The sequence below is a fragment of the Littorina saxatilis genome, linkage group LG10 (assembly GCF_037325665.1).
Source record: "Littorina saxatilis isolate snail1 linkage group LG10, US_GU_Lsax_2.0, whole genome shotgun sequence".
Lineage (NCBI taxonomy): Eukaryota > Metazoa > Mollusca > Gastropoda > Littorinimorpha > Littorinidae > Littorina > Littorina saxatilis.
Window position 1 is genome coordinate 30090250 of NC_090254.1, and position 118934 is coordinate 30209183.

The following is a 118934-nucleotide window of genomic DNA, read 5'->3' on the forward strand; positions in this document are numbered from 1 at the left end:
ACCAAGTACCTTCCATAAACACACACATAACTATAGATGATTTATGGTGACAATTTTTGAACCTCAACTAAAATTCATACCTTTGTAATTTTTTTAATGCTGTTAAAGATATTTAATTTGGCTCTCTGGCACACATTTTGGATTAAAGATTTAGGATTAAAAATTTCTTTTACAGGGGCCACGTGATCCCAATTATCACCAATAATCGCCCAAGAAAAACGTAAGGTACCAATTAAAGAATAAAAAAATATTCAGATTATGCAAAAATCGGCAAATACTACACGCAGAAACAAAGCCAAATCCCACTATGATCTATTTAGAACATGTTATTTTGTATGGCTATCTCGCGTACTTCTTATGTTACATCATCCCAATTGATGCAGGGCAACCACCCTTAATTAAAGGCATATGTACGCGCTCCCGTGTTTACAAAGTGTAGTTTGCCCACAATCGATGTCAAATGCATCATAAGGCCATATAATGACGATATGTCGCAATGCGCGGACCATATACATGCATTACAGCTTGTTCTAGCCTCTGACTATGAAAAAGTGAGGATGTCAACAAAGACGCGGAGTTATTTCCCTTGCGTCAACGTTCCCTCTGTTGGCAAATCTATAAATAGGACGATCTAGATCAAAATAAAAATTCAAATATCTCAACATTTAAGGGGTCCTAGACCACAATATTTTGCAGGGAACTTAATTTAGCATGTCTCCAGCTGTTGGTAAAGCAATTAGCGTGTATATTCATCGAGTTAATATGCCTTTAAAACATAGTGGTTTTGAAGTCAATTTTGAGGGTTTCTACAACAAAAAGCACTCCTTTTTAGCAATGACCCTTTTGCTTGGCAAGTTTCAGGATCATATGCCTACATGCAACAGGTACTTCAGATTAAGTTTCAGAACATTACAAACATCTGAACAGACTTTATGTAATTTTCCGGAAAGAGTTGTAAAACCCGTCACCGGATTGTGGACTTGCATCTAAATAAAAAAAATCATGACTTTGCAAGTATGCACAAAAATGATACTGTAGTTATAAGTACTACCACAAGTGAATGAAATACTACAAGTCCACATGACTGTTCATTGGCTCTATCGACGCCCATTTTTAACAGCTTGCTTCCCTTTATATAATAAACCGTCCATAGATCGTCGTTCTCCCGAACTAACTCCTTAGTATGTGATCGAGAATAGAGGATTTGGGGTATTCTTTCATGCAATGACTTCAGCGCCTTTCGGTGATTGGTCAATGCATTTCGTATCAATAAGGTCGGTCACTTGAAATTATCGCTACCCCGTGATATTGCTTTCCAAAGTTATACGAAGTGACCGGGAGCGAAGGGTAAGTTATGAACTGAACTAGTCCCGAACAGTGAGATAGAGAGAACAGTACACAAATAGGAACGGAGAGGCTCGGAAACTCGAGTCGGTCGTCGCCACGCTCGAGAACTCAAGTGTAGCCTAATATTTAAAGTTAAAATCTCCCACGCATTCAGTCCAACAAAATAGCTCAGTTGGTAACACGCCCGATCATGCGCTTGTCCCTACTTTTATGGTCCAGGATTCAAATCCGCTTCGACAGCAATTTTTTTTTACTTTTTTTTTTTTTACTCGTAATTCTTGTATTTTATTCATTTGCTTCATTCCAAACTTTTTTTGGATTATGAAATGAATCGAAATAATAAAAAAGTTGCATAATTATTGAATACTTCCAGAATTACCCATTCATTTTTAAATTTAGTCAAGTTTTGACTAAATGTTTTAACATAGAGGGGGAATCGAGACGAGGGTCGTGGTGTATGTGTGTGTGTGTGTGTGTGTGTGTGTGTGTGTGGAGCGATTCAGAGTAAACTACTGGACCGATCTTTATGAAATTTTACATGAGACTTCCTGGGTATGATAATCCCCGGACATTTTTTTCATTTTTTCGATAAACGTCTTTGATGACGTCATATCCGGCTTTTTGTAAAAGTTGAGGCGGCACTGTCACACCCTCATTTTTCAATAAAATTGATTGAAATTTTGGCCAAGTAATCTTCGACAAAGGCCGGACTTTGGTATTGCATTTCAGCTTGGAGGCTTAAAAATTAATTAATGATTTTGGTCATAAAAAATCCGAAAATTGTAATTAAAATTATTTGTTTATAAAACGATCCAAAATTACGTTCATCTTATTCTTCATCATTTTTGGATTCCAGAAACATATAAATATGTGATATTCGGATTAAAAACAAGCTCTGAAAATTAAAAATATAAAAATTATGATTAAAATTAAATTTTCGAAATCGATCAAAAAACAATTTCATCTTATTCCTTGTCGGTTCCTGATTCCAAAAACATATAGATATGATATGTTTTGATTAAAAACACGCTCAGAAAGTTAAAGCGAAGAGAGGTACAGAAAAGCGTGCTATGCAGCACAGCGCAACCGCTACCGCGCTAAATAGGCTCGTCAATTTCACTGCCCTTTGTACGAGCGGCGGACTTCGGTCATTGTGAAAAAATGCAGTGCGTTCAGTTTCATTCTGTGAGTTCCACAGCTTGACTAAATGTAGAAATTTCGCCTTACGCGACTTGTTTTATTTTGTAGTAACCGTGACATCGGTTTTGATGAAAATTGATTGCCCTATAGGCAACACCGCAACTACACGTAATGATTATATCAAGAAAACGTACAAAACACAAATACGAATGGGGAAAATGACGAGTCAACAAATGCTCGATTCGAAAACTCGGGCACGTGGCCGTTATGTTGGCAGTTCAAGTCTTAGTTTTTACGCCTCGATTGTGCAAGCCTTGTGGCGGGGTGGTAACGACGTTTGCTTCCAAGGCCGGTAGTCTCGAGTTCCGAGTTCCCAAAGACTTTTGTAAATCATGATTTTTAAACTTTTTTTCTTCTTTTGTGAAGAACTTGTATGTTATTCTTTTTACATTTAGTCAAGTTTTAACATAGAGGGGGAATCGAGACAAGGGTCGTGGTGTATGTGTGTGTGTGTGTGTGTGTGTAGAGCGATTCAGACCAAACTACTGAACCGATCTTTATGAAATTTGACATGAGAGTTCCTGGGAATGATATCCTCGGATTTTTTTGATTTTTTTCGATAAATACTTTTGATGACGTCATATCCGGCTTTTTGTAAAAGTTGAGGCGGCACTGTCACACCCTCATTTTTCAATCAAATTGATTGAAATTTTTGTAAAGCAATCTTCGACGAAGGCCGGACTTCGGTATTGCATTTCAGCTTGGTGGCTTAAAAATTAATTAATGACTTTGGCCATTAAAAATCTGAAAATTGTAATTAAATTTTTTTTTTCATAAAACGATCCAAATTTACGTTCATCTTATTCTACATCATTTCCTGATTCAAAAAACATATAAATATGTTATATTTGGATTAAAAACAAGCTCTGAAAATTAAAAATATAAAAATTATGATCAAAATTAAATTTCCGAAATCGATTTAAAAACAATTTCATCTTATTCCTTGTCGGTTCCCGATTCCAAAAACATATAGATATATGTTTGGATTAAAAACACGCTCAGAAAGTTAAAACGAAGAGAAGTACAGAAAACGTGATATGCAGCACAGCGAAACCACTACCGCGCTGAACAGGCTCATCAGTTTCACTCCGTTATGCACAAGCGGCGGACTACGGTCATTGTGAAAAAATGCAGTGCGTTCAGTTTCATTCTGTGAGTTCCACAGCTTGACTAAATGTAGTAATTTCGCCTTACGCGACTTGTTGATTTATCTGAAAGGTTTTGAGTCGTGTATTGAAAAACAAATATAGTGCGCGAGTGCCCTTGAACAGCTTTCCCACAATCCCGTATTCTATTTTTAGTACGGGATATTGTGAAGGAAATCACGAATAACATTGACAGGCAAAGTTTATAGTGATAGCCTCCACGCTTTTAGAGCGCTAACCAGAGATAGTAGCGTGACGTAGAGAAGTGTATGGCACGTTCTGTGAATTCAACTCACTGGCCGAGAGAGTTGACTTTGTACCTCGCAACGAAAGTATAGTTACACTTAACCACTGTCCAGCGACAGGGAGGGGTTGTCACGGGAATCGACCGGGAGAAAGGAAGCCCGAGTAGAGCACTTAACAGGTAAATGGAATAAGCATTTGAGTATCGTTAATGTTTATCGCATAAGTTGAATCGACTAACACTGTAACTTTAAACATATAGCAGACAGATATCTGCTATTAGTGAGGAACTGTGTGCGCATGCGCGGAAGTGCCAAGACGTGTTTGGAAAGTGGCTCTCAAAAACATCGTTTCAAACTGGATATTTTGTGATATTAAGTGACATAAATCAGCCAAAAAGTGTTATAACGTACTTTAGAAGACCTGCGTGAACTCTTTGTGAAGTACACCGCCGAAGAACCGCAGCTAAGTGCCAAAATTAATGACTGAAACTTGCGCTGTAGTTGGCGCCATTTCCTTGGCCTTCCCACTTCACATTTCGGCCTCGTTATTTTGTGACTTTTTGTAGTGTCGACACACTAGGTGTCATAGTGTAGTCTTATTACTAATAGGAGTTGCACCACGACAGTCACTCTCGCTTACTTCTCCTGTACCTGTCTCCCAAAATCTCTATTCTTGTGACACTGTGACTTTCGCCGACATACCAACTGTGCTAAACAGCAGTACCTGCACCATGGATTAAACCCCAGATTGCCAGGCGCCAGCCCTAATACACCACCTTGCCACCACCACCACCACCTAACCCCACGCTGTCCCTAGTGCATGACCTCCCCCAACCATGCTGAAAGGCCTCCTCATCCTGCCTTACATCTGTGCTGTGCTGAACAGACTTGCCCCCTCCCAATCCCCCACCCCCTGGTCCCTCACACCCCAACCACCTGAAAGACTACCACCACCATGGACCCTAAACCCGGACAGTACGGATGTACTATTACCCCGTAACCGTCGTCAGTACTCGTCAGTACTCGCCCAGGCAAGTGTAGACAAGCCAGGTGTTATCTACACCATCCTCCTCCTAGCAGGCGACATCCACAGCAACCCAGGACCTGCCACTGGTAGTGCCAGCTTCTGTGGCTTCTGCGACCTGGAGGTAACATGGGACTGTAAGGGCATCTGTTGTGACTCTTGCGACAGCTGGTTCCACCACACATGTGTGGACGTGGGCTCTGCAGAATACGATGCTATCAGCCGCCCCAACGTCGCGTGGATTTGCCCCAGGTGCGACAGCACCAACTGTGATAGCTTTACCTTCCGCAGCTATGAACTCGACTGCACGAACTATTTTGCCCCTCTGCAGAATGCTTCAATCGTCGACTCCATAGTATCTGGTGACCCTTTCTCCCCGCCCCGTACTAGTAGCCCTAAAGTCACCAGTCGCCCCTCCTCCCCATCCTCCCCGCAGCAAGATCAACAACGATCTCAAGCAAGATCAACCAGCTCACTTACCTACGGTCTACCGAAGAAATCCAACCTGCGCGTCCTCAACGTAAACTGTCAGTGCGCCAACGCCAAGAAACAGGAGCTTGCTACGGTACTCCAGTACACCAAGCCCGATATTGTCTGCGGCACTGAATCCTGGTTACGAGGCATCCAGCCAGGGAAACCACCATCACCAGACCACATCAAGTCAGCTGAAATATTCCCAGACTACTTCGACATATTCAGGAATGACCGCCTGGGCAGAAGCGGCGGTGGCGTGTTCGTCCTTGTGCACAAGTCCTTGACTACCGTCGAGCAGCCCCAGCTTGTCACCGACTGTGAACTGGAGTGGGTCAAGGTCAAGTTGAAGAACCGCAAAGACTTGTATGTGGGAGCATTTTACATGCCCGAACGGAATCAACGTGACCTGGACGAACTCCAGAAGTCCCTGAACAGGCTGACTGAAGACGGCAAGAAACAACGAGAGATCATCCTTGCCGGAGACTTCAATTGCCCAGACATCAACTGGACGACGCACACCGCCCACTCCTCAGGGAAAGACAACGAGATACAAGAGCACCTCATCAACATCACATCAAACGCACTCCTCACCCAAGTACACCACACCCCCACCCGAGGCCCCAACCTACTAGACCTTGTGTTCACCTCCAACCCCACCCTGGTGAAATCGACTGCCAGCATACCTGGCGTCTCAGACCACGACATTGTCGCTGCGGACTTTGACGTCCGACCACAGATCACGCGCCAGAAGCCCCGTAAATGCTACAAGTTCAAGAAGGCTAACTGGGACCAGATGAGAAGTGACCTTGCCAGCGCTGCCCAAACCGTGGCTGATGAACACAAGGAGGGAAAAGACGTCGACACCCTATGGTCCACATTCAAGAACCTACTCCTGAACACCATGGAAACCAACATCCCATCCTTTACACTAAAACCATCGCAGACCCTACCCTGGCTAACCATCCCCCTGAAACGCATGCTGAAACGCAAGAAACGCCTCTTCCACCGAGCGAGATCCTCCAACAACTGGTCCCCTTACCGCCGATTCCAAAAACACTGCAAAAGAGAGTTACGCCGAGCTGAGTGGAAGTACATCAACGGCACCATTCAAGAAGGGCTAGATAGGAACGACACCAAGCCATTCTGGCGGTTCATCAAGGCCAGGAAACAGGACAATGTCGGAGTAGCCCCCCTCAAAACCAAAGGCCAACTCCACAGTGACAGCCAGTCAAAAGCGGACATCCTCCTTAACCAGTTCAAATCTGTCTTCACCAAAACTTCCTCCCAACCCCTCCCCCACCTCCAATCCACCGCCCCTGACATCCCACCCATTACCATCACAGTCCCCGGAGTCACCAAGCTGTTACGACAACTGAAAGTCAACAAGGCGTCCGGACCAGACGGCATCCCGAACACCGTCCTCAAGACACTCGCCGACAGCGTCGGCCCAGCGCTGGCACTGATCTTCCAGACCTCTGTCGACAGCGGACGTCTACCCAAGGACTGGTTGTCGGCCAACGTGTCGTGTGCCTTTAAGAAAGGGGACCGCCACGAACCCGCCAACTATCGCCCAATCTCCCTTACCTCTGTCCCCTGCAAACTCCTTGAACACATTATCTTCCGCCACATTATGTCCCATTTCCAAGCCCACAAAATCCTTACAAACCTGAACCACGGCTTTCGATCTGGCTACTCCACTGAAACCCAACTGCTAACCACCACCAACGACCTACTACAATCTTTTGATCAAGGCAAACAAATTGACATGGCCATACTAGACTTTTCCAAAGCATTCGACACCGTCCCCCATGACCGGCTCCTCCTCAAGTTGGCCAACTATGGCATCACAGGCCCCCTCCACGCATGGCTTCACTGCTTCCTCACGGAACGCAGCATGCAAGTCGTCGTTGAAGGCAGCACGTCCCAGCCCACTACCGTCGACTCAGGCGTCCCACAAGGCACCGTGCTGGGCCCACTCCTTTTTCTCAGCCACATCAACGATCTCCCGCAGGCAGTCAGATCCCAGGTTAGGCTGTTCGCCGACGACTGTCTCGTCTACAGAGAGATCAACACCTTCAACGACCACCACACCCTACAAGAGGACCTGAAGTGTCTAGAAGGCTGGGCAGAGAAATGGGGAATGCGCTTCAACGCCACCAAGTGCTATGTCATGAGCATCTCCCACAAACCACCCTCCACCTTCATGTACTCCCTCAACAACACCATCCTCAAAACTGTCCGTTCCAACCCATACCTAGGCATCCTATTCTCGAAAACCTCAAGTGGAGAAACCACATCAGCAGCATCACCAAGAAAGCAAACTGCACTCTTGGCTTCCTACGCAGAAACCTCCGCCACTGCCCGGCAGCCTGCAGACGAAATGCCTACCTGGCCCTCGTCCGACCCCTCCTTGAGTACGGAGCAGTAGTCTGGGACCCGTACCAAGCGCAGGACATCGATAGGATGAAACGCATACAGCGCACAGCAGCACGTTTCATCGCCAACGACTACCGATCAAGACATCCTGGCTTTGTTACGGGCCTCCTTACACGCCACAACCTCCCAACTCTCCAGGAACGTCGAGTAAACCTCCGCCTGACTTTCTACTACAAGGTGGTTGAGGGGCTGGTGCCGGCAATGCCTCCAGACAAATTCCTGACCCCTCAACGTGCTGGCCGCATGATTCGACCCAGAAGACAAACAGCAGACCACGTTGGTAGCAACCCCATAGACAATTACATAAAAAATAACAACAGGTGTTTCGCTGTACCACGCTGCAACACTGAACAATACAAGCAGTCGTTCTTCCCACGATCCACAATAGAGTGGAATCACCTGGACAACACAGTTGTCCACTCAGCCTCTATTGAGGCATTCAAGGCGGCGCTGACTACCAGCCGCCGATAAGCGACGTCGCTGCGCACACCCACCCGTCGCGCCAAAGCCAGCAATCTGGATGCTAGCGACGTAACCTACAGATACAGACAGAACTGCGTGATGCAAAGTGTGAGCGTAGGCGTGCCGAGCGCAAGTGCCTTCAGACGGGTCTCACTGTACATAAGCAGATTTTTAACTACACCAAGAACGTTAACAATTGTAACCAAGATCGTACACTCCGCTAAGACACTTTTTCTGCAGACTCAGATTGCCACTTGTTCTTCTAGCAAGAAACTGTTTGATATTTGCAACCGCTTGACTGGCCGCACTAAGGTGTCCCCACTCCCCACTGTATTTCCTGTTAGTGAGCTGCCTGATGTTTTTAGTGATTTTTTCATCCAGAAAGTAGCTGATATTAGATCAGAACTTGACACGCTAGCTGTTAATTCTGCTGCACCCACTCATGTTGATGCTTCCCCTGCCTGTACGTTTTTAGCATTCCAGAAAGTCAGTGAGAAGGACCTTAGAGAGATTATTTTGAAATCCAAACCTACAACTTGTCCACTTGATGCATTGCCCACACCATTACTTGTTGAAAACCTTGATCTTCTGTTGCCTGTTATCACCCAGATTGTTAATGATAGCCTGTTGTCTGGTGTTTTTCCATCATTGTTCAAAACTGCACTTGTGAAACCGCTCCTTAAGAAATCCAATCTCGATGTAAATGTCTTAAAGAATTACCGCCCTGTTTCTAACCTTTCATTTTTGTCAAAGATCATTGAGAAAGTAGTTTTAAAGCAGCTGTTAGTGTATTTGAACACTCATGATCTGATCTCGCATTCTCAGTCAGCATACCGTCCTTCTCACTGTACTGAGACTGCCGGCCTGCTCAAGGTGACCAACGACATTCTGTCTGCTCTGGATGGTGGTGATGTGTCTGTGCTCACCTACTAGTGGACCTCTCGGCAGCGTTTGACACAATAGATCATGTCACGCTGCTGAGCAGGCTCCAGGCCCTGTATGGCATCTCTGGTCCAGCGCTGGCATGGTTTGAGTCCTACCTTACGGATAGAACTCAGGCTGTGCTTGTCGATGGCCAGAGATCAGCCCCAGCCCCCCTTGTTTTCGGTGTCCCTCAAGGCTCTGTACTTGGCCCCGTCCTCTTCATTATGTATACGGGCCAAACCCTTGTCTGCCCTCATTCAAAATCATTCCGTTTCAAACCAGTCTTTTGCTGATGATACCCAGTTGTATAAGCCTAGTTCCCCCGCTGAGACACATGCCGCCATCCAGACCTGTATCTTAGATGTTAAGTCATGGATGGTAGAAAATAAGTTAAAACTAAATGATGATAAGACAGAGGCACTTCTGTGCATGAAAAAGTCCACTAAGTTCCCAAATTCTCAACCTTCGTCTGTCCAAGTAGGCAATACCGACATCTCTTTCTCTTCTTCAGCTAGAAACCTCGGCTTCACCATCTCCTCAGACATGACACTCAACAAGCACATCTCCAACATCTGTAGGTCCGCATACTTTGAACTCCGCAAGATCGCAACCATCCGCCATACTCTGTCCGTTCAAACTACAAACACTCTAGTCTGCTCTCTTGTTCTTTCTAAACTTGACTACTGTAACTCTCTTCTCTCTGGCTGTCCACTCTACCTCCTGCACAAACTACAGAAAGTTCAAAATTCTGCAGCACGCCTGATCCTCAAAGCACGAAAATATGATCATGTCACACCACTTCGCCGCACACTCCACTGGTTACCCATCCAAGCCCGCATTGAATACAAACTGTCCACTCTCTGCTTTCACTTCTTCTCTGCCTCGTCTCCTGCTTATTTCTCTGAACTTCTCACTGTATACACTCCTGCTAGACAACTCCGCTCCTCTTCTGATAGCCGCACCCTAGTCATCCCACACACAAAATCAAAAGCATATGGACAACGCACTTTTGCATTTTGCGCATCTACTCAATGGAACTCTCTCCCCTCTCACATTCGCCACTCTCAGTCAGTACAGTCATTCAAGCGAGCACTCAAAACTCACCTCTTCCAGAAACACAACTCCTAAAGTCGCAACATTTTGCCATCCTGTTCTGTAACGGTTCCATCTCTATTCAGCTTGTTATTTTTGTCTTTTGTTTATATATAAATATAATTTTTCACTGCAGTAGTCCTTTAACTTTAACCCTTAGCTGTAAGCTAGATATGCACAAGTCATGTCGGTGCCACAAAATGCTGACACACATGTTCCTGTGCATAGTTTATGGATAACGTGTAGTTGGGAAGTTAAGAGTAGAAATAATTAGTATTTAGTGTAGGAGGAGGGTTGGGGGTGGGTAGGGAGGGGGTGGGTATGGTTTACTTTGAGCAGGTCGGTTTCAGTTTAAATAAACAATTCTAGAGAATTGTGTATCTTATATTTGAGTCTTTCGTGTTTTAGACATCAGGGCCGGACCAAATGAGTTGTAAGGGGGGGGGGTTCCTCCTTTTTTGGGGGGGCAAATCAGCAGGCATGCTCCCCCGGAAAATTTTTGAAAAACGGTTAAAATCTGTGCAATCTGGTGCATTCTGGGCCTTGTTTTGAGGGTTAAGAGCAGCATTGTTTTGGTGCTAAAACTAGTACAAAAAAAAAAACACTCAAAGCAAGGTACATGCTTTTTCCAGGGGTGGGGTTCCGGAACCCCTGGAACCCCCCCCCTGGGTCCGGCCCTGGACATTGATCCATTTAATAGTTTTAACGAGTTGCCTTTTGTTTTATCATTCTGGTGTTTATCTAGATGTGCTGTGTATCTTATAAGAAGTTCTTAAAAGTTCGAAGTTATTTTAGCATATAGGTTTTTTATGGTCTTAACAGTTAAACATGTATTACGTTATCATTAAGATTCATGCTTTGTTAGCACTAAGCAGTTGTTTTAATCAGTCTGGTTGGCTCACGTAAGTGTAGCCTATGCGATCGTAACTTTGTCTGTCTGTGCGTGCGTGCGTGCGTGCGTGCGTGCGTCTGTGCGTGTGTATGTCTGTGGTAGAAACTCTAACATTTGAAGACGTCACATTACATTGACGTCACATTATGACGTAAGAGGGTTAGACGTCACGCGAAGGAAGTACTGACAGTCTCGGTCATTATTATTTTGAGCGCGCCGAGACTAGTTGGCAGTCGTGTCCTTGTAAGTAGGCTACATGCAGACACTGAGACAGACAGATCTAGATCTAGTGTCTCGCTTTCTTGCACAGTTTCACCTATGCTCTTTCTGTGTGTGTGTGTGTGTGTGTGTGTGTGTGTGTGTGTGTGTGTGTGTGTGTGTGTGTGTGTGTGTGTGTGATTGAGTTTGTGTTACTGTTTGTCGATTTCTTACGTGAGCCTTGATGGCTTCGCCTCTTGTTTTCTCTTGTTTTCATCTTATGAACATTCTAAATGTTAGACTAACTTATTGTCTTGTACAGAATAACAACTGTGTGAATGGTGCTATACTGAATGAAAGAGTGTGACATGAAGTTCTTGTACATCATTGTAAAGAGTGTGAATGACGTTTTAGCTTAGATGTCAAGCGCTTAGAGCAAGCCTTTTTAACGAAAGTTTTTGATTTAGCGCTATATAAATGTTATTATTATTATTATTATTATTATATCTAAGACAAGATGTCCGCTATTTATGTTGTGCAGTGCGTCGTATAACCGGTCAGACAGGAAGGTAGCGACCAGATGACGGCACCAAGGATCTGAGAAGTCGCCGTAATTATCTTACCTATTGGCTCGCCTAGCGGAGATTCGACGGGATTTATAGACGCTAGAGCACGGTTATTTTGTGTCCGTATAGTTGGACCCTAGAGGTCACTGGGCGATAGTTACTGCGTAGACCGAGGTCGCCAGTAAAAGGATTTAGTAGTAAATACATTTACTAGTGTACGGCTATAGAAGCTGTGTGATTCTGTGTAGGACCAGAATTAAAATATGTCTACAAGAACTTGATTACTTGAGAGATACAGAATATTTAGTAGACAGAGTAGACGGTGATTTTTGACTATACAAGAGCCGTGAGTCGTTACACTTAAAATAGATATCGTGCGCCTATGAGGTCACGGACTGGTTGTATTTCTTTACCTGATTGAAGAGTAGAGAGTTTTGATAGCGCAATTGTACGAGATTGTCATCTCTAGTTGTTTTTTGCTACAAAACTGAGTACCGGATTTTTGAGTATCTAACCTTTATGTTCATGATTGTGTGTATTTGTGTGTATGCTGTCATAACTGATTAATACAGTGGAGGGAACTTACATTTGGAGTTGTGTTTGATTCCTGTATGACAGCGTACAAGCGCATTTGCATTCATTCACAGATATTCCCAAGGAAAGGTCAAAGGGCATATGTATCATCGTGAGTCGACTGCTGGTAATAGTAGTAAGGTGCTTCTAGTATGATAGGCTTCTGGTACTACCAAAGTTTCATTTGAACATGATCACCTGTGTTGATTTGCTAGTCATGTAAACACACCAGAAAAAAATGGAGCATTCATGCTGTTTTCCAGAGACAGCGATTGTGGCAGAGTGCCACTCAAAACATGCCGAGGTCATACATGATTGGTCATCGCTGTCGTACAGCAATAATCCAAAGAATGTCAATCGTGTTTACATGGCTATCAAATTTACACCAGTGATCATGTTCAATGAAACTTTGGTAGTGGTTGCCATACCTCAAAGATGGCAAGAGACCGCGGGACCTTCAACATCCAAGAAATTGGATCCGGTCCCCCACGGGAAGAAGAAGAGGTAGGAACAAGACACATGTGCCAGAACACTGCCTTTTACGGCTTCTGACACCAGTCTTCTTCAAAATGGCAAAACAACACTGCTAGGCACAACAGCTGAACCAAATCAATTTGTGTGGGTAGAAAATGAGTTGTTCTTCAATTTGCGATCAAAAGCGGGGTCACTCTTGCTTATTTTGATTTTTTGTGTATTTTAGTGTCTGCAAATTTACTTTTGCGAATTTGATTTTGGGGGGTGTCCTAGGTCTCCGGTACACTGCATAAAAACTAACTGATGAAAAATGACTCCGTTTTAAACCGTAGGGGAATAAATTACCTTTCTGGCAATATACTTAGTTTTACTATAACTGGCCGCATCACAAAGTTCTACAGCTTAAAGGCACAGTAAGACTCCCGTAAACCATCACAGAGCTCCCCGAGCGTCTACATACAGTACAAGCATACTTCCATTTGAACGCTCACCTAACGGGAACATCCTGGCTGCTTTCTGTCCAGCGTGAGAAATTTTTAAAGAATTTATTTTCGTGGACTTGGTCCTCTACAAGAATGGCGCCTCGTTTTGGTGGTGGACGGCTGTTATGAATATTCAATACCGGAAATCACGCCCGGACAGTAAGCCTCCCGTAAACCATCACAGATACTGTCAGGCTTTTACACACAGTACAAACACCCTTCCATTTGAACGCTCACCAAACGGGAACATCCTAGGTGCCATACGTAAAGAGCGAGCAATTTTTAAAGAATTAATTTTGCAGATTGTCTCGAACACTTTTTGGACCCATCCTGAACTCAGGTAAACAAGAAGAGCAAACGCTCGATCGAGTCACTTTCGCAGTTCTGAATATTATATGAGGCATCAGATGGACAGGAAGAAATTGCTATTCACAACACAATGAGTCACGTTCACATAAAATTTGAGCCCGGTCACTTTTATAGTTTCCGAGAAAAGCCCAACGTTAAGTTGTGTGTTGCCGAACAGAAAAGGCTAGTTATCTCCCTTGTTTTTCTGATAACGTTCGTAAAAGGCTACAGATGTAAATACTTTGATGTAAAGAATAATCCTACAAAGTTTCAATCACATCCGATGAACTTTGTCAAAGATATAAAATGTCTAATTTTTCCTTTGACGCTGACCTGTGACCTTGAAAAAGGTCAAAGGTCAACGAAACCATCGTTAAAGTGTAGAGGTCATTGGAGGTCACGACTAAACAAAATATGAGCCTGATCGCTTTGATAGTTTCCGAGAAAAGTCCAACGTTAAGGTGGTGTCTACGGACGGCCGGCCGGCCGGCCGGCTGGCCGGACAGACTAACACTGACCGATTACATAGTCACTTTTTCTCAAGTGACTCAAAAATGAGTTACTTCCCTTCGGGTCTCATTCTATCGATGTAAACTGGCCATAGCCGTGGATCGATGATTATCAGAATGTTTTTGGACCGTGGTGCGTTTTTGCGCTAGACCTAACTTTTAAAATCTAAATAATACATTGACAGCTTGTTACACAAACATTCTTTAATCATAAAAGAATTCTTTTTTCATCAAGACAAGATCAGTACAATTCGAAGTTGTGAAAGTTTGAAAAAAGAAAAGCCCGGAAGCAGGGTCACGCAAGGGTCGTAGCAGACAACGGTTTATGCATATCGCCGTTCCTACGCTAGAGTTCTTGTGAACCACAGCCGTTTGTTTCGTGCATAAAAACGTGCTATTGTAGATAAGCTCACATCGAGTAGCATTCAAATGACTAACCGACGACTACATTGTGAATAAGGGAAACTGGATCACACGGGTTCACGATGGCTCAGGGTAAGATAAACCACGCAAAAATAGATTCTTTGAAAATTGTTCGCTCTTTACGGAGGGCACCTAGGATGTTCTCAATCGGTGAGTGTTTAAATGAAAGGGTGTTTGTACTGTGTGTAAAAGCCTGACCGTATCTGTGATGGTTTACGGGAGGCTTACTGTGCCTTTAATGTATGTGTTTAGGTTTATATGGCGATTAGTGTAGAAGAAAAGGGAGGTAACTCTTACTTTGGTAATACATTGAAGGTGGGTAACTTTGACATTGTCTCCCAGCCTTTTAATCCAAATGTATGAGCACACACTTTCATTTATTTTTGTATCCTTATTGGAATAACATTCTAGAAGTTTCTGAGAGAGGGGAGATCAGAAACACCCTACTTGGAAGTGCTTTTCAGCATGGGATCCTGATTCACAGCAATCAACTCCTGAAATACAGCGCTTTTTGTCTTGATACCCCTCAAAACGATGCAAACACCTCCCAGTTTTGACCACTCATGCGATTGACAGTATAATTGGTGTAACACACAAATATGCAAGATAGCCACAAATATGCAAGATAGCCACATAAAATCACCTGTTCTGGATTTTCTTCTTGTATGTAAAAATTGCAAAGATTTACCTTTTCTGAATTTTCGCCAACAGTTTAATTGGTACATGTACCATATGGTTTTGTCAGGTCGATATTGAGGATCTCATTTAATAAAAATCTTTGATTCAAAAAGTATGCCTGTAGCCAAGTTAAATGCTTTTAACAACATAAAAGTTTGAATGCAATAACTTGGGCATACAGTTTCTAGTCGGGGTACAGAAATTGTCACAATAATTGTTTTCGAGTTCACAATTGTTACCTCTGCACCTCTCTGCTGGAGATCAGCCGAAAGTGTCACTAAGTCTTTGTACTGGTGTTCACACGCATCCACACACACAGACCTCACCAAACAAAGTAATAACAAAAAACAATGCTACAACTGTGTGTTGGTATGTACAGCACACATGGTCCAGCTAATCCCTGGATCAACTAATGTCTGCGTCAGGACAGTTTTTTCCTGTGATATCTCAGATCTTTATTATGAGGATATATGTAGCGTGCTTCCTGATTGTCAAAAGAAAATTTGGAAGAAGTTTCTGTATCAGTGATTACAGTACCTATGAGCGATCGTAAAATCATAGCATCTGTCTTATTTTAGTCTCTAAATCCTTAGTGAAATGGTCTGGCGAAAGAGCTGACTGACCTATTTGCATAGGTATGATCAGTACTTTGTTTTTAGAGAGGTAAGATATTGCTGTGCGAGGGATGGTATGCTGTATGAATGCATTAAGTCCAGGATGACCCTGCGAAGGTGATGTGGCTTCAGAGCGATGGGAGACCGATAGGTGTGGATGTGTTACTTCAAGGACTTCAGCTATGCGATTCCTGACGTGTTGTGAACATTCCCAGGATTCGGATGGAAGTGTGTTTGTGCAGTGCCGAACTGGGTTTTCTTCCGTGTGACGCGAGGGATTGTGTTGAGGGATCGATGATCTCAGTGATTCAATAGTGAAATGTTTGAAATGTTCATTCGTTTTGTGTCTAGTCTTGTTTGAGAGTGTGTTGTCACCATCCCGTATGCTTGTGCGTGATAGTGTGTGACTGAGTGTGTAGAAATGTGTGTTTGAGTGCACGAATGTAGAAACCCCATGCATGGATAAGCCAATACCGGACCACTAGTCAGCAAGCATCAAAATTCCTTGACACTGATGAAGAGAGCAAGAAAGAGACAGAGAGGTGCAAGCACACAATGCATTCCCAATCAGGTACATCACTACATAACATTGAACTCTCCCATAATAAAGCATAGTAAAAACATAACTCAAAATTTATTGATAACTTCCAGAATTTTAACAATTTCAAGTAATAATCAACACAAACAGCTTGTTAATATACCAAAAAGTAATCAAATCACAAGCTTCACATGACTCACCACACACATACAGACAAAAAAACCTGGTCTGAACTTTGCAAAGAAGTTTAGTAACAGCTTGAGAAGCTTGATGAATACTTTTCTTCTGTCTAGAATCTGTTACTGTCTGACAGCTTCACAAGCCAGGATGAACATTGTCTACTCTTCTGTGAACTCTAGAATCTCACCTATACTTATTTGATGCTGCACCTGCATGTTACTGCTTGTGACCTTTCAAACAAGAAAGGAACCATGAACTAAACAGCTCACAGTCAGTGATTCCTGAACATGTTTTTCATTTTCTACATCAAGCCCAATGCTTCTTAGTTCATTGTAAAAGTTTGAAAGACAGCAACATCTTTACTCTTCAATTTGCCAAACAGAATAACTGCAAAGCTTCAAATGTATTGTCATACTTTTTCTACTGCTCATACAAGCCTAAATTTACCTCAGTTTTTGGTGCTTGTAAAACAACATTTATCTTTTCCAACAAAATTAAAAATGAAAGTTTTTATGAAAATGCTACAACATACTAAAATATGACTATTCCTTTTTGTCTTTTGGTTCCTCTTTGAAGTGGAGAAAGACGAAGCTGAGCAAGACAACTCCAACCATCATGGAAAAGGCTGAAGTGTAATAAGGGTAGGCAGATGGAATGAAGCGTTCATACTGTGTGTGTTGCAGTGGCCACACAGAGACCTGAAAAAGAAAACATTTGATTCAATGTTGGCTCTCTATCACACTCAAACTGCAGCTTCACAGAAAATAGTTCTACAGGACAAATTTTAATTAAAACAAAATGAGGAAAAATAACTGATTAAACAGTCCACCCAAATATTTCTTGCTCCTTTAATTTCACATGCTTGCTGTAACTTGGTGAGGATCCTCCAAATATAGCAAATTCTTCTCAAGCATTGACCAGAAGATATAGGGTCCATCTACTCTCACCAAAGCCTGCAGCTCTTTGAAAAGTGCTTGAAAAAAGCCCATCATTAAACAAGAATTCAGTTCTAAAATTGTGACCAGGAAACCCACTATGGCTGCAATCCAAATGATGCCCTCAGTTTTGTCTTCAACCAAGTCTCGCTTCATGTTGTTCATGGAAATATTACATTTGAATCTTATCACAATTCATCATTAAATGCACAGCAGAAACCAGTCACAGACTAAATACTGAGGTATGACAAGGGGAGAGAATGGCTGAAGTTTGGTTCAGCAGTGAACTTGTACACCCAGGGATGGCCAAATCGGCAATTTTAATTGGAAATATGTTCATTTCCACTCAGACTATATGAACAAAATTTAGGAGGGGCACCCTTAACTCTAAACGTACATACAAACCAAATACGTGGAATGAAAGCTAAAAGGCTGCACTGTAAGTTGGTTTTTGGACTTGTGCAAATCTTGCAGCTCTTTAATGCAAGAAAGGCTCAAAAATTGCCTCTTTTTTCCAGAAAGTGCAAATTACAGAGTATCAATGGAATGGAACAGTCCAAAGGTCAGAGCAGGCCTTGCTCTTTTGAATAATGCATGATTTGGCACTGCACACAAGGTTTTAGAACTGCCCCTTGAAGCGATTTTTCTTTCAACAACCCGTCAAAAAAGACCTTACTTAGGCCGTAAAAAACGCTATAATGCGATAAATTTCCAACCGTTGTGGTGAGTTTTAACCAGCAAAGCTCAGCAATGCCTTTGACTTTAAACCTTAAAGAAATATTTTCTGAAAACATATCTCATGAACGAGTTTTCAATGTGCAGTAAAAGATTTGCTTCGTTTCTTTGCTGTGATGCAAAAACAATGTGGCCGTGAAGATGCGTGAAATCCCGATGGCTCACATTCGGATGAAGGTGGGTGCAACTATGACTGAATCTAAACAGAACTGCTTTGCATCGTACTACTTGTGTCTTTGGGTCAATGTTCTTTGGTAAACTTCTTCGTATCCATAATTTCATTTTTGACCGTGTACACTTCTTTTTTGGCGCTTTGATGGCTTAACGTCTTTAGCTTGACAGTAACAAGCCATGTCATATCAACAAAGAAAAACAACAAAACAACAAAAAAAACAAAAGCAAATACCAAAAAAGAGTAAAGATAAACAAAAAATAAACAAAATAAATCAGTAATACACACACACACATGAACAAGTATATATACATGGTGCATTGGCAAAACAGGCGGGCTGTCAGATAGACACACCCTCAGGCAAACAAGAGGGATAAATACATATAAATATATATATATCACCTGAAAAAATAAAAGAATCGGCTGATTATTTCAGAAAATATTAAACTTTTGGTGGGATCTGTTTTTTTCGTGTCACCCTGTAAATAAGACCTACTATAAGTATACGATTTTGTTTGGTACAATTTAATTTAATTTAGATCGCGTATCATACACAAATAATAAATACACGCGTGTTTGGAATAAGAAGTGAAAGTAGAAAAAGCGCTGCCGCAAATGAAGCGTCGAAAGCACTTCCAAGATGGAAGCCTCGTTTTTGTGTTATTGGAACATGGTGGTGATTTTGCAGACGACAGAAGTTTCTGCATGTTCAGTTTATTTTGTTTTGAAAAATGAAACTCAATAGTACAACCAAAAGTTCTTTTGCATTTGACCAGAATTTTCACTGGCTGACAGTTTCTACTATCCCGGCAGATTTTTTACTCGCCCTTTGCGACCAGGCGGTTGATTTGGCCATCCCTGACACCACAGAAAATATAGTGTGTGAGATCTAACAGAAAATCAGCTCTTCCAATTCAAGTTGATGGAAAGACAAAAATAAACAGCATTTGAAATATTGCTCACCTGAGTTGTACTGTAGAGACGTGTATATCCCACACGATTGTAGTCCACCCTGAACTGGAACACGCCATACACATCAGGCAGTGTGAAGCTGGTGTAGAACACACCTTCTGCAAATAAAAAGGCATGAGTAACATAACCCATAGAAAGGAAAAATACTATATATATATATATATATATACTAGAGGAATACCCGGCTTCGCCGGGGTGAATCGCGAGACAGAGACAGACAGCGTGGCGGTTCACCACAATCACCTTTGAAGGCGAAGTCCTGTCAAACGGGTTTGAGAATTTTAGAGCTTATTTCTTAGCCCTATATTATCTGTTGTGGCTTCTCAAATGCCAGAACATACAGACAGACAAAAGCCGCTAGACCACATCACAAACAGAACTCTACAATACACAGGTTTTTGCCCACACACACACACAAACACACACACACAGAGAAGCCGTATATATATATATATCCCATGACCTCCCTTCTTTGTCTCTGTTACTTCAGTATGGGTATATATGTTGTATTTTTATAGCTCAATAAATACATCATGGACTCAAAAAAATATATGATAGTGCAGATTCCGATTTGGGCGAAGAACTACTTTGCTCCCGACCTTTGACCTCGCGCCGAACAATGTGACACATTTGTATGAAGTTCCAAAATCGTATTGCACGGCTCAGAAAACCATATCAGTTGCACGCAAAAATGAATCTCAGAACTGATCTGATGTATGAGATGCAATAAGCAAACGTTTCTTTCATTATGAAAGCAATGCAGGTGGGAAAAAACGAACATTCAACTTACAAGATAACCAGATGCTAGCGAACCAAAACAAAAACACGAGTACCCTCCCCTTGCTTCGTTAGCAGACGACTTTTGAGAATCTGTCAGACCGTCCTTACCTGGCACGGTTGGGCTTCGCTATCATCAGCTGTTTCACGTGTTTTGCGAGCAAGTCTACTCTTTTGCCTGGCTCTGCAGTAAGTCCACATTGGCGATGAAGGTATCTAAGAACTTAACATGTGTGTATTTTTCCGTAATCCAGTCATATTCTTTCAAAATGCAATCAAGCGGCGGTGACAGACTTGGGTCCTGTTTTCCTCGCACCCATACCAGTTTAGGTTCATGCAAACACACTCGCAAAACAGTTTATCATGTAGATACATTTCAAATAGGGAGCAAATGGTTAAATCTACATATGTGTTCCCTAAAATTTGCTTCTCTGTCAATAAGACTAATTGTATAATAATGCGTTCGAAAAAAACAACGTGGAATCGATTCTGAATCGAGTCGAGTAAGCCAAATGGGGGCCAAACCGGTTTCCACGTTCCGCCGACCTGAAACGCAAAAGAATTGTGCGCTTCAACTAAATGGATTTCTATACGACTTCATTACTTTCTTGCAACTTATGAACCTTTACTTAAAGCTTTTAAACGGTCTGAAAGTAGTGTTACCGCGTACTTATAGATGCACTCATTCGTTTTATTTTTTCAGCGACGGTCACTTAGTTTAAGGTTGCAAAAAGGCCAAGTCTCGCTGAAAACACTGTTTCACACTCCACAGATCGCAACAGTGCCGCTAGTAGTCTACACTTTGTGTTTGATGGTAGAATGGGATATACAGATTACAACACTCGTGGTTTTTTATATGGCTTGTATTTCAGTCAAGACCCAGCGGGAATATCAATCGAGAGCCACTCGCCAAAGGCTCGTGTCTCCCGATGATATTCATCCGCTGGGTCTTGACTGAAATACAAGCCATATAAAAAACCACTCGTGTTGTAACCTATACGTATATGTATATCTATAAATATATAGAGATAGGTGACGGTGTATTTTTCGCGTGGCTATAAATTGATTCGACCTTTTCACTTTGACAGTAAGAACAACTTGAGATTTTTAGAGCTTATTTCTTAGCCCTATATTATCTGTTGTGGCTTCTCAAATGCCAGAACATACAGACAGACAAAAGCCGCTAGACCACATCACAAACAGAACTCTACAATACACAGGTTTTTGCCCACACACACACACACACAAACACGCATACACACAGAGAAACCGTATATATATATGTATATCTATATCTATAAATATATAGAGATAGGTGAGAGTGTATTTTTCGCGTGGCTATAAATTGGTTCGACCTTTTCACTTTGACAGTAAGAACAACTTACGGGTGCAAGGGAAGCGTTCTGGACAGCGCAGTGACATTCTAAAAATAGTAACTTAGAAACGGGAATATGGATTGAAGCCACACGAAGGAAGGGAGATAAACGGAAAACACTGGAGAAGATAAGGAAGAGTTACTTGTAATGGTGAAATGAACACAAAAACCAAAATCGGTTCAGCGCTGCGCGCTGAGAGCACGTGTTGAAATATCTCATCGATGATATTGTGTCCGGGGTGTAGCTGAATACGGTGTCCAAATTTGAAAAAGATCAACCGAGAACTTTGGCGTTGTGATGCGGTGTAGCGGCTTTGGCGTGTCGGTATGGGGGCCCGGGTAGCTGAGGTGGAACCAAAATCGGTTCAGCGCTGCGCGCTGAGAGCACGTGTTGAAAATTCTCATCGACCAGGTTGTGTCCGGGGTCTTACCTGAATATGCCCACCAAATTTGAAGCAGATCCATCGAGAACTTTGGCCGTGCATCGCGAACACACACACACACACACAGACAGACACAAGTCGTATATATATATAGATATAGGTAAAAAAATTTAAGGTTGTAAAAAGCCATCCATACCCAAATGTTTCTTACTCCTTTCATTTCCCACCTTTTTACACAATTACACAGGAGTGGCCAGTGACAGAGTGATTGCAGCCCTTGCCTCTCACGCTTTGGGTCGGGGTTCAACCCCCACCCCGGACAAATACCAACACGTGATTTTTCCAAGCGCTCTCCAGTCCACCCAGCTACAAATGGGTACCTGACCCTATTCAGGGTCGGGGAAGGGGAAGGCAGCGAGGGAGAGGAGATGGGCACTGCCCTCACCAAGCTGGTCCCAGAGAAGTCAAGATCTCTAATATCTTGCTTCCCTACATCCAAACATGGATATGTGATTGTGACCAACATTAAATTATTTTTTTTCATCTTTGTCATTGATGCATTCCAGTGACTGGTTCCTTGAGATGCTCATTTGATCTGGCACATGTAAGACTTTACTGTTGAACTTGCTATGTGCATGCATAAAACTCCCTTTTAAAAGAAGGAAAATGGCCTCTTTTTTTCCCTTCTTCTTCATTAACATAAGCATTGGTCTTATGTATTACATGCATTTGCGGACAAGCATGTTAAAATTCCATCCACTTTAGAATTTGCATTGTACATTGACTTTTGGAAAGACAGCAAAAATTCCCTGCCATGCCTGGGCCTTGACGACAAACTGGTTATGAAGCCAGTGTGGTTACCAATGAGATACAAACCCATCCTAATCACCTATTTAATCACATGGGCTTTTGTTAAAATCACCGAAAGGTGCTTACTCTTGTGCTTTAGTGTTGTGCGGATGAATGGATCAATACGGACAAACTCCAGCTGCACATCATCACCAGCAAAGGGGCGCCACTCTCCATTCACAAGCTCTTGAATCTCAATAGAGAAGTCCTGAAAATCAAGAAATGCCACAATTAACATCTTCAATGACTTTAAACAAGGGGTCTAGCATTTCAGAAGTGAAGGAAGCTGTACTGTCAATGCAGTTTGTTTAGGGGACAGCAGTGACACTGAAATTTGATGAAGGTCACCCTAACTTTGTGAACATATTAACACTTTCGCGACGGGAGGTGACTAAATTAGTAACAGCGCTGACACGCCCATGGACGGGATGCGACTATTTGAGTAACAGACATACAAGGTACACGACTCGTGATTGCTTCCCGGTTTTTGAAGCTTGCAATAAATTGAGTTGTTTCCCTTGATACACGTGACTTGCTCTTCCACCATGTGCAAATTAGAGAAGATTTGCGTGGTTTTTTCGAACAAAAAAAAATGAATCGAAGGCGAGCCTTGTCACGGGAGGAGATTCTCCGGATGTTGGATCTTGAGGATCCTGTAGATCATGATTCCGACGTGTTGTTTTCGCCTCAAGAAAGCGATAATAGCAGTGATATTGAGGAAGAAACAGTCCTGTTGTTGCTAGTATGAGTCGGCAAACTACACGTGGTAGGGTGGTACTGCATGGATCTTAAAATCGTGTAGTTTGCAAGGGGGCGTGGCAGCACTGATAACAATGGATGGCTGGAGCCTCCTAATCCTTTTGGAAATGTTCATAGGTGTACAGTTGGGACTTTGTTGTGAAAATGTGACATATTCAATATGGATTACCTAGACATCATTTGGTGAGTGTCACAGTTTTGTTTCATTTGAGTCAGGATGCTGTGAGTGAATGCGGGATTTGCTTGTTTTTTTCTTTGTACTGTCTCCTTATTTCTGTGTAGAATGTTAACAATATTTCATATGGCATGCAAATGTGTCCCCATCTCCTTGAGTGATTTTGCTTCAGAGCGTCTGTATTATAATGTACATATTTGCATAGATAAAAAGGTTATTTTTAACAGGAATTGGATGGAAAATGGCATTATTACAGTCGGTCACTTGATGAGAGCTGATGGGTTTTTGTCATATAACGATTTTAAATTGAAACATCCAAATTTACAACTGAATTTTGTTTTTTTCGAGGGCGTTATGCGCTCAGTTAAGAATTTTCATAAAAGACTAAAGTTAGATGCAGTTTTAAACAATGTTTTTCATATTGGTGATGATGTTGTATGGAAACAAATAGCTAAAGGTGGAGTAAAACATATATATACCCATCTTGTGAAAAATGATGGCAATCTACAGTGCATGGAAAAATGGGCTAATTTATTGAATTTTGATGTAAATGTTGGAAAGGTATTTCTGACAATAAGGCGAACTACACAAGACACATACCTAAGGTGGTTCCAATATAGAATACTATATAGAATTTTTCCCACTCAACGCCTGTTATTTTTTCTGAAAATTTCCGACACATCACTATGTAGCTTTTGTACACAGGAAGAGGAAACCTTAATACATTTGTTTTGGGAGTGCACAAGAGTTAAGCTTTTTTGGGCTGATTTCACAGAATGGTTATGTCAAAATTTCACACATTGCAATAATTTGAATTTGTCAAAAGAGCTTGTCATTTTAGGGTATTTAGACAACTTTCATACGGATGCTGTTCTTGATTTGTTTATTCTCCTTGCCAAACAAAGTATATTTGGAGCCAAATTAAATAAGACAGTCCCAACACTAAATGTTTTTGTGAAAATTGTTAAAGAAAGGTTTTTGATCGAAAAGTATAATGCTAGTGTAAATAATTATTATGGTAAATTTGAAAAAGAGTGGTGTTTATATAGACACTTTTTTCATTGATGCTATAGGATAATTGTATTGATTGATTTCGTATGAACATTTTTGAATGTGATACCCTCTGACCCATTTACTCATAACAGGTTATACAGTACTTTTATGCCGATAATTAAACCCCATGTATACTTGGAGGCTAAATTGTGACCACCGTCCCCACCTACCTCCCTCCCCTCCCCCAACCTCGGTTACCCCCTAGGTATGTACGTGTGTATATGCTCTGTTGATAAACTCGGTGTATGATGTATGTTATGCTGTGTTTATGTGTATATAAAGGAAATAAAATGTATAAAAAAATTTTTAACAAAAACAACAATGGATGGCTGGAGCCTCCTAATCCTTTTGGAAATGTTCATAGGTGTACAGTTGGGACTTTGTTGTGAAAATGTGACATATTCAATATGGATTACCTAGACATCATTTGGTGAGTGTCACAGTTTTGTTTCATTTGAGTCAGGATGCTGTGAGTGAATGCGGGATTTGCTTGTTTTTTTCTTTGTACTGTCTCCTTATTTCTGTGTAGAATGTTAACAATATTTCAGCTAATTCATATGTTTTACACCTTGTTTGGTCATAACATTATTTATTATACTTTCTGTTAAAAAATAACTTTTAAACAAGAGGCGAAGCCTTCAAGGCTCACGTAAGAAATCGACAAACAGTAACACAAACTCAATCACTCCGTCACACATACACACACACACACACACACACACACACACACAGTAAGCATAGGTGAAACTGTGCAAGAAAGCGAGACACTAGATCTGCCAACTAGTCTCGGCCCGCTCACAATAACAATGACCGAGACTTTCAGTAATTCCTTCGCGTGACGTCTAACCCTCTTACGTCATAATGTGACGTCTTCAAATGTTAAAGTTTCTATCACACACGTCAAACACTTTTGACCGAGACGTAATCTTCTTATGCGAGCTTTATCCATAGACTCGGAAATGTTAAAGTTTCTATCACACACACACACACACACACACACACACACGCACGCACGCACAGACAAAAGTTAGCATCGCATAGGCTACACTTACGTGAGCCAAAAAGCAGTGGAAAAGAAAACACACACAAAAAAACGTAAAAAAACACAAATTATCCCCCTTTCACCCCCCCTTTGCTAAAACAAATTGCGTGACAAACTTATAAATAGCATGACTGAACTGGGCATCCATTTTTTAATTAGTACACAAAATGTGGTGGTGATTGGACTTAATTCAAGCTTGCTAGACAGATTTCTTTACAGTTACTGTTTTTTTGGAAGTTTCTTGGTGGCAAGCTTGGGCAGGCAGGACGTTAACGCCGTGGCAATGCTAGTCACAATAGTGTTAAGATAATGAAAAATTTCCAGCATATAGGGCTGAGAAAAACGCTCAAATTCAAACCTATTTTAAGAATGGATGGAAATTTATTTTCATGTTAAAACATTATGAATCGATTGAATAAAGTACCTTTTACAACATACAATCATTTGTTTGCATGTGTGTTTTGTTTAAAACGCCTATGCTACGGTTTGAAAAGAGATAAAAATCGTGTCCGACCGGCTCCGGGAACGCGCTGCAGTACACGCGAAGAAGGCCAGCCGCAGTGCTATTTTGAGCGCTGTGGGCAATGTCGAGTGACTCACTGAAACCGGTACATGTGTACCGTGTTCCGAAGGGTCGCGTGCATTCATTATTTAAAGCAGCCAATGGAAAGAGCTGTACTCTTACAGCGCTTTCTTTGCTCAACCAATAAGTGCACATTTCTTTTCGTTCGGACAACTACTTCCGGAGTAATCAGCTGTGAAAGATCGGATACATTTTGAATCACTTCAAATCCATTTTTCTATCAGAAACCGGTAAGTACCGCTGGAGAAATATACACCATATGAAAGATACAGCAGTCCCTCTCATGAACGGACACCCTTGGGCCATAGCAAAACTGTCCGTACATTGCAGGTGTCCGGTCACGGGAGGGGTGACCACACCACCCCCTCCCCCATACACTCACACAGAGACACACAAACAACAGGATTGAGTCTATGCTAATCACTTCTTGTGGCTACTAAACAATAAACTCCTAATACTTCTTTAAACGTTCTGTAAAAATGATTTGCATGAAAAGTGTTGAAAAGAAGAGATAAAATAAATCCTCAAGGCAGTGAACACACTCACCATGCACTGACATACGAAAGCAGCCACACAAACACAGCACAGAGGAGCGTGTGCAGATGCTTTGCAAGAATAAGCTTGAAAACCAGTTTGAATAAATAGCAGCAGATAGATCTGCATGTCATAATCATGTAATTTATTTTCATCTTGTCTGGCTTTATTGACTGCATGCCGATCATGTGGCATGGCAGTGACTTTTCACTCTTCAGTCGGAAATACACTGTACATAACACAGCTCCCACTCTCCCTCACTAATGCCTACCCCAAGCCGTGACAACTGATGCTTGGAAATTGTGTGGAAGAGTACACCTCTCTATTTCTCTCCAATGCTCTTCCTGCTGACATGCAGTGACACCGGACACCCCACAGAGTTTAGCCAGCTACCCCTCCACCCCCCCCCCCCCCCCTCCCTCTCTCTCTCACTCCCTCCAGCCATGTACTGTTTGGGGCTGTGGCCAGAGAGGTCAGCTCCAACTGTTCACTCAGAGCAAAACCAGTTGACTGTGTCGTAACTTTTGACAAAGCAAGACAACTGAAGGGTTCACAGATTAGGCAACCGACTCACTGGTCAAGGCTGAGGGGAAACAAGAGTATCTTGTCAATGAAAGAGGTTACACACAGACACACGATGCTGAGAACTGTGGCCGGTTTTTCACTCTCTTTCGCTCAGGACCTTCATCGACTGTGGTTTCTGTTGTTTACGTCCAACAGACAAGAATAAAGAGCACAGTGCAGTTTCATGTTGGCATCTTCGCATGTACTCCACTCCTGACCAAAACTACCCCCCCCCCCCCCCCCTCCTGATGGGTACAGGTGCACTCAAGTTACCAGTGACTGTCGTCACGCCATTGCGGCTGTGATCTTTGTACCAAGAGCCGGACTGCTCTGTTATCGATTTTGTTGTGGTGAAAATTTGTTGATGGTCTGTCCGTACATTGGAGGTATGACCTGCTGTTGGGACTGAAAATGAGTGTCCGCGTCCACGTTTTGCAGGTGTCCGTTTAAGGGGGGGCAAATATAGAAGGAAAACACTCCGTGCCGAGCAAATGTGTCCGTACATGTCAGGTGTCCGCTCACGCCGGGGGCCGTACATTGCAGGGACTGCTGTAGATCTTTTTTACATTTTTTAAACGTAAGTAGATAATTTTAGGCAAAGTTTTGAGACTGCGCTCGAGTTTTGAAAACATTTTCTGTCTCGGCGAGACTGAAAATCGCAGTCCGAACATGGCGAAGAGTTGCTCGATAGACTCAGTCGACACGGTTCTCTTCTCTAACTGCGGTTCTCTTCTCTAACTGCGTGGAACCAAGGCATTGTCAGAATAAGCGCTTCTTCAGTTACTAGATTGAGAATAAATGAATCCTTTTATTAAAGAGTTGGTAACGTTAACCTGACGGGTTGAACAAAATGTTCATTGAATTTTCTTTGGACCGGTAAGTGACATCGTTTTCAAACAAAAGTTCAGTCGCGGAAAGCTAAAAATAGAACATGTCTTACCTATTTTCGCCTTGGCTTTAGAATCGCCCATTCTATTCAGTGTAGACTGGATAGTTCCAAGTTGTACCGATAGGGTTGATGGGTTCGCGATTGTTTTGCGTAGACTGTCAAGACTGAGCTAAACGGGTCGAGTTTGGCCTCATTTTAAAAATTAGAGAGACAAACTACTGCTGTTGATTTTTTATTTAAATCACTTGATAAGTTTGAGGTGGACAACTGAGAAGTAGAGTAGAAATTTAATGAGTATCAAGTAAATTTGCCGGCAAAATAACTTTTCAGTATTTTTTTTATTTACTGTTATTTACACTTAGTCTTACAGCATCATTTTTACAGTTTTGTTCAAACTACATTGGAATTTGTTTCACAACTTGCTGAACTAAAACTGACCACAAATGTTCTTTTTGGTAGGCGGGCTAATATTAGTTATCAATCAATCAATATTAGTTATCAATCAATCAATCAATATGAGGCTTATATCGCGCGTATTCCGTGGGTACAGTTCTAAGCGCAGGGATTTTTTTTTATTAAATTTAAATTTTTTTTTTAATGCAATTTATATCGCGCACATATTCAAGGCGCAGGGATTTATTTATGCCGTGTGAGATGGAATTTTTTTTACACAATACATCACGCATTCACATCGGCCAGCAGATCGCAGCCATTTCGGCGCATATCCTACTTTTCACGGCCTATTATTCCAAGTCACACGGGTATTTTGGTGGACTTTTTTGGCTCACGTAAGTGTAGCCTATGCGATGCTAACTTTTGACTGTCTGTGCGTGCGTGCGTGCGTGCGTGCGTGTGTGTGTGTGTGATAGAAACTTTAACATTTCCGAGTCTATGGATAAAGCTCGCATAAGAACATTACGTCTCGGTCAAAAGTGTTTGACGTGTGTGATAGAAACTTTAACATTTGAAGACGTCACATTATGACGTAAGAGGGTTAGACGTCACGCGAAGGAATTACTGAAAGTCTCGGTCATTGTTATTGTGAGCGGGCCGAGACTAGTTGGCAGATCTAGTGTCTCGCTTTCTTGCACAGTTTCACCTATGCTTACTGTGTGTGTGTGTGTGTGTGTGTGACGGAGTGATTGAGTTTGTGTTACTGTTTGTCGATTTCTTGTTTTATCTATGCCCATACAATTTTGCCAGGAAAGACCCTTTTGTCAATCGTGGGATCTTTAACGTGCACACCCCAATGTAGTGTACACGAAGGGACCTCGGTTTTTTGTCTCATCCGAAAGACTAGCACTTGAACCCACCACCTAGGTTAGGAAAGGGGGGAGAATATTGCTAACGCCCTGACCCAGGGTCGAACTCGCAACCTCTCGCTTCCGAGCGCAAGTGCGTTACCACTCGGCCACCCAGTCCAGTTATGCTTCATGAAATTTGTACTCCTGTCATTGATAATTAAATCAAAGCTACAAGTGGATTTCACTTTTCCTCATGGGGAGCAGAAATGAACTACGACAGTACCAATTATGTTATATTAAAATGATTTAAGTGTTATTTTTTTCATGAAAATTCAGCACTATTTCACTTTCTGTTTGTATGTATCATTGTATGTCTGATGGTTTTCAGAATGTTTACCTGCTGACCAAAGAAGTGCGTCATCAGACTTGTTGCTTCCAAATCCAAAAACAGCCAGCATGACACAAGCAGGGTTGTATGAATAAACAAGTAAGCTTTGCATACGTTATGTATCTGTACATTTTAAGTGAGTTGCTGATTATTATTAAGTTGTCATAAAAATATTGTAAATTTTATGCAAAAATGATGCATTGCTTTTTGAGAACTTTTTGTTCGGGTGCCCTTTGGTATTTGAATTTTGATTAATAATAAATAAATAAAAACTAGTTTAGAGCACTGAATCTAACCCTAATTGTTCTTTTAGTGCATTTTGCACCTGCTCTTCAAGCCCTTAGGGTAGTTTGGATTGAAATTTGATAGATTAAAAACCTTTTGTTTATTATTAATTTGTTATTATAATTTTTTATGGTTGCAGTATGAGTTCAGTGGCGCCACACTCGCCTTCAGGGATCAACACTTGGAAGCATCTTCCCTTAAACATTTCAAAGTATGAGAGATGTGACTTTGCAGTCAGTACAGTCCCAACATTGAGGCAGCTGATCAAGTTCAACTCAAGGTACCTGTATCATTATTTATTTATCTTTTATGTTTCAGCTATCATAGTTTGACTGTCAAATTGTATTTTTCAGATGCTGTGGTGCCTCTGTCGGCTTTTAGTTATTTAGAATAATGCAAGTAACTTTCTTTTTATTATTCCTCATTTATTTAAAAAAAAAAAAAATTTTTTCAGTGAACGATTGCCACCAGAATGTATCAGCCTGACTGTCCAAGAGGTGCTAGAGTACGGAGCTTCTGCCAAGGCTTCGAAGGTGAATGTCTACAACAGTCTTTCGGAGAGGGGCTTCGTTCAGGACTTCAGTGCCAAACACTTTCGGATAAGATTTCAACAAGAAGACGGCAAGTTTTCTAAACTTGTGAAGTCTCACAACGCGCGGTGTAAGAGGGAGGGTAGCCATCAGCTTTAGGCTTTGAGAAAACACTTGGCACGACCCTTTTCAAGAGCTGTTAAAAAGCATTGTGCAGAGGAAGTGATAGGGGTGTCAACTGTGTACATTTCTGGAAATGCTGAACACTCCAATGATTTTGCAGCAGCTCCTTCCGTCGAAACAAGCAGACCACTGTGTCCACAACCTTTACATGACATTTTGTTGCTCTCAGCTGGAGCTCACTCTGCAAAAGAAAAACTATTGGGGTCTGATCCACCATCTTCATCCAAGGGGACGAACCAGAATGATTGTTCTTACAGGAACTTGGTAAATGATGTATAGGAGGATTTGTACGTGTCTTTGTGTGGGTTAGAATTCTTTTCTCCTCCAGGTCACATGTTTTCAGATACCTTGCAAGCTACATTTTCCAATGGGCATTCCCTCCAGTCAGCTATCTGTCCAGAACCTTCCACTTCAGACGCCGCATTTGCCTGCCGTCCCCAACCTTCCACTTCAGACGCCGCATCTGCCTGCCGTCCCCAACCTTCCACTTCAGACGCCGCATCTGCCTGCCGTCCCCAACTTTCCACTTCAGACGCCGCATTTGCCTGCCGTCCCCAACCTTCCACTTTAGACACCGCATCTTGCCTGCCGTCCCCAACCTTCCACTTTAGACGCTGCATCTGCCTGCCGGCCCAAACCTTCCACTTTAGACGCTGCATCTGCCTGCCGTCCCCAACCTTCCACTTTAGACGCTGCATCTGCCTGCCGTCCCCAACCTTCCACTTTAGACGCTGCATCTGCCTGCCGTCCCCAACCTTCCACTTTAGACGCCGCATCTGCCTGCCGTCCCCAACCTTCCACTTTAGACGCCGCATCTGCCTGCTGCTCGCCCCCTTCCACTTTAGACGCTGCATCTGCCTGCCGTCCCCAACCTTCCACTTTAGACGCTGCATCTACCTGCCGGCCCCAACCTTCCACTTTAGACGCCGCATCTTGCCTGCCGTCCCCAACCTTCCACTTTAGACACCGCATCTTGCCTGCCGTCCCCAACCTTCCACTTTAGACGCCGCATCTGCCTGCTGCTCGCCCCCTTCCACTTTAGACGCCGCATCTGCCTGCTGTTCGCCCCCTTCCACTCCCCAAAACCAGTTAATGCCTCCCCAAAACCAGTTGATGCCTCAAACTGGTAGTGGTACTGTCAAGAGTTCTGAATTTCAAATTGGTAGTCCTCAGATAAAAACTGACAGCCAGCTGAGGAGAAGGGAACGGTCTCTGAGGAAAAAGCTTGTGTTCCAGGAGAATGTTTCAGCCAAGAAGAATGCTAAGCTCAGCGTGGTTGAAGAAAATTTGACTGTGTCGGGTAGAGACTTGTCTCTGAAAAAGATGAGTTTGTTTGTTTGTTTATTTGTTGCTTAACGTCCAGCCGACTACGCAGAGCCATATCAGGACGAGGAAGGGGGGGATGAAGGGGGCCACTTGTCAAGCGATTCCTGTTTACAAATGCACTAACCCATTACTTGTGTCCCAGCAGGCTTTAGTAAAACTAAATTAATACCTACTGGAAGATTACCAGTTTCCAGTATGTTAAAATAGGCTTAACCTATCTACTGCTGGACTTACATCAGAACACTAACAGATTAAACTATACATGAATCGCGAGACAAGCGGCAAGAGAAGAGATTTTTGGAAAAAATACAGGTGAATGAGCAAGAAGGCAGAAAAAAGAAAAGAATTCATGAAGAAAAAGAGAGCATGACAGGAAAGAGGAACCAAAAATCTACCTAACAGCAAACTAGAAAGCTCCTGCGGTTCCAAAAACAGGAGGGGCCTTTAATTTCATAACCGCAGTGCCCCACTGCGGGAGAAAAAGATGAGGTTGACTGAGGTACGACAAGAAAACAAACAGTTGAAAGAAGAGGTGAAAAGGCTGAGTAAGCAGGTTAAATACTCAGATACTCAATGCAATCGAATCTCAGGACGGAACAACGACCATGTCAAAGATATTTTGGACAAGAAGGAATTCCTGGAAACAGCCAGTTAGGAATTACAGCAGTCCTTGGGGAGTTTGACCCAAGAAAACAAAGTTTTATCCCGCCAATTGTCCAAGCTGAAGCACACCATCAAGCAACACAGTTCTACTTTGGAGCTCATGGGTGAGACCTTGAAATCTGGGAATTCTCAGGAGCTTGACGACCTGATAGGACAGCTTCGACAGGAAGGTAAGGACACCAAAACACTCCAAAAGGTGGCTGCTGCATTGAAGACGCCCATACAGACAAAGGAGAAGAACTTCTTCAAAGACGACATCACCCTGTTGGCGATTGACCTCCAAAATCAGGGCGTTCCACAGGGTGCTGTGAGAAGTGTCGTCAGCTCTTGCTGCAAAGTTCTGGGTGGCAGGACCCTAGACAGCCTTCCCAGCAGAAGAACCGCAGGGAGAATGGTGAGGAGAGGTGGCATCCTATTGGATTTCCAGGTAGCTACCTGTTTGAATGAGGCAGCAGAGAGAGGCAGGACACCACAACACGTAAAGGAGTGGAACATGTGTCTACAGTTTGGGCGGTTCGTGGGGAGGATGGATCAGTAAAACATCTACAGTCCAGGGTACAGTGGCCGCCAAACCACACTGCAGCAGCACAGGCCTCCCACATCCAGCAACTGCTTGCTGACTACTCCGATATGCTGGAAGCAACAGACATTGAAGTGAGGAAACGGCTCTCTGTGGCTTACATCGTTGAATTTATAGGCGATCACGTCAATGACAAGCTTCACAGGACACTTGAAGAGGAACATCTTCGGGTCCTGGAAGAACTCGTGAACCAGGACGAGCTTGGAGATGAAATGAGACACTGACTCCAGCGCCTTTACAAATCAGCCTGCCAGTTACATTCAGCAGCAAAAGCCAGCCGTGCCTTTTTTGAAGGAATGCATGATCAGGAGCCAGCCGGATTGGGGGCTGCTTTAGGCAGGTGGGGTTTGTAACAAAAGAAAGGGCGTACTTACGAGTCTGCAGGAGCCAAGGTCATTGAGTTTGCGAGTATGCAATTGTCACCCGATTACGCCAACACATCAAGGGTTGACTTCAATTTTGCCGGTCCCTACAGAGGCTTCTGTGAATCTACCGACCGACAGTACCATCACATTGGCTTTGTCAACAAAAACAGACACTATCGACATGAAAAGGAGGCATGCACCCTACTGAAGTCATGTGAGAACATCATTGATTTCTACCGGCACATTATGACAAGGGACCCTGATAAGGATCAGCAGCTGCGCAACAAGGACCAGCTGGTCTTTGAAGGTATGCAGTCCCCAGAGGTGAAAGCGCAACTTATGGCAGCAGACAGCATGCGCTATGGCTTCTACGGACCATTCCTGTGCATGGTGAAAGATGTCACAACAGATGTTCTGACTGTAGGCCCGTTCATCCGAGAAGCAGTCCAGTTTTTTAACAATCTGTCCACAGACAACATGGCAGCTCAATTTTTGGCTGGGGACACTCTTCTGTTTGATGGGGAGTTTGGAGCTGGCGCTGAAAAACCCATCGGTCTGGACCTGTACCCAATACTGAAGGAGAAAGCACTATTATATCTGCAGGCTGGAGCGCTGAAGTCTGCTGAAGGACTTCGAAAAATCAGTGCGGAATACATCGGAGAAGGTGCCTACGCAAACCCCAGACCACACATGCAAGAGGTACTTCGTGGGCTTGAAGCACACACTGATCGCAACGAATCGACATTTGGCCAGTTCAGCCAGCAGGCACGCAAAGAACCATTGGCTCGCTTGTAGACGGTCAACAGCAAAGTCGCCCTGCGGGCAAACAAGACTGTCGCAGCTGTTCAGGACAGTGAGGTGCTAACACGCTTTGTTGCCAAAACGAGGAAGCTTGAGCGTCTTGAAAGTCAGCAGACAACTGCAAAACAGTTATCTGCAATAGCTACTGCAAACGAGCCTCACCTTCAGCAGTTACGCGAGACAGCAAACCGCAGACATGCCAAGTGCATGGAAAAAACCCAAACCGTTACAGAACAGTGAAAATTGAACAGACGGAAAATTGAATTCAAGGAGAGATATTATTTTGTCAACAAAGTACAAGGGCCAAGAGCTATAACGTGTCCTGAAACTTCATCTTCAGGCAAAGAAACAGAAGAACGAAGCTGTTGCTGCAGCCAACAAAGACCTGTTTAAATTTTCATCTGGTGGCAGGGCGTTCACAACTGACCAGCTGAAAGAGAATCTGGTGTCTGTAGTACTGTTGTGCACAGAGGATCAGGATGTAGCAGAACCAGAGGAAACAGTTAGCGGAGATGAGGCAGGCAGTGACTCTGAAAGTGACGGCCCAGATGATGCGAGTGAAGACGGAGGTGAAGAGGAGGCAGCCCCACTCACACTCGTACCTGGACCTGTGAAAGAGCTTGCTGTTGGTGACTGCGTTGTTGTTGGCTTTGTGGATAGGTGGTACCCTGGTATTGTTACCAACGTACATGGTCAAACTGAAGCCACTGTCAATTTCATCTCCCCGTCTAACGGCAGCTTGCAATGCTCCTTTTTCAAATGGCCAAGCAGAAAAGATGAGAATCTTGTTTCGGTGTGAACCATGATTTGCTCCAAAGTGGACTTGCAACCAGTCGGGCAATCAGCCCGGAATTTTGCTATTAACAAGGCTGACTTAGCCTGGATAAATCGTACGTACTAGGCTTTGAAGTTTGTGCATTTTGTGCTTTCATTCTTGGGTCAGCCCGAGATGTATTTTTCAGTTTGCTTGCCAGAAGTTATTGTCTGGGTTATGAAATGAGGAGGTCAATGCATTATATGAGACACTCGACATGTATTTTCTTGCAGCACTTGCCTATTTCTTATGTATTGCATGTTGCTTTTCTAGTGTTGTTACCAAAGCTTTTGAGTCCATTTTTACCCGTTTGCATAATGCTTGTGAATTTTGATATTTTTTTCTTTCACACAATTCTTAACAGTATGGAAGATATATGGGTGGTTTTCAAAAAAGTAAGAATTTTCTTGTCCCTGTACTTTCATAAAATCTTACCAATAAACGTATCAGTATTTCTCGATGCAAATTGTTTTATCGTAAAGAGCAACCATTGTACAAGAAGTGGGGTCTAACTTTTTTTTATCAAATATTGCTTTTGATTATTACTATTGTCCATACAATATCGAGTGGGTGGCTAAAAATAGCTGTCCCACGTAAAACATGGTAAACTTGAACTGTCCATAAAATTCTTGAAAAAAAATTCAGGCTGTCCAGAAAAATTATTTTTAAGGTTATTTATCCATGAACTTTACATTTCAAATTCTATTTACCCCTTTCTGCCAACAGAATGAAAGAAAAAATAAACTGAAGATGAAAAAATCATTGTCCCACGGTTTCATGTCAGTGGTGTTACCATCACACAAGTTTGGTGGAAAACATTGGTTTCCCCCCTTGCTATCCATCTTTATATTCGCTGAGAGTTCCTTCCCTTTACCCTCCATAACTTGAATGCAGAGAAAGCCGGCACTGTGAGCTGTGGACCATTTACAAGCCTTTGGAAGCGAAGCAGGTAAGGGTATGTTTGTAAATATTGTCAGTGGTGTTACTAGGTGCAGTTGCAATAAAACACACTCAGGGGAGAAACTGATAGCTCAGTTAGTGGTATTAGTAAACCACTTCCACATGGTGCAAGAACTTTGGATCACGCATGCTTGGGGGAGCAGTCATTATTTTTTAAACTGCATTTTGTCAGTGGTGTTACCGTCAGTGGTGTTACCATGCTGTAGGGTAACACCACTGACAGAATGGTAACACCACTGACATTCGAAGGTCTTTTTGGTGTATTTCACACAGCAGAGACGGGCAACGTTAATTGAAAAGACTACTGGAATGCATACATGGGAAAGAGGATGCTAGGGACTGGGCAGGATGCTTAAAGAAGTAGTTGCTGGTACTTTATGTAGCGTGGAGCTATACATTGCAAGTTATATATCATGTTATATCAATTGTAGCATGCATTATAACAAACACATGCTAAGTATGTACACTTTTGTCCTAGGAGCTGGCGTATATACCGCAGTCATGGCCCTATCTGCTGCTGAAAAACAGCGTCGTTACCGACAAAGGAGAGATGCAGACCCAGAAAGTCCAGTTTTTTCAGTCCACCCTCAAACTGGCAATCCGATTGTCCGGTTTGATCTTCATAGACTGATTCTACCACGACTTCACAGCGCCTTGAAAGTCACTCCTGGATGTCAGCATGATGACCAAGGTATCTCAGCCACACCCAACAATCCACTCGTGATTATGTGGACGACAACAAGACAGGACATGACCAAAGAACACTGGATAGCAAACCATTTTGTGGTTGCAGTCCCAGAAACAACAGACTCTGTTGGGAAGCAATCAGCCAGACCAATGTCGGATCAGATGTTTGATGTCCCACCCCCAGGAGAGTGTAAGGGCCTCTGGGTTCTGGTCCAGTATGAGCGAAAGCCGTATCCTGGGGTGGTTGTGGAGGTTGATGGTGAAGAGGTCTATGTGGACTGTATGAATGCGGTGGGCAAGGGATTTACTAACACTTTCTTCTGGCCCAAAACATACCAAGATCTCTGTTGGTATGACCATGACAAAATTCTGGCCGTCATCCCACAGCCTGTTCGTACTAGCAATGCAGCAGACCAGTTTTCAGTTGATGAGGCAATATGGAGAGCGGTGGTGGGAAAGTTGAAGGCTTGAAGCATATGATTTTCTGCAAGGGTATTGTCAACTTGACGAGGTTCTGGTATCAAATGCACCGCAAGACATTGTTCATTTTTCTACTACCAAGCCTTTTTTATTACTGCCATGCATTCTGTCAAGAAACGCTGCCTGAAGAGTGCAGGTGCACATATTACTGTAACTTTCTTTTGTGCCCAGGAAAGAAAGGAAATGAGATGGATGCAAGCATATCTCATTTGTATTACTGCCTGTTACTTTTTTCTTTATTGTCATGTTGTATTTGCTTGCATTTTCCCCCCTAAGTTTTCTGTTTGTGCTTGTAATCTGTTTGGAACAATTATTTGAGCTGTCGCATTAACCATGTGCATTTGCAATGTGCTACATTTATGTTCAAGTTGTGAAAATGGTATAACGATGATGTCAGTATGCCATTAGTGTTACCAGTTGTCAGCGGTGTTACCAACTGTCAGTGGTGTTACTAATGTCAAGTTTTGTTACCTTTTTGGAATAAGTTTGTGACATTTATGCATAAAACCTGTTCAAAACAATGTCAGTGTTCAGTTTTAACATGAGCATTACTGATAAATTGTGTTGTTCTTGAAATCTCATTACAAATTCTTTAATGAATGGTGTTTATGTCATTGGTGTTACCAAAAGTAATTTGTTTCACTGTTGCCTACAATGAATGTACCTCTGAATAGTTAAAGTTATGATAATTTCACTTTATCAGAAGTCTCTTTTGGGTTTCAAATTCATAATGAATGTTCATGGTGACAAGTATCTTATTTCCAATTTATAATAAATTCAATTTTTTTATGATGATTGTCAGTGGTGTTACCGACTGTCAGTGGTGTTACCGCTATGTCAGTGGTGTTACCATGCTATTTTTTAATTTTTGTCCATAATTCCTTGGACATTTTAATCAGTACAATGCTTTGTGTTTATGCCTTTAAGTCCAAAGCATACACACAAAAATAATCGTAAAAATTTTATCACTCCTTCATCTGCTCCGTGTGAAAGACAATGATAAAAAAACAGTAAATCAGAGCGAAAGGCACATTTATGCTCTGAAACCTGATATTTCAGTGCAGCGATACATGTTCAATCATGATCAATTGGGAGATCATCTTTAGCCTCTTCAATCCATATGCAAATCAGTATGATATCGCCTTATTTTGTTTGATAAAAAAAAATTCAAAACATGGTAACACCACTGACATTTTTTCCTTGTTTATTTTCATTAATTATTTTTTTCTTCTCCACTGTTTTAGACAAAGAGTGCCCATTTTGTGTTTTGAATACTTTAATGTTTCCTTAATCATTCTAACTCACAAGAAAGTTGATTTGATTAAAGTCATTTTGAAAAATTCATCTGTCTGAAAATTCTTACTATTTTGAAAAGCGCCCATATATCCATTCATCAGTTTCGCACAAATGTTTTAATGGATATTTCGTACAAATAATATATTGGCATTTCCTTTTTTTGTGCTTTATTTTTGATTGTCATAAAATGTCTTTTTTTAAGAGAGCTTTGTTTATTTTACTTTTGTCTGCTACTTGTAATACATTGTCACTATGTTTGGCAGTGTTTATGTCACTTTGTCATACGTTTTTGAGTTTGTTGAAGTTTGTGACCACCGTCTTTGGTTTATGACCTATCTGTTCCTGGATCACAGTATTGTCTGCAAGTTTAGAAAATTGTCTTTATCTTCTTTTAATCTGTGCAACAGGCATAAGATACAAACATATATTTGTTGTAGTATGTACGTAAAAGGCTTTTCTGTTTATTTTGACCGATTACGTGTACTTTTTTCCATTTCCTAATTAATCTAGAGTATTCAAACACATATTCCAGATCAGAAGAGTCATCTTTTTCTTTCTAATGCTATTTGATTCAAATGGTGCAAGTCGCAGATATCTATTTTCAATTTGTCCGTCATGGTGTGTTCGTGTGCATTTTTTGTGTCATTTTAAAAAAACAAAATAAACCAATTTGTTGTAACTGTATGCATTTGTTTTATCTTGCAAGATTTTGGAGTGTTTGTGCCTTGAGTAAAACTCCAATTCCTGATTCTTATTTCAGATTAATTGTATGTGGAGGAAACAAAAATCCAAGAACAGTAACTCTGCATCACAAACATTTACGCAGTTACCTCCCTTTACACATTTCAAAATTTATTTAAATCCTTTATATCTCATAACTTATTCCACATATGTTCATGGGTGAAACCTAGGAAAATCAAATTGACTGAAATTGTTTTGAGGCAGGGGTCCAGGGGCCGCCCAGGCCCTGGCGGGGTACGGGGCAGGGCCCCGTTAGGGGGTCCAGAGGGGCAACGCCCCCCGCCCGAAAACGAATTTTTGCATTATTCATTGTGATTTTGTGGCCTTTCCTGGCCAAAAAATACACTATCATGCAGGTCAAAAAAATACCTTCAGATTCTAATGATATGGTAAAAAGGGTAAACAAAATCAAAACAATTTACAGAAGTAATCATTTTTCTTTTGTATCCTTTCACACTTGCATCTTCCAACACAACGACACAATTGACAACAATTAAAATTGACAACAGCCATACTACATGAAATAGAAAGTGAACAACTGAACAACTGAAATTTGTTTGTTTGTTTGTTTGTTTATTTGTTGCTTAACGTCCAGCCGACTACGCAGAGCCATATCAGGACGAGGAAGGGGGGGATGAAGGGGGCCACTTGTCAAGCGATTCCTGTTTACAAATGCACTAACCCATTACTTGTGTCCCAGCAGGCTTTAGTAAAACTAAATTAATACCTACTGGAAGATTACCAGTTTCCAGTATGTTAAAATAGGCTTAACCTATCTACTGCTGGACTTACATCAGAACACTAACAGATTAAACTATACATGAATTGCGAGACAAGCGGCAAGAGAAGAGATTTTTGGAAAAAATACAGGTGAATGAGCAAGAAGGCAGAAAAAAGAAAAGAATTCATGAAGAAAAAGAGAGCATGACAGGAAAGAGGAACCAAAAATCTACCTAACAGCAAACTAGAAAGCTCCTGCGGTTCCAAAAACAGGAGGGGCCTTTAATTTCATAACCGCAGTGCCCCACTGCGGGAAACAACTGAAATAAAAGTTCGAAATATTTGATAAGAAGCAAACATTGCCAGACAGGCATTGAAATAAATGATGAAACAGAATGTCACACATGCAAACAGCATGATGTAGCACTGCACAAAATAGCAACTAAGCAGTAGCATCTCTTATAGTGCACAGTTCTCAAGGAAAAGCACTTGAGTTTCAAGCACCAAACTTATCACACACAGTTTTAGTTTCATGAACTCCAACCCGGGCACACTGCAACCGGTTTACTATAGCAGTTCGAAAACGCGTTCCGCAAGTAGTTTCGGTTTAAAAAAAAAAAAAAATTTCAAAATTGCAGATTGACGGAATTTCCGTCAGACTTATTTTCAGATTGACGGATTTCAGTCAATTGACGGGCTACTTTCACCCATGTATGTTGTTTTAAATGCAGAAATACTAAAACGTTAGTGCTAAACTTCAATTAGCCAAAATATTTTGATGATATGTAACTTTTCATAATTTGCTTCAACCAGGAAACAACAAAAGTCGGCTCATTTTTACAAATTTTTGAAGTCTTATAATTAAAAAAGTAAACAGTCTAGAGAGATTAAATTTGGTCAATGCAAAGGTTAACTTATGATTTTACCTGTGCTAAATTATCTAAGCAGTTAATACAATATTAACAGGAATATGCAAAAACTCGTGCGCCATGAATTTCAAGAAAAATATCTGCCCAGCCCTACAGTCTAGCTGAAAACATGGCCGAAAAATCCCATCAATTGTGAGGAAAGTCAACATTTTCAATTTTCAACTGCTCAATATATATCCTTGACAAAGGTGTCATGTGTCCTCAATTTACATCAGGGTCCCCACAGGTTTTTAGAAACAAAATTCCATGACTTTTCCATGACTTTCCATGAGCCTCAATAACATTTTCCATGACTAGATCCACAGGTCGCCATTTCCGAACACGCAAACTTTTTACGTCTTGTCACTGCCAGTTTTGACACTGGCTTGCTTTGCACTGAATTTGAGTCAGTTTCTACGCAGTGTCTCTTCGACAAGCAAGTCAAGCATTTGCCAGATTATCGGTAATGTTTGCTGGTCCTGTCATTTCACTAAACTGGACCAGCCACTGTTTGTATCCATCTGCACTTTCGTAAATTCCCTTTCGTAACCGTCACTGTGACTTGACGAACTGTCATTTTTTTCACCGCGATACACAGTTCATTGCGAAGATCTTCCTCGGTAATTCGTTCCAATTCCGCATACTTTTTGTTGTCAAGAAACAACTCGAAAGAAAGTTTCAAACTCATCATCCTCCATCTTGCTTGTCGAAGCGCTAAAGTACTTTATCGATGCAAAAACAAAAGCAGAAAACTTCGACGAAACCGACTCAAATGCAGCGCAGACGACACGACGAGATAACGGAAGGAAGTGAGCCTCGCTTTGGCTCAAGTGCCGTTAAAAATACCGTTATTCTCGTATGCAAATACGAACGAGAAGTTGGTCATACGAACAAGCCTTGTGCTGGCGACGCAAATCGCTGCTGGCTGGCAAAGGGGGGGGGGGGGGGGGGGGGGGGGGGAAATGGCTGGGCAACGAAAATCGCCGCTGGCGTGCTAAAGGTTAATTTTTCTTTCTTATTTTTGTTACATTCCATGACTTTCCAGGCCTGGAAAATTAAAAATCAAATTCCATGACTTTCCAGGTTTTTCCATGACCTGTACGAACCCTGTACATCTTATGTGATGGTGATCATAGGCGGTCAAATGTCAATGCCTCCGCTACAATCTGAAAAAAACAACTATTGTTCTTTCTGTTTTTACCAGAGATGACCCCCACAGTGACCTTGAAATCTAACAAGGGTCAACAAGGCTTCTGTTATGACTGGAGGTCATCAAACCTTGGAGCGCTGCAACGTTTGAAGACTAGCTTCAATAACATCCAAGAAAACTGCAATGTTATGTTTTGCTTGGCCATACATGTAAATACTACCAGAGACTGTAGAGTACACAAAGACCAATCATATGGTGCAAGGAAGCCCTGTGGCGCCAACACGCGGAACACGGTAACCTGCTTACTGTCGCTTTCCGCTGCAGTAGCAATAACGTTCAGTACATAGCATTGCCGCACCAACAACAAAGCATGGAGGAGCATGGTGTGCTGCCATCCAACTGCACAAGTTCGCACTCAAAAGGATTGCGAATGTTCATATTTCCGAAAGAAGTGAGCAGGTGAGGATTTTTTTCTTTCCATTTTTCTATCGTTAAGTTTTGGAAAATGAAAGCCGTAACACAGCGCTACGGTCTCTAGTAAACAATTCAAGTTGTGCATTAATAATAGTTTCACATGTATTAGATTTATTTTTCCTGTACTGCATCTCATTTCTGCATGCCAAGTAGACCGACTCGGTCTGCTTACATTTCGCTTGCATTGGTCGAAGCGCTTACATTGCATTTATTTTAGATCACAGATCTGGACCCGCATACAGGACACGTTTTTAACAGCACTTGACCGCAAAACTCACGTGACTCCTGTCAAGTTGATGGACCTCCCGCTTGCCGCTTCAAGCGCTAGCGGCGTGAGACTGCGGGTATTCTTTTGATGTTTGGATGGCTGTGTCTACATGTGGCCTTATGCAATGGGGCACCTCGCTAACCGTGCATCTCTCGGATGGTAGGGAACTGTCAATTGGTTGTTATTTCCTTTGATAAGGGTGCGCAAAATTGGTGGGCGTATACAAGGTAGTTTACGGTACTTATGAATACCAGTCCTGGGCCTTACTAGAATACACCCTTTCGGAGTCTCAGGCGAGAGCAAATCTTGCGTCGCGAGAAAATCCGCGCATTGCATGCTGGGATTGCAAATTGTATCAAACACGAGGTCTTCAGAAGAGGTACATTGCCGATTGCGTTCAAGTTTTCCCTCGTAAGCTCTTATCTCTTTGATATTTCTGTGTTTTTTGTCCCACGATAGTTTCATGATTTAAGCGGAATGGATCTCGAGTGTGTTTGGTACAATGGAGCGCCCCCTGCCGCCAAAAATGTGACTAGCCGCGCATGCGCACTCGAAACTCCGAAGGGGTGTATTGCACAGCTATGTACTCAAGTACAACTAGGATGACCCTTTTCTCCTTCGGAAAAATGTGAACACCACAACAAAGGAACACTGTTCTAGAGTATTGGTATCTAATAGGTTTAAGGTGCTGGGACAGAACTGACAGCATGTTGACAAAGCTGTCATAAAAACATAGCCGACAGCTATACACTAGCGTGAATTTACACCACGCTGCAGGGAGTAACTCTTCCTGCATGCTGATCGGCTGGTATCAGTTTTCTAACTTAGTGCAAAGAAGAATGTGTGGTCTCTGTGTACTCTACAGTCTCTGATACAGACCTGCCTACCCCTGAAATGTACCATGTGTAGTTTTGGGTGTGAAAATAAGGCAAATGTGTAGTTTGGCAGGTGAATGTGTAGTATTTCAATTTGATCAACCCAAACCGCAAAACAGAACAGTTACTTATACCGTACTAAAACAAACACTCAACACTCCAAACAAAACTATTACAATGTGAACAATACTCCCCACAAAAATACAAGCCAAGCATTAAGTTTATTTGTTAAGAAAAAAATTATTAACTAGTTTGGAGCATTTGCATGGGTGAAACTGATCAGAATTAAAAATAAGGAAAATGAGGCCGGGGTCCAGGGGCCGCCCACGCCCTGGTGGGGTGCAGGGGCAACGCCCTCTTAGGGGGGAAGAAAACGAAAAATCAGGCTTTTTAAGGGTAAAAGTAGGCCTTTCTTGGTATCTCAAACACACAAATTTGCACAGTAAACAATGATAACAAATGCCAAGCTGTAGTCCAATAATTCGCGCGCTCAGGGAAACAAAGATTCAGCGATGTCCGGTCACTGTGTTTGAGAAAATACAGATCGGATCGCCGGCGAAAAAAAAAAAAAACAACATTTTTTTTTTTTTTTAAAGATTTTCAAAATAAGGAATTCTTTATTTGACCAGTTTCACCCATGCATTTGTTAAAAAAAAGCTATGTTGAGGGGTATGCAGTTCATATACAGTGGGACCCCCTATTCAAGACCTGTGACAATCTGAGAACATCAAGTCACAAAAAGTAGGGACTGGGAGTATGTGTATCAACATGAAGGCAAATTTGCATATAAACAGAACAGGTTTGCGTCGGCAATAATAATAATATGGCAGGTCATTGCCTCTGCTCTGGTTACCGATCTCTCAAAAGTGAGCTTGTCTTGGTCTTCTTTCCCTGGCACGGGTTTCTTCACAAAACAGTCCAATTCTTCCTCTGCTTTGGTCGGGATTTCTCGAATTCCTCATGAGAAGTGCTTTTCTTGTGGCGGTTACACGGTCGTAATGCCCACTGTGCTTCTCTGAAAAAGCCGTGTTGCACACAGTGCAGTGGGCAAAATGCTTCCCTTTTCTCCACGAAACTAGGCATGGATGCTCCTCATAGTACTTTGGCAGAAAAGCCTTGCTGGGAGTTTGACCAAGCTTCTTTTTTTTGCTCCGTGGCGGTTGATCGCCCAAGTCTTCTGAATCCGTGTTCGTCGCTGTAGCCATTTTTTTCCCTCCAGAAAGAATGAGCTGGGAAGTGACCGCGTTCAGAAAAGTATGTGCTGAAACGCCCGCGATAGTTGTAATAACAGCAGCAAGACCAACTGACTACGCTACTCTCGCGGGCGCCGGGCATGTTTTGCACGCAGTACACAACCGGTTAGTACAAATTATGGATCGGAACTCGCTCGCGTTTTTGCGTATTCAAAATGTCAAAATGTGTAGTCGAAACGAAACGTTTGCGTAGTATAAGACAAACATGCGTAGTTGCGTAGTTTGGGGACCAAAATCGTAGTTTACTACGCTCAATGTGTAGTGTAAACAGGTCTGCTGATACTACTGCGTACTATTGTTTTCACTGCCTTTCACGCCTGGTGGCGTGTAGGGCAGCGACAAAGTGCGTACTATTGACTACCCCATTACTCAGTTAGGTGAAACAATGAAAAAAAAAATCAATAAAAATCTAGTCACTTGTTTATCATCAGAAGCATCGTTAATCATTCCATTCAAATGCTACGTAACTGCTGGTTAGAATTTCCAATACAAAACACACAACTAACAAAAATTAGCTGCATGACAGTATTTCAATCAAAACCATATTGGTTGAGTGACCAGAGCTAGATAACACAAGTTCTTAAACTAAAACAAGTCGCGTAAGGCGAAAATACAACATTTAGTCAAGTAGCTGTTGAACTCACAGAATGAAACTGAACGCAATGCAACGCAGCAAGACCGTATACTCGTAGCATCGTCAGTCCACTGCTCACGGCAAAAGGCAGTGAAATTGACAAGAAGAGCGGGGTAGTAGTTGCGCTGAGAATGATAGCACGCTTTTGTATACCTCTCTTCGTTTTAACTTTCTGAGCGTGTTTTTAATCCAAACATATCATATCTATATGTTTTTGGAATCAGGAACCGACAAGGAATAAGGTGAAAGTGTTTTTAAATTGATTTTGACAAATTAATTTTGATAATAATTTTTATATATTTAATTTTCAGAGCTTGTTTTTAATTCAAATATAACATATTTATATGTTTTTGGAATCAGAAAATGATGGAGAATAAGATGAACATAAATTTGGATCGTTTTATAAAAAAAATATTTTTTTTACAATTTTCAGATTTTTAATGACCAAAGTCATTAATTAATTTTTAAGCCACCAAGCTGAAATGCAATACCGAAGTCCGGGCTTCGTCGAAGATTACTTGACCAAAATTTCAACCAATTTGGTTGAAAAATGAGGGCGTGACAGTGCCGCCTCAACTTTCACGAAAAGCCAGATATGACGTCATCAAATACATTTATCAAAAAAACGATAAAAACGTATGGGGATATCATACCCAGGAACTCTCATGTCAAATTTCATAAAGATCGGTCCAGTAGTTTGGTCTGAATCGCTCTACACACACGCACTCACGCACACACACACATACACCACAACCCTCGTTTCGATTCCCCCTCTATGTTAAAACATTTAGTCAAAACTTGACTAAATGTAAAAAAGGGGAGAACAGATAGGTTGTTCCATGAAAGCACAGCACTCACAATGTTCTGGTTGATGATGTAAGCTGCATCAGGCTCCTTTTCCCCTGTGCGGTGATGGGCCACCTTACCCACACGCAGCACTCCTTTCTGGTGGAACACCCACTGGGCCAGGTTGCTGGCCAGCTCTTGGTTGCCTGACTGAGGGAACCTGCAACAGACACTCTGATTAGTAACAGCCAGGAACTATGGACTAGGGGAACATTTTAACACCAGACCTGGGAACCCCTGTTTTGCACTTTGAGTATTCTCAAACAAACTTGGTGTATTTTCAAAAAAATGAACGTACTCCACACAGCGTTTGCACATCCATGATTAAAACATGCCTCATGCGCGTCCGTCACACCGTTAATTAAGTTTACCTATACATTTAAAACAAATGGTTTTTTCCAATTTTTACTGACACAAACTGTACCGTATTTGACGGGACTACAAGCCGCGACTTTTAAAAAAAAATCTCATTGCGGCTTATAAAAAGATGCGGCTAAAACGTTACCTAAACTTGAATAGTAATTCACCTAATGGAAGTCGCCGCGGATTTTCATTTCGCTCGATTAGCGATTACCGGTACTTTATTAGCTCTCTACTCAAGACTCGGCGCTTTTCTCTTTCTTTCGCGAATCTTCGTTTGTCAACAAGTCGTCGTGACAAGCGTACAGAGAAACACCGGATGTATCAGGATCTCGCGCATGCGCGAGATTTCGTTTTTATGTGTCTCGCGATAGTTGGAGGAGCGAGAGCCGCCATGTTGTGTTTTCGTCTGCTCGAAATGTGCGCAAAAGTTGTAAATCATCCCAAAAAAGCTTTTTCCGGGCGGGACTACATGTGTGTGTTGGTTACAAATTGTGTGTGTGTGATATTTTTCTTCAAACTTTTTCACTTTTCTTCTTTGTTTCACTTGTTTATTCTCGGAGCCGATTTCGCCAAATACCGTACTTTCGTTTGCCTGGTTGTTTTGATTGATTGACACGAACCGATTATATTTTTTTCGACGGCGGCTAATATAGCGACGTAATCATGTGCCAAAATACTGGATCGGCTTCAGGATGGGCCTGTGAAGAAAAGTAGTCTAGGAATTTTTCTCGTCGCATTTTTTTCCCACTGACCGTACTGAGCGTATTCTCGACAATCATGCGTACAAAATACGGCGAAATCGTATGGGTTCCCAGGTCTGTAACACACACTTTGATCAGTAACAGCCAGGCACTACGGACTGAGGGAACCTTTTAACACACACTTTGATCAGTAACAGCCAGGCACTACGGACCGAGGGAACCTTTTAACACACACTTTGATCAGTAACAGCCAGGCACTACGGACTGAGGGAACCTTTTAACACACACTTTGATCAGTAACAGCCAGGAACTACGGACTGAGGGAACCTTTTAACACACACTTTGATCAGTAACAGCCAGGCACTATGGACTAGGGGAACCTGCAACACACACTTTGATCAGTAACAGCCAGGCTCTACAGACTGAGGGAACCTGCAACACACACTTTGATCAGTAACAGCCAGGCACTGTGGACTGAGGGAACCTTTTAACACACACTTTGATCAGTAACAGCCAGGAACTATGGACTAGGGGAACCTGCAACACACACTTTGATCAGTAACAGCCAGGCACTATGGACTAGGGGAACCTGCAACACACACTTTGATCAGTAACAGCCAGGCACTATGGACTGAGGGAACCTGCAACACACACTTTGATCATCAACAGTATCTTACCAATTAAATCAGCTCCTGTCCTTTTGTAGCTATCTGTTAATGTCAAACAACTCCAGCCACCAGGAATACATTTTCATTATGTGAAAGGTCTCACAATCTTCCACATCAAGAAAAAAGTAGAAGTAAGATTTCAAGTTACAAGACAACTAGAGACATTCAGCCACACTAGAAACTGGATCTCAGCAGTCTGGGATTGCAAAATGTCATGCTTTGAAAATGTCATTCAATGGTAGCCACAAACACACACAAAAACAAAGATAACAGTAGTTTCACTTACTTTTCACCCTTGTTTGTATTTTGCACGGGACTCTGGAAGAACTCATCGGAAAAGAAGTCCAAGGAGCCCACAAAAACCACCCTGGCATTGTTGCGTGCCTGTAGGCCTGCGATGAGCAGTGTGTTGGTCCCAACAGCATGAGGAAACTGTACACAAAACATTATAAAAAATGAACAATATAACAGCATTAAGGCAATGAGCGGCACTAGAATGACCAAAATGAAACATGGAAAATACATGGAGTAACTTAGTTTTCTGGGTAGTTATTGAAGTGACATATTAAGAAATGAACAAATTGCGAAAATCAAAGGACATACATTGCCGTCGCTATGGAAACTGGCATACACAGCGCTATATTGGATTTTTAGGAAACGGTTTTACAGCAACATCATACATCAGAAATGCTTAATATTTGGCACAAAGATACACAAGACTTTTATCTACGGACATATGGAACAATATTTTGACAAAAAAACTACAGTTGAATTTAAATTAATTTTTAAAATAAAGATGAATGAATATGCAGTTAGAATTTCATTAATCCTTATTACAAAAATTAATTTAAATTCAACTGTAGTCTTTAGTTAAAATATCGTTCTATATGATTGCAGATAGAAGTCATGTGTATCCTTGTGCCAAATACTATGCATGTCTGATGTATGATGTTGCTGTAAAACCATTTCCTAGAAATCCAATATGGCAGCTGTTTCCATAGCAACGGCAGCCTGTGTCCATTAGTATTTAAATTTTTTCCATTTATTTATTAAGTTTCTTCAATAACTACCCAGAAAACTAGGTTATTCCATGTATTCTCCAAGTTTAATTTTACTGCCGCTCATTGCCTCAAGGCGAAGTGCGCCACTGAAATTTAGAGTGATGGGACTTACACAGCCATTTTCAGTTGTAAGCAGTTTTGCACCTTTCAATCCGTCTACTTTCATGGCATGCATATGATTACACTATACAAATTCATCAAAGCCTCTAAACACATATTTCATTGCACCAACCTGGCAAATCTTTCTGTCTTTTCCTTCAGTGTTCCGATAAAAATTATGATTTTCAACCCTTAACAGACATTTCTGCTCGCCCAACCCTGGAGCGTCGCATACCGTTTGAACAGCAGTTCTCTCCCCTGCGTCATTCAGCGGTTATTTTCGGTTAAATATGGATTCTCCTGCGGAAACCCCCCTATTTTTCAAACAAGGGAACACCAGGCAAACCACAGACACTTATCATATAAGGTGATATGACGTAAATCCCTGGCCACGATTGGTCAGATGGCCTCGCGTGGCTTTTCGCGTTCCAAAAGTCGTCTGCTCACCACGTTTAGTTTTCGACTGAGTTGGCTTAGAAAAATGGCTCTTGTGAAAAGATCAACGCTCCGAAAAACACATAATAAAAGCAAGCGTACGAGAAGACAACTGAAGAGTTGCAGAGACAAGAGAACAACTAAAACACAGTCGGTGACAAAGCGCACAAAAACTGGATCGACCGCTGTGGCATGCAGATCAAATTCGACGTCAGGAGAGTGTGTTTTTGGTGGTTTGACACGAACACAATTCAAGACGAACACATACACAGCAGCCACCTCGTCAAAAGCGCCAGGTCCAGAGGCTTCCCAAACAAGGAGATGTCTTGTTGTAAACAAACTTTGTTGTCCGCAATGTAAACAGCCAACACTGTCACTATGCCCAGACTCCAAAAAGGGACACGGCCTTGCAGTATACGGGCATGTCTCTTGTTCAACGTGTGAGGAAGTTGTTCCAGGTACAGCTGGATACCTTGCTTCAAAAGAAAGCGGTCAAACGGATTATGGTCTCAACAGGCAAGCCGTTTATTCGTCCTTGGTATGTGGGCTAGGTGCTCAACAATTTAACAAATTTTGTGAAAGTTTAGATTTGGCAGGCATGCATCACAAAACCTTCCAGAAGAAAGCTGATAAACTATCAACGACTTGATGTACTGGAGGAGAAAGTATTCAGTGAGGCTGTCCGTCAGGTCAGACATATACACGCAACGCACAATGGAATGACACTGTCTGATGATGATGTTCTTGACATCAGTGTAAGCTACGACGGATCATGGTTGACCTGGGGGCATTCGTCCCACATTGGAATAGGGTGTGTTGTAGACGCGACAGAACGACAAAACAACAGCTCTCCATGCTTTGACTTAGGCACTGCATCTTTAAGCTCAATGAACAACAAAGACAACAGTTGCCAACTGCTCGATCCCATATTGACCTTGAAATACAACCAGGATCAAGCAGATGCAATTGAACCCTGGAAGTGCACAAGTTCCACAGATCTAGCTTCACAAACAAAGAACATTTCTCATTTGTATACCCAAACTTTACCCCATAATGACCTTGAAATCTAGTTGAAGTTCAGCCATCATATCTGGGACATATCCAGGGCCTAGCATTGGAAAAAGTGAGTTCAGCTTACAAAGGCGGGGGTGGGGATTCGGGGGACAAAGCCCCCCGAATTTGAAGATTTTTTGGAGATTTTTTTACCTAAAATGACCCCCCCCCCGTTTGGGAATAACAGGTTTTTGCATTTCGGCGTACACCAAATCGAGTTCCACGTACTGGAGATGTTATTTCGGCGTAAAGTACGCCGAACGGCTTACAATGCTAGGCCCTGCATATCTGAAGGTCATCAAACCCTAGATGTTTGTAAAGTTTATTAAGTTCTAGCTTCAATAGCACAAGAGAAAATGACCATGTTCAATTTCTTGACCCGAACATTACCCCGCTGTGACCTTGAATTTTGACGAAGGTAGACCAGACTTTGATCACATCTGGAGGTCATATACCCTAGAAGTCTGTAGAAATTCAAAGCTCTAGCTTCAAACATGTTTAAGAAAATGATAATTTTCCATTATTTTACCTCAACATGACTATGTACTTAAGTTTTAATTTTAGTGGCACTATAAAACTTGATTACTCAAATGAGCCAAAATGTTAAGTACTGCACTGCTCATTACCACGACTCACTGATTACTCAGATGAGCCAACAAGCAAAGAACTGCCAAGTACTGAAGTAGAATAAGGCCAGAATGATGGATGCCCAAGGCGAAAAGACCCACACTGTGCTTGGATAGAAACTGTCCCTAAAACAAGTGGTGCGCGCCTTGATGGCATGGAAACACATCCAAGACAATTCATTCACAGGGTGTGTAGGATCAGCCATGATCTTTATGGCCTTCTGGACAATTCAGGTTGCAAGAATTGAGGCAACTGAGGGAAACTCATAACCCGCAACCTTGGATGGGGTTTTAACTTCAATATCAATGCTGGTCTTCTCTGCCACATTGGTCCTGCTTTACCAGACTGCTACTGAAAACGTCAAAATATTTTGTATAGTGGCCCTATAGTACTGACTCAGGATATTTTGGTTTAAAGCCAAATTTCTTTGATTGTCACAAAAAGTAAATGCCTCGCTGAGCCTTCTTGATGATCAGTCTGGAATTAAGGTCTAATGTGAAGGCGTTCGAAATGGTGGAACCCAGAAACAAAGTGCTGAACAATCTTGACTTTTTGATCTCACACTAATATAGCAGCCAAAAGGGTCTCCTAAAAAAGGTAATAGTTTGTTTGCCCTTAGAACATAAAGGTGGAGACTGAGCATTGCATCATGTGACTATCAATGCTAACCTTTCTATAGGCAGCCTCGCCAGAGTTTCGTATGAGATCTTCAATAGTAGCAACATAAGAAAATTTGAAAAATAGAACAGAATCAATCGTGGAAAGTTATTTTTGAAAAGTGGAAAGCAAACAACCTTGTGGAGCACCTGTGTTAAGAGTGAGTGCAGCCAAGAATATGTTAAAAAATCTTTACAACCTGAGACAGACATTCTAGAACTATCATTGTGAGTTCTGACGCAGACATTAGTTGATCCAGGGATTTAGCTGGACCATGTGTGCTGTACATACATACCAACACACAGTTGTAGCATTGTTTTTGTTATTACTTTGTTTGGTGAGGTCTGTGTGAACACCAGTACAAAGACAATTCGAAATGTATCCCTAGTTTTCTCAGCTTTTCAAACAGTTGATATGGTACAATAGAGTTATGAAGGCAGAACTGAAGTTCACAAAAAAAAGATGTGCATAGGTATTTGCAGATCCGAGCAGCTGAAGGACAGGGTGCAAAGCTAACGCTATTGTGTCATCAACCGATCCACAGACATGAAACGCAAATTGTAACAGGTCAAGGACAGGGTGGGTTGCTGTTATAAGGTATTTCACAACAGACCTTTCAAACAATTAAAGATAAAGAATGGTTGTGGTACGTTTTATTTTTGTTAAAACAAAACATTCACCAGTATATCAAAGCAATGGTCTTTATAGTGGACAGACAATCAAACAAATAATATTAGATGAATGAAACCTATCTGGTGTTTTTCCACCCTGTGCCAGTGAATCTGTTGATGCCCAGTAGCGTTAGCTTTGCTCTGACATTCAGCTGCTCGGACCTGCCAATACCTATGTTTGTTTGTCTGTCCACTATAAAGACCATTTGGTCGATGTACTTGTGAATCTTTTTTTTTTTTCAAAAAGTAAACATTCCATTACCTAACCATTCTAGTTTATCGATTCTGAATTTTGCAACGTATGCAGTTTATCTGTTTTTGGATTAAGAACTTTCAAAGAGCTTTATCACCAAGGATGTCAAAGCAAAGAGACTAATTATTCAATGACAATATCATACTCATACTGGTGGACAACTTAATTAAAAGATCAGAAAAAAGGGGCATAATTCCTCTTTGGCTGTTTTTCCAAAATCGTTCATTACTTGGGAATCAAAATACAAGAAAGGTAAGAATCTAAGATGTTAGAATGTTGTTATTGACAAAAATTACATTACAATCACAAATAAATAAAGTAATTACAATTACTGTTGGTTTGATATATTTGTGATTGTAACGTATTTTTGTCAATAACAATAGCAATGACATGAAATTTTGAAATTTATGGTTGAATGACAAGAAACACACCATTTTAAAGAGATCAAAATTCTGAGCACATAGCAATTTGTTTTATTCAAATCGGTGCAGTAGTTTTCGAGATATGGTCATTTTAGTTGAGAAATTTTGGGCGTCATTTGAGGACAAAGCTAGTAGCTAATTACATGATTGCTGTGGCAATGACATGAAATTTTGAAATTAATGGTTGAATGACAAGAAACACACCATTTTAAAGAGATTAACATTCTGAGCACATAGCAATTTGTTTTATTTAAATCGGTGCAGTAGTTCTCGAGATATGGTCATTTTAGTTCGAAATCACTTTGCTTTGAGCGAGCCGAGATCGCAACCTCTTCAGGCTTTTGATCGGCCGAGTTTCGCATTTTTCGGGTCCAGATTTGCGCAGCATAATCGTTGGGAATAAGTCATTTCTCGCTCGATTCTTTTGATTTTTGGCTTAAATGAAACAGAAGTTAATGTTTTATAAACTGCATTTGAACCGTGTATGCCGATGGAAGTTTTCAGACCAAATTTTAGTGAAACTCACACGAGTAATATTCACCGACATGCTGACGGAGATGTAGCTTCCGGTGGTTCGCGGTTTTTTGTATGGGAAAGATGTAAGGCTTTCTCTGATTGGTTGCAAAATATCACAGCCCTCCAATGAAAATTACGGTATTCCGTGCAGTTTGAAATGAACTGGTCGTCTGCTAAGAGTGACGCGAAAATGGCCGCGAGAGGCAGTGAAGACGAACACGCACTTTCACACTCAAAATATTCCAAAACACATCTTTTATTAATTTCATACAGTAAACTTTATTTTTGAATCATTTCTTTATTCATTCCTTTTTTTATTTAATACATAATATGTGACTCACAAACATCAATTATGCCAATTATTTTTCACTCAAAGTGAAAAAAAAGTGCCTTTTCACTGTGTCCTCAGTTGACGCTGGGCGATGTGGCAATGCTAATAACAATGTTCCAACAACTTACCTTTCTTGGTTTTTGATTCTGAAATTTGGAACGTTGGCAGCCTCTTTGTTTTTGGATTCGTTCATTACTTGAACTGGGTTTAGTGGCAAACATAGACACTAAGTGTATTTATTATGGACGGGGTCGGGGACCACTGTACTTACAAGAACACTGCATAACACAACTTTCTAAGTTCCCACACAAATTCTTGTTGAGAAGATTCAACTGTGCTCTCAGTGGAGCTGAAATGAAGCGTGCAATCAAAAGAAAACACTAACTGACCTCTTCAATTTTGTCCACAGGTGAGTGTGAGTAGGCAGTGGAGGCGGCATGAAGAATATTCAGCACCAACGGGTTTTCAGGATCGCTGACCATTCTGCAAATACAATCAGAAAGATATCAACTTGTTGTTCATACTACAGTCAATATAACACACAATTATCAAACCAATTTCAGCACAAAATAGATAGGAACAAAGGGAAAGAAGATAACATACAAGCACGGCAAATACAAGACCAAAAGTAATGAGATTGACTCTAGCAAATAATAAAACTACCAAAGATGAAATGACCTACCCCACCCCACGGAAGAGGAAAGGGGATTTTCCTTTCTTTCCCACAATCATTGCTGCATCAATCAGGTTGGTAGGGTCTGCTACAATCAAGGTGTGCTGATACAACAGAAGAAACAACATGTAGTGAAGACCTGTGCAAAAATATGAAGAAAAACTTCAGCTGCCTTGTCTTTAACCATCTTGCGTGAACGCAAACTTCAAGCTCCCAAACATACATCTCATCAACAAGAGCTGAGTTAGCAAAATAAATACAGCACATACATGTTGTCTTAAAATTATTGAGAATTAATATTTCGCTTATAGTAACTGTAAACTTCACAGCACAGAGATGGTTTTGGTATGCAATATTTTCTTTATTTACAAGTTACACAATCAACCAATATAGCTGTATCTCATCTTCCCCTATTCTCAGTTTGACAACGACCCCATGAGACATCAGGGCTCTAAAAATGTGTGCCAAATTCAGTGTCACACCAACTGAAGTGCAGTAAAGTTGGTTTCGCATATTTTTTGATTGATGCTTATGTTTTGTTGGTTCAAGTGGTAGAGTGCAACCAAACAATTGCAGAGAATGTAATTTTGTTGATGCTATTACATTAAAACCTTTTCTAACTGGGCTTTTCATGAGAAATGTGTTCACATTTTAGCATTGTGATGTCTTTTGGCTTAGTGCGCTACAGGGAATGAGAGTTTTATACACAATTTATGGGCACATTGGCCTAGTGGATAAGACACAGACCTGTGCACACTCAAAACGCTCATCAGTAGTAAACAAACCAAATTTCAGTAGTTTTTAAAATGTTTCAGTAGTAAGCTGTAACGACAGTTCAAGACATAATTCTGCTCACAAAGCACACCTCCTTTGCTGGATTTTACGATCTCCAGGTTGTCTTGAGAATAACTGGACTTCCAGCACTGTTGTGCTGTTTTCTTCTTCTTTGGTGACAGAGCTGGTGTCTCCTCTTCACTATCTGAATCTCGCACTCTTTTTTTCTTTTCCATGTTTCACTTCAATCACAAGTTGCCACGCAGACGCTGGACGAACTAAGCCTAAGAACAAAGACTCAATGCTGAGTACACACGCGCTTCCGGTAGGGAGCAATGCACAGTACTGTCAACCGTGGTTATTTTTCGTAAAAAATCTGGGTGACCTTGCTCCGATTTTGTATCATGCGCGCATGTTTTCACAAAGCCGGGTCAAAGAGTATGCTTCCATACCAAGAAGGATGTCTAACGATGTAATTGGAAACTTTTATTTTATAATTGCTCACGTTCACTGGTTGGGAACTCTTCTTTTCTTTATTTGGTGTTTAACGTCGTTTTCAACCACGACGGGTTATATCGCGACGGGGAAAGGGGGAAGATGGGATAGAGCCACTTGTCAATTGGTTCTTGTTCACAAAAGCACTAATCAAAAATTTGAACCAGGGGCTTGCAACGTAGTACAATATATTACCTTACTGGGAGAATGCAAGTTTCCAGTACAAAGGACTTAACATTTCTTACATACTAAAATCTTTACAAAAATTGACTATATTCTATACAAGAAACACTTAACAAGGGTAAAAGTAAAAGTAGAAACAGAATCCGTTAGTCGCCTCTTACGACATGCTGGGGAGCATCGGGTAAATTCTTTCTTGTCCCAACCAATACGGGACTCCCCCTAGCCCGTGGGGGGTGTTGGGAACTGTTCCGCACCATTTTACAGAGATGATCCTAGCTCATTGAGTGTAGACTAAGTACCTTGAACTTGCTGTTTGATGTAAAGTAACGTTAAGTTCATTGGTAAATTGAACATTTTCTACAGACGACGGTAATGCCTTTTTCCAGTTCCTCTGAACAGTCAAAAGCCATCACTAGAGTTTATGTGAATTGCAGCTGTCTGTTGCGTTTAGATTCAGAGGAACATAATAACGTGCTATTGCAGATAAGCTTACAGCGAGTCGCATTGGAAATCACAAACTGACGACTACATTGTAAAACACGTCGCGTGAGGCGAAAATACAACATTTAGTCAAGTAGCTGTCGAACTCACAGAATGAAACTGTACGCAATGCAACACAGCAAGACCGTATACTCGTAGCATCGTCAGTCCACCGCGCACGGCAAAGGCAGTGAAATTGACAAGAAGAGCGGGGTGGTACTTGCGCTGAGAAGGATAGCACGCTTTTCTGTACCACTCTTCGTTTTAACTTTCTGAGCGTGTTTTTAATCCAAACATATCATATCTATATGTTTTTGGAATCAGGAACTCACAAGGAATAAGATGAAAGTGTTTTTAAATTGATTTGGACAATTTAATTTTGATAATGATTTTTATATTTTTAATTTTCAGAGCTTGTTTTTAATCCAAATATGACATATGTATATGTTTTTGGAATCAGAAAATGATGGGAAATAAGATAAACGTAAATTTGGATCGTTTTATAAAAAAATAATTTTTTTACAATTTTCAGATTTTTAATGACCAAAGTCATTTATTAATTTTTAAGCCACCAAGCTGAAATGCAATACCGAAGTCCGGGCTTCGTCGAAGATTACTTGACCAAAATTTCAACCAATTTGGTTGAAAAATGAGAGCGTGACAGTGCCGCCTCAACTTTCACGAAAAGCCGGATATGACGTCATAAGACATTTATCGAAAAAATGAAAAAAACGTCTGGGGATTTCATACCCAGGAACTCTCATGTCAAATTTCATAAAGATCGGTCCAGTAGTTTAGTCTGAATCGCTCTACACACACACACAGACATACATACACCACAACCCTCGTCTCGATTCCCCCCTCTACGTTAAAACATTTAGTCAAAACTTGACTAAATGTAAAACAAGAAGAGCAAACGCTCGATCGAGTCACTTTTGCAGTTCTGAATATTATATGAGGCATCAGATGGACAGGAAGAAATTGCTATTCACAACACAATGAGTCACGTTCACATAAAATTTGAGCCCGGTCACTTTTATAGTTTCCGAGAAAAGCCCAACGTTAAGTTGTGTGTTGCCGAACAGAAAAGGCTAGTTATCTCCCTTGTTTTTCTGATAACGTTCGTAAAAGGCTACAGATGTAAATACTTTGATGTAAAGAATAATCCTACAAAGTTTCAATCACATCCGATGAACTTTGTCAAAGATATAAAATGTCTAATTTTTCCTTTGACGCTGACCTGTGACCTTGAAAAAGGTCAAAGGTCAACGAAACCATCGTTAAAGTGTAGAGGTCATTGGAGGTCACGACTAAACAAAATATGAGCCCGATCGCTTTGATAGTTTCCGAGAAAAGTCCAACGTTAAGGTGGTGTCTACGGACGGCCGGCCGGACAGACTAACACTGACCGATTACATAGAGTCACTTTTTCTCAAGTGACTCAAAAAAGGAAACTGGATCACACGGATGGCTCAGGGGTAAGATAAACCACGCAAAAATAAATTCTTTGAAAATTGCTCGCTCTTTACGGAGGGCACCCAAGATGTTCTGAAGCGGTGAGTGTTTAAATGAAAGGGTGTTTGTACTGTGTGTAAAAGCCTGACAGTATCTGTGATGGTTTATGGGAGGCTTACTGTGCCTTTAAAGTTTGCAAAACAAATCACATGAAAATTAACTGGAACCTTTTCTGCACTTCCATAGAGAATTGCATTCTTTAACAAGAAGAGCAAACGCTCTATCGAGTCACTTTCGCAGTTCTGAATATTATATGAGGCATCAGATGGACAGGAAGAAATTGCTATTCACAACACAATGAGTCACGTTCACATAAAATTTGAGCCTGGTCACTTTTATAGTTTCCGAGAAAAGCCCAACGTTAAGTTGTGTGTTGCCGAACAGAAAAGGCTAGTTATCTCCCTTGTTTTTCTGATAACGTTCGTAAAAGGCTACAGATGTAAATACTTTGATGTAAAGAATAATCCTACAAAGTTTTAATCACATCCGATGAACTTTGTCAAAGATATAAAATGTCTAATTTTTCCTTTGACGCTGACCTGTGACCTTGAAAAAGGTCAAAGGTCAACGAAACCATCGTTAAAGTGTAGAGGTCATTGGAGGTCACGACTAAACAAAATATGAGCCCGATCGCTTTGATAGTTTCCGAGAAAAGTCCAACGTTAAGGTGGTGTCTACGGACGGCCGGCCGGACAGACTAACACTGACCGATTACATAGTCACTTTTTCTCAAGTGACTCAAAAAAAAAACCAGTGTAAATATGTAAATGTTGAAATGTTTCCTTGATTCTGAGCTTTGGTGTAAAGTAACTAAATGATGTTGCTTATATGGAGGCAGGAGCAACTATTTTCCAAGTGTTGCTTAGTATAGATTAATTCTCCATTCAGCCATCCAACCATTAGATAGTGAAATAGGTGCCTAAATCTGAACCAAACCAAATGACAACGCCTTTAAATTATGTGATGGTGTAAACGTAACATACATTCATCTGTGCTTCATCTGCAAATATTTGATCAACCTGACACTTGACTGAAAAATCAAAAGCTGCAATTGAAGGCCAGGAGTACAGAGATGATTATGCACATGTAAAATTAAGGAGATTTAGAAAAGTCTAAAACCTGTAACACACCACATTATTACGAACATGTTTTGTGTACCTTTATCTTGTTCAGTTAAAAGACATTTACTTTTACATCTGGTCAGCATGTCAAGACTTGGCTCTAATTTCAAACCTCTACAGAATTGTCATTTTGTGAGCTTGGAATGCGTGGTCATGAAAAATAATTTGACAGCAGTAAGACCAGCATGACTCATTGCCCCACCTTGCCCTGGTCAGCCATGTCATAGTTCAGATGGTCAATGACAGCTGTCTTCTCCTCATCAAACTCAACCCCACACTCTGATGCCAGCTCCCGCAAAGGATCCCCTGCAAGTGCAACCAGTAAGTTTCACCGATCAGTTTATGCAAACAATTTATATAAACTCCTTGATTTAAACATACAGTGGAACCCACTTTTTAAGATCTACAAAATGGAGGTAAATTTACAGAGGTTATGACCAAAAAATCCAAACACGCAAGGGGGGGCTTAAAAGGGGGGTTCCACTGTATTGTATCCAGTAAATATTGGGCCACATATATACTTAAAGAATTACTTTGTCACAACATAAATTCCTTCTAATTTGATAAACTAAAGGTGCAGAAATGAAGCTTAACATCAAATGGTGATATCAAAGCATTTGCTTGCCACCTTTGACAAGCAGATGCTCACAACCATATCAAATTATCATTCATTAGCTTTGACCGAAAACCTGAAAAACTGAGCCTACTTGCAATTGCTTGAAATGTTCTTTGCATTCTAGGTCAAGAACAATACCCACAGATACAGATGTCCTGTGCACAGACATTAGACTATGTTACCTATATATCAGACTGTATTACCTATGTCAGAGCTCCCTGCCACCAAGACATTTCCTCCGCCGTCAATAAAGTTTGTAATAGCAGGCACATCGATTGTTCCTCCGAAGTCTGTAAGAAATAGCAAAAATACGCATTAACAAAAGAATTAGAATTCTAATACAGATTACAATATGAATGATGTCAATAGAGAATACTACATGGCTTGCTGTGTCGTACCAGATTTACACGAGTTGTTTTCTTAAATAGTGAACTGCGAGCGAAAGCGACCTGTTCACTATTTGAAAAAGCAACGTTCATATGCATGCATGTGTTCGAGTTTTTGCAGGCATATATCTGTGAGCGAGTGAGTGAGTCGGTATATATATGTGAGCGAGTGAGTGAGTGTGTGTTTGTATGTGCGAGGGATTTTCTTTGCGAGTGTGTGTGTGTCATAAAACACATGTTATAAGCGTATGTTTTTATGATGTGGGAAAGAATACTTCATTATTCATCAAGGACCGTTCAAGGAAAAAACTGAAGGTTTACGAGAAAAAAAATGGGTACAGCTAGTATATGGTCAGGAATCTGTCAAGGTGTCCAAATGCAAAAATCCTGTTCTGGATACTTTTATCACTTTGTATTTTGTCCTGTTTTTACATTTAGTCAAGTTTTGACTAAATGTTTTAACGTAGAGGGGGGAATCGAGACGAGGGTTACGTGGTGTATGTGTGTGTGTGTGTGTGTAGAGCGATTTAGAGAAAACTACTCGACCAATCTTCATGAAATTTTACATGGGAGTTCCTGGGTATGATATCCCCAGATGTTTTTTTCATTTTTTTGATAAATGTCTTTGATGACGTCATATCCGGCCTTTCATGAAAGTTGAGGCGGCACTGTCACGCTCTAATTTTTAAACCAAATTGGTTGAAATTTTGGTCAAGTAATTTTCGACGACGCCCGGACTTTGGTATTGCATTTCAGCTTGGAGGCTTACAAATTAATTTATGAGTTTGCTCATTAAAGTTGTCATTAAAATCGATTTTTCGCAAACAGATTAAAAATTGATTGCATCGTATTCTTCATGACATTCTGAATCTAAAAATATATACATATGTCATGTTTACTCTTAAAATGTGATCACAATTAACAAAAATAGATCTAATTAGTCTTACGATTAAAAATTAAGAAATCGATCCAAAAATGATTTCATCTTATTCTTTATCGTTTCCTGATTCCAAAAACATATAGATATGATAGGTTGTATTCAAAACAAGCTCAGAAAGTTAACACGAATACAGAAAAGCGCGCTTTCCTGCTTAGCACAATACGCTACCGCGCTATTCTGGCGTGTGCATATCACTGTGTTTTGCACGTGGGAGGTTAGTGATTTCCTTCTCGCGGGGATTGACGAAGCTGTACTGTCTTGGTGAAAAAAATACAGTGCGTTCAGTTTCATTCCGTGAGTTCGACAGCTTGACTAAATGTAGTAATTTCGCCTTACGTGACTTGTTAAATGACTACAATATAAACAATACAGTTATAAAGTATTCCTCATGCAGATCCTATCCATACCAAATTTATGTCTGTCAGTCGCCTGGATGCTGAGAAAATTGACTTTGTTCAAGAAAAAAAGCACCTTTTTTGGCACACAAGGCGTTACGCTAAATGCATGGTACATTGTGCATTGAATAACCAAGTTACTGATAAGGGTATCATCTCAATCTAATTTTTAATAGGTCCAGAAATGGATGGAGAAACATATACTCGGAGGCAAAAGAAACGCAAATAAAGGATGCGTTAATTAAACCTTTATGGACTTGAAATAAAAAGAAAATAATGATACTAGCATGTTCTGCACGTGTTGTTTTTGCGGTCTTATCTTGTCAGAACCGTGTTTGCCGTTATCTGGGTCACACGTGAGGTCTTGTTGACGGGGATCCCAAACCGTCATGGGGACCACTTTCAGCACATGCACAATGTGGAAAAGCAGCTTTTCGTGTTCTGAGTGTTCAGGCAAGCTGTACCATACTCACAAAACTGTTACAACATTCATTTCTGCGACACAGGCGCGATGCCGAGACTATCACCAGATCAGCGCCAACAGGCGATCGGGAGACTTGATGCCAGACAATCAGTTCAGCAAGTTGCTAGGGCATTTGGAGTAAATGTCACCACGGTTTATCGCCTGCAGCAACGTTTTCATGCCAATAACAGTCCCGGAGACTTACCAGGACGTGGCAGACCCCGGGTAACAACAGCCCGACATGATCGCCATCTTGTCCATCAACACCAGCGAGATGCATTCGAAACTGCCGCCAACACAGCCCGTAACACATTTGGGGTGTATGGACAACCCGTCAGTGCCAGAACTCTACGCCGACGCCTTGGTGGGCAGAACCTGGTAAATCGGCGTCCTGCTCGACGTCCCGTCTTGACAGCTCAGCATCGCCTGGATCGTCTAGCCTGGGCCAAGCAGCATGCCCACTGGCGCCATCGGGACTGGCGGAGGGTTCTTTTTTCGGACGAGAAGCGCTTTTGCCTGGAACCTGGCGATGGGCGTGTCCAGATCTGGCGAAGACCTGGACAGCGGTTTGCTAACAATAACATCCAGCAGCATGATCGATGGGGAGGTGCCAGCGTCATGATATGGGGCACCATTGGTGTCAATTAGCGAGTGGGACCTGTCGTCTTTCAGAACGTCGGCCAAGGTCGTGGGAATGGTGTCAATGCAGACCGCTACATCAATCAAGTCCTGCGTCCCTATGTGGTTCCATTTGTCCAGAGGTACCAGAACTGCCTGTTCCAGCAAGATAATGCCCGTCCCCATACTGCACGTGCTACCCAGGACAGGTTGCGTCACAACAGCGTGAACATTCTGCCTCATCCTGCTCGATCTCCGGACCTCAACCCAATCGAACACTTTTGGGACATCATGCAAAGAAGGATTAATGCCCTTGCCCGGAGACCCCCGCACAGCAGCAGAACTGCGTGCTGCCGTGACCCAGGTTTGTTTGTTTGTTTGCTTAACGCCCAGCCGACCACGAAGGGCCATACGTGACCCAGGTGTGGGCTCAGGTCCCTCAGCAGCAAATTAATCACCTCGTCCTCTCCATGTACTGGAGGTGTGCCACAGTCATCAACGCCCAGGGAGGAGCAACACGCTTTTGACTTTCAACAGTCTTCAAACAGTGTTCAGTGGAACATGGCACGTCATGCTCTCATCCCAATACACTTTTCCGTATGGTTTTTGCATCGGTCAATTCGTTTCCTTGTTTTTGTTAACCCGAAATAATTAATTCGACATTAAAATTCATGGGTAAGCCATCTTCACTGCAGCATTTGCGTTTCTTTTGCCTCTGAGTTTGTTGGATTATTAAAAGTTTGATCTGAAAATAGGTTTTGGATTTTGAGCGTTCATTTTTAGCTGGTCTGTATGTTACATTTGGTGTAAATAAGACCTAAAAAAAAAAAAAGGTGTGGTTACGGTAACCCGACCTACCCTATTTTTAGGGGCCGACCCTATAACTTTTTATTACATTTGTCAAAAAAAACAAAAACAAAAAACGAGTGCAGAAAACGCAATGAAAGCTAAAGCACCCGAGTCGCACACTTATTTCCCTGTCAAGTAGGTTTAATTTGTACACATTAGAAAAAAAAGTAAAGAAAAAAAAAGGGATTGCCTACCTTCCTACCCTATTTTTTTTTGGCTATGTTACCGTAACCACACCTATTTTTGTTTTTGGCCTAATCATAAACAAGTCGCGTAAGGCGAAAATACAATATTTAGTCAAGTAGCTGTCGAACTCACAGAATGAAACTGAACGCAATGCAACGCAGCAAGACCGTATACTCGTAGTCCACCGCTCACGGCATAGGCAGTGAAATTGACAAGAAGAGCGGGGTAGTAGTTGCGCTAAGAAGGATAGCACGCTTTTCTGTACCTCTCTTTGTTTTAACTTTCTGAGCGTGTTTTTAATCTAAACATATCATATCTATATGTTTTTGGAATCAGGAACCGACAAGGAAAAAGATGAAAGTGTTTTTAAATTGATTTGGACAATTTAATTTTGATAATAACTTTTATATATTTAATTTTCAGAGCTTGTTTTTAATCCGAATATAACATATTTATATGTTTTTGGAATCAGAAAATAATGGAGAATAAGATAAACGTAAATTTGGATCGTTTTATAAATTTTTATTTTTTTTTACAATTTTCAGATTTTTAATGACCAAAGTCATTAATTAATTTTTAAGCCACCAAGCTGAAATGCAATACCGAAGTCCGGGCATCGTCGAAGATTACTTGACCAAAATATCAACCAATTTGGTTGAAAAATGAGGGCGTGACAGTGCCGCCTCAACTTTCACGAAAAGCCGGATATGACGTCATCAAAGACATTTATCAAAAAAATGAAAAAAACGTATGGGGATTTCATACCCAGGAACTCTCATGTCAAATTTCATAAAGATCGGTCCAGTAGTTTAGTCTGAATCGCTCTACACACACACACACACACACGCACATACACCACGACCCTCGTTTCGATTCCCCCTCGATGTTAAAATATTTAGTCAAAACTTGACTAAATATAAACAAGTCGCGTAAGGCGAAAATACAATATTTAGTCAAGTAGCTGTCGAACTCACAGAATGAAACTGAACGCAATGCAATTTTTCAGCAAGACCGTATACTCATAGCATCGTCAGTCCACCGTTCAGGCAGTGAAATTGACAAGAAGAGCGGTTTAGTAGTTGCGCTGAGAAGGATAGCACGCTTTTCTATACCTCTCTTCGTTTTAACTTTCTGAGCGTGTTTTTAATCCAAACATATCATATCTATATGTTTTTGGAATCAGGAACCGACAAGGAATAAGATGAAAGTGTTTTTAAATTGATTTCGACAATTTAATTTTGATAATAATTTTTATATTTTTAATTTTCAGAGCTTGTTTTTAATTCAAATATAACATATTTATATGTTTTTGGAATCAGAAAATAATGGAGAATAAGATAAACGTAAATTTGGATCGTTTTATAATTTTTTATTTTTTTTTACAATTTTCAGATTTTTAATGACCAAAGTCATTAATTAATTTTTAAGCCATCACGCTGAAATGCAATACCGAAGTCCGGGCTTCGTCGAAGACTACTTGACCAAAATTTCAACCAATTTGGTTGAAAAATGAGAGCGTGACAGTGCCGCCTCAACTTTCACGAAAAGCCGGATATGACGTCATCAAAGACATTTATCGAAAAAAGGAGAAAAACGTTCGGGGATATCAATCCCAGGAACTCTCATGTAAAATTTCATAAAGATCGGCCCAGTAGTTTGGTCTGAATCGCTCTACACGCACGCACGCACACACACACACACACACACATACACCACGACCCTCGTTTCGATTCCCCCTCGATGTTAAAATATTTAGTCAAAACTTGACTAAATATAAAAAGGGAAACAATCTTAAAAAAATGTTTCTGGTCAACCTTACTTAAAAATCATTGCAGAGGAAGGTCATTAGGTAGGATGATGGTAATATTAAAGATATTGAGCGAAAAAGTTGTGTTTGATGTAATTTAATTGTCCTTCTAAGTTAAAAATATGCGTTTGGTGTAAATGAAATTTTACCTACTTGCCCAAACAAGTTTTGTCACAGTCTTTAAATAATGCCATAATACACAAAAGTGTGTGTTTTCTTATACCTCAGACACCTGGTAGTTAAACTATGGTCACAGGATTCCTAGTGCTTGCACCTGTTGGCTTGTAGAGTGACTTAAGTGAGGCCTTCTGACAAGGGTGTAAATGTAACATACATACTGAGAATACTTGAAAATGACAATGAATTTGTTTTAGAGACAGAAGATAACTTATCAGTGCTTAAGAACAACCAGCAAGACCAAACCTTTGTTTCAACATGAAAACAAGTACACTGAATGACAAAATTTACCTCAGGACCACTGTTGGGGCATTTTGGTGTAAAGTAACACACAGTCGAACTCGCTTAAGACGAATCACTGGGGATCGGGAAATAAGTTCGTCTTAACCGAAATTCGTATTAAGAAATTCGTCGACGTCGTGTAAAATTTCTAGCTTTCTCTTTTAAGAGAGATTGCTCGTTTCTTCTTGTTCTCTGCCAAGATGCGGCTAAAACGTTACCTAAACTTGAATAGCATTCATCTAATGGAAGTCGCCGCGGATTTTCATTTCGCTCGATTAGCGATTACCTGTACTTTATTAGCTCTCTACTCAAGACTCTGCGCTTTTCTCTTTCTTTCGCGAATCTTCGTTTGTCAACAAGTCGTTGTGACAAGATAGCGTACAGAGAAACACCGGATGTATCAGGATCTCGCACGCGTGAGATTTCGTTTTTTTGTGTCTTGCGATAGTTGGAGGAGCGAGAGCCGCCATGTTGTGTTTTCGTCTGCTCGAAATGTGCGCAAAAATCGTAAATCATCCCAAAAAAGCTTATTCCGGGACTACATGTGTGTCTTGGTTACAAATTGTGTGTGTGTGTGTGATATTTTTCTTTAAACTTTTTCACTTTTCTTCTTTGTTTCACTTGTTTATTCTTGGTGACCTCCCTTGGACACCAAATAAACATGGCGGAATACTTGCATTCCGGCGACTTTGACACATTCAAACTTCTCAAATTCCCATGATATGTCGATCTCGGGACGAGTTTTAAAGATTTCGTCATAAGCGTGAGTAAATTACAGACATTATGCATGCTTGGGAATCCAAAAAGTGCTCGTTATAAGCATAAATTCGTTACAAAGAATTCGTTTCAAGCATTTTTTTTAAGCATGAAGAAAGAGGTATTCAGTTGGGAACTTAAAACTAATACGTTATAAGTCAAAATTCGTAACTAGCGTGTTCGTTTTAGGTGGGTTCGACTGTACATCACCTTGGTTTTTTTACTGAGACCATATGCAGCAGAATAATAATGCTAAAAACAACACATAACAGTCTGTTCGGGGTTTATGAGCTAAATAAAAGAGAAATTACCCTTCTAATGGACCTGCAGATCTTCGGAGCCTTCTGTATGTTACTTTACACCATCCTTTTGTGTAGGCAGGTTTCACAGTATTGCTTTGGTCACTGGGTCGAAAGTTTGTATGCTTATCATTTCTGTTTTAGATTGCATTGTGTAACATGCTTGGTATATTTTTACTTGTGGTGGAATAAAGACATAGAAAAGACAATGTCAGCGCATTTTGTGTTGTTTGTGCTTTGTTACGATCTAAAATAACATTGCTATCGTTCAATTTGCGACAGACGTGATTTCCCGATTTTTACCATCACGTAATCATGACACGAAAAGTATCAACCCACACAGGTTTTAAAATCAAGACCTGATAATTGTTTGAAAGGAATGCAATTCGAGTCATAATCATACAAACATTTGTAAAAAAAACAATTTTTTATGACTTTATCGTGACGTCGAAAATCACCTCTCCTGCTCGAAAGCGTCGGTCGGGAAAAATACCCCACGACGGGAAACCAATTTACCTACTAGGTTTTGCATACGCACTATTTTCTTCTACAAACATATGTTTTTGTGTGTAAATAAACATACAGAACAGAATTACGGCAATGGAAATGTCAAATTCTTGTTTTGGAACTGAAAACGAACGTTGCTATCGTTATCCGGGCGGCGTCGGGTGAAAAAAAAAACGATAGCAGTTTTTTTTTTATTTGAGTTTATCGTCTCGTTTTCACAGTTATGACCTTGACACGTATTCCTACGCACGCGCCATGTTGAACTCGTTCGACTGATGATGCATTTTTCTGCAAAGTTTGCGTTGTTCTCTTTAAAAACTGAATGAAAGTGTGTCTGTCGCCAACGATAGCGTTTGCCAACGATCGCGATGCACTTATTTCAGGAAGTTTAACGCTTGTTTTGTGCTGAAAAGGTTGTTAATTTGCATTCGCTTTGATAGATAGCATGAAGGATTGTACTGGGTTTGAACTTACGCTCGTGATGGTTCCACTCTCTTCTCAAATTCGATCGTAGGGTAAGAAAAATGCTCGAGGTGGCGAAATTGTGCTATCGTTGGAATTTTGCCACGACAGTCAAGTTTGGTTCAGCGCTTTATCGTTTAAAGGTTGTTAATTTACATTCGCTTTGATAGATAGCATGAAGGATTGTACTGGGTTTGAACTTACGCTCGTGATGGTTCCACTCTCTTCTCAAATTCGATCGTAGGGTAAGAAAAATGCTTGAGGTGGCGAAATTGTGCTATCGTTGGAATTTTGCCACGACAGTCAAGTTTGGTTCAGCGCTATATCGTTTTAAGCCTTTTTATAATGTAAATAATAATCGGATTTCATTTATTAAGCTCAATAGCAATACAGTTAAACAACTTACAGTGTATGTAGACCATAATTGCTCTTGCCAATGGCTGTGTGTCTTCAGAAACATGTTTATAATTTGGTCAAATTTAGGGGGGGGTCATATCGGTGCTTATATGTCAGCTGACAGGTGTCCGCTATCCCTGATAGGGATTTTTTTGCATTCATTAATGATTAAACTTGCAAATAAATGCATTTTTTTAACTGTATTAAATGTTTGTTACTGTTGTGAAAATGTGAGGTGGTGTGATGAAAACCGTGAAACCTGCCTGTAAAGATGTACACACAACCAAAAAGGCACAACCATTAATTTAACCCTTTATTTTGACTTGAGACAGGTAGCTTAGAACAAACAAGTTAGAAATACTGTTTAACTGAGGTGAGCATAGCCCATTAAATGTAAATTCAGTACCTTGTACTTGCTGTTTGGTGTAAAGTAACGTACAGTTCATGGGTAAAATGAACATTTGGTACAGTAGTGGAGTACCAACCTGACTATTCTATCGTGAAAAGGATTTGTTATGATTTCTTGGTTGTAACTCACAAAACTGCAAACAAAAATAGTGTAAAAATATTTAAAGAGGGTGATTTGATAATAATTTCTACACCGGTGACCGTGCTTTTTTCAAATTACGTAATAACCTGATGATTGAGGTTAAGGTTTCTAAAAAAAATGACATGAACATTTACTGGAACCTTTCCTGCACTTCCATAGAGAATTTCATTGTTTTAAAAACAGTGTAAATAGGTAAATGTTGAATTGTATCCTTGATTCTGAGCTTTGGGGTAAAGTAACTAACGGATAAATGATTTTGCTTATATTGACGCAGGAGCAACTTTTTTCAAGTGTTGCTTTACTACAGATCAACTCTACATTCAGCAATCAAGCCATTGGATAGTGAAACAGTTGCCTAAAGCTGAACCTAAGAAAATGACAGCACCGTAAAATTATGTTATGGTGTAAATGTAACATAGTCATTTGTGCTTTATCTGGAAATATTTGATAAACCGAACACTTGACTGGAAAATCAAATGCTGCAATTGAAGGACAGGAGTACCGAGATGTTTATTCATGTAAAATTAAGGAGGTTTAAAAAAGTCTAAAAATTGTAACATTTTTTAGACTCCTTGACAGATTCTTGACCATATATAATATAACTATAAGTGTTGGGACATATGTCAAATATTAATACCAGAACCTACCTTCCACAGATGGTGAAAAGAGGATGAGGTTCTCATACAAAAATTCACCATACTTCACAAGGGCCAGACTCGCATCATCAGCTGTCTTGAAAGTGAGGTCAAAGCCAGCATCTACAAACAGAGAATAAGAGCACAATGAACAATAAATCATGTGAAACTATTATCAACAACCATAGCTTTGACTCTTTAGAGACTATAGTGTCTACAATGTGTGTACGCTACAGTCTCAGCTCAGGTAGAATACACGCAGTTCACCGCATTACTCAATTTATTGCTTTCATTTACCAAAATTGTGGATAAAGCCTGGACACTAAAGCCACGGATCTGTGTCAAAGCCTTATTCAAGTTATTGATTATTTTAATATCTATCCATTATTACATGCAGCTACAGGGAGGACGTCAGCCGGCTTTGTTTATCTCACACAAACTTAATACTGACTATTCCCTTCCCCTCCAAAGTGCTGCTGATCAAACTTTGGACCATGTATCCCCCTTTGGATTCTAATTTGTGATGAGAAATGGTATTTTGACTTTGAAATTAGCTTCAACGCAAAGTATTTCTTTTCTTGAATCGTAATTCTTATTCAAGGGACGTAACCACTCGGTGCGTTTTCGAATAAATCGAATTTGTGCTAAAATCGATCGAATTACATCACAAATCTGCATCAGTTGCAAGATCTTGACATGCTTTTCTCCCTCAAGATAATTGTACCGCTTGAAATTGGCAGATAAACATTTAGTCTGAAGTTAATTTTGGCTGACGCCTGGCTGACATCATCCCGATAGCTGCATGTTCCATTATTGCATCTAGGCTTTCTAGCTGTTTATGTGTGGTACGTGATACCAAAGGCATTTAAGAACTTTAAAACCAGAGATTGGCGCCAATCCCGTGAAAATTGAAAGACAATGAAATGTGCATGATTAAGGACTTTCACTTTCAGCAAAAATGTGTATGTTTTGAACCAAGGGACATCACTTACACGACAGAGTTGCCTCCCCTGTCGGCCTACACGGATAATTCCTTCTTTGACGCATTACGAAATGCATTCGTACACGCCGTGACTTCAAAGGGATCTAAAATGACTTGTTAATGTTATGCTTACAAGTGCAGGTTCTGCAAATTTGGAGGCTTAAATGCCTCTGAGTTCTGAGCTATGAATGTAACACGCTAAAGTTCAACATTACCACTAAAAGTAATAAATTGAACTTTTCTTTAGCTGTTGATTTTATTATTCAAATGTTTCAGCCTTCAAATATATCTCCCTGGCATGCACAAAAAGAAGTAGGATTTACTAAGAACACCTGCAAACACTGATTGTTTATTTCTGGCGCATTACAAGTGGATGGAAAGGTCTATTTGACCTTTCTTCGAGCTGTACGTGGAACCGCAGCAACGTGTCACTGTCGAGTGTCGTGCGTTTGACAGGGCCAGCCGACCGGCGTTTACAAAAAAATAACATAACGCCATTATGGGAACAAATCTTACCTCGAAGATTCTTGAAAAAAATTGAATGAGACTCTCTGATTGACCAGTTATCAACAAGAACCAGGGTGCGCTTCCCCGCAACTGCGAAGTTGAAAGCTGCAAATGCCACAAGGAGCCCGAGTACTTTTTGCCACGCCATTGCTGCTCGTCAACGTTATACGCATGCGTCGTTGTAGAAAGACCACTCGTTTCCTCTGTCTCGGGTTTTGTTACATCGGCAAAAGAGTTGACCGAGACCACAACACAGTTTGGCCGAAACTGAAACTAAAACGTATGAGAGTTTCTGATTCGATAGATTGGTCTATATTGACTTGTATGTATGTATTAATTAAGCCTCTCCTCAACTGGGCAAAGTCGACTACGTGAAGTATACTTCGCGAAGCTGGCCGCACGAAGCATTAGCACTGAGTTTTGGGTAAAAAGACTTCGCGATGTAGACTTGGATTGAGAGGGAGGGGGGAGCCGAGTGTGTGAGTGTGTGTGTGTGTGCGTATCGACCCTTGACAAGCGTAACAAGAAAAATGTTCATTCAAAATGAACAGCGTCGATGCAATGTCCACCAAAGATTTATTTTGGGAAGTGTTAAAGGTTAGGGTCAAAAGTTAATGAATTGCATGTTGTGCTGGATATATAAATTGTTTATTTCAGTCAATGCTTGCTATGAATTGATCAAACAGCCACAAGAAAAAAACACCTTTTTAATTAAAAAATAGAGCTTGTTTGAAACAGGTAGAAAGGAAGAGTTGATATTGCAATATCTGTACGTGGGAATGTGGTGAAAAAGAGTGCTAAAAGTAGTAAGTCAGTCTCAGATCCATTTCAAATATTTATTGCAGAAAAACAAAATACAAATTTAAAAAAAACACAAAACCATTACGAAGTGTCATAGGAATGTTTGAAAACAATAGTTTTAATTTTACACTGTAAATACAGGAATCAGAATTAAACACCTCAAATTGGCAAATGAATATTGAATCACCTGGAATTGCAACTGAAGTAATTGGAAACAAACATCTGAAATTGACAGAGAAACAATTGAAAATATAGTACCAGTTGACATGAGCGTACAATATTTTAATGGAAGTGCATTTTTAGCACGAAGCATCCGCAGGAGGATGCACTAACAATTACATAGTGCCACAAAATTTGTACGGACATTTCACAACCGTGCATTATTAGCACAGAACACATACATGGGGGCGCACAAAACATTATTGTGACAATAATTTACACGAAACATTTCACATAAGTACATTTTTCAGCATGGTGCATCTACAGGAGGGGCTCCAACAATGATGCATAGTGCCAACATTTAGCGCAAACTTTTCACAACAGTGCATTATTACCACAAAGTGCATACAGCGATTACATAGTGGCAAGTTGCACTAAACATTTGAACAAAATGCATTTTGTTCAAATGTTAACAGCACAGCACCAAGTTTTGCATAAGTGCACAACAGCACTGACCATTTCACAAAAGTGCATAACAGCTGTGACAATTTTACAAAAGTGCATTGACCATTTCAGGCAGATGGCTAACATGCAGATTTCGCTTTCGTCTGTCTTTCTTTGAAAAGTAGGCATGTTCAAGATCGATGAAGTCATGAGCAATTGGGTTAGATGACAGAAAAGATTCAAAAACGTCAGATTCAGTGTTTTGGCTACTGTTGAACAGGAACATTCTCTCCTGTTCAACAAAACAGTCAGACACAGATTTAAGCTGATGTGGGTTCAATTCAAAAGCAACATTGTCACAGATAGTGTTACATTTCTGTAAAGTTTCAGAAACATCTTCCATGTTTTGGTTACTGTTGAACAGAGGCATATTTTCCTGTTCAAAAAAGTCTGACACAAATTTTCGTAGTTGTGGGTTCGATCTATACCGCCATTGTCACAGACAGTGTTACATTTCTGTTTTACATTCAAACGAGTCGTAGAACCGTCATTGTCACAGATAGTGTTACATTTCTGTTTTACATTCAAACGAATCGTAGAAGTAGTGGTACATTTGCGTTTGGTTGTTTTTTCTTTTAGATTCCTGTCACTCATACTAGCAGTATTGATTGAGGTACATAAATCTGTTGATGTACAGGGATGACTTGTTTGTAATGAATCCTTGTTTCCTCCACATTGAGTTTGCATTGCAGTTGGACAGAAATGAACAGGTGTTAATTGATAAACACATTGATAATGGCTTTTGAGAAAATCAATCAATTCTGCAAAGGAATTAAATGACATCAAAACTGCAGCGCCATTTGAAGAATGGTTACCATTTCTGTTTCTTTGATGGGAATCAAACAAATAAAAACATCGACTATCCAAGCGGTTACCATGAATGGCAATAGTTGACTCCTGACTGAAAAGTAGCAAGGATATAATTTGAGACGATAAACGCCTGATGCAATCCCTCCTCAAGGTCAGTCAACTCAAAACCTTCATCATTCGCAACATCAGTAGGCAACACAGCGGGATTCGTATGTCCAGAAATCATGTCGAAAAAATATTCCATTTCAAAAGCATGTCCAACCACAGTTGTTGGCAAGTATTCGTGTCCGAGGTAGTCAGTGTGTGTATTATGTATTCATGTGACAGATAGCGTGACCTCATTCTTCAATCCTCTCTCTCTCTTCTTTCTCATTCGAACGCACGCACGCAAGAACGTAGCCTACGCACACTGTTTTGATATGAATGCACGCGCACGCACACACACACACGACACCCCCCCCCCCCCCCCCCGCTGACGCACAAACCACGCACACACACACTGACTGTCGGCAAGCATCTCTTTTTGTTTTCTTCACCTTTGTTTATTGTGTTTTCGATATTTGTGTTTATTTTTTGCTTGATTTATCTGTTTTATTTTAATGTTTGCTATCCACATCGTGTGATAAATGTTTCTTCTCTCCGAGTCAGTTTAGTTTCTGCACGCCGCTTTGGTAGGCCTACTCCTTGTTTTTCTAACTGGTGTATTGTGCGCGATTTGCGGATTTATTTTTATTCCTTTCATATGCTGTTGAAGTGTTGTGGGTGTTCTGGTTCTGGTATCTGGTTCTGGTTCTGGTGTTGTTGTTTGTATATGCTATGTTGCGTCTGTGTATGCCTACAAGAATTTGCATTCGCGCTCTGCCAGTACAAGTCCAAACTTTATTGGGTGTTATGTGCCTGTGGTCTGCTCGCAGTCGAGCACAGATAGTTTTCAAACATTCCTCCAGTGAGCCGCCGCGCGCTGCGACCTGAGTAAAGCGCTTCTTTGGTCTCTGGCAACGTTGAACTGCGCTGATATGCCCAGCGACGTGCAGACAAAGTGATATCGCCCCGCTGGCTATTTTTTACCGCTGGCCTTCGCTTGCCTGGAACAGCCGTGGTCCTCTCGGTTAATTTGTCTCGGATTGACTCGGCTCTTCTCGGTCTTTTTTTGTTTGTTTGTTTATTTGTTTCCTTATGGTCGGAGTGGTATATTTATGTACATCTTAGATTAAAAAACACCCGAAAGCTGTGTTTAATCGTTTCGGGTAAATTGTACATTTTTTTTTCCAGCTTTGAAATTGTTTTGGCTTGCTTTGGCTTGGAGACTATTCTCCTGTGGCAAGTTTTTCCCGACCGCAGATACCAGCGTCGGACGACGCTGGAAAAACTGCGGGCGACTGGCGATTCTGATAAAATACACGGTAGTGCGTTCAGATGTCCCCTTCCTTTCAGATTTCCACTGCGGCCTCGTTGATCGTGTATAAACTCCACACTGAAAAGCCCCCCTCCCTTCCATAGTACGGATGATCGAGTTTAGGTACATTACATGCATAGGATCAAATTCGTTCAACCAACATTTTTTATTTAAACTTGGAAATTTGCTTCTTCCTTAAATCCTTCCCTTCTCATTCAAGGGTCGTAACCATTGGTGCAGGATGATGTTTTCGAGGAAATGGCGAATCAGTTTTGGGGTGAAACCCGACTGATCTATTATAATTATGTCACCGCCTAATTTCCTTCGCTTGCAAGAAACTGCCATGCCTTTCTACCTTGAATAAGTGTACTTCTTTAATTTTGACCAGGAAACAACATTTCAGTCTCGGGTATGTATCGAATCAGAAATCTGAACGCACTCAGTACACTGACCGGCCATAATTGTTGCATCTATCTATCTATATATATAAAACATCAGAAATTGTGAAAGAAACAATTGAAAGTCAGCAGAGACTTTCTTCCGAGATTTGTTAAAATCTCTTAGCAGAGATAGAGAGAGAAGTAAGTATCCCTTCACAGACAGCCTATTGGGAGCATCAGACCCTCCTCAAGGGGGACCGAGATTTACAGAGCAAAGTCCCTTTGTGGGGGACGTATCGCAAGGTAATCTAGTCCTGAGGAGGACCATTGTATTTGTACCTAGACCAGACTGCATCTATCTATCTATATATATAAAACATCAGAAATTGTGAAAGAAACAATTGAAAGTCAGCAGAGACTTTCTTCCGAGATTTGTTAAAATCTCTTAGCAGAGATAGAGAGAGAAGTAAGTATCCCTTCACAGACAGCCTATTGGGAGCATCAGACCCTCCTCAAGGGGGACCGAGATTTACAGAGCAAAGTCCCTTTGTGGAGGACGTATCGCAAGGTAATCTAGTCCTGAGGAGGACCATTGTATTTGTACCTAGACCAGACACGTGTTTCGACACTATTGTGTCTCATCAGTGGTCAGGTGGTACTGATGGCGAGAGTTGATGATGATGATAAAATCGTTTATTTAACGTCACTCTGTAAAAACATTGGCGACATTTGTCTTAGATTAAGAACACACACAGGCACGCACACAAACTTTCCCTTTATGTACAGTGGTTCACCACCCTCCCGCCCCCCGCACACTCTCGCTCATCTAATTAAAAATGGTGTTAAGATATACTTGGATATAAAATGGTATTTTTAAAAGTTCTGATAAAAATATATAGTAGCTGTATGAGAAGCAATGGCGTCAGCCGCAGCAATGTCTCTTCATATCCAGGGACCAAGTGGGTGCGTGTGCATAAGTCCAGCGATAAGTTTGGGACCTTGCCACCCAAGGTCTTTATTAAAACTTAAAAGATAGCTTAATTTTTCCTTTGAGGTATTTGGCAGAATATTTCTATTTGAGTTTATAAGCTGAGTCAGGGGTTGAAAGTGGCATGAGTTCAAATCACACTCCAAAGTCAAATGAGCAATGGTGAGGTCGGATTGACAGGTGCAATTAAGCTCTAGAAATTGGTAATTCCCAGCTTCTGCCCTTAGGCGGTTAATCCTTTTTATTACACGTGGGCATGCATTATAGGTGTTCATCTGTTTTGATGGGGCTTCCCGAATGAGCCAGCCAGAGCTTATAGCCTTGTGCATATATTTGTTCCTCCATTCTCTCCAGAGAAAAGAGTCTGTAAGGCTACTGATCTCAGAAGCAGACAATGGCAGGTCTACCTCGGAGGCGCCCATGCCTTGGGCAGCTTCTTTAGCGGCTTTGTCCGCTTTCTCGTTGCCAGGCACGTTCACGTGTGCTGGACACCAGACCAGGTTAATCTCGCTTCCTTTTTTTATAATTTTATTTGCCAGCTCCTTTATGGCAATGACAAGATCATGTCTTTTTGATCTTTTGTTAGATCTCAATGCTTCAATGGCTGCTTTGGAGTCAGAGAATATAGCTATCTTTTGAGGAGGAGTGTTCTTGAGATTGAGATGAACAAGCGACATGCAGATGGCAAGGAGCTCAGCTGAGAAGATCGAGTTTCTGTTGCACAGTTTAAATTTCCCAGTCATGTCATCGCTGGGGATTACAAAAGCTGCGCCAGCCTTCTTGTCATCCAACACTGACCCGTCTGTGTAAACATGAACATGGCCTTTGTATACAGTATCAATGTGCTCAAGGGCTTGTATCCTGAGTAATAACTGATCATCCTTTGTAGCTGTGCAATATTCTGTGTCAAAATTCATTTCTTTCATTGTCCATGAGGGATCACGAGATATGGGGTTTTGGGCCACATCATTTGGGTCGACACTGATTTCACTAAAGAGTGAAGCATTGAATTGAGCCAGTGAGGAGAAAGTAGTGCCAAAGTGGGCCTTTTTGTTTTGGACATGATTGTAATGCGGTTGTAGCTCCTCTTTTGTTGAGTTTTGCACTGTGTTGGCTCGAACATTGTAATCTGCGCAGCACTTACGCCGCCACATGTCAAGAGGGAGGAATCCTGCTTGGTGGTATACAATGGCCTGCTTTGAATGCCTTGGGTGTCCGAGGGCAAGCCGAAGGGCACGACATTCCGCTGACTGTAGCTTATCAAGCCATTTTCGAGCCGACGAGAAGTAGGCCTCCTGTCCATATGATAGTCTTGATCTTATAAGAGCTCTGGTGATGTTTGTTAGAATAACTGGGCACTTTGCCCATGGTTGGGCAGCCAGTATTTTAAGAAGGTTGATGGTCTTATTTGCTTTGCTTAAAAGATACTTTAAGTGAGCAGTCCATAGTCCGTTTGAGGTGAAAAGTACGCCCAGATATTTCACCTGCTGACTGGGTGAGACAACAGATTTATCTAGTGAGAACTGTATCTTTTCTCGATCTTCCAGTTTTCGGTTTGTAAAGACAACGAATACAGTTTTCTCGGCAGAGAGAGTGAAGCCATTCTCCCGCATATAGTTCGCAATGTTATCTATAGCTGTTTGCCACTCTTTAGAGAATTTGTGTTCTGTTTTATAGGTTTTGTTTTGATACTCTTTGCATAGAGCAATATCATCCGCATAAAGCGTCAGTTCGGCTCCATGTGTTTTAATTGTCGATATGTCATGCAGCATAATGCTAAAAAGCAGTGGTGCTATTACTGAGCCCTGTGGCACTCCCATGTCAACTTTGCGAGTGGATGATTTGGCACCTTTATAATCAGTTTGAAAGGATCTGTTCAGTAGAAAGCTTTTTATGTATTGAAACATATTACCACTGATGCCTAATTGCTTCAATTTGAACAACAATCGTTGGTGCCATACTGTATCGTAGGCTTTTTTGATGTCAAAAAAGACAGCAAAGAGAGACTTCTTGCGTGAGAGAGCTTTCTTAATTTTGGAGGACAGTTTTACAATGTGATCCGAGACACCCCTGCCTCGACGGAAACCGGCTTGGCACAGGGGTATTACCTTTTTTCTTTCCATTTCATCTTCTAGTCTGGATTTTAGTATTCTTTCATAGATTTTGCTCAGATGGGAGGTCAGAGATATAGGGCGCCAGTTGGAAGGGTCAGCTCTTGGTTTTCCAGGCTTTAAAATGGGGACCACAACAGCCTTTTTCCAAGCTGTGGGAATCAGGCCAGACTTCCAGCATGTTGAATAAAAATCCAGTAAAAGATTTAATCCTTGGTTTGGTAAATGTTGTATGACCTGATAGTTTATTGGATCAGAACCACAGGCGGATCCGACTTTTGTCACCGATGCTATAGCCGTTTTCAGTTCTTGAATGGATAAGGGAGCATTTATTTTTAAGGAAGGGTTGAGTTCTGGGTCGTTTAAGTCCTGTTTATCCTCCCACTTCTTACGGAAGAGTTCCTGCTCACATAACAGTTTATCTGTTTGGCTTGCTGCTGCAAAAATATCTGCAAACAGTTCTGCTTTTTCAGGAAGGCTTTCATATTTTTTTCCTTCGTGCATAAGAGGACGTTCAGCCTGCTTGTGTCTGCATTTGAATTTCCTTATTTTGGTCCAAATTTTTCCAGCATCTCTGTAATCGCTCACTTTGCTGGACATGTTTTCAAAATATTCTTTTTTTGCTTTGTCTATAATTTTGTCACATTGTTCTTCAGTTGATTTCATATTGTTGTGGTTTTGTGTAGACCTGAAGCGATCATACTTCTCTTTTGCAGTTCTTTTTAACCTGATGGCTGTTCTGCATTCTTCTGTCCACCATGGGCTCTGATCAGTTCTACTGGGTCCGATAAAAGGTTTTGTTTTGGGGATTGACAATTCCATTGCATTCAGCAGGTTTGATCTTAGCTGTTTATATTTGTTGTCGATACTTTCTTGGGACTCTAGATTGCCATCCAAGAGGGTATGTGCATCGGCAGACTTAGTGACAGCGTCCTTGAAAACTGCCCAGTCCGCCTTTTTATAATTGTATTTTAAGGCTTTTGGACCTGGCTCTGTGTGTGGTGATTTCCCAATAATGGATATCATGATTGGTAAGTGGTCGCTTTTTAATTTATCTGACACAACGCACCAGTCCGTTGTTAATCCGAGAGTGGGAATAACCAAGGTTATGTCAATGGCGGAGGGGTGTTGGTTTGAGATATCGGGTATTCTGGTTGCTGATCCGTCATTTAGTAAGAACACATTTGATTGCAGACAGATGATAAAATCGTTTATTTAACGTCACTCTGTAAAAACATTGGCGACATTTGTCTTAGATTAAGAACACACACAGGCACGCACACAAACTTTCCCTTTATGTACAGTGGTTCACCACCCTCCCGCCCCCCGCACACTCTCGCTCATCTAATTAAAAATGGTGTTAAGAGATACTTGGATATAAAATGGTATTTTTAAAAGTTCTGATAAAAATATATAGTAGCTGTATGAGAAGCAATGGCGTCAGCCGCAGCAATGTCTCTTCATATCCAGGGACCAAGTGGGTGCGTGTGCATAAGTCCAGCGATAAGTTTGGGACCTTGCCACCCAAGGTCTTTATTAAAACTTAAAAGATAGCTTAATTTTTCCTTTGAGGTATTTGGCAGAATATTTCTATTTGAGTTTATAAACTGAGTCAGGGGTTGAAAGTGGCATGAGTTCAAATCACACTCCAAAGTCAAATGAGCAATGGTGAGGTCGGATTGACAGGTGCATTTAGGCTCTAGAAATTGGTAATTCCCAGCTTCTGCCCTTAGGCGGTTAATCCTTTTTATTACACGTGGGCATGCATTATAGGTGTTCATCTGTTTTGATGGGGCTTCCCGAATGAGCCAGCCAGAGCTTATAGCCTTGTGCATATATTTGTTCCTCCATTCTCTCCAGAGAAGAGAGTCTGTAAGGCTACTGATCTCAGAAGCAGACAATGGCAGGTCTACCTCGGAGGCGCCCATGCCTTGGGCAGCTTCTTTAGCGGCTTTGTCCGCTTTCTCGTTGCCAGGCACGTTCACGTGTGCTGGACACCAGACCAGGTTAATCTCGCTTCCTTTTTTTATAATTTTATTTGCCAGCTCCTTTATGGCAATGACAAGATCATGTCTTTTTGATCTTTTGTTAGATCTCAATGCTTCAATGGCTGCTTTGGAGTCAGAGAATATAGCTATCTTTTGAGGAGGAGTGTTCTTGAGATTGAGATGAACAAGCGACATGCAGATGGCAAGGAGCTCAGCTGAGAAGATCGAGTTTCTGTTGCACAGTTTAAATTTCCCAGTCATGTCATCGCTGGGGATTACAAAAGCTGCGCCAGCCTTCTTGTCATCCAACACTGACCCGTCTGTGTAAACATGAACATGGCCTTTGTATACAGTATCAATGTGCTCAAGGGCTTGTATCCTGAGTAATAACTGATCATCCTTTGTAGCTGTGCAATATTCTGTGTCAAAATTCATTTCTTTCATTGTCCATGAGGGGTCACGAGATATGGGGTTTTGGGCCACATCATTTGGGTCGACACTGATTTCACTAAAGAGTGAAGCATTGAATTGAGCCAGTGAGGAGAAAGTAGTGCCAAAGTGGGCCTTTTTGTTTTGGACATGATTGTAATGCGGTTGTAGCTCCTCTTTTGTTGAGTTTTGCACTGTGTTGGCTCGAACATTGTAATCTGCGCAGCACTTACGCCGCCACATGTCAAGAGGGAGGAATCCTGCTTGGTGGTATACAATGGCCTGCTTTGAATGCCTTGGGTGTCCGAGGGCAAGCCGGAGGGCACGACATTCCGCTGACTGTAGCTTATCAAGCCATTTTCGAGCCGACGAGAAGTAGGCCTCCTGTCCATATGATAGTCTTGATCTTATAAGAGCTCTGGTGATGTTTGTTAGAATAACTGGGCACTTTGCCCATGGTTGGGCAGCCAGTATTTTAAGAAGGTTGATGGTCTTATTTGCTTTGCTTAAAAGATACTTTAAGTGAGCAGTCCATAGTCCATTTGAGGTGAAAAGTACGCCCAGATATTTCACCTGCTGACTGGGTGAGACAACAGATTTATCTAGTGAGAACTGTATCTTTTCTCGATCTTCCAGTTTTCGGTTTGTAAAGACAGCGAATACAGTTTTCTCGGCAGAGAGAGTGAAGCCATTCTCCCGCATATAGTTCGCAATGTTATCTATAGCTGTTTGCCACTCTTTAGAGAATTTGTGTTCTGTTTTATAGGTTTTGTTTTGATACTCTTTGCATAGAGCAATATCATCCGCATAAAGCGTCAGTTCGGCTCCATGTGTTTTAATTGTCGATATGTCATGCAGCATAATGCTAAAAAGCAGTGGTGCTATTACTGAGCCCTGTGGCACTCCCATGTCAACTTTGCGAGTGGATGATTTGGCACCTTTATAATCAGTTTGAAAGGATCTGTTCAGTAGAAAGCTTTTTATGTATTGAAACATATTACCACTGATGCCTAATTGCAGACAGACAAAAGCCGCTAGACCACATCACAAACAGAACTCTACAATACACAGGTTTTTGCCCACACACACACACAAACACACACACACACACACAGAGAAACCGTATATATATATGTATATCTATATCTATAAATATATAGAGATAGGTGAGAGTGTATTTTTCGCGTGGCTATAAATTGATTCGACCTTTTCACTTTGACAGTAAGAACAACTTACGGGTGCAAGGGAAGCGTTGTGGACAGCGCAGTGACATTCTAAAAATAGTAACTTACAAACGGGAATATGGATTGAAGCCACACGAAGGAAGGGAGATAAACGCAAAACACTGGAGAAGATAAGGAAGAGTTACTTATAATGGTGAAATGAACACAAAAACCAAAATCGGTTCAGCGCTGCGCGCTGAGAGCACGTGTTGAAATATCTCATCGATGATATTGTGTCCGGGGTGTAGCTGAATACGGTGTCCAAATTTGAAAAAGATCCACCGAGAACTTTGGCGTTGTGATGTGGTGTAGCGGCTTTGGTGTGTCGGTATGGGGTCCGGCGAATTTGCGATTCCTAAACGCCCCACTGAACGACTGACGTCACATGTCGCTTCGGTCTTTTCCGGAGGAACACCGCGTGTACATAATACACACTTCGATCGCGTAGCACTGCCATTGCACATTTTCGCAACGAAAACAGTGCCACTGTTTCATTCATCTTGGTGTGTTAAATCTGAAAGCAATATAAGTGAAAACATATCACGTTACTAAACTGTAGCTCAGTGTTTCAGTGTGACGTGGAAGTGTTCAAATAGCATATCTGCTGTATCAGGCAAGCCGATTTGGTTTCACCTGAACGCCTGCGAGAGGCAAGCGCAAACCGTTGTGTTGTTCAGAAATGGTGTTCCCTTTGATATTTTAGTGGACATTTAACTTCAAATGCAACCTTTCTTAGCCGTAGAGTTGGTAACAGAACCTTCATGCGCGAGAAACGCCACATACGACGGAGTAACCCTGAAATGCCTTCACTTTTGTAGCCCTGTTTGTCGTGGCCTAGTGGTTTCTGCTCCAGCTCGAAGGTCAGCTGACTCGGGCTCGACTCCCTTATTCCTGGTTCCAGTTTTTTTTCTTGTTTGCTTTATTTTTGTCATCTATTTTGTGTCCTTAACTCCACCCTTCAATCTTTTCAACCATGATGCATTCCGTTTATTTTTGTATCTATTTTTTTAAAACCATTTCCCCCAAAGCGGTTTAGCACGTGGTATGTTATGATGAAAACGCGATCACACAAAGCTCACATGTGCACAGTCTGCAAACTAAACGGCGTGGGCTCACCGTATTAGCCAATAACAAGCACACATATTAAACCGCAGCGCAAAGCGTAAACATTAGTACAACTTGAAGAAATCAATATAGTTACCAGAAACAAAACCGTGCTTCGCACCGAACAGTTCGACAGTGACTGACCTACTGACCGAACCGCACCTCTCGCTTGTGACAGTCGCTCATGATACAACCATTCTTTTGCCGAGTCTGAAATTGATCTTCATAAAACTATGTGTAAGTGTAACAAAAGAAAAAACTAATTTCTTTCATACTGTATTACCTGAATAATAACTTTATTAACTGATAATCAAGGTGGCATCGCCGAATGACTGCAAGCCAAGGCGATCGAAGTGGCACGCAGTGTTCCTCCGGAAAAGGCCGAAGCGGCTGGTGACGTCAGTCGTTCAGTGGGGCGTTTAGGAATCGCAAATTCGCATTTAGTAAGGTGGAACCAAAATCGGTTCAGCGCTGCGCGCTGAGAGCACGTGTTGAAATATCGACCAGGTTGTGTCCTGTCCCGGGTCTACCTGAATATGCCCACCAAATTTGAAGCAGATCCATCGAGAACTTTGGCCGTGCATCGCGAACTCACACACAGACACACAGACAGACGAACTCACACACAGACACACAGACAGACACAAGTCGTATATATATATATAGATGTGAACGACTCAGATCATGGTTAAAGTCGACACCTCCACATTTAAATGCTTAGTTTGAGACAATGTAAGCTTTACGCCCTCAAGCCAAAGCCATAGGGGCATGTGAGACGGGAAAACCCGGCTTTGTATAAAAAAGGAAAATAAAAATGCAGGGGGCAGGGGGGGGGGGGGGGGGGGGAGGTGTAGACAATTGGCTGCCGGCGGCTAGAAGAGACCTGAAATGGTGGTTCAAGCGGAGCTGTTGCATCTGCTCCCAATATCTCGTGTCTGAAGGCGTTTTTTGGTATGGAAGAAAACCTGTAGGCATCCTCTGCCTTTCAGGATGCCAGGACTACAAAATGTGTGTATGGAGGCACATTTAGCTTAAAGGCACAGTCAACCTCCCGTAAACCATCACAGACACTGTCAGGCTTTTACATATAAGATATTCTACAAACACCCTTTCATTTAAACACTCACCGCGTGAGAACATCCTAGGTGCCCTCCGTAAAGAGCGAGCAATTTTCAAAGAACTTATTTTTGCGTGGTTTATCTTACCCCCTGAGCCATCGTGAACCCGTGTGATCCAGTTTCCTTTTTTATATTTAGTCAAATTTTGACTAAATGTTTTAACATACTATGTTAAAACATTTAGTCAAAATTAGACAAGGAATCGAGACGAGGGTTGTGGTGTGTGTGTGTGTGTGTGTGTGTGTGTGTGTGTGTGTGTGTGTGTGTGTGTGTGTGTGTGTGTGTGTGTGTGCGTGTAGAACGATTCCAAGACAACTACTGGACCGATCTTATTGAAATTTCACATATATATATGAAGTCTTATATCGCGCGCGTATCTCCAGACTCGGACTCAAGGCGCAGGGATCTATTTATGCCGTGTGAGATGGAATTTTTTACACAATACATCACGCATTCACATCGACCAGCAGATCGCAGCCATTTCGGCGCATATCCTACTTTTCACGGCCTATTATTCCAAGTCACACGGGTATTTTGGTGGACATTTTTTATCTATGCCTATACAATTTTGCCAGGAAAGACCCTTTTGTCAATCGTGGGATCTTTAACGTGCACACCCCAATGTAGTGTACACGAAGGGACCTCGGTTTTTCGTCTCATCCGAAAGACTAGCACTTGAACCCACCACCTAGGTTAGGAAAGGGGGGAGAAAATTGCTAACGCCCTGACCCAGGGTCGAACTCGCAACCTCTCGCTTCCGAGCGCAAGTGCGTTACCACTCGGCCACCCAGTCCATATGAGAGTTCCTGGGTATAATATCCCCAGACCATTTTTTCTTTTTTTTTGGAAAAATATCACTGACGTCATATCCGGCTTCGTGAAAGTTGAGGCGGCACTGTCACGCCCTCATTTTTAGATCAAACTAATTGAAATTTTGGTCAAGCAATCTTCGACTCAGTCCAAACTTTGGTATTGCATTTCAGCTTGGAGGCTTACAAATGAATTAATGAGTTTGGTCATTAAAAATCTGAAAATTGTAATTAAAATTATTTTTCTATAAAACGATCCCCAAAAAATGTCATCTTATTCTTCATCATTTTCTGATTTCAAAAACATATAAATATGTCATATTTGGATTAAAAATCAGCTCTGAAAATTAAATATATATATAAAAATTATGATAACAATTAAATGTCCAGAATTCTTTTAAAAAAACAATTTCATCTTATTCCTTGTTGATTCCTGATTCCAAAAACATATAGATATGTTATGTTCGGATGAAAAACAAGCTCAGAAAGTTAAAAAGAAGAGAGATACAGAAAAGCGTGCTATGCAGCTCAGCGTGACCACTACCGAGCTAAACTGGCTCGTCAATTTCACTGCCTTTTCCACGAACGGGGGACTGACGATGCTATTATACTGTCTTGGTGAGAAAAAAATGCAGTGCGTTCAGTTTCATTTTGTGAGTTCGACAGCTTGACTAAATGTAGTAATTTCGCCTTACGCGACTTGTTTCATAATTTAGTCGTCAGTATGTGATTTCAATGCGACTTGCTGTAAGCTTATCTGCAATAGCACGTTATTGTGTACCCGGCTCTGAATCTCAGTAAAACGCAACAAACGGCTGCGAGTCACATGAACTAGAGCGGTGCCGGTTGACCGTTCAAGAGGAACTGGCGCTATGCAGAACCGTCGTCTGCTACGAGAAAGACGTTTTGCGTGACACGTTTCCGGGCTTTTCTTTTATCAAACTTTCAAAACTTCGAATTGTACTGATCTTGTCTTGATGAAAAAAGAATTCTTTTATGATTTAAGAATGTTTGTGTAACCAGCTGTCAATTTATTATTTAGATTATAAAAATTAGGTCTAGCACCAAAACGAGGCGCCTGATTGTCCGTTCGGATCGATAGTCCACGAAAATAAATTCTTTGAAAATGTCTCACTCTCGACAGAAAGCAGCCAGGACTCGGAGTTCGTGTTAAGAGTTGAATAGATGACAATACACACGAGGAAGGTCTTAGAATTAGTGTTTGAGAGTTCTATTTTTCAAATCTGAATGCTGTGTTTGGTATTCATTGCAGCCCTTGATATTCTCCAACCGATATTATGTTTGATTCTGTTGTGCGAAGCGTTTTAGCGCTGTATATAGCTATTCTGATGAACACGTGGGGGAATTCGGGGGCTGTGATTGGATGGTCTCTTCCGATCATCAAAGCATAATGCTACGGAAGTCGGCCATTTTACTCAATATCCAAAAGCATATTGTCAATAACAAAGACGCATGGTTCCGGTTTACCCATCTGTACCACGCGGCGATGTTTCTATCGACAACAGCATACACTGACAACTTGAAATTCTTCTCGGGAATGTTTTTCAGCTTTACAAATGTGGATAGCATACCCTTTCCTGCTTACTTCCCGATGAAACAGGACTAAACCAATTATTTTCTGTCCCTAAACACCACAAAATGCCCAAAGTCGAAAGATGTAGTACAAACAGGGGAGTAAAACGGAACAGCCGTTTTTGTGTGCCTGTGTGAGCTCAGTTGCCGACCGTAACACAAAGTCAGTTTCGCATTCGGCTTTTCTTATCTCGTAACTCCACACTAAATACCCCACTTCCCCCCTGAAGTATTTCCAAAGTCAGTGTGGCGCCTGCGCAAAACTAATGCGCATAAGAAACGGCGTCTGCTAAACCTGAGATCAACGCATCGACTCAAAAACTGTCATTTTGTAAGTTTGGAACAACAAATCAAGGTCAGAACAGCTATATAATCGCTATTGTGTTTTCAGCGTAGCAATAGCAAGGGCGGATCTGGGGGGGGGGGGGTTACACGGGTTACGTAACCCCCCCCCCCCACCCCAAAAAAAGAGGTAATTTATTGGCTCAGGATGCACCAGATAGCTCTATTTTGTTTCTTTGGATAAAAAAATTTCCGGGGGGGCATGCCCCCGGACCCCCCTAGAGGCTTAGGCGCCTTCGGCGCCGTCAACTTGTATCTTCGCAGTCATTTTGTAACACCCCCCTCCAAAGTGAATTGATCCGCCCTTGAATAGGGTCCGATATTTAGACGAGACAAGTATATTGCTACGCTGAAAACACAATAGCTGGTAATGGCACGGAATCTGCATGCGTAAGCTAGACTGTAGACTTGACTTCCTCAATCCAACGGTCTTGATCTGCTTTGACAAATAGGTATCTATGAAAACTAAATAAATAATAATTATGACGACCGAAAGTCCGGAGTCCTGACGGGTGCGTATCGCTAGCGCTACGTGTCATTTGTGCAACGTGTCATTCCTACGTGTCATTTGTGCTACGTGCCGCTATCGCTACGTTGATTAGTGCTACAAATAATTTGTCTATGAGTCGCTATCATTCGTTCATTATCACTACGTGTCGACAGCACTACATCTTTTAGCGCTACGTGTCATTATCGGTACGTGTCAATACCACTACATACTGACGACTCTCTCTTTCTCATTTTTTTCTCTCGCTCTCACTCCTTCTGGTTTGTGTGTGCATATGTATGTCTGTGTATGTGTGTGCGTGTGTGTGTCTGTTTCAGTGTGTATGTGTGTGTGTGTGTGTGTGTGTGTGTGTGTGTGTGTGTGTGTGTGTGACTGTCCGACTCTATCTCGCTCTCTCTCTTGCTCACTCGCTCGCTCACTCACTCTGTCAGTCTCTCTCTCTCTCTCTCTCTCTCTCTCTCTCTCTCTCTCTCTCTCTCTCTCTCTCTCTCTCTCTCTCTCTCTCTCTCTCGCTCTCTCTGAAAGAATATTTTGTTGTTCCTTTCACTTTGCCAGAGATTTGTAATTTTCGGAAGAAAGTCTCTGCATGATTTTCAGTTGTTTCTTTCGGATTTTGATCTTTTTAGAAAAAAAAGCTTTGTTTTTGACAAATTGTAAGACTGTGTTATTGCATATATTTTTAAATAGAAATATTGACACAAGGTATAACCGAGGATATTGAAACCTTTTCTTCTCTCCCAAATTCTTTTTATGAAATGAGAGGGGGGGAGAGAGAGAGAGAGAGGGGGGATTGACAGACAGACAGACAGAGAAAGAGCGAGAAAGCGGAAGAGAGAGACAGTTAACGGAGAGAGAGAGAGAGAGGGATGGAGGGTGCTTTTTATTTTATGGTTGGTTGGTTTTAGTTCTTTATGCACTGTTTTTGACAATAGTTTTCATTCGGTAAAAGGCAAATTCAATTACTGCTCTCTCTCTCTCTCTCTCTCTCTCTCTCTCTCTCTCTCTCTCTCTCTCTCTCTCTCTCTCTCTCTCTCTCTTCATTACACTCATTACACACACACACACACACACACACACACACACACACACACACACACACACACTCACACACACACTCACGCATACGTACAAACGCATACGTACACACGGTATCGTACACACGAACTCACTCACAGAGAGAGAGAGAGAGAGAGAGAGAGAGAGAGAGAGAGAGAGAGAGAGAGAGAGAGAGAGAGAGAGAGAGAGAGAGAGAGAGAGAGAGAGAGAGAGAGAGAATGACAAATTCTTTATTTACGAGGGTAGTGGCGAGATAGAGAGAGAGAGAGGGAGAGACGGGGGAGGGGGAAAGAGCGAGCGAGAAACTCGGAAAGAGCGAGAGAAGACAGAAAGACAGACTGGAGAGAGAGAGAGGGGGAGGAGAGCGGGAGAGACCAGGAGAGAGCGATTTTAAAGAGGTACAGAGAAAGAGCGATTGAGAGGTGCAGACAGAGAGAGAGAGACAGAGACAGACAGCCATACAGATCCGACAGCCAGCCATGCAGACAAAATATATACACACTCACACGCACACACAAAGGGAAGTGTCTGCCGTTTGAACATGTAGTATACGTAGTGCTATCGACACGTAGCGCTATCGACACGTAGTGCTACAGTACATTGGTTTTTCAAAAATAGTGATATCGACACGTAGTTCTATTGAGACGTAGTGATAATGGCATGTGTGAATTGTGGCAATAGCACTACGTGCCGATAGCACTACTGTTTTTGGCAATTTGTGTCGATAGCACTACAGAAAATAGCGCAAACGAGAAGGGATTGGGATTATCTATTCGAAAATTTGCTCACCTTCAAATGTGGACTCCGTTGCGTCTTCAGCAGAACTTAGTCAAACCATGGCTTATAATTATGTTTCGTGACGACGGGCGCAGTGGCGTGGTGGTAAGACGTCGGCCTCCTAATCGGGAGGTCGTGAGTTCGAATCCCGGTCGCTGCCTCCTGGTGGGTTAAGAGTGGAGATTTTTCCGATCTTCCAGGTCAACTTATGTGCAGACCTGCTAGTGACGTAACCCCCTTCGTGTGTACACGCAAGCACAAGACCAAGTGCGCACGGAAAAGATCCTGTAATCCATGTCGGAGTTCGGTGGGTTATGGAAACACGAAAATACCCAGCATGCCTACTCAACGAAAGCGGAGTGAGCTGACTATGCTCTCAGAGTATAGTGTGGGGAACCCAAATGGGCAAACGAGCTCACACGTAACCAGAAAAATTCTCAGGAACGCTGAAGAAGAAGAAGAAGTTTCGTGACGTTCAACAACAGGCTTTGAATTAGTTCATCGCGGCAGTGAACAAACAATTCTCTCATCTCCTCCTGGTTGAAACAAAACAACAACCCCTGACAAAACAGACTTTCCCGTTTTCGAAAACTATCCGATCGATGCACTGGCCGCACTGGCCAAATCAGTTATATCTGGCGAATCCATGATTTCCAACTCCATCACAAGGATGAGACTATCTAAAGGTATGTTTGCATCACATTATCTGGAAGTTGCAAGAAGAATCAACGAATAAGAAAGTTGGCGGTGAACAGACAGATCCACCGACGAACGCCGCTGACAACTTTTTAATTATGCCTGGTCACGCTCTCTCCTTGTCTCTCCCGCTCTCCTCCCCCTCTCTCTCTCCAGTCTGTCTGTCGTCTGCTGCAATCTCGGTTTCTCGGATAACTTCACTACTTCCGTTCGGTCTAGAGCCACGAAGAGAGTTTTACCTTGTAATAGTAGTAGTCTTGAGAGCGCACAGGCCCCGCCCACTTTGATCCCGACCCGCTCGTGACGAGTGCCTGTGCCCTTATTGGTACATCATCGACTACGAGTGTTCTCTGGACAAGCTGTTTAATGCATTTTGCGAGTATTTCTAGCTCTTCTGCGGTGCAGTAGGCCATATAGACGCTGATGGTGTCCAAGTCTGATCTCAGGAGATGCGTGTGTAACCACTAGGTATTCAGTCAAATCCGTGTGAGAGACTTTCAACTGACGGGGACAACCAAGCCACCATTATGCACCGACTTGACATAGATCAACAGACGTGCCTTTAGAATAAGGTATGTGCAGAGGTGCCTCATCTGAACAGACAACTAAAGCTTGATGTTTCCGTCACACTTTGTCTTTTAGATCTTCATGGGATATACAGGTTACAACACTCGTGATTTGTTATATGGCTTGTATTACAGTCAAGACCCAGCGGGAATATCAAAGGGGTTACATGTCAATACGTCCCAATACCATTACGTCCCAGTACCATTACGTCCCAGTACCATTGCGTCCCAGTACCATTGCGTCCCAATACCATTGCGTCCCAATACCATTGGGTCCCAGTACCATTGCGTCCCAGTACCATTAGGTCCCAATACAATTACGTGCCATTGCGTCCCCGTACCATTAGGTCCCAATACTAGTGAATTTAATTTCTGAGATGTTAGTGTAGCGACACGTTTTGTTATAAAAGTGCGTTTTGTAATAAATTTATTACAAATCGTGTTCGGATTACACAATTTTTATTACAAAACGCGTTCAACACGATTTGTAATAAAAATTGTGTAAGCCGAACACGATTTGTAATAAATTTATTACAAAACGCACTTTTATTGCAAAACGTGTCGGTACATAGCAGTATTTCACAAATAAAAAGAAAATAAAAAGATGTGTACCGGTGATGTCGGACAAACATGTGGACGGACATTGACCAAAAAAATGTATCGATAGGTTCCAGATGACACAAGAAGCGAAAGCGATAATATGTTTTCAATTTGCATGAAAATAAATTTATTTCACCACTTTAAAGCACTCAAAACCTATCCAATATCAAACTCACATGAAATGAATGAATCAGACATGTTATAGGAATTGGCCAGTTATCATGACAAGTTTTTAGCTAAACATCTCAACTCAATAGATCAGTCTCGTCACATCAGATTTGACTCAATTCGTTCTTAGTCTTCCGGGGTGCATAAGAATATAGACCCCCCGCGGGTTAGGGGGAGTCCCATATTAGTTGGGACGAGAAAGAATTTGCCTGATGCTCCCCAGCATGTCGTGGGAGGCGACTAACGGATTCTGTTTCTCCTTTTGCCCTTGTTGGGTGTTTCTTGTGTAGAATATGGTCAATGTTTGTAAGGATTTTGGTCAAGCAGTGTGTAGGAAGTGTTGGGTCCTTTGTACTGGAAACTTGCATTCTCCCAGTAGGGTAATGTATTGTACTACGTTGCAGGCCTCTGGAGCAAATTTTTGTTGGTGCTTTTGTGAACAAGAAACAATTGACAAGTGGCTCTATCCCATCTCCCCCTTCCCCCGTCGCGATATAGCCTTCGTGGTTGAAAACGACGTTAAACACCAAATAAAGAAAGATAAGAAAATAGAACAATAAACTTAACATTCATTATTATCACAAAATGTGTGATTGACATTAATCTTTTTCAACTTATTAAGGTCATTAAAACATTCATTATTGTTGCAACATTGTGATTGACATTAATCCTTTTCAACTATTTAACGTAAAGAAAACAATCGTTATCGTGACATGCTTGACATTTTCTTCGCTTACATATCTTATTGATCTTCAGACTTTCGTCCCGTGATTTCAGTTGAAAGAAGAAACAATCCTTCTTCACTTATATTGAAGACTGCTGTATTTAGCTTCAGAACGAAACACAACTTTTAGTAAGCATATCATGTTCAATAGCAAGCAAGTGCAATATCTTTCAATATCCTTCAATTCCCTGAACAAAAATCATTCAAAAGGGTGATCTGTTAAAGGTACTGCGGAAATAATGAAAATTGTCTGACCAGCGAAATATCTCATAAATCAATGTGTTTAACAGATTGTGTGTATGTCTATTTATTTATTTATTTATCTCTTCTCCATCCTTAATCACTGTTCACACCCACCCATCCCTTCTCTCCCCTAGTCTGACCACGATGATCACGTACCCCATCCCCCCTTCCGCGGGTCCCGGCCCCCCTTCCGCGGCCCACACCTCACTGTGCCCACCTCACCTCCCCATTCACCCCCCCACACACACACACCCACACACACTGCCCACCGCAGCGTTCAAGCATTGCTCAAGTAACAATTGTGTTGGGACGTAATGGTACGGGGACGTAATGGGATTCCTTTATGGGACGTATCGAGATGCAATTTTCTTGGGACCTATCGACACGCAATTTTGTTGGGACGCAATGGTACGGGACGCAATGGCACTGGGACCCAATGGTATTGGGACCCAATGGGATTGCTTAATGGGACGCAATGAGACGGCATTTTTTGGGACGCAATGGTACTGGGACACAATGGTACTGGGACGTATTGGCATGACCCCATCAAAGGGACTCACTCGCCAGAGGCTCCGGCCTTGATATTCATCCGCTGGGTCTTGACTGAAATACAAGCCATATAAAAAACCACTCGTGTTGTAGCCTCTATATACATGTATGTAAAGGCTGATGACTCGTGTGCATTACATCATCGTAGAGACACTAGGCAGGAATACTGTAACCATATATTGCGACAACCAATTGTCAAAACATCAATAAATGCCGCAGACAAGCTTGCTGCACACAACCTTTATCTCCAATGAGCTTAACACAGTTTTCTTTAATAAACGACATTGATCACAAAAAGAGTATGTGGATTATTCACATTATTTCTGGCAATGTGATGGACAATTTGCATACAGTCTCTTCACACGGTCTTGCCAGAAAAAACTGCAGGGTCTATACAAAGCCAATACACATACACATATTTTCACTCGGACTCTGAGACAAATAAGCAGCTCGTAGGATGTTACTGTTACTTTTAGATCTTCATGGGATATACATTGTTAGTGAAGGGAGGCCAAATCGACAGTGTATATCTCAGAGCGAAAGCATAACGCGCGCAGCAGAGCATCGTGGTTCTGTTCCATCACATCACCAAGGGAAGTCGGGGTGAAGTGTCCTTCTTTCACCAATCCCACAATGGCTCTCTGTGAACACACACACACACGCACACACGCACGAACGAACGAACGCACGCACGCACACACGTTGTTTTTAATTTTGTGTTTGTTTATTTATGTTTTTGTGTGTGTGTTTTTTCGTTCGCCTCTTCAAACTTTCGACATGCCTTCACTTTACCTTTAAGTTCTTAGGCATGTCGCCTGTTGGGTCTTTTGATCATTTTGTTTGTTTGTTTGTTTGCTTAACGCCCAGCCGACCACGAAGGGCCATATCAGGGCGGTGCTGCTTTGACATATAACGTGCGCCACACACAAGACAGAAGTCGCAGCACCGACTTCATGTCTCACCCAGTCACATTATTCTGACACCGGACCAACCAGTCCTAGCATGCACTAACCCCATAATGCCAGACGCCAGGCGGAGCAGCCACTAGATTGCCAATTTTAAAGTCTTAGGTATGACCCGGCCGGGGGGGGGGGGGGGGCCGGGTAGCTCAGGCGGTAGAGCACTGGACTTGTGATCGAAAGGTCGCTGGTTCGAATCCGGGCCGGGACGGACACGGGTCAACTTTATGTGCAGACCCAGAGACGGTATCCATCTCCCACCCCCGTGTCACCACAATGGCACGTTAAAGATCTTGGTCATTCTACCATAAGTGCAGATGGCTGATACCACCTAAACACGCATACATCAAAAGCCGTGAGGGCGTAAAAACTCGAATCGTATAAACCAATTCATGTCCAATATAGGCAATTAAGACCTGACGGACAATAAGCCCCTTAAAATTTACTTTTTTTACCCGGCCGGGGTTCGAACCCACGACCTCCCGATCACGGGGCGGACGCCTTACCACTAGGCCACCGTGCTGGTATCTTTTGATCATGTCGCCCAAAGAATTATGTATGCTCACAGAGATCAAATTGAAATCAGCGGTTTGCGGCAAGTGCAAGATCGAGGTTAATCGCTGTTATACCACGGAATGCACACGAAGCCTTTGCGGACAATAATTATGAGCAAGGCCTCCACACAATGCAGCCACAGTGTATCAATTTACATCGCGTCCTACTGCCTGTAAAGCACCACGTACACTACAGTCTACAGCTGCTGACCTGGCGTAACTGACTCCCTTCTTACAAAGGCGTGGCACACCATCCCGCGGTCTTGAGCTTTGGTTGTACCAATGAACAAAGCAAAGGTTGCAGAAGTTCTTGCCAGCAAATGATAATCATGCTCATTGTTGACTTTTCCTATTTGTGCATGAATTTGAAGATGAGAGGCGAATGAAGAATGACACTAAGTGCTGTAACCAGACAAGTTGAAATCGTTAAACAAATGTGAACACCTTCTTATTAATACGAATAAACTTGATTCTGAAAATTGTTTTGTTTTAATTGGTTTATCGGTATATGCATGGTAAGTCTTTTGATTTTGTACTAAGTTTTTTGATCGGGAACATACTTGTGTCATGGAGAAAATCCAAAATTAAACTCACCTGGGTCGGCATTCGCGTGGACATGTCTTCCAGTTTGTTGGCCAGCTGTGTCCCTCGCGGCAATGTTGCCACGAAGCAATCCAAGGAATGAATCAACAGTAACAGATTCTGAAAAGGTAACGTGTACGGACATTGGCTATTGATTTTCTTTCGCACGGTTTTCACAAGATCAGAATACCGTCACAACAAGTCGCGTGAAGCGAAATTAATACATTTAGTCGATCTTTCAAACTCACAGCTTGATACTGAACGCACTGCCTTTCACGGCTTCGCCAATATCCGGCCGCGGCTCGCTGATCGCTTGAAGTGACAAGCCAACAAATCGCAGGAGAATACAGCGCGAAGAAAGCGCGCTTTTCTTTGTTCTTTTTATTTTTGTTTTAGCTTGTTTTTGATCCAAACAAAACATATCTCTATGTTTTCGGATTCAGGTATTGATAAGGAATAAGAACATTTCACATATTTAAATGAATCGCAATTCAGATTTGATTTTATCTTTGTGGCGACAAGAAAGGTTCGGCTCAGTGTCAAGTTTTATTTGCACAATTGCTGGTATTGAGATATTGAGACGAACTTTTGTCCTGAGAATCTACAGAATATTTGATTGAAGGCTGGCCTCATAAAACTTTAGTTTGGGTGTAATTTGGCTGCATAATGATAAACTATATTGTCTCCACAGCACAGTAGTTTCCATATTCAATGTTAGGTATATAAAAAAAGAAGCGCACATAAAATATGAAACTCGCTTTTATGGCCATACATAAACGTACTATGGACACGGACACAATGCAGTCCATTATAACAAGAAAGTGTGTCATTCAAGATAATGTGATATTGAAAAGTGTTGACACTGACGCTTTGGTCGTGATACTGGATCCTGTACCCGTCCACAGTGTCTTCGATGTTGCCAGCATGGTCCACTGCAATCTGACCCTGGTCACATCAATCACTGTCTTACACATTGGAAAGTTTTAGTCACCGACTCTTGTTTCCGATGCAATGTGTGCTTGTAAGTACATGGCATCGTCTAAAGTTGTAAGTTGACACAAACACGAAGATAAAGGTAACAGTGAGATAAATCAGGTATGACTTCAAACAAACATCATAAACAAACACAACATTATGACAAGAATTATTATTTTCGGATGAGTTTTAATTTTGTTTTGTTTTGTTTTGTTTTGTTTTGAGGATCGCTTTTGGAGAAAAAAAACAATAACCGCCATCTTTAAACCAAACGGCAATCTCGAGGCAGTACGGGAGTCGGACTAGAGCAGCCAGTGTGACGTCATCTGGTTCGACGATTTCAGCGAAGTTTAGTCCGACTCCAGTGGGTCAGCCTCCAAAGCTTGCCTATTGTCTTGCTCACGAAGAAGCAACAAAGAGAAAATTATTTATATGTCCTTGATTATTGATTATACAAACTTAGCAATGGTTTCATTGTATTAGCACTTGCAGTGTACCGTAGTGTGGACGAGTAATCAATAAATGTTTGAATGTGCGCGTAAAAAAAATTATTCCTGCTTTCAAAATTTAAAAAGTGTTTCATTCTTGAAAGTAAATATATCTTTCTTAAAACTGTCTTGCACAGTTCTGAAACATGAGCAGCAGTTGAAGATAGACTATCTTCAATCATAACACCTAATTGTTGTGGGATTTTGAACCTCTGTAATAATTTTTCATTCATTTTAGCTTTAGCTTTGATGTCAAGTTTGACGCTTTTGTCTTGTTGCTATTAACATGTATTTTGATTGATCGGGATTTGGTTTAAACAACATTTTATTCAAAATACATGACATGAAACAATTGAAAATATGCAGCTGGGACACGAACACAAGCAAAAGCTTATTATACGTGACCAATACAATACAACAATACACAAATCTTCATGATGTTGGACATGACGATAATAAACCAGAAGAACAAATTGTGGGGGTGGGGAATGGGGAACTAAATCAAAACAGAGGAATCTACAGAGAAAGAGGGAAGAACAAACAGGCAACCAAAACGAAAGACAAGGACGAAAGCGCAAGGGAAACAGAACATGATTTTTGAGAGATGCAGCATGAATATTCAAGTAGACATACATTTTTACGGGGATTTAGAAACATAATATTATGTTGTTAAGTTCTGCCCAGTTAAGTAGTTGATTGATGCTCTCCTGGAGCTTCTTTGACAAGGTGTCTAAATCTCTATGGCTGCAATGTAGGGTTATATCATCAGAACAGTTTACACAGATTTGTGATGTGTAAAGTCATTAATGTAATAATAATAATAATAATAATAATAATAATAAGGGTATTTATAGGGCGCAAATCCTAAAATAGTTCTAAGCGCCTTACAATCAATGTAAATGGAAAACAGCGAGATTTGGTTCTGGAGGAACTGTCACCTGAGATGCAGTCTGCTGTGATTGCTTTGGCTTGTTGTGCTCGAGAGAGAGAGAGAGAGAGAGAGAGAGAGAGAGAGAGAGAGAGAGAGAGAGAGAGAGAGAGAGAGAGAGAGAGAGAGAGAGGTAACAAAGAATGAAGCTTACCATTGCAGCGTGGCTACACAGAGCAATGATGCCCAGAAAAATCGTTTGGTAGGCAGCCATTCTGCTTCCACTTTTTCAAGTCAGGTCGGTACACCTGTGCTTTCTCACGCGCTTGTACTGTACCTGACTATCTTGACAAAATAGAAATGTAGATAATTATAGCAGTCAGTCCCTTAAGCTAGGGTCACACGGCTGCGATTCAATCGTACGATTTGTTACATACAATGCTATCACCGATTCACTCGCATGCAGCATCCCATCACACGGTAAAAATTAATGCACTGCGCGAGAGCAGACGAGTTTTGTAGAAGCGGGTTCTGCTTATGTTCAATTTCAAACATCGCTCTCATCCTTTCTAAAAAATACCTTAAAGCATTGGTCTTCACGAAAAAGTTATTACGCAGACAGTTGAATCTGATGGTCCCTTACCGTAGTACATGCCCAAAATGTATCCTTTGTATGTGAGTAAAGAACTATTCTTCCAAAAAGTTTTGAAGCTACGAAGAGACCATGTTCGCCATTTTTTCAAGTCAGGGCGTGAAGGCCGCAACGGCGCGTTCTGATTGGTCCTCACCTGCGATTGACTTGCAGAGAATAGAGCAGGTTCTATCATCCGAAGCAGTGAGAGATTCGCTTGCGAGTGACTCGTAGCTCGATCGTAGGTCGACCGCATGCGCAAATCGTTCCGTGTGACGGGGCAAATAGTTGCATGTGACTGGCCCCATTACTGCTGTACTTGGTCACTGCGAGGTTCGGTGCTTTCAGTCGTAGTGTGTATGTAACACGTCTGCGAAGACTAAAGTAAAGTTCGTTTTGCTTTTAAAGAATAATTCGCCTTCCTTCTCAGATCGGGTTTACACATATTCAGTCTTCAAATTCAACCCTGACTGAAGAAAAAACAAGTGTTGACCTTAACGGGTCAATAAACCGCCCTTGGTAATATGGGGGTGGGACACGGAGACAGACAGACAGACAGAGGGAGGGAGATTTTTTTTTTTAAATGAATAAATTATTAAAATTTTTTTTTAAAGTAAATAAATAAATTTTTAGAAAGAATTAATTAAAAAAAATTAAATAAATAAATTAATAAATAGTCTGAACATGAGGTCTGAACATTGTTTTTAGGCAGGATCTAGGGGAAAGCGAGGCTGTTCTTATCTCTGTATTCAGTCGAGAGAGAGAGAAATACATGTCGAGACATCACTTGTTTTTGTCCGGAGTTCTAATCCAACGCATGCTGTCAGTGATAGAACAACTGAGACTCGAAGGGAAGTAGGCCTAACTTGGAGTTCTGGGTGCGGGAATTCCCGCAAACGTATTGAATCTGTCAGTGGGTTTCGTCCCCTGGCTCGGTTTGTAAAAGCGTTAAAAGCTAATATCTTCCGTTTGATTACCGTTAGAAATGTACTCTTTTGCATACACCCGTCTAACCCTATTCCTAACAATTTCACGAAATTTGATTGACCCAGAGATACAAGTCTTACCCGACAAACACCGACCGACCGCCCACCCGCCCGCCCGCCCGCCTCAAACACACAAACAAACAAACAAAGAGACAGAGCAAATCCAGTAAGCCCCATTATACTAATGGCGGCTTAACAACCAGCGTGTGCTACCTGTTGCTTTTGATGTGACCGACGCTTAGAGCAAAACATACACAGCTGAAGAACGATCGTGGGCACTGACGTCATTTCTCAAATTAAAAGTAGCCTCGCTAAAAACACTCGTGTGTGTGTGTGTGTGTGTGTGTGTGTGTGTGTGTGTGTGTGTGTGTGTGTGTGAATCAATCAATCAATAGGAAGCTTATGTAGCGCGTATTCCGTGGGTACAGTTCTAAGCGCTAGTCGAAGAGTTGTCAACACAGGACTAACAGAAACTAACATCTACAGACGGACACGAACCCTATCACACACAAGCAAACCCTGATAAACATACAACAAACAACTGTTTAACAACAATGTACACATCAATAGCTAGGTGTGTGTGTGTGTGTGTGTGTGTGTGTGTGTGTGTGTGTATGATTGTGCGTGTGTGTGTGTGTGTGTGTGGTCAGTGTGTGTGTTTGTGTGCTGGTGCTAGACCTAAGCCATGGTGAGAATGCTGGTGCAAGACTGAGAGTGGTCAGTGATTGCAAATCGGGGCCAGAGAATGGTAGTGCAAGAGTGAGAGTGCCAGACCGGTTCCAAAATGACAGTACTGCAGCAAGATATGTGCGAGATTAAGAAAAACGGAGTGGGGGTTGTGCTCCGAGATTGAGAATGATGGTGCCAGACAGGTGCCAGAGTGAACACTGTGCAAATTTGTTGGTGTATATTTTTAATTTAATTTCAAATTAGAAATCAGCTAGTTCTTGTGCAACCGAAGAGTGCAACAGTATAATGGTGCCCGTGTGTGTGTGTGTGTGTGTGTGTGCGAGCGTTGACTCTCAACAGCATCAACATTCTCTAGTATTCTCTCCAGAGACTGCCGATGGGAATGCAAACAAAACAGGCACTTGAAGCGAAGATTTGTAAGTCATTCTGCATAGTCATTTAAACATGCAGCTATCGGGAGGACGTCAGCCTGGCGTCAGTCAAAATTAACTTCAGAGTCAGACTGAATGTTTCTCCGCCAATTTCACGCGGTACAATTATCTTGAGGGGTAAGCATGTCAAGATTTTATTTTATTATATTTATTTTTTTGTTTTCTTTACTCTCCTTTTCTTTTGTTTTATTTTACTCTATTCATTTTTGTTCCAAAACATTATTGGTGATCAATTGCAACACTGACCAAAGCTCACGAGGTATTGATGACGGGCGCAGTGGCGTGGTGGTAAGACGTCGGCCTCCTAATCGGAAGGTCGTGTGTTCGAATCCTGGTCGCTGCGGCCTGGTGGGTTAAAAGTGGAGAATTTTCCGATCTCCCAGGTCAACCTGCTAGTGACTTAATCCCCTTCGTGTGTACACGCAAGCACAAGACCAAGTGCGTACGGAAAAGATCCTGTAATCCATGTCAGAGTTCGGTGGGTTATAGTGTGACAGGGGAGGCTACCGCTCCTTTCACAGCAGACTCTGCACCCGAGTTGTTGGCCTTTAAAAGTCAACACCAGTGGATTGTAGAAGTCTGTTTGTGATGGGGTCTGGTGGTTTCCGATTGTCTGTATGTTCATGGAAACCTTCGGGTTTGCATAACAGTTTTTTTTATAGGGCTAAGGAATTAGCCCTAACATTTTCAATCCTGTTTGATTGCACTTCGCTTCCCGAGGTGATCGTAGTGTTTCGGCACACGGTTACATCTGGCGCTTGCGAGCAGGGATGGGACTCGGCATGATATGTTCAGGTAATGGCATAATATGACCACTGAACATTTTCGTGCTGTTCCCATTCTGCGAACTTGGGATGGACAGTGGTCCCCCGGTTCGGAACTTCGGGACGAAGTTCATTTCAAACGGGGACGATTTTGACAGGGGAGGCTACCGCTCCTTTCACAGCAGACTCTGCACCCGAGTTGTTGGCCTTTAAAAGTCAACACCAGTGGATTGTAGAAGTCGGGGGGCCCGGGTAGCTCAGGTGGTAGAGCACTGGACTTGTGATCGAAAGGTCGCTGGTTCGAATTTGGGCCGGAACGGACACGGGTCAACTTTATGTGCAGACCCAGAGACGGTATCCATCTCCCACCCCCGTGTCACCACAATGGCACGTTAAAGATCTTGGTCATTCTACCATAAGTGCAGATGGCTGGTACCACCTAAACACGCATACATCAAAAGCCGTGAGGGCGTAAAAACTCGAATCGTATAAACCAATTCATGTCCAATATAGGCAATTAAGACCTGACGGACAATAAGCCCCTTAAAATTAACTCTTTTTTTGTAGAAGTCTGTTTGTGATGGGGTCTGGTGGTTTCCGATTGTCTGTATGTTCATGGAAACCTTCGGGTTTGCATAACAGTTTTTATAGGGCTAAGAAATTAGCCCTAACATTTTCAATCCTGTTTGATTGCACTTCGCTTCCCGAGGTGATCGCAGTGTTTCGGCACTCGGTTACATCGAAACATGAAAATACCCAGCATGCTTCCCCCGAAATATATCGAGTGCTGTCCCTTCTGCGCCGAGCGGCTGCATTTTCAAGGCTCTCTCATATTTCATACTATGCGCCTTGAGACGCCTTGTGGTGAGATATGTGCGCGATATAAATTCTCGTATTATTTTTATTATTATTAATGATTTGGTACAATGTCAAAGAAGTTTTATGAGGGAAATTTTGCCCATAGGCCTCTTTTGATTGGATTACTCTCAACCCCCTAACTGTAAATGTTTTTCAGTTATTAAACATACCTTGGCATTATGTCAATTGTTTTTGCATTTTAATAATATCTTATAAAATATGTCAATCTAGATCAGACTCAGAAAGACTTGTATTTCGGCAACATGAGCGACTCAGTGACGTAGCGAGAGATACGGTTCGGAGACCTGTGTAACGAGATTCTGTCGAAGTAATTCGATGCTAACCCTGCAGACTTTTGTTTTGCCACAATTAAAACACATTAATTTTTGTTGTTAGCTGTTTGTTTCCATGTTGATGTGTTGTGCAATCCCATAGTCCGGACCAAGTCTAAGATCATGTAACAAAAATTGCAAACAAATTGATAAAAAAAACCTGTAGCCGTGAGAGTGCCGCCTCAACTTTTATAAACGGTCAAATATGACGTCATCAAATAGCCCTATCCAAAATCGGCAAAAAAACGTTTCAAGCAAATGCTCTTAAAAATGTCTGTACCAATTTTCATAACAATCCATCCAGTAGATTTTGAGAAATGCCTTTCAGTCACAGACAGACAGACACACAAACACACAGACACACCACTGATGTTAGACTGTTTACAACTCTTGTTAAGACATTCAGTCATTACTTGACTGAATGTAAAAACAAACATGTTCGTGCAAAGCTTTGAAATGTAATGCGTTAAGGTGTCACTGAAATTGTTTGGGTGTTGGTGAATTACCCACTATAAACGGCACAAAACCCCACCTTTTGCGACTTCTGAGAAGTAATAAGGTATCAACATATTTTAGTATGCCATGCATAGCATAGCTGTCAGACAAGATAGGCGAGGAAAACAGACTGTTTTGGGTAGAACATTGATTGTTTGTTTTCACTGACATGTGTGTGTGTGTGTGTGTGTGTGTGTGGGGGGGGTATGTGTGCGTGCGTGCGTGCATGTGTGTGTGTGTGTGTGTGTGTGAGTGTCTGTCTGTCTGTCTGTCTGTTCATTCTGTGCTATGGAAATGTGCGCCCGTGTGTGTGTAAGTTGTGTCAGTAAACAGTCTAACATCAGTTGGACAAAACCCATGTATACGAACGCGTTAATTTCTACAGACAGAAGAGGCTGTGAAGTATGTCTTGAAAATGGTTATTACAGATTGTTATCTCACACACACACACACACACACACACACACCGGCACACACACACACACGCACGCACGCACGCACGCACGCACACACACACACACACACACACACACACACACACACACACACACACACACACACACACACACACACGAAGGGATAATGGTGGAGCTACATTGAGTGTGACGATTGTGATGTGAGAGTGGTGGTGTCGACTGATGCCAGAGTGATAATGGTGGAGCTACAGTGTGACGATGGTGGTGTGAGGGTGGTGGTGTCGACTGGTGCCGGAGTGATAATGGTGGAGCTACATTGAGTGTGACGATTGTGATGTGAGAGTGGTGGTGTCGACTGATGCCAGAGTGATAATGGTGGAGCTACAGTGTGACGATGGTGGTGTGAGGGTGGTGGTGTCGACTGGTGCCGGTGTAACACGAAATTTTTACTCCACGAAAAATTTACTCCGGAGTAAAATTTTCGTACGAAATTCTTACTCCGAGTAAATTTTTCGTACGAGAAAAAAACTCCCCAAGGCACGAAAAAATTACTCCCTCCACGAAATTTTTACTCCCCATTTTTTTTACTTCCAGTAAAAATCTCGTACGGGAAAATGGGATGCGGGCGAAGGGATAATGCCAGTATGTGATCTCGCGCAAACGAATGTCGCGCTACCCTCCCTCCAACCCTTCCACCAACCAAGACTAACAGGGGACAAGGGAGTAAAAACTTCATACACCTGGCATGAAAAGTTAAATTGCTCGTGTTAGGGTGAAGTAATTTATTCGATTTTTATTCGTCAGGGGAGTAACATTTTTGTACGAAACGTTAACTCGTAACTCACCTGTCGTGGGGAGTAATTTTCTCGTGTAATGGGGGAGTACCTTTTTCGTAAAGGGAGTAACATTTTCGTACGAAATTTTTACTCCGGAGTAAAAATCTCGTGGGAGTAATTTTCTCGTGTTACACCGGAGTGATAATGGTGGAGCTACAGTGTGACGATGGTGTGAGGGTGGTGGTGTCTACTGGTGCCGGAGTGATAATGGTGGAGCTACAGTGTGACGATGGTGGTGTGAGGGTGGTGGTGTCGCCTGGTGCCGGAGTGATAATGGTGGAGCTACAGTGTGACGATGGTGTGAGGGTGGTGGTGTCTACTGGTGCCGGAGTGATAATGGTGGAGCTACAGTGTGACGATGGTGGTGTGAGGGTGGTGGTGTCGACTGGTGCCGGAGTGATAATGGTGGAGCTACAGTGTGACGATGGTGTGAGGGTTGTGGTGTCGACTGGTGCCGGAGTGATAATGGTGGAGCTACAGTGTGACGATGGTGGTGTGAGGGTGGTGGTGTCGACTGGTGCCGGAGTGATAATGGTGGAGCTACAGTGTGACGATGGTGTGAGGGTGGAGGTGTCGACTGGTGCCGGAGTGATAATGGTGGAGCTACAGCTAGTGTGACGACGGTGGTGTGAGGGTGGTGGTGTCGACTGGTGCCAGAGTGATAATGGTGGAGCTACATTGAGTGTGACGATGGTGGTGTGAGGGTGGTGGTGTCGACTGGTGCCAGAGTGATAATGGAGGAGCTACATTGAGTGTGACGATGGTGATGTGAGGGTGGTGGTGTCGACCGGTGCCAGAGTGATAGTGGTGGAGCTACAGTGTGACGATGGTGTGAGGGTGGTGGTGTCGACCGGTGCCAGTGTGATAATGGTGGAGCTACAGTGAGTGTGACGATGGTGATGTGAGCGTGGTGGTGTCGACCGGTGCCAGAGTGATAATGGTGGAGCTACATTGAGTGTGACGATGGTGATGTGAGGGTGGTGGTGTCGACCGGTGCCAGAGTGATAGTGGTGGAGCTACAGTGAGTGTGACGATGGTGATGTGAGGGTGGTGGTGTCGACCGGTGCCAGAGTGATAATGGTGGAGCTACAGTGAGTGTGACGATAGTGATGTGAGGGTGGTGGTGTCGACCGGTGCCAGAGTGGTAATGGTGGAGCTACAGTGAGTGTGACGATGGTGATGTGAGGGTGGTGGTGTCGACCGGTGCCAGAGTGATAATGGTGGAGCTACAGTGAGTGTGACGATGGTGATGTCGACCGGTGCCAGAGTGATAATGGTGGCGCTACAGTGAGTGTGACGATGGTGATGTGAGGGTGGTGGTGTCGTGACCGGTGCCAGAGTGATAATGGTGGAGCTACAGTGAGTGTGACGGTGGTGATGTTAGGGTGGTGGTGTCGACCGGTGCCAGAGTGATAATGGTGGAGCTACAGTGAGTGTGACGATGGTGATGTGAGGGTGGTGGTGTCGACCGGTGCCAGAGTGATAATGGTGGAGCTACATTGAGTGTGACGATGGTGGTGTGAGGGTGGTGGTGTCGACCGGTGCCAGATAATGGTGGAGCTACAGTGTGACGATGGTGATGTGAGGGTGCGAGTGTGAGTGATGGTTATAAATAAGTCTGACTTGAGGGGCCGGTTGAGGATTTTGTGTGTGAAGAAAATCAAAGCAGCTTTTATATATATTATATATAATTATTATTATATTATTATATATTTTAGGAAGAAAAGTTGTTCAAGGACGTTTAGCACTATCTTTTGATTAATAAAAAAAAAGGTGTTTTCAGACTTTGCCAATTGAGCTCTGTACACGTACATGTTTACAAGTCAATTGGAAAAAAACATCAAATGTATACGATACCCTATAAGAAACCAACGCTCAATGTTACATTTTAATATAATCGTATAAACTAACGTGCTTCATAAAAACTATCTCGCTCATTGGACAGAACCTGACCGAGGATGTATAGTGAAACAGAACCTGACAGGTGTGAAAAGCGTGCACTGACTGGCAAGATAGGTCAGTGTGGTACGCCACTGAGGCTTCTGTGGGGTTGAAATTGACCGTGTTTTGCTCGCAACTCTATGCATTTTCCAGGGTAGAACGAACACAAAAACAATTAAAAATAGCACAACCCTTTTAACACAGGATAGTACAGGGTGACCCACATAAAATGCAACCCACAAAAGTGTTAATAACTTCTGCATATGTTGACTGAATCACTTCTTATTTGGTGGACAAAAATTTCAGCCTATGCATGACCCTTCTATAAAGTGACAATTCTATAGATTAAATGGTCTGACTATTGTGCAATTTCAAAAAAACGTTTCCAAATTCGGGGATCGACTTACGGTACGAGGTTTGAAATTGAGCGGTAGCCAAACTTACCCGATTTAAGCCCTAACGATTGTTACATTTGGGGTAATTCGAATGACATCGTATACCTTAATCAACATTAGACAATCAGCGCAATTAATAATGCAATTACAGGCAGATTTAGGGCATTTCCCATGGATAAATACGTTCAAGTCATTAATGAATTGTGCGCGACATTACGCAAGTGTAGCTTTACAACAAAGGGGTTAATTTTTCCAGTCATTTGAGTTCAGCAAATATTTTCGTAGTAATTGTGCATGAACTTCAGTTCGTCCACGACAATTCTGCAAAGTTTCGAGTCTGTAGGTAAAATTGTCCGACTTTTATGTTTTCTCCAAAATGTGTTCCAAATTACACATCAGAAATTGTCAATGGCACGAAAGCTTTTTTGTCTAGGGATTGCCCTGAACCTAGCTGTAACTGCTTTTTTCAGGTCACTGATGATCTAGGGGGTGAAGGGGGTGTTTGTGTATACTCAGACATTCAGATAATCCAAAAGGTAAAAGTCTAGATGGTTTAAATTAAGCAAGTATTGCAACCGCTCCATGTCAAACCTCAATGTGTTAAGTCGATCGCCGAATTTGGAAACGTGTTTTGAAATTGCACAAAAGTCAGACCATTACATTTACAAAATTGCCACTTTGTGGAAGGGTTATGCATAGGCTTAAGTTAATTTTCCCCAACAATTAAGTAATTCGGTCAACAGAATGATGTAGAAGTTATTAGCACTTTTGAGGGTTGCATTTTTTGGGTCACTCTGTATTTGATTTGGTTTTTTAGATAAAATAAAAAAAGAAGATAAAACCGACCGGTGCCAGAGCGACATGTACACAGAGTATATTGAGGCTTTTTTGGGGCTGCCTTAAAAAAACAATGTTCGGTTAGCTATCCCTTTTTCTACAATATCTCTGACATACGGAGGATTCAAACTGTGATATGGCATTACTTCAATGAGAAGAACTTCGACAAAGAAAATAATGTTACCGTTCTCTGTTCACGAGTATGGCTCTTACGAAAACTTCACAGCCGTCTTGCAACCATGCATATCCAAAGAAACGGGAAGTGTCGAAAACAGAATAAAGGTTGCAGTTGCCCTTAACTTTTAGATCGATCCTAGCATGTGGTCCAACATGCCTCGGTTTCATGAATCACTTGGGTCAAAGGCAGATCAAGAAATATGCTTGTGCGCAGGTACTGGCTTGACCAAAGAATCAAGCCCAGCAGTCAGTGGTCAGTCTATGTAAAGTTCATATTTTGTAGTCAGATAGATTTTATGCTCCGCACAACTGACGTATCAATTACAAAACTAAAAAGGATTCTCTTGAGTATGCTACCACTTAATGTGAGTCATCAAACTGACAATCCCGTCTTGCGTTTTAGCAGAAAGGGAACTGCCTAATGACCGTGGGCTTTAATTCTCACCTGTGAGACACCACAAGCATCGCGGACGTCATTGGCCACAACGGATTCCATTTCTTTCTTTGGGGAACTTGCCTCCTCTCAAGGACTCTCGTGTACATGCAGACACCGTGTGCGTATGGCCCATTTGATTTCAAAGAGGCTGTTCGGTATCAGCGGCACAGTCCATACGTTAAGTAATATGCAGAATAAAGTTAGTGGTTATGAGTGTTATGACTGCGCACGCCTACACACACACACACACACACACACACACACACACACACACACACACACACATACACACACACACACATTCGCACAAACACCCACACGAAAAGACACAAAGTGATAATTTCATTCACTTTATGAACAGGATGCTATGGACGAAGGATAGCTCATTTACCGCGTCTGGCGGAAGAGAACGTGGTTCCAGGCGCAAAGCCCCCAAAGCCGCCACCCATCGTGGGCATACCGCCGAAGCCGGTAAAACCCGAGAATGAGGCGGAGGGGGAACGTCCATTCCTGGAGCCTCCCATCATTTGCATCATGGACATCATAGATGGAAAAGACGACGAGGAACCGGACATACCACCGAAGCTATTGGGAAAACCCCTTCCTCCGCTAAATTGGTTTAAACCATTCTGGGTACCGAAAGGACTCATCGAAGATGCACCTGTACCTCCCATGAACGAATTTTGCATGTTTGAACTAGGGTTAAACGAAGAGGAGAATCCGGAAAAAGGGTTAGATTGACCAAAAGGGTTTATCATGTTGTTACCAAATGTAGAGCTGTCGAAGGGGTTCATGCGAGACCCTTGACCAAATGGATTGAAGCTATTTCCCTGGCTATTTCCGAAAGGGTTCATTGTCCCGCCGCCGAAGGGATTTCCACCACCAAATGATGACATCCCGAAAGGGGATCCAGCTGAAGCAGCTGAGTTAGGAACTCCAAACAGAGACCCCCCTTGAGGGGAGACACTACTACCATTGACGCTCCCCCCTAGAAACGGACGGGTTGTCGGCCCCTGCGTAGCCCCTGCAAATGGACTGCCAGATGAACCCGATGCAGCAGAACCGAATGGATTGAGTGATTGCCCTCCGCTGAATGCTGTATTTCCAAAAGGATTTTGGACGTTATTTCCAAAACTACTGCCACCTTGAAGACCACCGCTAAAGGCATTTATGTTTCCAAACGGACTATTGTTAGGACTTCCAAAATTCCCCAACCCTGTTTGAGGAAAGCCTTGAGGGCCCTGCGCTGACTGGCCTTGACCTTGAAAAGGACTGGTTCCCGAGTTTAAAAAAGGCGTATTAGCAGTTTGTGGGCTGCCAAAGGGCTGTGAATTTGCAAAAGGAGTACTGCCAAACTGGCCATTTGCGCCCATGGGCATGCGTGACTGAGGATTTAGAAACTGCTGTGTGCCAAACTGGTTCCCTCCTGGCTGAGCACCTGCAACAGGTGAGACGCCAGACTGTGAGTTTCCAAAAGGTGAGACGCCAGACTGTGAGTTTCCAAAAGGTGAGACGCCAGACTGTAAGTTTCCAAAAGGTGAGACGCCAGACTGTGAGTTTCCAAAAGGTGACGGCCCGGACTGGACATTGCTGCCAGCAAAGGGGCTTGAAGAAGCAGGATTAAACATGGATTGTGGACTCGCACCAAACTGCTGCATGAAGTTGTTCTGAGTTGCAGGGAAGTTACCATTGGGTTGCTGCGTGTTACGGGCCCTGGGGGAGGGGCCTTGTATGACGATGGGCTGACCGGCCTGCCTGCTGGTACTTTGCGCCTCCATGAACTGGACGCGTTCTGGAGACTCGCCGCCGCCACCGCCTGCCTGCTCATTGCTGGCCACAGTGTTTCCTGGCTCACTAGTCTTGCCATCCACACCTGAATCCAGCCAGTTTCCTATGCTATCTGAAATCTTGGATTTTGAAGTTACCTTGGATAAGCTTTTCTTTGTCTGACGAAAAACAGATGTAACTCTGTCTGCAGGATCAGAAGAATTCGGCATATTCTTTCTGCAATGTGAAAAAAAATGGAGAGATTACACAAAATCAAGTTGGCCACATCACACACAGACACGGACAGACATAGAGGCACACGCACGCATTATGTGCACACGCCTTTTTACATTTCTTTAGTTTGGACTACATGTTTTAACTGAGAATCAAGACGAGGGTGATGGTGTGTGTATGTGTGTGTGTGTGTGTGTGTGTGTGTTTGTGTGTGTGTGTGTGTGTCTCTGTGTGTGTGTGTGTGTGTGTGTGTGCGCGCGCGCGTGCAACATGTTTATGACATTTCGCATGTGAGATCCTGAGGATGATATCCCAAGACGTTTGTTTTAGATTTTGGATAAATGTCTTCGATGACGTCAAATCCGGCGTTTTGCAAAAGCTGAGGCCGCACTGTGTTGACGTCATTTTTCTATCAATTTGATTGAAATGTTAAATCTTCGACTCAGTCCAGACTATATATATATATATGTTACGTTTTCTCTGAACATGTATTGACAATGAAAAAAAAAAAGTTCTACGTTCGAATGCTTTGTGGAGCCGAGCGTGATCCGTCACGGCCTTTGGCTTGCTAAGCCTTCTTACTTGTAGTTTCGGTGATGACTGGTTTTCAGTGTTGATGATTTAGTTTCAGGCCGACATATTGACTAAATGTACATAGACACACTTACACAGACAGACAGACAGACATATATGCAAGCATGGAGACAATGCCCACATGCGTTTATTATCGGCATGGTCTAAAATGCCTTACGGTGTAAAGTCAGCTTAATTTGGTATCGTTCGGTCTTTTCGATTCAAGTTTTAAACTTCGTACTTTGAACGAAAAATTACACACAGAAAACCTTATCTATGTAGTACAAAGTAGAAAATGTCATTCTACTGATTAACTTTTCGTACACTGTCAAGACATACACCTGCCGTGTCTGTATCATGATCTTTTCTACTGTTGTATCTTAGTCTGTGTGCTTGTGACCCTTTGTCTTACACGTGTTATCAATAAAAAAAATAAAAAGCTGACGCCAAAACAAAGCAGAAAAAGAATACTCGCGAAAAAGACATCGACCTTCAATCACCGATGGCCTCACGTAAAAGTGCTTCCTTCCATAGAAAGGAAATGCGGTAAATTCAAGAACGAGAAGATCAAATTAGCTGTAAGATCACCTTAGCAAGAAAACAAAGCTGTTTTGAGCTAGAAGGTAATGCTCCAATGACCAAGTAGTTAGGCCAAACAAACATATATGTTGGTTTAGGGTAACATGACCAACATTTTTTTTTTTATTTTGTCAACAAAATTTAGTCGATTTTAAAGGAGGTTACTTCCCTTAGTCTTGGTATGGTTCGCAAAATGTGCCAAAAGTTTTTGTTTTTTGAGAAATGAAAAAAAAGTGTTAGGATCGGCGGGACAAAATAGGGTAAGTCGGGTTACCCTAAACCAACATATATTTTTGTTTGGCCTTACTGAAATTTGCCGATTTTTGTGGCATAACCCTATGGCATGAACGGTATCAAAAGACGCCTTTTGTGGCTCATTGGGTACAGAACTGATTGTTCTTTTCACTTATTTGAAAAAAAGCTCAGTTTTGGTTATCCAATGTTTAAGTTTTATGGGGTCGATTTTCGCTTGGGTAACGTAACTTTGTAAATTCGATTTTTAGGGGTGTCTGTGTTTTCAATTCAGCTGACCAATAGTACTACCTTATGTGCAATCCAGCTGTTTGTTGCATACGACAGAGATATAGGTCACCTTTCTAGAATTATGATTGGTTTGAACATCGACTGGCACGTCACAAAGATCTACAACCTAACACATCCGCCTGCTTTTAGTTATGACATTACATAGTATGTTTCGTGCTGATGTACTTACGCTCCTTGGCCAGGCACGGGCACCCCACCACTGACTGCAACATGGCCGCCCCGGGATTGCGCATGGTCTCCTGGAATCAGTTCGTCTGGGCGTGGCAGCCGTCTGTACACAACAACAACAGCCATTCTGTCATTTTTCCAGGGAATGTTGCAATGGCTGGGAATAAGTTGGTTTTAACTGGTTGTGTGAAAGACCTCTAAATTGTCATTACATTTGGGATTAAATCCTGACTGTTATGGTTTAATGTGACACGTTAGTTTGCCCCAAAGCGCATGCCTTGATGATTGTGTCCGGAGAAAACGGAAGTCGGCTATCCTAAACATGGAAAGTCAGACAGTACTTTAAAAGCTAGAAGTGGAAATTGGGGCTATTGAGATAATGTGTGCCACTCTGCCCGCACCTTGGATTATTTGAAGCACTGAATGACAAGACAATTTTTATCCTCCATGATATAATGCTTTTTATTTGATTGGTTCTGCATAACTCTCGGTCTGACTCACTATTGCCTTGCGTTTTCAGTGTCTTTGATCGATATAGTGATAATAATAAACCTTCTGATAATGCATGCGAAGGCGACCGTGTAAGTATTCATCATTACCCTTGCAAATTTATGGATTGCAGCTGACAATATTATTAAAAAAAATATTTACATATCTTTCTGAAATGCTCGGCATCTTCTAAAATTATGATCAACCGTTGCGAGATTTCACCAGAACTTCCCCTGGTATATTCGCATAATGTTGTAAGGTCACACTGCAGTTTACGATGTAGACTAATACAAAGTTTGACACCAAAATCTGCCCTTTTCGACCAATGACACAGCGGACACCTATTGCTTTACATTCAGCGTAGAATAAGAGAATGTAATATAGCCACAGAAAATAACCTGTTCTGTTTCTCTAAAGTTTAAAAAAACCTTGTTATTTTGACTTCCTTGGAGTTTCGGCAAATTTCAACTAAGCAACTCAGGGTTTGGTTGGGTTGATTTTGGGCTACCCTGATTCGAGAGACTGTCATGCGATGCCTGTGACAATTTTAGTCTCAACAGTGCAATGAATTGGCAGGAAGTGTCTTTTCCAGCATTAAATCAACGTGCACAACTTAAGTCATAATGATTTTACTCCCCGTGAACTGCGTTCACAGTCAAAATGCATAGCATGGGATTGTATGTGAGCTGCGTATAACTGACAAATGTGTACCTTATCAAATTTTTTTATTTGATATCTAGAATAGAATAGACACATCCCCCAACCTCCATAAATCTGTGACCATAGAATTAAGAGACAGCGCACCTGAGATGCTTGAATGGGTCGCTGTTCTCGACAGGATAACCGAGGCTCTGTCTGAGGGCGAAGCTGTTCTCAAAGACATCCAGGGCGCTGTCGTCCTGTGGAGCCTTGGTGCCCAGCAGCTTTGTCAACAACCTCATCAGGTCCATCGCGGTGGAGCCTGGGGCAGGTCAACAACACAATGCTCACAAGAAAGGTTACTTGAACGTCAAGTCACAAATAGAACCAAACATACGCAAGTCTGTCGCCCTGGTGGTCTTCGAAGTGGACAGACCAACGGATTATAATGAGATAATGAACAGAAAATGAACTTAGCTTAGTTGTTTCTTAGATCTCGAGAGTCTTTCACGCGGTTATTCTCCGGAAACATGTTCTATTCTCTAGTGCCACAACTAGTAAAAATCACTGCTTAAAGTTGAATAAGCAACAGAGTACATGGGGCGTCTTGAAAGGGCGTCTTGAAAGGACGGCTAGAAAGTTAGTCTCGTTACTTAGAACTAATCGTTTTCAATCCAAGATCTTGCGCATGTTATGAAAAAGGAGTGACACATGCTTTGACATAATTAGCGCAGTGTTCTTTTTATCATAACCTGATTACATCATAACTTGCTAACAACATAACTTGCTAACAAAATATTTATGTACTATTTTAATTCATGGAAAGTTACTAACATTTCCCTTTTTTTCATCACATCTTTATAATAAAACATCATGATATAATGAAACAAGCCAACAAATACCTGACAAACGAGCCAGCTAACTTACCGCCCGATTAAAACTAAGAGTACCGACAACAGCAACAACAGTAAAAGTTCTTTATAAGTTTAGTTCTAACAATTCAACTGCAGTGTAAAACAAGTCGCGTAAGGCGAAAATACAATATTTAGTCAAGTAGCTGCCCTTTTTCAGCAAGACCGAATACTCGTAGCATCGTCAGTCCACCGCTCATGGCAAAGGCAGTGAAATTGACAAGACGAGCGGGGTAGTAGTTGCGCTAAGAAGGATAGCACGCTTTTCTGTACCTCTCTTTGTTTTAACTTTCTGAGCGTGTTTTTAATCCAAACATATCATATCTATATGTTTTTGGAATCAGGAACCGACAAGGAATAAGATGAAAGTGTTTTTAAATTGATTTGGACAATTTAATTTTGATAATAATTTTTATATATTTAATTTTCAGAGCTTGTTTTTAATCCGAATATAACATATTTATATGTTTTTGGAATCAGAAAATGATGGAGAATAAGATAAACGTAAATTTGGATCGTTTTATAAATTTTTATTTTTTTTTACAATTTTCAGATTTTTAATGACCAAAGTCATCAATTAATTTTTAAGCCACCAAGCTGAAATGCAATACCGAACCCCGGGCTTCGTCGAAGATTACTTGACCAAAATTTCAACCAATTTGGTTGAAAAATGAGGGCGTGACAGTGCCGCCTCAACTTTCACGAAAAGCCGGATATGACGTCATCAAAGACATTTATCAAAAAAATGAAAAAAACGTTCGGGGATTTCATACCCAGGAACTCTCATGTCAAATTTCATAAAGATCGGTCCAGTAGTTTAGTCTGAATCGCTCTACACACACACACACACACACACACACACACACAGACAGACAGACAGACAGACACACATACACCACGACCCTCGTCTCGATTCCCCCTCGATGTTAAAATATTTAGTCAAAACTTGACTGAATATAAAAAACGCTCTCGCACAGCACTGACCGTTGTGTAGACTATGAATAGCTGCTGACTCCAGATAAAAGATCTTCTCGTGGCTGTGGACAATCCATACCCTGCAATCACAAAAACGCACACACGCAGCATTTACAGGAAGTTATTTTCTCGATCAATTGAGCTAGAAAAGTGCGAATGAGTAGTGAACTATCTAAGGTGAAGCTCATAGAGTCCTTTCAATCCTGTTTCCCCTGCCAGTATCTGAAGTCTGCATATCAGCCAGCAGCGTCTATTGCAACATTACCCTTGAACGAGGAAATTCTCTCCAACGTGATATGTCCATTTCACCTTGGCTTTTCACAGAGCCTCGGTTATCCTGTCGAGAACAGCGACCCTTTCAAGCATCTCAGGTGCGCTGTCTCTTAATTCTACGGTCACAGATTTATGAAGGTTGGGGGATGTGTCTGTTCTATTCTAGATATCAAATTAAAAAAATTAATAAGGTGAAATGGACATATCACGTTGGAGAGAATTTCCTCGGGGCAGGGCAGAAGAGAGTTGCCTGCAAGGAGCTCACACAGTCGAAAGAATCTGGATGTGTGACAGTGAGTAAATCAAATTTATTCAACGTTTTAACCCTATAGACACTGAGAAGCGAAAAGGTAAAGGAAATCTATTGGCCGGAAACACCAGCGTGTGCAAAGTACAGCCAGCCACGCAGAACAATGACATTGCAGATCGAAATATAGCAGCTGCCAGTATTCAATATACATAGCCCTTAACTGTCCACACCAATGTCCCACATTAAGGGTGGAGTTACCTCTGAGAGACACTAATGTCCAACGTTAAGGGTGGAGTTATCTCTGAGAGACACTAATGTCCCACATTAAGGGTGGAGTTACCTCTGAGAGACACTAATGTCCCACATTAAGGGTGGAGTTACCTCTGAGAGACACTAATGTCCCACATTAAGGGTGGAGTTACCTCTGAGAGACACTAATGTCCAACGTTAAGGGTGGAGTTACCTCTGAGAGACACTAATGTCCCACATTAAGGGTGGAGTTACCTCTATGTCCCACATTAAGGGTGGAGCTACCTCTGAGAACGGGAAGTTACATTAAAATAAGTAACTCGACCAATTGACGTGTCAAAAAAAAATTGATACACGGCATTTATAAAGAAAAGACTAAAGTCAGGTATTCAACTTCGAAAATCTCATTTTGTTTTTTCTCTTTCTAGTTTTACTCATTAATTCAATGGTGATTCTTGTGTAAAACTTATACTCTATATTAAAGTTTCATACGACCCCTTTTCAAGTTATTTCTCTCCTAAGCAATCATTGAACGTTGTTAACCCGTGATTTGTAAAAATGTAAAAACATTTTACAAATTACGTCGAACCTAAAACCGCGATTTGTAAAAAAGTAAAAATGTACAAAATATCGCATTCCACAAAGTAATACATGCCTTTTATTATTATTAATATTTGTTGTTTAGAGTCTCTATACTGGGTTGTAGGGGGTGGTTTGGGACCGATAGATAAAATATTACGATTTTTAGCATAACAAAGAAAACAAACCCGAATTTCCCGGCGATGGGACAATAAAGTAATGAAAAAAAAAATCTAATATATCCCTTGACTTTGGGGTAGCGCGACTCTGTTGCTGATAGCTTTTCACTGGGAGGAAGCGACCCGAATTTCCCAGCAATGGGACAATAAAGTAATGAAAAAAAATTCTAATAGATACCTTGACTTTGGGGTAGCGCGACTCTAAAAATTTATAAAACGATCCAAATTTACGTTTATCTTATTCTCCATCATTTGCTGATTCCAAAAACATATAAATATGTTATATTCGGATTAAAAACAAGCTCTGAAAATTAAATATATAAAAATTATTATCAAAATTAAATGTTCCAAATCAATTTAAAAACACTTTCATCTTATTCCTTGTCGGTTCCTGATTCCAAAAACATATAGATATGATATGTTTGGATTAAAAACACGCTCAGAAAGTTAAAACAAAGAGAGGTACAGAAAAGCGTGCTATCCTTCTTAGCGCAACTACTACCCCGCTCTTCTTGTCAATTTCACTGCCTTTGCCATGAGCGGTGGACTGACGATGCTACGAGTATACGGTCTTGCTGAAAAATGGCAGCTACTTGACTAAATATTGTATTTTCGCCTTACGCGACTTGTTACTGTTGTTCTTGCTCAGACTCTCTTCAACTTCTGTGCACTGTTTCTCTATCCAGTCCTCCTTGGCCTTGTTCATGCTTCTTTTGATCTTGTTGCTGATGTCTCTGTAGGCTTCTTCTCCTACTGCTGTGGTCTTCACTTTCTTAAGATCTCTTCTGGTGTCGCACATTTCTAGAGTCTCATCTGTGATCCATGGTTGAGTTTTCCGGCGGTTTTATCCGAGGATGTCAACTGCTGCTTCTGTCATCACAGCGTTGAAGCTGGTGGTCGTTGATTTGGCTTTTTCATCATCTGTAAGCAGTGCTGCGAATTTACCGCTGACCGTTGCTTGAAAGGCTTCTTGGATAGAGGGGTCTATCCAAGTTGAACTTCAGTCTGGTGTTCTTCGGCTTGTTGATCTTCCTCAGCCTTATCTTGAAGCTCAGAATCACCAGCTCGTGGTCGCTGCCTATGTCAGCACCAGGGAATATCCTTGTCTTTGCTCTACTGATCCCAGAGCAAAACCGATTTTGTACCAAGATGCAGTCAATCTGGGTGAGATGGACTCCATTGGGTGCATGCCAGGTCAAGCGTCTGCAACCCTTGTGCTCTCCAAGGGTATTTGCAAGTACCATGTAGTTGAAGCTGGGGAACTCCAGGCATAGTCCTCGTTGCTTGGTTGCGGAATTACAGGAGGGTCCGCAGAAGTTCTTCCAGTCCTCAAGTGCATCGGTGCCAACAAACCCCAACTTGATCAGTTGATGACGGAATAACGGAGGGAGTAAGACAAACCCCAACTTGATGACGGAGAGAGTAATACAAACCCCAACTTGACGACGGAGGGAGTATGACAAACTCCAACTTGATGACGGAGGGAGTATGACAAACTCCAACTTGATGACGGAGGGAATATGACAAACCCCCAACTTGATGACGTAGGGAGTAAGACAAACCCCAACTTGATGACGTAGGGAGTAAGACAAACCCCAACTTGATGACGGAGGGAGAATGACAAACCCCAATTTGATGATGGCGGGAGTATGACAAACCCCCAACTTGATGACGGCGGGAGTATGACAAACTCCCAACTTGATGACGGCGGGAGTATGACAACCCCAATTTGATGACGGCGGGAGGATGACAAACCCCAACTTGATGACGGAGGGAGTATGACAAACCCCAATTTGATGACGGCGGGAGTATGACAAACCCCAATTTGATGACGGAGGGAGGATGACAAACCCCAATTTGATGACGGCGGGAGGATGACAAACCCCAATTTGATGTCGGCGGGAGTAAGACAAACCCCAATTTGATGACGGCGGGAGGATGACAAACCCTAACTTGATGACGGAGGGAGAATGACAAACCCCAATTTGATGACGGCGGGAGTATGACAAACCCCAATTTGATGACGGCGGGAGTATGACAAACCCCAATTTGATGACGGCGGGAGTAAGACAAACCCCAATTTGATGACGGAGGGAGTATGACAAACCCCAATTTGATGACGGCGGGAGTATGACAAACCCCAATTTGATGACGGCGGGAGTAAGACAAACCTGAACTTGATGTCATTGTAGTTTTGCTTGGGCCCTTTCCACTGCAGGGTGACAGAAGT

General features: G+C 41.8%; 3 protein-coding genes across 3 annotated transcripts in view; all 3 read right to left on the bottom strand.

The window, feature by feature from the left end:
- Positions 1 to 16721: 16721 nt before the first annotated feature.
- On the bottom strand, positions 16722 to 72183 carry LOC138979022 (dolichyl-diphosphooligosaccharide--protein glycosyltransferase 48 kDa subunit-like). The gene is made up of 11 exons (XM_070351838.1): positions 72013 to 72183; positions 70527 to 70637; positions 61010 to 61096; positions 60393 to 60496; positions 55632 to 55726; positions 55339 to 55432; positions 49111 to 49256; positions 47105 to 47252; positions 23110 to 23230; positions 19630 to 19736; positions 16722 to 17522 (listed from the first exon to the last, which is right to left on the bottom strand). Exons 1-11 carry the CDS (start codon positions 72149 to 72151, stop codon positions 17367 to 17369), a joined length of 1308 nt encoding a protein of 435 aa, XP_070207939.1. The 5' UTR covers positions 72152 to 72183; the 3' UTR covers positions 16722 to 17366.
- A 21682-nt stretch (positions 72184 to 93865) lies between these two features.
- LOC138979234 (uncharacterized) lies at positions 93866 to 98430 on the bottom strand. The gene is made up of 4 exons (XM_070352006.1): positions 98286 to 98430; positions 96608 to 96685; positions 95753 to 95860; positions 93866 to 94286 (listed from the first exon to the last, which is right to left on the bottom strand). Exons 1-4 carry the CDS (start codon positions 98343 to 98345, stop codon positions 94143 to 94145), a joined length of 390 nt encoding a protein of 129 aa, XP_070208107.1. The 5' UTR covers positions 98346 to 98430; the 3' UTR covers positions 93866 to 94142.
- Positions 98431 to 108637: 10207 nt separating this feature from the next.
- LOC138979017 (uncharacterized) overlaps positions 108638 to 118934 on the bottom strand; it is a 12037-nt gene continuing 1740 nt past the window's right edge. Inside the window, exons 2-6 of the mRNA XM_070351833.1 lie at positions 118876 to 118934; positions 115184 to 115254; positions 113454 to 113610; positions 112162 to 112263; positions 108638 to 110300 (exon numbers count right to left, since the gene is read on the bottom strand). The exon at positions 118876 to 118934 is cut by the window's right edge and continues 185 nt beyond it. Of these exons, the coding sequence (XP_070207934.1) occupies positions 108680 to 110300; positions 112162 to 112263; positions 113454 to 113610; positions 115184 to 115254; positions 118876 to 118934 (2010 nt within the window). The 3' untranslated portion in view covers positions 108638 to 108679. The remainder of the gene's footprint in view (positions 110301 to 112161; positions 112264 to 113453; positions 113611 to 115183; positions 115255 to 118875) is intronic.

Coding starts and splice junctions, on each gene's coding strand:
- LOC138979022 (XM_070351838.1), bottom strand. CDS start 72,151: ATGGCGTGGCAAAAAGTACTCGGGCTCCTTGTGGCATTTGCAGCTTTC. Junction 55,727..60,392: donor ACATGGCTGACCAGGGCAAG/GTGGGGCAATGA, acceptor CTGTTGTATCAG/CACACCTTGATTGTAGCAGA. Junction 19,737..23,109: donor CACAACACTAAAGCACAAGA/GTAAGCACCTTT, acceptor TTTTATTTGCAG/AAGGTGTGTTCTACACCAGC.
- LOC138979234 (XM_070352006.1), bottom strand. CDS start 98,345: ATGGCTGCCTACCAAACGATTTTTCTGGGCATCATTGCTCTGTGTAGC. Junction 95,861..96,607: donor TCCAGTATCACGACCAAAGC/GTCAGTGTCAAC, acceptor TTACCTTTTCAG/AATCTGTTACTGTTGATTCA. Junction 94,287..95,752: donor CCACGCGAATGCCGACCCAG/GTGAGTTTAATT, acceptor GTGTGTTCACAG/AGAGCCATTGTGGGATTGGT.